Source organism: Saccopteryx bilineata, chromosome 1, assembly GCF_036850765.1.
Source record: "Saccopteryx bilineata isolate mSacBil1 chromosome 1, mSacBil1_pri_phased_curated, whole genome shotgun sequence".
Classification (NCBI taxonomy): Eukaryota; Metazoa; Chordata; class Mammalia; order Chiroptera; family Emballonuridae; genus Saccopteryx; species Saccopteryx bilineata.
The window spans coordinates 372,567,204-372,711,382 of record NC_089490.1 but is presented as its reverse complement, the minus strand read 5'-3'; the positions used below and the strand labels follow the sequence as shown (position 1 = coordinate 372,711,382).

General features: G+C 39.3%; 1 protein-coding gene across 3 annotated transcripts; it reads right to left on the bottom strand.

The window, feature by feature from the left end:
* Positions 1-57,154: 57,154 nt before the first annotated feature.
* Positions 57,155-123,593, bottom strand: BBOX1 (gamma-butyrobetaine hydroxylase 1). Of its 3 annotated transcripts, none has more exons than XM_066253869.1 (8): positions 123,484-123,593; positions 112,821-113,074; positions 111,202-111,316; positions 84,866-85,064; positions 69,065-69,170; positions 63,403-63,599; positions 59,409-59,575; positions 57,155-57,712 (listed from the first exon to the last, which is right to left on the bottom strand). In XM_066253869.1, the coding sequence occupies exons 2-8, from the start codon at positions 113,037-113,039 to the stop codon at positions 57,552-57,554; spliced, it is 1,164 nt and encodes a 387-aa protein (XP_066109966.1). In that variant the 5' UTR covers positions 113,040-113,074; positions 123,484-123,593; the 3' UTR covers positions 57,155-57,551. The 3 variants fall into 3 exon arrangements, with proteins under 3 accessions (XP_066109966.1, XP_066109965.1, XP_066109964.1); XM_066253868.1 differs by lacking the exon at positions 123,484-123,593 and adding an exon at positions 123,075-123,185; XM_066253867.1 differs by lacking the exon at positions 123,484-123,593 and having other exon boundaries at positions 112,821-113,197.
* Between the last annotated feature and the right edge of the window lie 20,586 nt (positions 123,594-144,179).

Here is a 144,179-nt window from a genome sequence, read left to right as displayed (position 1 = left end):
TACACTGACCTCTAGCTGGCCGGGGGAGAGTGAGTTCAGCTGCTGTCCTCTACTGTCGTTGTGAGATGTTGGCTGAGCCAAAGTTAAAAGAATATTTGGAAATCTTTTCCCTTCCTCGAATAATGATATCAACATTTGTTTAGTATTCATAATGTACTAGCTATTAGGAGTTCCCACGTGAGCTCTAATTATTCCCAGAGACCCTGTTAGGAAGGTGGTACGGGACCCATTTTCCTGGCAGCAAAGCCGAGGCTTGGGAGTTCTGTAATTTGTCCAGCACATACATACCCTTATGAGATGGCTGAACCAGTATTCTAATCGGGCTTGTCAACTCCAAAGCCGATCCTCCTTCTCCAAGCTCTGAGTCTGGCAGAGACCCAGGGAGGGTTTGGGTGTCTGGTCCTCTCCCAGGGGCCTGCTCTCTGGGAAAGTTCTCTCAGTCACTGTGCTTATTTGTTCTGCTTCTACCTTACTAATTCCTGTTTATATTCAGAAGCCAGGCTGAGTCTCCTTCCAGATCCATCAGTCTCTGTAAAAGCAACCAGCTGCCTCTCAGGCCCTTCACTTTCTCAGTGATAACATCTTCATTTTCACAGACTGAGAGCTCTGTTTCCTGCCATCCGGGTGCCTGGTTAGTAGGGCATCAATGAAGCTACCTAATAATGACCGAAAATGGAATTTGAAAGCCCACTGGGGATTGAAATGTCCGAGAGAAGTGTAATTCAGTTTTCTGTTTATCTTTCTCTGTGTGTTTTTAAAGATGTTCTTGTTGAGATTTTTCTGGTTGATAAGTGGGTTTCAAGCTCGCTCTGTTCAAACAGGACTGAGGGGAGTCTGTAGGAAAACAAGTTTCATTCTCATGTTGACGAAATGATTGAGCTGAGCATGTGGGTGGTGAGATGGCTGTAATAAGAGGAGGAGTTCTTTAAAAAAGAAAAGCAATAAAATTTTGGTTCTTTAAAACACGCATTCGCTGATGTAAGGATCATTATTGCTTATGCAATGGGGGTGGTTCAGCTTTTCATGGTGGGGAGTCTTCTAGCGTGTATCAGTTGTCCCACTGATGTGGCGAAGGCTTTCGGTGGCTTGCAAGCTGTGAGTCATTAAGCTAATGGCCCTTTTTCCGGATTGCTTCGTTCAGATGGAAGCTTGTCAACAGCAATTTGACATGTTCTTACTGAGGTGCAGTGTTTACCCGACTTCATAATATCTTATTGTTTTTATTTCAAAATCTCTTTAGTCACCTCAGGAAAAATCATTCCGTGTTCTGTTTAGACATTTTCTATATATAAAAAAAATACACCTTTGTTAAAACATTCAAATTGAATACACAAACTGCCTTTTAAAATTTATTAATATAACATTGCCATCTTTTCAAAGATGCAGATATTTTTATTGTTTCACATCCAGTGAGGGTGGGTTGCAGGCTAGATTCCATTCCATTCCGTTGTAAGCATAAGTCATAATTAAGTTAATGAATCTCTCGTTGGGAATTTTTGATTTTCTTTTTTTGTATAAAATTGTGATATTATAAACATTACCATTATAAATTTTCTAAAGTGGAAGTCACAGAGCAGGAACTACAATTCTGCTTCTAAAAACACATTGTTGGAGGCCCTGGCCGGTTGGCTCAGCGGTAGAGCGTCGGCCTGGCGTGCGGGGGACCTGGGTTTGATTCCCGGCCAGGGCACATAGGAGAAGCGCCCATTTGCTTCTCCACCCCCCCTTCCTCTCTGTCTCTCTCTTCCAAGGCTCCATTGGAGCAAAGATGGCCCGGGCACTGGGGATGGCTCCTTAGCCTCTGCCCCAGGCGCTAGAGTGGCTCTGGTCGCGGCAGAGTGACGCGCCGGAGGGGCAGAGCATTGCCCCCTGGTGGGCAGAGCATCGCCCCCTGGTGGGCGTGCTGGGTGGATCCCGGTTGGGCGCATGCGGGAGTCTGTCTCTCCCCGTTTCTAGCTTCAGAAAAATAAAAAAAAAAAAAACCCAAAAACACATTGTTGGGCAGATAAAATATATTATGCATACTTTGTTAAAGATGGCACTGCCCATGTGGAAGCCCATCTCCCAGGTGATGATATTAGTTGCCCTTTTAGCTTGGGATGGGCATGATTATATTAATATGTGTTGGGGGAGGGTTTTTACACCAAAAGGTTTTAAAAAGAAGAGAGATCACGTTGTTCCAGGGGAAGAGTGATTGTGTTCTAGGAGGAGGGCAGAGAGCAGGGAGGAGAGCAGAGAAAGGCCAGGTGGAGGAGAGGAGAAGCAGCCAAGATGGCGGAGTGCTGAAGGAGAAGCCAGTTTGTGCAGAGTTTGTGCAGGGAAAAGGAAGGAGATGGGGAACAGAGGTGAAAAGGCTAGTGAGCTAGAAACCTTTGATTCTAGGAAACTCGGATAAGTCGGTAGCTTTGTGAGCACTGAATGAGTGGGTTTTGGAGCCCAGTGTGTGTTTTTACTTGCCTGCCAGGTGTAAACTAAGATTAAAGCTAATGGCCCACCAGTTCTTGGCTCTGTTGTTTCATTACCGTCTGTCCGAATCTAATGCGAACCTGCATGGGCCAGGCAGCTGTGATGGTGGCCGTGGCTACTGGCTTAACACACATGTTTAAATTCCTCTTTGGAAAATGTATATTATTTACATTGTCTCCACGAGCGTACATGTCCTCCATGCTTTAGCCTACATAGGGTGGCTTCTTAACCAACTAATAAGTGGTATAAGGAAACTGACCAAGTGGAAGCCTTTAAATACTGTCCAGGAGTCTCAACTTAATAAACACTCAGAGACAGTAAGTATGAGTGAGGTGTTCGGCAAGCTGGGAAGAACACAAATACTGCTAAGACCAGCCATTGTCTGTAAGAAGGCCACTGTAGGGTGGTGGTGGTGGTGGGGATTGGACATGAGTGAGCAGAGCGTGGCTGGAGAGACTCTGGAGGCTGGTGGAGCTGGAGCAGAAGGTGGAGGGGGCACACGACAGAAGGCTCAGGGTGGAGCGCGTGAGTGTCTCTCAGAAGGCACGAGCCGTTCTCCTAGTTGTGGATAGACACAGGCTTTGGAGAAAGGAAAGGTTATGAGGAGATGCGATGTTTGGAAAATCATCCGGGTCCCATTTCATCGCAGCCCTTCTCTCCCCTGTCATCCTTCTGCTCCTGCTTCCTTTGGGAAGAGAGGGTTGAAAGAGTACGTGGTTGTTTGTGTCTGTCTGCATTATTTAGTTTTAAAATGAAAAGTTGGGGAAAGAGAGGCTTTTTTCTCGTGTGTTGATATTCATGTGGAAACCTAGGGGACCTTAAGAATAGAACAGGGGGCCAGTGAGAAATATTAATAACCTCATTATCAGCATTTTCTTTTCTTTTTTTTATCCCTCTCTGGGACCAAAAAAAAAAAAAAAGAAAAAAAAAGGAGATTGATTTTGGGAAAAAAATGTACTAATTTAGCTTTTCTTTAAAAGACATTTTTCTATTTGCATTTTAAATTCATCAAAAAATGTTAAATTCAATAGTCATAGTCTGACCTTATGTTTCAGGAAGTTAAATATTATGCATTGCATTCTGGTTGAAGAGAAATTAGCACTATAGTTCAGTTCTGCAAAAGTGTTGTATTTAAAAATCTAACAGGTTAGAAATATGGATATTAATGGAGAAAGGAAAAGTCGAAGGAAAGAAGGATGAATGTGAAGGAAAAAGAAGGAGGGAAATCCAGCACTGGAGGATAGTTTTTAAAGTTCTTTTTCTGGAGTCCTTTTCAGGTGAAAAAAATATTCTTTAAAACACGGACCTTTATTGTTCTTCTTGAGATTAATTTAACATACCAAACTGCAACACACGCAGGATTCAGTGAGCTAGTGATCTGGTGTCAGGACAAATCTCCTGGTGACATACCGCATCTCTTCAACATTTTCTCCGGTACAGAGTGAACCCTGGAGTCGTATGCAGTGGACCTGGGTTGCTGCACAGTTGACAACTGGTTTCCCTTAAATATCTGTTTCTAATTCTTCCTGAGCTGCAGACATCACTTGTTTTGTTTCATATGGGTGTATTTCCCCCCTTTATAACTGGAACCAGGTTTATCCATAATGCTTCTGGTATAGAAAATTCTTACTAATTGGTCTTATAATGTCCTACATGTTGACCAGGAGTTTTATTGACCTCTTGTTTAAAAATTAATAAAACAGAAATGACATAATCATTATAGTCAGGAATTCCTGAAATGGTTAGCATTGTGTTTGATCAATGACCTATAATCTGCTAGCATCAATCTCGCTTTTGTAGAAATAGAAGGATCATATGTGTGTATACATATATATTTTTTTAATTTCATTTTTTTTTGCATTTTCAAATATGGTTCATCTCATGAACGAAGAGTCACATTCTGTTTAAAAATCCAAGAAGCATTTTTTTCTAAGATACAAACAAAAGGAAGAAAAGAAACATGATGAAGGAAGACCACCAGGTGGCTTAGAGATAACTGACAATTTCTTCTTAAAAGGAAGGGTCATTCTTTACATTCTGTTGTTTTACAACTAACTCAACTAATTCATTTACACCGATTTGTAGTGTAAATTAATTATGGAACTTAAAGGAATGGCCATATGATTCTCTTCTGGTCTCCTGCCCTAGATATTCGACTCCTCAAAAGTTTTAAATAAAATTTCCCAAAGACACCTACCTCTCCCCTGCAGTTTTATCTCCTATACTATAAAGGTGTTTTCTATGCACAGCTGGAAATGTCCCAACTTTCTTTAACTCCTGCTAGATTTGGGTATACCCATGATGTTCTATCTGAGGCTAACTGAGTAAGGGAAAGAATGTTAGATGATCCAGGGCCATTGGCTCAGCCTCCCACAGAGTGGTCATTGGTCTTGGTTGAAATGAAGAGAATTGATGATCCTGTCCTGACCAGATTATTGATGGAGGACCGGAGTTACCCAACCTGACCCTTTGGCCTTCAAACCTGGTGTAACATGAAAAACCCCGTCCAAAGCCATCCTTCTTCGTGGCAGTGTCAGGAGCCTTTTGTTTAAATATCTGACTTGTTTGGATCTCTAAAAGAGAGACAGGGCATACTCAGAGAAATAATGTTTACCATGAGCAGGGAAGAAGACTGATGGAAAGTCTCAATTTATCTAAAACCCGGAGGCCAGGCTTTGAGATAACAATATATGTTTTAAAAGCATTTATTGCCAGAAAGAGGAATTTTGCAAAGCACCAAACATGGCCACTGTGGACGACTATGCTCTCCTAACCATTACCCAACCCTGCAATGTTGTGTTGGAGAGTACAGGGGTGTCCTTACAAAAAATGAAATTCTATAGTGTTTATGAGCCTAAAATCTTAACAATCTTTATTAGCAAAGAGAGATAATCTTGCTTTGGGAGAAAGTGAGGTAAAATATGAGCGTTAACTTTATTTATGAACCCCCCTGTTACCATTTGCTAATAATGCCTACCAACTTAAAAACTCACTGTTCTAAATGCCCATCCCCTTTGATATATGAGAAAACTGAGGATCTGAAAATGTAAATCTGTGTCACTTTCCTGTGACACGAGTTGCATACACAGATACACATACACACAGTGGTGAAGGCTACCCTGACTCAGTGGGACTGATAAACTACCTGTGTTAATTAATGAGAATCTCTGTCCATATCCACTGGTGAGAGGAAGAGGCCAAATACTAGACAGCTAAGTAAATAGCAGAGTTTTCTTCAAAAAATGCAATAAAAAGTAATACAGTTAATCCAAGTGAATTTTGTGAAAACAGTAACAATTCATTTCTATGCCTTTTTTTTTTAAATCTTCACTCTGACCAGTAACTGGTAGAGTTGTGACTGGTAAGAAATGGTGTTGCGCCCTGTCAGCTTTTTAGTTTACTAAGAATATGGCTGTCATTTTTGCTGACTTTGACTTCCAGAGCACCACCGAGGATTTGTACTTCCTGGAAAGACTTTCAACCAAAAACAGTGGGAATACAAAACTGGTTTAGCTTATTCCTCAGTGACCTGGAACATCCCAGTTTATTAAGGTGTCTCTATATTGATGTGCGGTGCATTTCAAGAAACAGGAAGGACAGTGCGGCTGAGAGAACAGTGTGGCTGGGCAGAGAGAATCCCAGGAGAGTAGCCGATGAGGCTGGACAACAGCTTGACCAGATCAGAGCATGCTCTGTGAGCCTGTGAAGGATCTGGGGTTTTACTACAGTGCAAGGAGAAGTCATTGAAGGGATTGAAGCCCACTAGTCATTGAAGGGATTGAAGCCCATGATCTAATGTGTAGTTTTAAAAGATCATTTTGACAGCTTCATGTACTTAGTATTTGTGGACTAACTATATCATAAGGGGACAGAAGAGGCCATGATATCTTAGCCATGGGAGGTGGCAGTGTTGACAGGAAAAAGTGGATGCATTTGAGTTGTGTTCTGGAAATAGGAGTTTCAAGATTTGGTGGTGGATTGAATGAGGGAGAAGGACGAATTAAGGATGGCTCAAATTTTCAAGTTTTCTGGTTTGAGCAACTGGATAGAAAATGGTGACATTTGGTGAGATAGAGAAGACTGCCACAATAAGAGGTGGGTGGGAAGGAGATAAACAGGAGTTCAATTACAGATATGTTGAGCAAATATTGAAGTACAAGTATGTAATAAACAGTTGCAGGTATTGACTAGGAGGTCAAAGGAGCTCTCTGGAATCAGGATATAAATACAACGGGCATTGGTATATGGATGTCCTTTGAAGCCTCGGAAATGAGTAGGAACCTTGAGGTTGAAAGGTCAAGGGAGAAGGAAGAAGAGCTCAGCTCTGCGCTATGAGGGCTTGCACATGTGTCAGTCTAGTAGAGGAGGGAGAGCCAGTAACGGCAACGGAGAGAATGGAAACCAGAGGAAGAATATCTCAAAAAGGACGGAGTGGCCAATTACATCAGCCAGAATCAGGTAAGATGAGAATTGCATGGCAAAGTTAAATACACATTTACCAGGGAAAATGACATGCCATGGGTGGTCTCCAAATAAAGACTTGCAAAGGTCTCAGGACATGCATTTGGGCAAATATTAAGAGTTTACTGTTAGTTTCTAGAGAATAAAGCTGTTTTACACCACTTTTTAAACCAGCTGGGTTATCAGCATGAGAGGGTAGGAAGAACCTGGTACAAAGTCAGGACTCCTTATCCAGTTGAAATCCTCTACTCTACAATTCACACAGAAAACAGAGTTCTTAGCAACGTGCATCATAATGAAGGAAGGGAGAAAACTGAGGGGGCATTCTTTGCAAGAACTAGAGCAGCGTGGACAGGGCAGAGCATATTGTCTTTATGGTCACAGCAGAGTTCCTAGCTATTGTTTTCATCATTTAACAGACTTCTGAAAGCATCTTCAATAGGGGGATCTTGAGGAAACCAAAGATTGTATTAATTAGGCTTTAAAGACCAGGTCTTACGTTGAGGTCTAGAACAGAAATTGGAGTTCTCTTTAAAAACAAGTGAAAAGGGTATCATCTTGTGTGATTGACATCAGGATTTCCCTTCAGTTAAATTTGAAAATAAACTTTGCTCAATTTAGGCTTCTTTTGAGGTTGAATCAAATCTGAAGACTAAAATAGAACAGGAGATTATGGTCACGGGGGATTAAAAGGTTTCTGACATTCGGTGCAGAGACTTGGGGGACACACATACATAGCTGGAGAGACAGAAAGGGAATCGGGCACAGCTCACACAGAGAGCGCTTATGACACCGAGTGGGAGAAGGAGATTTTGTGGGGAAGAGACCACATGTCGGAACTCTCCCAGTGAAGTTCTTTTATTTATGGAGGACTAGTTTCTCTAAGTCTCAGATCTTTTCCCAATATCATTTAAAGCAGGCAAATATTGAACATGGGAAGGAAAAGTGTTAAGAACATGGGTAGTAGAGCATTTGAGTCTCCTTGAAATAGAATTTTGAATAAAGTATCAAACTGCAGAAGAGTGTGCACTGTATGATACCATTTCCAAAGCACTTAAATTCAAGTGAAACAAAAAGTGCCCTGTCCAAGGATATATATATATGTAAGTCGTGAAGCTCAAAAGAGACACCAAAGGAATGAGGAAAAGGGTACAGTTGAAGAGAGTGGATACCTCCTGGCAGGGAGGTGAGAGGTGGCAGGAGGGAGGAGCACACAAGTAGCTTCTAGTTCCTAAATTAAAGGGTGGCTTATGGGTGTGCATTATATTTTGTACTTTATTACTTTTGTGGGTTAAAAACATTCCTTTGTAGATAGCAATGATTGCATAAGAAAACAATAAAAAAGGAAGACAAAAAAACCTCAAACTCTCATAAGATCTTTACAGAAGACAAAATAAATTGGTCCCCAGTGTGCCATAAATAACTAGATGAGGCAGGAGAACCTCTCAGGCCTTTCTGAACAGAAAGCACAGGGGTGCTCCTCCTCTGCCTGCTGTCTACCCCTGGGTTGATCTGCCTCGGGGTTATTAGGCTTTGAAAACTTACCCCTTGTCACTTAGTTGAATGACCTTGACCAGGCCCCTTTCATTCTCTGTGCCTTAGTTTCCTTAATTAAAAAAAAGGGGGGGTCTGAATTGAAAATCAGGGTTGGTAGGACATGCATATCTTCCTGCAGTCTGTAACCCTGGCAGACATGAATAAGTGATCACAGCACGTATTCTGTCTAAATTAGGAAGAGGCCTCCCAGTTGTTTTCAACATAGATTTCAATTGATCACATGTAGCAAAAGAGAAGCATATTCTTAAGACTTGATTTCCAGAGATCTTTCAAAGTTTGTCATTCTCTGTGTCCCTTCTTTCCCATTCTATTTATAGTCACCCTAATTAGTTTGGGGGCTTTTTAAAGGATGGGACTATATCTTATTTCCGTGGCAGTAACCATTCTCCCTGCTGTTCAGTGGACACTAGGATTTCAGTAAAAACTCACTGGCTAGAAAACACTACTTCTACTTTTTGTGCCATTCATATCCTAGATCAAGAGAGAAGCAAATCTTCTAGCCCATTGAATGGATTCTACCTGTCTAGGAACTAGGCCATATTTAAAAGAACCAGAATCTAGTTTCTGCTGGAGATTTGTGGAAAGGACAAAGGAACTTAGACTTTCCTCTTTGTTAACTTCACCAACTCACCTTGTGTCTTAGGGCTGCACCTCATCTGTGAAGTCAATGAGATGAGGGATTCTCTGATTCCAGTTCAACTGTGCAAGAGAATTGAAACCCAGGATATTTTACAACCAAAGCACTGCACGCCCTCTAGTGGTATGAAACAAATAACTCAGGCGAAAATGAGAAACTTAGTTTTTGCCTAAATTAGATTTTGGAAGTATTATATTTTTTTCTTTTGTGCTCAACTGGATACTCAGGATTCTATATCTATTAAAAAATGCCATAATATTGTTCATGAGTGTTATGTAATGTTATCAATACACAGAATGTCAGAGCTAAAATAAATCCTAAAAATAATTTATACAATATTTCATTATACCTAAGACATGAAAGTTGAGAGATGTAGAGGGACAGGGCTGATATTGTGACCTCCACCTTCTGGCTCCCAATTCAGGACTTGCTTCACTCTGTATCTTGGCTTCCCAATAGCAGTATTTTTTGAACATTTGTCATGAGCATGGCATTGCGTTGTTGGGAATAGTAACAAATAACAATTACTGAGTCTTAGTCTTTACCAGGTACTATTCTAAGTGCTTCACACTTATTTCTTACTAATTTTCATAACGACCTTATGAGATGGTATTATCATCCTTATTTTGTAGATGACCAAACTGAGGCTCAGAGAGAAATTAAGGGAATTAGTAAAAGACGTAGATGACATGTCCCTACCCTCAAGCCATTGGCAACCTGCTGGGAAAGACAAGTTTGCTTATCCTTGCTGGAAGGGATGTTATATCTGTAGTTAACTAGCTAATTTGTCTAAGACACAGAGTGTTGGAGCCAGGACACTAAGGAGTGAGAAAAGTGGGTATTCTAAGTGGATCTCTTTGTAATGTTCAGAGATAGAACTTATATCAGCACCTTAAGTCAAGGTGACCGGTTGGTTTCGTCTCATACAAGCACTCCTACAGACTAGCACCTACTCTCTACTGCACTCTATCTAATGGTCTTATCTGGGCTCAGGAGGAAAATGTGTTTGAACAATTAGTTATCTCTACTATGGGTGAGGGATGGGGGTGGTTGGCATGATGGCATATATTTGTCATAATTGCTCCAAATAAACTAAATTCTACATAGCCTATACATTCTGTAGCGTTGCCTGCAGGCACAGACACACGGGCAACACTAGGGAGCTTTATAGAAATGCAAAAACTCAGGCTCCGTGCCTGACCCACTGAAGGAACATCTTTACCGTAACTAGAGCCCGAAGTGATTGTGTGCCCAGTAAAGTTCGGAAGGGGTTGTGGTCCATTTTGTTTTCACATACAGCTGTGACATTTCAGGACAAGGCCTGTGCTCTGCTGCATATGATTCAGTAGTGTGATTATTTCCCCCCCGTTAATTCTATTTCTAAATAACCATTCAGTAAAATTGACTTATTTTTGGTATGTAGTTCTACAAACTTTTACACATGTATAAATTTGCAAACCACCATCACAGTTAGGATGCAATACAGGTTAGTCACCCCCAAATACTCTCCATGACTCCACAAAAAAGTGGTTATTTCTCACATAAATGTTGAAAGTCTAAATTATTCTAAGACAAATATATCCATGTATTCTTGTTCATGCTCTTTCAAGTGACAGGGTGCACTGAGTCTACTTCCCAGACACATTCTATTTGGTGTCTGGAGTTAAATAGTCAGTTGCTACATACTCTGCCTCAACAAATGATTATTCATATTTGCTTTAATAGGCCAACATTTTTTTTTTTACTTTTATTTTTAATAATATTTTTAAAGAATTATATTCCTTAACTATCTTTGTAAATCACGTTTTGGGTGGAATGTTTAAGTGCATACTGGCCCCATCCCACCAAACCTTACAAAATGGAATAATTTTACAACTTCTTTTAAAAAATATCTTTTGAAACAAAGAGCTTTAAAGGCTCCTTTTAAGGAGGGAAACAACAATAGCAATAACAAAAACACTTAAAAATATTCCACCCTAGAATACAATGTTCATTAGACCCCTCCTTCATGTTTGCAAATCGGGTTCCCATCCATTCTCTGGCGAAATCAGAGTCCCTGGGAAGTGAAGGAGCCAGGCCACGTGGTGTGACTGTCATTTTGCTGATGATAAAAGTGCAGACTAGGCCCTGGCCGGTTGGCTCAATGGTAGAGCATCGGCCTGGCATGCAGGAGTCCCGGGTTTGATTCCCGGCCAGGGCACACAGGAGAAGCGCCCATCTGCTTCTCCACCCCTCCCCCTCTCCTTCCTCTCTGTCTCTCTTTTCCCCTCCCACAGCCAAGGCTCCATTGGAGCAAGGTTGGCCCAGGCACTGAGGATGGCTCCATGGCCTCTGCCTCAGGTGCTAGAATGGCTCTGGTTGCTACAGAGCGACGCCCCAGATGGGCAGAGCATCGCCCCCTGGATGGCGTGCCGGGTGGATCCCGGTTGGGTGCATGTGGGAGTCTGTCTGACTGCCTCCCCGTTTCCAACTTCAGAAAAATCCAAAAAAAAAAAAAAAAAAAAAGTGCAGACTAGGCAAGGAGGGGCGTAGTCAAAGGTTACACTCTGTCTGGTGATGGAGCCAGAATTAGAGTGCAAACTTTGAATTCTAATTGCTCTCATTAGGCATTGGGTATTACAGGTTTTTGTTTGCTTGTCTGTTGTTGTTGTTTTTCTTTTCCTATCAGCTAAACACAAAAACTATTAGATCTATTGCATTCTAAAAGACAGGAACTATCTATTTTCTTGTGAAAAGTGTTTTCTTCTACTCATGGTAATCTAAAACTTCCTGAGTATTTTGAGAGCGACTCTATTCCATTGTGTCGTTTTCGTTCAACGCTATAGTCACACAATTATAACTGGTGTGTGGATATAATCCATTTGCCATTATAATCACACAAATAGACATTTTTTGGGTTTTAGAGAGCAAAACTATAAAGGCTGAGGCTGTTTTCAGGTTCAATTCCTCTGTTTCCCATTATAGAGCCTTCTGAGGATGGAGTCTGTTATGAAGCAGGGCTTTTTAGACGAGATCAGGTGCATTCAGGGTGGTATGGCCGTAGACACCCTGAAGCAGGGCTTTTTAGACAAAGAGACAGAAGCCTATTCTTCCTTGGAAACACCATGGGAACTTGTGGTAGCTGCTTCTTTTACGCCCTTCTGGTCAGTTTTTATTGGGGTGTCCTACAATTCAAGGAGTAACTGAGAATTCTGTGGATGTGGCTATAATTTTAATTTACATCTTTAGGGATACTTCATATGGCATCTGATCTGAAACGGGCTAACATTTGTAATTTGGGAGCCCATGTTTTCAAATACATGGAAACAAGCCGAGAGCCTCTTTGAACTTGATTAGGGTCTGTAGCAGGGGTCCCCAAACTTTTTACGCAGGGGGCCAGTTCACTGTCCCTCAGACCGTTGGAGGGCGGGACTATAAAAAAAAACCTATGAACAAATCCCTATGCACACTGCACATATCTTATTTTAAAGTAAAAAAACAAAACGGGAACAAATACAATATTTAAAATAAAGAACAAGTAAATTTAAGCCAATAAACTGACCAGTATTTCAAATGGGAACTATGGGCTGCTTTTGGCTAATGAGATGGTCAATGTGCTCCTCTCACTGACCACCAATGAAAGAGGTGCCCCTTCCGGAAGTGCGGCAGGGGCCGGATAAATGGCCTCAGGGGGTTGCATGCGGCCCACGGGCCGTAGTTTGGGGACCCCTGGTCTGTAGCATGTGAGAAGCCCATGGCCAGCCCTCGTGTGTAAAGCTCGGCCCTCTCTGTCGGCCACTCCTTCACCATCCCTGCAACACACCCCGCACTGCCCCAATTAGGCCCAGAGCCCAGATGCTGTGCAGCTGTCCTGTAGGGATAACCTGCCGCCATCCCACCCTGCAGACATCTATTCAGGGTGAGAAACAGGCCCAGAATTCATTAATTAATGAGGGTGATGGGAAGTTGTAAACACAGCTGTCGGCTGCTGGCTCCTCCGACCGGCATGCATGCAGCAGACGAAGAGACGTCGGGTTGTAACACAGCCTCATTGTCCAGGCCCCTTAACTGAACCTGACAGCAGATTGTTGGCAGGCAAGCCAACAGCAACATGCCAGTCTTTCCGGAGGCACCTGGAGGCTGGGCTCCTCTTGCTTGGAGTTTCTCTCTTTAGAGTCAACCTGATGAATGATGGGAGAGAGTCTTGGAGAGGAGTAGGTAGGTAGAGAGCAACCCTTCCTTACAAAAGGCCATCTCTTCCAGTCAGTGAGCACTTCTGTTCATGGTGAGTCCCCAAAAGAGTGAGGATCTGACCTTTCTTTCCAGTTGCCTTTTAGGAGTAATTACTTATCCTTCGCTGCAGACAGGGCCATGGCAATTTCTTCTGGGAGAGGCACATTCATCCTTTTAGTTGTTTAAGATATGAGAATGATAGCACCTTATTTTCCAGAGAGAGAGGCTACAAAGTACTTTCATGCTTGCTTTTTTATAAGAACTCATTTGAGCCCCACCAGTCCCAGTGTACAGAGGAGGAAACCGAGGCTCAGAGAGGTGAAGCAGCTTGCACAAGGTCATGTAAGAAGGAAGTGATGAAAACAAAACCTTCATGGAATCTTCGGTCTCCATACCTTGTGCTCTTTCCACTACCTCCTAGGGGCCACACCAGGTCTTCTGGGAGGAGCGGGGACTTGTGATGAAGTCGAACGGCTGGCCTCGGGTGTTGGAATCCCACAGGTCTTTGAAACCAAAGCCCAGACTGGCTGACCAGCACTTTCTGCGCCAGTGTTTGGACCAACGCTCAAAGCTCACTGACAGCATGTTCCGGTAGCTGAAAAAGGAAACACATGAAGCAGCTTGTTTTATAATTAAAAAATGAGGGGAAAACAGGAAAACAAGTAGACACACAGGCAGGCCAACGATGATGGTTGCTTTGATGAATTTTTTCCTGTTTCTGGCGAAGTGTTTTTCATTCATGCTTCAGAAGGCCTTCAAGACGGTCCATGTCCCTGGGATTTCTAACACTGGGTTCTTTAACAGTTTAACCTGACTATATATATATTCATATATATTTTTACAGATAACAGATGCACTATATATGTATATTAATAACTTATTATAATATAGGTATTATGGTTTTTTTGCTTTTATTTTTACTTTTAAATTAAATTTAATCATTTTTTTTCACTGTATATTCGTCCCTCTTAACTCCCCCCTCCACAATATGTGTATTATGTTAACAATATGGCATAATATATATAATTTTTCTGGCCAGATTTATTAGGCATTAAATGGCTCCCAAACTACAGTATATTGTTGTATACTCTGTGGTCTGCAGAGCATAATGGTCGCTGCCGAGGGACAGCAGAAGTGACTAAACCAGCCTCCCTGCTTTGGAGTTGCTTCTAGTCCTGGGGGAAAGACTGACCTGTTACTGTAAACAGCCTTTTGGATCCTGATGCCGAATGAAGTAAGTGCTATAACTGAATGAAGAATTAAGAGCGCCTGACCTGTGGTGGCGCAGTGGTTAAAGCGTCGACCTGGAAATGCTGAGGTCGCCAGTTCGAAACCCTGGGCTTGCCTGGTCAAGGCACATATGGGAGTTGATGCTTCCAGCTCCTCCCCACCTTCTCTCTCTGTCCCTCTCTCCTCTGTCTCTCTCTGTCCCTTTCTCTCTCCTCTCTAAAATGAATAAATAAAAATTAAAAAAAAAAAAGATAAAAAAAAAAAAGAATTAAGTGCTATGTGAGCTGCGGGGTGGGGTGGGGGGAAGACTTATTCTGAGAGGGATAATGGAAGGCTTCAGGTGGAATAGGGATTTGTGGTGTGTGCTGAAAGGTAGTGGGATTAGAGAGGAGAAAGCTGGCAAAGGCACTGAGGGCTCAAGGCACAGAGGAGCACAGGCCAGGGTATCTGCGGGGTCCTGTACCCCAAGGATAACTGCTGTGTGAGGGACCTGAGAGCAGAGGAAAAGGGCCGGGTAAGGGAGGAGGCCCAGAGGTGTTAGGAATCAAGGTGGGGTTTTTAATGGTTCTGTGTCCAGGGACCTGGGAAAGCTTAGACCTCCTCCCCCCGGCACTTCTCTTCCTTGTTGATTTTCCAGTGGAAGTAGAGTCAATGAGCGTCAGCTAAGTGGGGATCTAATTAGCCCTCGGAGTACCCAATAGCCCTCACTGTAGAGTTCTGGGGAAATGTTGAAGACTAGGGGAGAAAGTTTGGGGACTAAATTGGGTTCTAAGTCTCAAAGGATTGAATCTGAATCCTTCTGACCAGCTCAATTACACAAGCCATCATGCTTGTACATGCATGTAGAGATATGTATGGTTGATCTGCCTGGAGGGGCACTCCTAGCCACATGGAGAAGGTAGAAGGGTAGATAGATGGGTTGGACCCTCAGCACACAATAATCTGACCCTGAAGAAAATGTAATATGAAGAATACTCTGGAATTTTTATTAAACAGATTAGCATTTTTTTTTCTCTCTTGAAGGTAAGGGAGAGAGCAAGGAAGGGCCAGCAGGATTTTCCATGGCATGAGAAAGGGGGTGGAAGCATCCCCTCTTCTACAGGCAGATAGATGCATTGTCGCCCAACTGTCCTCTTCACTCATTGAGATGAAGTTCCTGATGAACCCCGACAGGTGGCTGCAAGCAGCAGACCTTACAGTGGTGGAAGTGGGATGTGGGGACACATCTCTCAGTGGGGGTGGGAAGTAGGGATGGATGGGCAGCACTTCAGGCTCCTCCCCCAACCCTAACAAGAGTGGTTCTCGTATGCTACATATTCAGGTACAATGTACAATGTTTTCTGCAAGAGGAATTTCAGTGCTTTCAGATGTTTGAAAACTATGGGTGTGACAGAAAATATTGGATTGGAAGTCAGCAAATAAGGATTTTGGTTCTGATTCTGCTATTTCAGCTATATGACCTCGAACAATAAATAAGACTATAATCCTGACCATGGTGGCTCCTGACAGTGTATTAAGCTGTGCATTAGTGTATAAGTACCATATATACTACTTCATTTGATCTGCTTAACAACTCTGTGAGATAGGTATGTTATTCCCATTTCACAGATAAGGAAAATTAGTGGTCATGGAGATAAACAGCTGGTCTCAGACTCAGGCCTCAAAGCTAGGTCTGTCTAATATCAAGGACCGATTCCATAGCACTCATTCAACTGCTTCTTATGACTTTTATCCCCAACTCTAATAGATGAATAAGAATCCTTGTCTATTTTCACAGAATATGGTGGGAAATTAAATGAATGAATGCTTGTTGAAAAAAGTATTGGAAGTTAAAAGTGTTTTAAAAAGGAAGCAATATTACCCTAGTCAAAGTTTGGTGCTTTTAAATGTTTGTTGAATGAATACATACTAAATTGGGAATACAATTTACCTCTCTCATCTCTCTCTTAACATCTTTTTTTTTTTTCTGGTCCTAAGTGTATGAAGAATTGTTCTAAGCCACAGAAAAACAATTTTCTAGAAAATCTTTTGGTACATGAGATTCTCCCCCCAAATTTGGCTGGTTTTAGAGGATTTAAAAATGATTGACTTCGGGGTACCCTTCATGAAGAGAATGACAAAAGAGCTCCCCTTTTAAACACACTGCACGATGGGTGTACTTATCTCATTGAATCCTCAAGTGTGGGCATTATTATTTTCCTTTTTATTGGTGAGCGTACTCACACTAAAGGGCAATTCACTCCAATTTCTGTAGCTCAGGGTGCAAGCACGGAGCCTGATGGTGCTGTCGGCCCTGGAAGAGGAACAGCCTGAGAGGCACAGCTTGCGGATGACTAACTATGACCTTTCAGTTCTTCCCAAGCCAAGAGAAGAAGTGGGTATCACCGCCTACTAGAAAAACATTCCCCAAAGGGTTGGATACATATCAGTAGTTTCAGCTGCGCTGTGACCTCGAAGGGTGAGGGCTGGTTACTCCCTGGAGCCCTGGTAGGTGTCTCCAGGTCCTCTCCGTGGCCTTGGCTTTGACACACAGCTGGCGAGAATCTTGTTTTCTGCCCCAGCAGAGCTGTGCTGGAGTTTTTGATAGCATTTGACTTCAGCAAGCCTCCACACGAGCCTCTGATCTAATGTTGGAACAAAGAGAGCAGCAGCGGAGGGAGGGAGGCCCTGCCTGGAGTGAGTCAGGTGGAGACTGCTGCCGTGCTTCTCGTTAAACACTGTTCCCCCTCCAGGTATGTACTTTTCCCCAACAGTCAAACTCTGTCAACACAAGTCTGGGCTTCCCTCTTTCACCAAGGCAAACACTGTCGATTGCGGGAAAGGAAAAAAGGTCCATGGCTGGAATTTGAAAACCTATGCTTTCATGTGAAGGATCAAGAGCCCTTCACCTTGCCAAACATTATTTGACTTTTGTAGAACCAACACTGGAGTTTAAGTGACATCCTTGAATTCAATTATTTGGCCTGGGAATCACTGGTGATCACTCCTACTTGGTGTACCAGTTAATTGTTTTGAGATAAAAAAAAAAGTGACAGGGAAATCAGAGGGCTGAAAGTATGTTTGGGATACCCTATTTTTTAAATAGTGAAGACACTGAGTCCCAGAGAAAGTGATTCACCCAGGATTATATCACTGCTTCAAGAGTGAGCTGCGTAGAATCAAGGCTCCTAACTCGTATGAGTGCCTTTTCAACTATAGTCCACTTAATACCTTTTTTTTTTTTTTTTTTTTTTTTTTTTTTGGTATCAGTATCCACTGACATAAAGCTATTTGTCTTGGATCAACTTGAAAACACATTCTTAAGAACTGAGCTGCTAGGAACTGACTGTATTTACTATTGCTAAATATTCTGAGTCAATTTACCAGCATCTCTAATGTTGTGGTTGAGGATGCAAGTTCAGGAATCTAGCTGGGTTTGTATCTCAGCTGCACTACTCATTAGCTCTATTGTCTCAGGAACTTTGACTTCTTTGCATGCCAAGTTCCTTTTTCATAAGATGGCAATGCTAATTAACACCCACTTAATGCAGCTCTTGGGAGAATTAAGTCAGATAATACATCTACAGAGGCCAAAACAGTGCCAGGCACATGGTAAATGCTCAATAAATATCAGATATCACTACTGTTACATGGAACCTTAAGAAATTTACTTTTGGGTTTACAGTGGTCCCTTGTCTATCGCGGGGCTTAGGTTCCAGACCCCCTGCGATAGGCAAAAATCCACGAATCCACGAAGTAGTGACATTATAACTTATTTATTTTATTATTTATATATATTTCAAGGCTTTATAAACCCTCCCCACACTCTTATAAACCTTTCCCACACTCTTATACACCTTTCCCACACTCTTATACACCTTTCCCACTCTTATTTTGCTTATTTTACCACAAAATAATTAAAATAACAAATATGTAAAAATACCTATATAGCACAAAATCCCGCGATATAGCGAAAAATCCACGATACAAAATTAGATATACACAATTTTAAAATCTGTGATACACTGAGACTGCGAAAAGTGAACCATGATATGAGGAGGGATGACTGCATCACTAATTTGCCTCTTACTCTCTGTATTTCCGTTTTCTCATCTTCAAGATAACAATTCTTATTGCTTCTCCAGTCAACACTGAATGAGTTTATTATATGCGATGCAATGGAGACATTTATTTGTTAACTTAGGCACTGCTGAATGAATATTTATTCCGTGTCAATTGTGCCAGGCACAATGTGAGCAAGACAGAGGGATCTCGTGGGTTCAAGGACGTTACAGCCTGTGGTGGAGACTGAAAATTGCATGAGCACTTAGAGTAAAGGATGATAATTACAACGAGAGCTGAAGTATGGGGTGCTGTGGGAGTATACAGCTGGGTAACTCAGTCTAAGGGTGGAGTTGGGGAGGTTAAGAAGGCTTCTTGGAAGTGATAATTATGCCCAAACCCAGAGGATGGGTAGGAATTAACCAGACAACGAGAGAGAAGGGTGTTTTAGAAGAAGAGAGCAGAACACATGAAAGCCCAGCAAGTGGAGAAAGCAAGATAATCAAGTGGTCCTACCATATTTCATCTATCCTGAGACACCATCCATTTTAAGATATGCCTTTATTTTATATATACCCTAAGGAGAAAAAGAACTTGCCAGTCAAACTATGGTATCTGGTTTTCTTATCACTTAGGGTTTAATACTCTTGGAAAAAGCCTTTTTTATTCTTAATTGCACATATATTTTATCATATAACACTCCACCAAATATAGCAAAAATAAGAATATTTATGAAAGAATTTGTCAGTGTTCCTGAAACTTTACTTTCAGAGTCTGATTCTTCTGAAAGTCATTTTTGATTCAGAAGCATCAACCTCAAGCTTTTCCCCATGATAGGGTCAAGAGTACAGGTGACAGCATTTCTCAAAAGGATTCGGGGACGAATTGAATGTCATCGGGCTGCGCTCTTCAGCTGGGTTTGTGACTATGGGAAATTATGTCTTCTTTTGATTCCCACTTGGGTAATGTTGTTAAATGCCTCTGATTCACTACTCCCTTCCATTCCGCCCCACCTCCCTGCCACCTTAGGTACTTATGGTTAAAAAGGGTGGTCCACTGTTGTTTCTGGGATTTTCTTATAAGCTAACACCCATTCTGACAGTTTGAAGCTGTTGCTTTTCAGGTTTGTACATGTAAGTCCAAAACAATTAGTTAACAACTATTGCCTGTTCTGCAATTTTCAGATGTGTCCTAATCTCAGGCGTGTTATGATGTGAGAAAAAAAGTGCATTTCCAAGAATGAAGAAATATGGCTGAAGTAGAAAGGGTGTGTGTGTGTGTGCACACGCGCCCGCGCCTCAGGGTGAGGTGGACACGTGATCGCCTGTGGTCAGATCAAATATCTCAAGGTGTTTCAACTTTATCTTAAAAATGTGGGATAAGCTAATAAGGATATCGAGCAGAGGAAGGACAACCCTTGCTGTTGAGCATAGAATAGATCAGGCAGAGCAAGACCGGCTTGGCCGATCCAGGGAAGAGGCAGGCTGTGGAGGACTCCTGCTCCCCGGGTTATTGTTCTAAAAAGAGGAGGAATGATCCTCATCATCTTCGGGGCTCTCAGTGGGGGCTGTGGCCATAAAGGATTGCTCTTCCAGGGTAGCCAGCTCTCCCCAAATTCCCAGGAAAAACTGCTGTTCCCTAGCAGAGAATTCAACACAGAAAGATGCCTAGGTTTTCACTCTAAATGGATGCATATCCCAGATAAACTCATCCCTTTAAAAAATGAAATTCCTTTTTGGATTAAAATATCTCAATTCAGTACCAATTTAGATGACTTCTTACACGGTTTCCTGTTAAATACAACCCTTTTATCTTTTCTACTGAGAGCACTATCATCAATAACATCAATAGTCTTTGAATGAAATGTCAATGTTAACTAGTGATTAGGGAAACAATGAAATAGGTTCCAAAAGACTATTGAATAGTATAAAATAATTTGCCCTGAATTTTTTTTAAAGTGATAATACCTAATATGTATTCCTCCTGCATCCTTGATCTCATTTGATTGTCACAGCATCCTGTGTGTCAAGCCAGGTCTTCCTGGAAGCAGGTGCTTAGATAAAATGAAAAGTGCAAGAGACTGGTTGTAGGAAATGCCTGTGAAAGACAAAGGGAAGAGGGAGCAGAAGTAGGCAAGGAGACCTTTCAAGTCCAGTGCATGTCTGACAGCCATGCCAGGACAAGAGGAGGAAGGAGACTAGGAAGAGCCTCAGACCGCAGTGTAGCTGTGCATAAGTCTCTATGTGCTGAAGGGGGAGCTCCTGAGCAGAGGTCTCCTCAGGGGGAGTCCTGAGATGAGCAGAAGGGGTCTGGCTCCAGGTCTACTGCCATGTTCAGTCCTTGCTGGGAGCAGTGGGGGCGAGGGAGGGGGGGGAATGTGGCCTGGCATGAATGCTCTCACAGATGCCCCAAAGCAGCAGCTGGGGACTGTTGGCTAGCTATGCTCCTTCCAGCAGCGTTTCCTCTCCGAGAGTGATCCTAGCAGCCATTGTCCATGGCTGCCATGCCCTGTGAAGTAGGCAGAACTGGTACGATTAGTCCTATTTTAAAGAAGTTTCAGGTAATTAAAAATGTTCATTGTGATAGTGGCCGATTCACAGGTTTTGGGGTTGTTTTAAGTGAATTTTAAAAGTATTTTTGAAAACTCAGGCATGATAGTTGGTCTTTAAAGATGGCTACCATCCATTTCTCCCTTCCTATAAGTCAGTCTGTTCATCACATCCGGAGGTGGAATCAGTTGCCCCTCTCCTTGAATCTGGACCGGCCCCATGCATTGCTTGGACCTACATAATGTAGATGAAGTGTTGTTCTGCGCGTTTTAAAAAGACAAACAGCTGCCTCTCTTAGACAAACATCATGTAAATAGTCTGACCGCAACCTCATTCCAATTATGAGAAAACATTAGGAAGAACCAAATTGAGTGACACTCTACAAAATAACTGATTAGCACTTGTCAAAAGTGTTAAGTCCTTGAAACATAAGACTGATAAACAATTATAGTTTAAGAAAAGCTAAGGGAGAAATAACAACTGAATACACTGTGGGATCCTGGATAGGATCTTGGAATAGAAAAAGATCATTAGTAGATCAATTGGTGAAATTTAATAACATCTATATATCTTAGTTAATAATGTTAATTTCTTAATGTTAATTTCTTAGTTGTGATGATATATTAAAGTTATATAAGAAGTTAACTTGAGGAGACCTTGGGTGATGGGTATATCAAAACTCTGTTGCTATTTTTATAACATTATGTTTCAGGGTAATTTCTGATGCAACAATATATACCTAAGCCATCAGAACAGAGGTAGAAACTCAGGTAATCTCAGCAGTGGCCATCTTGACTTGGGACTATTGGGGAACAAGACTAATCTCAAGTTTAGGGAGTTGGTGGATTTTCCTATGATGTTATCTAAAGGGACCAGAAGATCTTTGATTTTCAAACAACCTATTGACTGGTCTATCTTGAAGTCTATAATTCCCATTCTTCAGATAATCTATTACTTTAAGGCAAGTACTATAAAAAGTATCTCATAACTGTAAATCTGGGAGATCTAACACAAAAAATGTTTGGTTTAAAGTTTGGAAAATAATTGCAGTTTACCTACTTTTTGAAGATAACTATGAATATTAGTATATAAAATGTTCTGAGAAATTTTACAGTAAAGAAATCTCTGTAACTTTATTTTTTTTTTTGTATTTTTTTTTTTTTTTTGTATTTTTCCGAAGCTGGAAACGGGGATAGACAGTCAGACAGACTCCCGCATGCGCCCGACCGGGATCCACCTGGCACGCCCACCAGGGGGCGATGCTCTGCCCACCAGGGGGCGATGCTCTGCCCCTCCGGGGGGTCGCTCTGTCGCGACCAGAGCTACTCTAGAGCCTGGGGCAGAGGCCAAGGAGCCATCCCCAGCGCGCGGGCCATCTTTGCTCCAATGGAGCCTTGGCTGCGGGAGGGGAAGAGAGAGACAGAGAGGAAGGAGAGGGGGAGGGGTGGAGAAGCAGATGGGCGCTTCTCCTGTGTGCCCTGGCTGGGAATCGAACCCGGGACTTCTGCACGCCAGGCCGACGCTCTACCACTGAGCCAACCGGCCAGGGCCTCTGTAACTTTATTTAGCTTAGCATTGATTTACCAAATTTATTCATCCACACAACCCTAAATGCATGTATGTAAAGTATTTGCTATGGAAGACACTTTAGAGAATGCCAAATGAAAGCATCATGAACCTGACCTGTGGTGGTGCAGTGGGTAAAGTATTGACCTGGAATGCTGGGGTTGCTGGTTCAAAACCCCAGGCTTGCCCCGTCAAGGCACATACACAGAAGCAACTACTATGAGTTGATGCTCCTTGCTCCTCACCCCTCCTCTCTCTAAAATCAATAAATTAAAAAAAAAAAGAAAGCATCATGAAGTGCAAGGGATTTTAAGTAGTAAAATGAAAGTCCTTACCCTAGAAGGGATAAAAAGGAGGCTGAATGTTAACGTTACTCTAAAGAGGTCTCCCACGTTGGAAACTAGTTCAAACTCAATAACCTCTATATATATTTTCATTAAAAAAAATCAGTGAGTAGAAGAATGTGTATTAGTCAAAATTCTTTGTTATAAACAACAGAATTCACTCCAAGAAAGGGATTTATTACATACATTACTATTGAGGACATTAATTAGTTTATTAAATTTAAATGAGGACGAAAGAACTTGTTTTGATGCTACACAGCTAGAAGAACACAGCAAGGAGAAACCCCCAACCTCAATATGAAGTCATTTAGAAGAAATCCCACTGCCAAGAATGTCTATTTCTTATTACCTGTGATGTCAAACCTTAGTCATAGATACACAAAATCAAGTGCCAAAGAAGATCTGGTCACATGGAGTGGGCCACTATATGATGTTACTCTATTTATTAACACTTCTTCTTTGCAAGGTTTGAGATATGTCTTTTCATAGACTGCTGGTCATACAACAGCTTAGCTGCAAAGAGTTCTGGGAAAATATAGTTCTCCCCACTTCTTAACAGTTATAATGTAAGAAGGCACATGAGAAATGTTTTCCAGCAAGTGTTGAGTAAACCAATTTGCAGCATTGGCTACATTTACCCATTCTTCATTGACATATGCAAACATGAGATTGGTTTTATATCATGATTGTGATTTTGTATCTATTTCTACTCAAGACCACAAAACTAATTACTATAACACTAAATATGGTAGCAAAAATAAAATACAGAGGCCCTGGCTAGTTGGCTCAGTGGTAGAGCATTGGCCTGGTGTGTGGATGTCCTGGATTTGATTTCTGGTCAGGGCACACAGGAGAAGCACCCATCTGCTTCTCCACCCTTCCCCCACTCCTTCCTCTCTATATCTCTCTTCCCCTCCTACAGCCAAGGTTCCATTGGAACAAAGTTGGCCCGGGTGCTGAGGATGGCTCCATGGCCTCTGCCTCAGGCACAAGAATGGCTCTGGTTGCAAGGGGCAATGGCCCAGATGGGCACAGCATCACTCCCTGGTGGGCATGCTGGGTGGATCCTGGTTGGGTGCATGCAGGAGTCTGTCTCTCTGCCTCCCTGTTTCTCACTTCAGAAAAATACAAAAAAAAATAATAACATAAAAAAATTAGAACTGTAATAATGATAATAATCATCACCATAAACCAGCACTAAGATAATATATGTAATATATAGTATTAATAACAAGACAAATATTATAACTGTAGGTATACTAAAATTTAAAACTATGTAATAAAACTTAATGCTAATAAAAATTCATTACTAGAGTAGAATAAATGTCAATATTATAGTGCCAATAAACAACGTTTTTTTTTCTTTTTAAGTGAGCATAGGAGAGATACAGAGACAGACACCTGCATGCATCCGGACCAGAATCCACCTGGCAAGGGCCCTACATGGCAATGCTCTGCCCATCTGGGGCTACTTGCAATTGAGCTATTTTTAGCACCTGAATTGGAGGCTTCACAGAGCCATCCTCAGTGCCTGGGACCAATGTGCTCGAATCAATCAGACTATACCCATGGAAAAGGAAGAGAGAGAAAAAGAGAGAGAGAAAGGGGGTGATAGAGAAGCAGATGGTTGCCTCTCCTATATGCCCTGATCGGAATCAAACCCAGGACTTCCACATGCTGGGTTGACCCTCTACTGCTAAACCAGCTGGCCAGGACCCAAACTTAGCTTTTTAAATAGACAGAATGATATAGTTTGAGTCTCAGTGTTTGAACTTAGCTCCTTTCCTCTTAGCAGGTAAGAACTTGGGTTTTGGTATTCAGAGTGCCTGGCTCTACCCTAACTGTCTGACATCAGGTGAAAGCAATTTGGTTCTCAGTTTCTTTTTGTGACTCAGAGATAATAGTAGCATGAGGAAAAGCAGGAAAGTATCCTGCCTATTGTTAGCACTCAGTAAATGTTAGGTGACAGGAAAGAAGTCAAGGGTATGTTGACGAAATTCTCTCTGCTTCCTCAGAAACAGAACGCTGGCCACTGTAATCGAGCTTTCTATGACAGGTTTCCTAATATTCTCTATTTAGCTAGTTTCTGCTAAGTTACCATTGCTACTTAGAAAGATGTGCCATTCATTTCCAGTTTTAGATTAATCCCTACTTGTAAACACAGAATTTGGGACCTGCATTCTGGCATGGTGCCATGAGGTCCTTTCCGACTTCTGTCTTTAAGGACCAGCCCCCCTCCAGCCCAGGACTCTGCCTCTGCCCTCACCTACCTTTCCTTGGTCGTGGTTTTACAAAGAAAGACAAGGCCTTTTAGTCTTAACAATTGGACTCAAATATTACCTTCATCTCTTATTAGTTGAGTGACCTTAGGCAAACGATTTCATTTCTCTGAACCTTGGGTTCACATGTGAAATGACATTAATCATATGTTTCTCAAAGGTTGCTATGGAAAACAGGAAAGTGATGTTGGATAGTGTCTGGCACAGTTCTTAGCCCTGTGCTTTGTAGCTAATATCCTGCCCTTCTCTACTCTCTGGTTTCGGTCCCGTGGTACCATTACTCTTTGTTCTAGTGATGTGTGTGTGGTGGTAGGGACCGGAGGCTAAACCTTGAATTTGTTATGACCCTTCGAAAACCCCTGGATGTTGTTGTGAATGTTTGGTTTAAGGAAAAATAATCAACTTGTTCCCTTGTGTGTTCCTTCTTTTAGACATTCAATCAGCAAAAATTCTGGGAACAGAGTGTTAAGGTTAACTGGGTTCTGCTTCAGAGGTTTTGCTGTGTCTTTCCACTGAGTGGGTTGTTCTGATCTCTGGCTTGGGCAAAAACTTGACTTACTCTTAACAGTGTAATGACTACATTTGTCTTCAGTCTCAGACACTTTGTACAACTTCTGACTATATTGAATCTGACATTTACTATTTGGCTTTGGGACAGAGAACTTAAGAAATTTGGTGCCAGATAGATCTAGATTTTAGTCCTAGGCTGTGGGACATTGAGAAAATTGTATTAGAACCTCTTGTTGTTTCTTGAAAGGGTACATTAATGCCCTCGGCTTTTGGGTGGCCAAACAGGGACTAAGGTGGCTAGTACCCCACAAATGCCAATACCTACAAGAAGCTGTACAAATGGCATCCTTCTTTGTGTTTGTGCTTTCACATGTTAAACCCTGGGCTTTTCATCTGTAAAATGATGATACCAATAGTATCTACCCTATAAGGAACTGTAAGGATTAAAATAATTTTTACAGAATGGTCAGGATAGGACCTGTCATAGAGTAAGTAATATACAGGGATGGAAAAAAGTAGGTTTATAGTTATAATACAAATAAATAATACAATAATTATAAATAATAATACAAGAATACATTCTGTTTTGAGTAGCACTCACAACTGTAAACCTAGTTTTGCCCACCCCCATAGGTAAGCAATTATTGTTATTAACTATAATTGTTATGTAATTCTTATCTATAAAAGGAGATTCAGGAATACCTACATTGTACCTTGGGTGATAATCTAATACAATGTTATTTTGTTGCTCAAATTCTTTTGGCTCCGGCCAGGTCGTATTTGGGTTGACTGTTTACCTTCGGCATGCCTCCATGTTTCTGTTTTTGAGCACTCCTTACCTCTGGCAGGTGAGATTCTCCAGACTCCGTTCTTTCCCTGCCGCAGCTCTGGAATTGGACATCTCAGGAAGGTGCCCTGCTTTCTTTTATTGAAGAATGGTATTAGGAACCAAGATGTGGGTGTTGGGAGAGCCACTAGATTTTGATCCAAATACTTCCACTGTTACATTATTTCTGTTCATTGTAAGAGACTTAATTTGGTCAGAAAGGACATTGTGGGGCTGGGTACAGATTAATAATATCATCCTGGATCAAAGGAAGTGCTTGTTGTACTGAAGCTGAAGTGTGACAGACGTACCCAAAAGGGAGCTCTACCGAGGGGAAGTTGTGGAAGACCTGCACGTGTTGCGATAGAAAGTGTGAGACGTGATTATTCTGTCGTAGTGGTTGCATTTGAATAATTCCTGAATTATTTTTGCATTGTTTTAAGTCTTTCATTCTGTTTCAACCATGCACTGCTGTGCAATACATTACTTCAAAATTTAGTGGTTTGAAACAACAATTATCTCATTCTCTCTCTTGGTTTCTGTGGGTTACGAATTTGGGGAAAGCCTCTGCTGATTGGTTCTGCAGTTGTTCATTTAGTTTCAGTCGGTTGGTGCTGCAGCTGGGAGAGGAGGGAAGGGATCGAACGCAGCTGGGGACCTGCCGGTATCTCTGTCCTTCGTGTGGTCTCAGCGCTGCTCCATGCGGCGTCCCCCTGTGAACTAGGTTGGCTTCCCCACATCATCACAGCCTCAGAATAGCTGGACTGACATATATGATGACTCAGGACTTCAGTGCAGGTATTTCAGTGAACAAGGCAGAGGGGCCCTCACCCTTTCCGACCTGACTTTGGGATATACTTCCATCGCATTCTATTGGTTCTCACTGAGAAACAGACCACTTAGATTTAATGTAGGGGAGATGGACCCACCTTTCACATTTTAAGAAATAACTGTCATACAAGACATATTGTTTGGGTCATCGTAGGGAAAAAAATTCTGCCACACATCTACCTCAACTACGCTGCCAAGGTTTCTAGCATTTTAAAATGTGCCAGAATCTCACAGTAGCTGGAAGCTGCTGCCTTAAAATGAACAGGTCTTTGGTTTATCTTTCTGTGTTTCTCTGCCTCTGCTTTCTTACTCTCATGGCATCTCAGAACCCCTTTCCTACCCACCATCATTCGCTTTCCCATGTCACGTTTTCTGGTTCTTTCTTGAGCGACATAAAGATTTCCTTTAAAAACCCAGTTTTCTCTTGATGTTTGAATGGCTGAAAGGAGACATGTCAAAGAAAGAAAGCAGGCAGATGCAAAGGAGAGATACAGATGAAAACCGGATCACAAGTGGGACCCAGTGCTGTTGGAGGGAACTGGGTCAGGGGCATTGAATGAAATGTGATAGCACACGAAGAGGGTCCTGGGAAACACTGAGGAGTGGGAGTATGGAAATAGCCAAGAATGTGAAAAATTGCACCAGTGCTAAGAATTGCCAAGGGCCTATTTTTTAAGGAAGAGCAAACCTAGAGATCAGAGATAACTTTGGGGGATATCATTAAACCATCAAAATTATGTGCATTTATATATATAAATGGGAGAAGATGGTCCATAGCACTCATCAGAACTGCAAAGGGGTCTGTGGCCCAAGAGGCTTTCAAACGCAGTAATAAAGAATGTCAGAAGCTCAGACTGAGACCGACTTGATGAAAGTCACATGTCGTTTCGTTAGGAGCAGGGGAGCTCTGGCAACCTGAGGTCACTTATTTGGGGCCATTGACTATGAATGCTCTGGTTGACATTTGTCTCTATTTGGATGTACTCTGTTTCTCAGTCCTGTGAGGCATCATACTGTCTGTCCTTGAGAATTTGTACATCTGCTTTTATCCAATTGTCCATTAATTCCTTCTCATTCATTTATTCTCCTGTTCTTACTAATATGTAATCCATGTTCCCTGCAGCCTATCACACATGTGCGTACACACACACACACACACACACACACACACACACACACACACAGAGTTTTGTTAGTTTATCCTTTAGATCACTAGAAATCATTTTTTCCCTGTGTGCAATGTGATAAACTGGATCTGAGATCTCTATGAGTGGAGAAGTTATGGCAAAATCTAGATGTTAAGAAATCTGAAGTTTGTGGCCCTGGAGGCACAGGGGGTCAGTGGGTTCTGGGGGAATCCTGACAGGCAACAAGGGGGAAGTCTACCTTTTCTGTTTTCATAGTTTGTGAAAGGAAATTGTGTGTGTGTGTGTTTAATAAAGGCTGTGGCATTCCCAGTGCAGACCGCTAGATGGAGGTCCTGCCTAAAGAACACCCTGGAAGGCTCTGGCACTCATCTGCAAACCTCCTCCTCAGGACTGAAGTGCGAACTAGGGCCGCAGATGAAAACCCAGCCCATCCGAAGGGCTCTGTATTCTTGTCTCATGAGCATGCTTCCTCACAAAGGAATGCAGAAACTATTTTACTTGGGATTTACCCCAAATATGGGTCATTTGCCCCCCCCCACGATTCATTACACTTAGACAGCTATAGGAATGTTTACTTTTCCAAATTTCTCTTCCTTTGAATGCCAGATGGCCAGTTTTGTCTTTTATTCCCCATTTCCTGAACTGTAAATGTTGCCCGACCTGTGAAGAGTTCTTTGTGTCTTGAAAGGAAACCTTGGAAACACAGGTAATTCTCCCAGTATGGGATCTGCTGTGCAAGCCAGAGAGTAAACAAACTCGGACAAACCTGAGCCAGCCAACCTGTTTCTGGGGTGGAGCTGAGCTTTTCTGATTAATACTGATGGATCCATAGCTAAGGGACTGGGACAGACTTTATCTTTAAAGATATTTTTAATTTTTATTTTATTTATTGATTTTTAGAGAGAGAGAGAGAGAGAGAGAGAGAGAAGAGGGAGGAGCAGGAAGCATCAACTCTCATATGTGCCTTGACCAGGCAAGCCCAAGGTTTTGAACCGGCAACCTCAGTGTTCCAGGCTGACACTTTATCCCACTGTGCCATCACAGGTCAGGCCAGACTTTATTTTTATTGCAAGGCTCACTAGAAGCAAGTGTGCATTTATTCTGCTAATAAAATTCTGTTAATTTATATGTCCTATAGATCGATTTTATTAATTCATCATATTTGACATTTTTGCCACGAAAAGGCCTCACTTTTGAGTTTTAGAAGTGAGCTGAAAATTCACAGGGTTCGCCTGTTTCCCTTTTGTGTGAGAAAGTAACAACTTTGCACTTGACAAAGAATGATTTGTTTACTAGCTCAGCCAAATGATGAATTGGGTTACATTAATGTTAACCATGGGAATTCTTGATTCTGAGTAGCTTCAGAATCCCTCCTTGCTAGGCTGACCACGGTCACATGGTCAATACGTTTGAAACAAAATTGAGGGATGAAGAGGTTTCTCTCCAGTGTCTTCAGTGCTCCGTTGGGATCCTTACTACTGTTTAGCCCCCTTACCTCCCCATTCTTTGCAGTCACTAACTGGGGACACATTGGTCTTTTTGTCTGCTTGCTCCCACTCTTTATCCAAGACCTGGCAGAAGGCAATATTATCCTACTATCCCAACCAACTAGACCAGGGTGATTCCATCTGTATCTACCAGGATAACTTAAACTATTCTGAGTATTTAAACAAAAGAATTTTTTCTAACAGAGACAGAGAGAGAGTCAGAGAGAGGGATAGATAGGGACAGACAGACAGACAGGAATGGAGAGAGATGAGAAGCATCAATCATCAGTTTTTTGTTGTGACACCTTAGTTGTTCATCGATTGCCTTCTCATATGTGCCTTGACTGTGGGGCTACAGCAGACCAAGTAACCCCTTGCTCAAGCCAGCGACTTTGGGTACAAGCTGGTGAGCTTTGCTCAAACCAGATGAGCCCACACTCAAGCTGGCAACCTCAGAGTCTCAAACCTGGGTCCTCTGCATCCCAGTCCAATGCTCTATCCACTGCGCCACTGCCTGGTCAGGCTAAACAAAAGAAATTTAATGCTGGTAATTAGTTATACAAAGACAACCCAAGGAGCCACTAAAATTTGCTACCCCTAGTCTGGAAGTGACAAAGGGAGGAGGTGGCATTACCGGAGCCCAGGGGCGAGGATCACCAAACAGTCTGGGATTGGAGCCATGGGAAGAGGCATTCCCTACTTGAGATGCCACCAAGGCAGAGCAGGAGGGGGAAATACCTGGCTTTTTCCTTCACCAGTTCTCTTTCAGTAATGCCTTCCAATGGCTGAACTCCCCAGAAGCCAAAGCCAAGTGACAGAGAACTTGGGAAACTCCTCCTACAAGAGCCCAGGACTTGGGCTCCAGATCAAAGCAAAGGACGGGCAAATGGGTCTGGGGAAGCCCAACTGGTGAACGTCTACACTAAGTAAGAGCAGTGCGATGCTTCCTTCAGGAATTAGGATTGACTTTAGAAACCAGTACAGTTACTTTTGGGTGTTGTAGTTGGGAGGTCATACAAAGCTAGAGCTGTGGTTTCCTGTTACATTTTTGTAAAAAAGGGAGAAAACCATTATGGGAGAAGAAAAAGAGATGGAGAGAGGAAAAATGGCGGAGAGAAAAAGGTGCATTGAAGAGGATGAGGGAGAAACAGAGCTGTTGGCAGTATTGCAGAGCTAGGAGACAGAATTTGGAAATCGGAGCCTTCCAAAAACTAGATACTCCAAACAAAAGACTAAAGCACAGGAAGAACTGAATGATACTTAGGAATATCTCCAGTTAGGAAAGAACCTTTGGATGGAGCTTCTAATTTTAATTGGATGTGTTTATATTGTTCCTGAATAGAATGAAACGAAAGACCTACAATTTTGTAGCATTTAAATTTGGTGACACGTTAAAAAGAATCATACAAGGTTTTCAGATAACTGTTGCCTTTGTAATAAAATATTTGTCAAATAAAGATATCTAACCAGAGGCAAGAAGAAAGTGTCTTTGGGTCTATTTGGGCTAAATTTATATCCATTTAATCCGAAAATGTAGGAAATGCTAATATCTTCTATTTAACATATTTTGATCTGTGTTTTCTATAAATTTCAGCATCTATAGAGTATTTTTAAATTAAATATATTTAAATTAAATAATGGCCAACTAAAAAAAGTCAATTACAGTTGTCACCAATTTATTAACCACAAATGCAACTTTGAAGTTGGCAATTTTATGACTGAACGAAAAATAAGATTATGTAAAACAAAATGTTCAGTAGCATACCAGTGACACAGTATTAGATCCAGGTTTATGTTCCAACAGTATTCTGCTCAGTTAATTTGTCAATGTTTATATTATTAATTTAAAGAAGCTTTAAATTTATTTAAGGTACACAGACCTGTCATTTTAACTTTCCAAAATGAATTGACATAGTTTTAAAATTAGGTATTTTATTCAGGAATACAATCTAACTAATTTGTTGATCAATAAATAAGTATTAAAAAGAATAACCAGACCCACTTTTCCCAAGATGCTGTTGTGACAGCGAGGCTCAGAGGTCCTGTGTGCTGACGGACTACTGCTCAGCAGCGCCCTGGGGGAAGGACAGGGCTTCTCATCTCTGACTCCTCTTAGTTTTACTGGTGGGCACTTTCTCTACCCAGCAGGAGGACTCAAGTCCCCGGCTCTCCGACAGAGCCTGTATTCTACCTCATTTTAGTCCTTCACCCTGCGAGCAGAGTGTTAGTACTTCTGCTAACGTCTCAGAAATTACCCACCAAACAAACTGGCAGGATCCTGGAGGAGAAAGCATTCCGCTTGTCTTGCAGACAAGTTATTCCTGCAGGTTTTAAACACTGAATCAATGAAAGGTGGGATGTGGACTTGGCAGCATGAGGAGTTCTTTGACCTCGTCACACAGAAACTATCTCTGCTGTACTGCCTGAGCCAGGACCGTAAATCTTAGAGATTGTGTGCGCCTCTGTGGAATGAACTTTAGGGCACAGGGTTATGAGGTGAATACTTAAATCTATTAAGAAAAAGCTCTTAGATCTCATTGACTAGGTCACAGACCATGGTATGTGATACCTTACAAAAATCATCAAGTCCAATTTTTGTTTTTTCTATAGCTACGAACAAGGCTATGTTGAAGAAAAAGGTGTAATTCCAGTAATGGGAAGGATGGGTAGAGACATAGGGCACCTTTTTTGGCAACACCATCTGATTAAGAGACCCGTTCAATTAAAGACCTTACTCTCAGCACCTTCATAAATAATTCCTTTCTTTGTACCTGAACTTTTAGAATGGAAATAAGTGCATTTGGTCTGCCCAGTGGTTAGTTAGCTCCTTTGGGATCCATTTCCTAAGCCATCTAGTGGGGTTGTGGCAGGTACAGCTGCCCAGCTGAGATGGGCCCAAGAACAGTGGTTCCTCATCCAGGACACCTCTCTGCTGGCCCGGGGGGGGGGGGGGAGTCGAGATTGATGGAGCCGTGGGGAGTAGGGGAGGAGAGTCTGGAAGAACCCTTGGCCGGGTTTGGTAGATCAGCTGTAGGAAACCCCTCTAGGTGGAATAAAGATGCAGAGCACACCACAATCCTGGGCTAGCCCCAGGCCCACTCTGCTTCTCAGGTGGTGGCTGGAGCTGTCGCAGAGCTGCCTCCAGCGCCGGGGCCCCAAACACAGAGCTGGTGGTGCAAAGCTGGTGCGTGTGGGCCAAGGCATCTACAGTAAGATCCAAAGAAGCTGAGGCCTCACGGTTATGCTAGTTCTAGAGTGAGGGTCTGCATTAGTTCCCTGTTACTGCTGTAACCGTCCGCCTTGGTTGTCATGGAGAAGCCGTGGGTCCAGCTTTTACAGTCCCTGCAGGTTTGTTGCCTTCTAGTCACTTATGAGGGTCTTTGTGGAGGACCATTCTGCTTTTCCAGGAAGTCTTACATAATCTGATTTCTTCAAAGGATTTAGACCTTTACAGAATACCTCGCCTTCTAATTTCCTCCCATCAGAATCCATAAAGCAAGAAATTACAAAGCTCTATTACTAGTTTGGAAAAAGCATTAAGTAGAAATGGTGATAACAAACAAAAATTGGTATTTGGGAAATCTTATTTGCATTGCTAAGCAGTTTGGACCATTACCTGAAAGCAATACATTTTTAAAAATTTAATTTATTGTGTTTACATAGATTCTAGTGTTGCCCCAAATGCTTCCCCCCACCGTATTCCCCTCAACATCTCCCTTGCCCCCCTCTCCGCAGCGCCTTCCCCCCTTCCCTTCAGGTTTATCCCAGTCTATCATCCCCTTTCCCTCTGTCCTCTTTTCCTCTGGTCCCTTTGATCCCTCCTCTGTCTCAATTCCATTCCTCAATTCACATTTTTCCTTGGATTCCTCAAATGAGTGAGGTCATATGATATTTTTCTTTCTCTGCCTGGATTATTTCACTTAACATAATAGTTTCCAGGTCCAGGCCCTGGCTGGTTGGCTCAGTGGTACAGTGTTGGCCTGGTGTGCAGGAGTCCCGGGTTCGATTCCCAGCCAGGGCACACAGGAGAAGCACCCATCTGCTTCTCCACCCCTCCCCCTCTCCTTCCTCTCTGTCTCTCTCTTCCCCTCCTGCAGCCAAGGCTCCCTTGGAGCAAAGTTGGCCCAGGCGCTGGGGACAGCTCCATGGCCTCTGCCTCAGGCGCTAGAATGGCTCTGGTCACAACAGAGCAAATCCCAGATGGGCAGAGCATCGCCCCCTGGTGGACATGCCGGGTGGATCCTGGTCAGGCGCATGCGGGAGTCTGTTTGACTGCCTCCCTGTTTCCAACTTCAGAAAAAAAAATAGTTTCCAGGTCCATCCAGGTTGTCGCAAAAAGTAATATTTTCTTCTTTTTCACGGACCCATAGCATTCCATTGTATAAATGTACCATAGCTTTTTAATCCACTTGTCCACTGTCAGACACTTGTGCTGTTTCCAGATCTGGAAAGCAATACATTTTTAATAAGAGAAACATTTAAAAAAAAAGTGACAAGCCTCACCACATGGTGGTGCATGGGATAGAGCGTTGAACTGGGATGCACAGGACCCAGTTTTGAATCCCTGAGGTCACTGGCTTGAGCACGGGCTCACCAGCTTGAGCACGGGGTCGCTGGCTTGAGTGTGGGATCATAGATATGACCCCATGGTCGCTGACTTGAGCCCACAGTTGTTGGCTTGAGCAAGGGGTCACTCGCTCTGCTGGAGTCACCCAGTCAAGGCACATATGAGAAATCAATCAATGAACAACTAAGGTGACACAATGAAGAATTGATGCTGCTTCTCTCTCTCCCTTCCTGTCTGTCTGTCCCTCTCTCTCTGTCTCTGTCAAAAAAAAAAGTGACAAGATTAGCCACTATGTAGCTGTTCACTGATACTGTACATACAATGACTACTCAGTCCTGAACAACTGCTGTAGCAATATGGATATAAAATGGCTGAGGACCAGCTGGATGCGTGTGGTGGAAGCTGGTCTAGCTGTCCAGAGCAGAATAGATGGGAAGCATCACAACGAGATTAGGGAGTGAGAGAGTAGGCAGGAAAGTATTAATTACAGTAATCTAGGAAAGAGATGATGGGACCTCTACTTAGAAAGTGACTGTGTGGATGGAGGTGAGCACATAGAATCTAACTCTCTTTCAGATGTAGAATCAAAGCAGTTAGGTGAGCGATCAGATGCCAATAGTGAGAGGGAGGGATAGGCATGGATTGCTAATAGGTTATGGGCTTGGGCAGTGGGATGGACGGTGAAGCCCTTCTCTGAGTTAGGAGACAAGGTGGAGGGGCAGGTGTGGAGTGTGTGGGGAAGATGTGAAATTAACTTGGCATGGAATCTTCTACTCTACCTCTGGAGTCACTTTTAATTTTTAGGCAGGAATGGCAAACATCTCTGCATCAAGGGATCGATTCTGTTTTGTGTAAGCCCAGTTCAGGGGGCTGGAAAGGGTGTATTCTGTGAAGGGAACCCACAGATTTACTAAGTCACTTTCTGCAGGCCTGCCAGAATTTCTGTGTGTAGACATCCATGCAGTTTGGAGCCCTCTAACCTGATCTCTTTATCCTCTATTTTAGGTCCATAGAGTTCTGTGTGGCATTTGAGATCATGTAAAAACCAAAAACCAAAAAAAAAAAAAAAAAAAAAAAGCCTTTTCCATCTGGTTCTATTGTTATGCATTTTTAAAAATAATACACAATTCACAATAGGTCCATTTACTGTGATTTTACACAGATTTCCTGACAGGAAAACACAGATAAGGCACATGGCAAAATTGACATTTGTTCTATATTTTTTTCTAACCCTAAATATCATGAAAAAGCCTCCCATAAGGACAGAATCTGACAGTAATTAAATGGTCATTTTTAGGTTATCAAATGATAATCTACTATTGAAGCAGATGGCAAAGTTATGGAAAGAAAGTATTTAAGGCTGCTCCCTCCTGTCTCCTCCCACTCCCCCCTCCATCTTTACCATCTCTTCCACCCTCTGTTTCTCATTCTCCTTAGTTTTCTTCCTTCCATAATAATAAGCACTAATGACCATACAGTAGCCTAAACATCGTTTTCTGCCTAGAATTCCCAAAATAAAAGAAAAGGGCGAGGTTAAGTAATGCATTTATGAAGAATCAAACGACGGAAACTGTTCAAAACTTTTCCAAATAAAATTTAGAATCTGATTCAGTCCAAATTCTTTTTCATTTAAGTGGTTGGATCCCACTTGGGATTTCTTTAGACAGTAAAATAAAATATTAAGAAGCAAAATCGGTCTGGTAATTTAACAGAGCCTGCTGTTTTTGGCTTTCCATGAAATCCATAGCCTGAGAAGGACAGATGTGTTGAACAGGGACACGTGCTTTTAGAGACAGCTTTTTATTATTTTTAAATTCATAAACGATTTTTTAGAGCAGTTTACAGAGAAATGAAGCAGAAAGTACAGAGAATTCTTGTATATTCCCTTACACGTGAACAGCCTCCCACACTACAGTGGTACGTTTGTTAGAGTTGATGAACCTACATAGACTATTTTTTTTTTTGTAGTTTTCCAAAGTTAGAAGTGGGGAGGCAGTTAGACTGCTGCATGCGCCCAACCAGGACCCACCCGGCACGCCCACCAGAGAGCAATGTTCTGCCCATCTGGGGCTTTGCTCTGCTGTGACCCGATCCATTCTAGCACCAGAGGTGGAGGCCGTGGAGCCATCCTCAGTGCCTGGGCAACTTTGCTCCAGTGGAACCCTGGCTGTGGGAGGGGAAGAGAGAGAGGGGAAGGACAGGGGGAATGGGCGCTTCTCCTGTGTGACCTGACCAGGAATCAAACCCAGGACTTCCACACTCTGGGCCAATGCTTTACTGCTAAGCCAACTGGCCAGGGCCTGACACAGACTCTTTGTCATTGCCCAGAGTCCATAGTTTATGTCAGGGTTCTCTCCTGGTATGGTGTCTTCCCTGGGTGTTGACAAATGTATAATGACATGTATCTACCACTATAGTATATGGAAAACTTCCACTGTCCTGTTTGACCAATTTTCTGGGCATCCTTCAGCTCAGTCAGGTTGACACATAGCATGATCCATCATGACAATATTAGCTTTAAATATTAATATGCAGTTTAAAGACATTAAAAAGAAAACTTGTTTTTTAATTCACTCCATCTTTACTATCTGGATGCTTTTGCTCATTCTTAAAGACCTATATTTACTTAAGGTATTTAACATCAGTTTTTTTTTTTTTACCTGTTAAAGAATTATAGAAGTACCTTGAGATACGAGCAGACCAATAATACAAATTTTTAAGATACGAGCTGCGACTCTGTTTGTATTTTTGTTTGAGATCCAAGTGAAATTCTGAGATATGAGTCATGATTTGGGAAGCTGCTGCTAGTTGGCGCATTGGCACATGGGTCCAGTATCAGCAGCACAACACCAGCATGTCATTCTTTCTCACGTGTTACCCACAGAATCAAGTCAAATCTCGTACGCTGTACTCGTTCTTGCATCATTTTTGCATTTTTTACTAACTTTTTTTGTGTGCTATCATAAGGCCAAGGAAAGTGAGTGTAAAGGACAGTGGTGAGAAGAAGAGAATGATGTCGATAGAAGTAAAGCAAGGAATAATAGAAAAACATGAGTGTGGTATACAAGTGATTGACCTGGCAAGGCTGTATGACCACAATACATCTACAGTTTGTACCATCCTTAAACAAAAGGATGCCATCAAAAGCGCAAATCCAGCAAAAGGAACTACATACAATTCTGTCCCAATTAAGGACAAATATCCACGAAGAAATGGAGAAGCTTCTGCTGGTGTGGGTGAAAGAGAAAGAGCTGGCAGGAGATACAGTGACGGAGACTGTAATATGCGAAAAGACATTATTTACGGTGACTTGAAGAAGAAAGAACCATTAACCTCAAAAGAGGCAGCAGAAGATATGTTTAAGGCAAGTCACGGTTGGTTTAAAAATTTCAAGAAGAGATCTGGCATCTACTTGGTGGTGAGGCATGTTGAGGCTGCAAGTGCTGACGTTAAGGCAGCTTTGGAGTACATCGCACATTATCTGTGCTTATTGCAAAGGAAGGCTACATCTCCCAACAAGTGTTCAACTGTTATGAAACAGGATTGTTTTGGAAAAAAATGCTCTGGAGGACTTTCATCACCACAGAGGAGAAGAAGCTGCCAGGCAATAAACCCACGAAGGACTGTCTGACCCTTGCATTATGTGCAAATGCTAGCGGTGACTGTAAAGTAAAGCCACTGCTAGTGTATCATTCCGAAAATCCTTGAGCCTTTAAGACTCACAAGATTCTTAAAGAAAAACTGCAGGTTATGTGGTGCGCCAATGCTAGGGCATGGGTTACGCAGCAGTTTTTTATTGAATGGTTAAATCTCATCTTTGGTCCTGCAGTGAAGAAATATCTTCAAGAAAATAAACTCCCGATGAAAGCATTACTAATCCTTGAAAGTGCTCCAGCCTACCCACCTGGTCTTGAAGATGACATTCTCAATGAGTTCAAATTTGTGAAAGTCTTCTACCTCCTACCCAACACGACTTCAATTTTGCAACCTATGGATCAGCAGGTCATTTCCAACTTTAAAAAGCTTTACACAAAGCACTTGTTCCACTGCTGCTTTGAGGTGACTGAGAATACAAATCTAACCCTTTGAGAGTTTTGGAAAGATCACTACCACATCGTGATATGTTTACGCATTATTGACTTGGCATGGCAAGAGGTTACAAGAAGAACCTTGAACTCAGCATGAAAAAGTTATGGCCTGATGTTGCAGACAGGGACTTTGAAGGATTCGAACCAGAGACAAGACCGAGGTAGAAGTGTTGGAGGAGATTGTGTCCCTTGGAAAGTCAATGGGTCTGGAGGTAGATGAGGGTGACGTAAATGAGCTGGTCGAGGAACATGAGGAGGAACTCTCAACTGAGGAATTAGAGGAGCTACAGATGATGCAACATATGGAGCTTCTGCAAGAGATTAGTAGTGAGGAGGAGGAGGTAGAGTCGGAAGAAGTGATTTCTACAAGTGAAATTAAAGACATGCTGGCAATGTGGAAGAGCTTTCAAGTTTCATTGAAAAGAAACACCCAGAAAAAGTTTCAACTGGTCGTGCCTCAGAACTTTTTAATGACAGTTGCTTGTCACATTTCCATAACACTTTAAAAGGCAGGCAAAAGCAAACTTCTTTGGATAGATTTTTATTCAAATGTCCTGCAAGTGAAAGTGTCAAAAGTACAGCCAAAAAGGCAAAACCAGGTGATGATTAAATGAAAAATATGTAATGTTAAGCTTAGGTTAAGTTTAAAGTTAAGAAAGAGCATTTTTTACAATTAAGTTTTTGTGGTTTCATTTTAAGTAAAGAAAGTGCAGTTTTAGTTTTGTTTAAAGTAAAGAAAATGCAGTTTTAGTTTACATTTATGGTTAAGAAAATGCAGTTTTAGTTTACGTGTCTACAGTGCCTGCATCCCTTCCTCCCTCCCTCCTCCTTCGTTATTCACCTCTGTTAGCCGCACTCGTCTGTCTCCAAGGTAAGAATACAGTACTAAATAACACTTTTTTCTTTTATTTCATATATTTTGTTATACATTGGTAAAGTATACATGTGTATTTCTTAATTGAAAACATGTCTTTTTCATAATTTAGGATGGTTTGGGGATGTTTCACAGGGCTGGAACAGATTAAATCTATGTCAGTTACTTTAAATGGGAGAAACTTGTTTGATATACGAGTTGACTGACACGAGCTCGGTCACAGAATGAATTAAACTCGTATCTCAAGGTAACACTGTATATGAAATATATAATGTGGGATGCTAACCAGGGCTTTACACGTTGGCGGTACACACTATATGCTAGTTTCTTTCTCTTGGTATAGCTCCACCAAGGAAGGGAGATTGCATATATTAGATAAATATAACACAGAGTGAAGGAGTTTTGAACAGAGGATTATACAGAGGAGCAATAAACAAAGACCACCTTTCACTGTGTGGAAGGAAATGGGAGAGCTTCTTGGACGAGATGTTGTTCGAGCTGAGCTTTAGATGGTGAATAGAAAGGACCAGCTCCAGAGCACTCAGAGGTTCCAAAGTGCATAATGTATTTGGGAGACTAGAAATTGTTATTGGTAGAGGGAAGAAGCCATAAGGTGGTAGGAGAAGAAGCAGAAAATGTGGCTGGGATGACCTATTCAGAATTTGGGACTTAATTTTTTTTTTTTTTTTTTACAGAGGCAGAGATAGACAGGGACAGACAGGAATGGAGAGAGATGAAAAGCATCAGTTTCTCATTGCGCGTTGCGACTTCTTAGTTGTTCATTGATTGCTTTCTCACATGTGCCTTGACCGTGGGTCTTCAGCAGACCGAGTAACCCCCTGCTGGAGCCAGCGACCGTGGGTCCAAGCTGGTGAGCTCTTTGCTCAAGCCAGATGAGCCCACGCTCAAGCTGGCGACCTCGGGGTCTCGAACCTGGGTCCTTTCGTATCCCAGTCCGATGCTCTATCCACTGCGCCACCACCTGGTCAGGCTGGGACTTCATTTTTTATGTAATAAATAACCAGCATAATATTTTAAAATAGGAAAATTATATTCTTTTATTATTTTTTTCTTCTTTTCCAAGTGAGAGAAGGGGAGATAGAGAGACAGACTCCAGCATGAGCTCTGACCGGGATCCACCTGGCAACCTCCATTTGGGGCTGATATTCTGCCCATTTGGGGCCATACTCTCAACTGAGCTATTTTTTAGCACCTGATGTGGAGGCTCCACGGAGCCATCCTCAGCACTCCTAGAGTGCTCTAACCAATCGAGCCGTGGTTGTGGGAGAGAAAGAGAGAGAAAGAGAGAGAAGTAGAAGGGGGAGGGGTGGATAAGCACATGGTCAAACCTGGAACATCCACACACCAGGCAACACTCTACCACTGAACCAACTGGTCAGAGTCTATTTTCTCTTGTTTTGGAAAGATAATTTTGTGATAGTGAGACCAGGTGATTAAAGGTAGGGTTATTAGTTAGGAATTTCTTAAAATATCAATAGCTACCATGTATTAATCATTAAATGTAGCATATTAATATAAGTATTAAAAATTTGTATTAATCATAAATTAAAATAAAAAATTTGTGTTAATTATAAATATTAAGACACTGGGCTAGTTTTTGAAGATAAAGTCATTTGCTTCTTGCATAATATTTAATCTTCATAATAATATCTAGATTATTGACCATCTTAGCATCATTTTACAAATTAGGAGGTATAGGCTCAGAAAAGCTAAATTACTTGCCTAAGATCATGCAACCAATAAGAAACCAATGTAAAGATCTGAGCCATATTCTACATGACTCTAAGCAGTTCAGGTAAGAAATGATGAGGGTAAGAATTGGGACAGAAGCGGGATGGAATCTTTCCTTTTTTGTTGTTGAAATAAGATCTGGTTTTGTAGCTTCAGAATCATTCTTCCTTTCTCCCTTCAATTCATTATGTTGATCTTGAATGCCACAGAATTAAACTGTTGCTATTTAGGAAAAAATCCTTAAGAACCACATGCACATATATTATTTATATGCATACATATATAATGGTTACTAAGCATAAATCATAGATGTAATCATAAAGTAATTCAATTTTTGTTTTCTGCTATTCCTTGATTCTTACCTGGGGAGCCAGATCTCCTCCTGCCTTGGGTGCAAACCCATGTAGGTCCCATGCCTTCTCTAGCTACTTCAGGTCACACAATACCATTTCAGTGCACGATACCATGGGAAGTCTCAAGTAACAGTGAAAAATTCTGGATTTGACTTCAAGGTGAGTCTTTGTCCCTAGTTCATATTGGCCTTGCTTTAGGAGTAATTATTTTTATCCACATTTCCTCATATCTAGAATTTCTCTTGTTCTCCCTCATCTCACCAACATTGTCTTTCTGACTCCTCTGGGTCGGAGTGCCTGTGTCCCTATCCCTGCCCCGTGATTTCATGTCAGTCTTTTAAAACATTTTCTTACATTCAGCCAGACAAAAATATCTTAACTTTAAAAAAATTTATAATTTTCTAATTACTAGTGAGATAGCACATTGCATAAATTTATTGGCTAATCACGTTCCTTCTTCCATAAGTGTTTTTTACAATTTCTTAATCAGTTGGTTTTTTTAAAAAAAAAAAATTGTAGTTCTTTATTTTGTCTAAAACGTCATTAGTGTAATATTTGGGAAATTCTTTCAGTTTGCTATATGATTTTTGTCTTTACGTTGATGTTTCTTGTATGCATTTTGCTTTCTTGAGAGTTCCAAGTTTTCCTTTATCTTCTAGGTTTTGTGTCTGACCTAGGGAGGTCTTCTCTACTCCATGGTTATGAAATATTCTCTTAGAGTTTTTATTATAGGCTCATATCTTCTGCACTTATTTTAATACCACAATCCACCTGGAGTTTATTTCTGTGTGTAGAGTGAGATGAGTGTGTGTGTGTGTGGGGGATCTAAACCCAGTGCTTTCAGAATGGAGGATAGATAGTTTTCCGTGCTGTTTAGAAAATTAAAACATCGTTTCCTCATTGATATGAACTATCACTATATTAAAATAACATTATAGATACATGTTGCTGGACTCTATCTTATACGTGGAAGAGTTTTTTATTCTTGTGCCAGTACCATGTTTTGTTACTACAACACAGTTTGCTTTGACATTTAGTAAGCTAGGAATAAGTCCTTTGTTCTTTGTTTTTTGGCTCTTTAATTTTCTTCTCTTATGTTCTTGGCTATTCGTGTGCCTTTTATCTTTTATGTAAATTTCAAATTAGCTTGTTATGGTTCATAAATGATCCAGTTGAAATTATGGTTCTAACTGTATTTTATTATAAATTAATTAATTGGAACAGAACCAGCATTTTTATAACATTGAGCTTTTCCATGTAAAGACATTGTTTAGGTCTTTTTATGTGCTTTAGTGAAGTTAACATTGTTTTTCATCTAAATCATTCATAGATGTTGCTAGATTTATTGACTCCTCTCTATTCCAAGTTTGTTTTTTTTTTTTTTTAAATTACCTTATCTAATTGGAATTGCCAATCTTGTTTTGGCAAGAATTGACTTATTTCAGAGAAATTAATTTGTTTATTTTATTTATTTATTTATGTTTTTGTTAGGGGAGTGGAGGGGGAGATAGTGAGACAGACTCCTGCATGCACCCCAATTGGGATCTACCCAGCAACCCCATTTTCGGCTGATGCTGGAGTACCGAGCTATTTTTAGTGCCTCACACTGACACTTGGGCCAACGGATCCATCCTCAGCACCTGGAGCCATGCAAACCAATCAGTTGTGGGAGGGGAAGATGGAGAGAAGGGGGAGAGGGAGGGAGAGAGAAGCATATACCTTCTGTGTGCCCTGACCAGAAATTGAACCCAGGACATCCATATGCTGGCCAACACTCTACCCACTGAACCACCAGTCAGGCCCAGAGAAATTAATTTATTAGAGTTATATAAGAGTCTGTCATGCTGAACAATATAGTAATATTTTAAGTAGAAGAAAAAAATGTTAGATTTAGAATAAAAAATGAGAGTATGTCCTACTACTTATTACGTGTAAATCATTTGACTTTTCTTGTTCAGATACTCATCTGTAAAATGAGAGTTATAACTTTGACTTTACTCAGGGTCAGTATGACTATCTAATGAGATGGTATTTGGAAATATTTACTATAGTAATGTAAGGGACTCTGAGTAGAATTCCTACTTTTCACTAAAATTCTTGGGAAAAAGGTAAGTAAATATTTTTTATGTAATTAAGAAGCTCTGCAAGATTCCCATGACTAAAGTAGTTTGCATACTACAATAACCTTTTAAGTTCAAAGCCAAATAAAAACTTGTTAGAAAACTTTTTAAGAGCCTATTGGAACCACTGCATAGGCATATTTTGAGAGCTTCAGGCTGTCTAATAGCTATCATCTATGAAGCATCTTCTAGATTTTGGTCGCAGCACTAAGCACTTTACACATATTTAAATCTATACATAGATATTATTATCTCCATTTTAACAATTCTTTTCTTTCATTTTTCCTTTCAAACTTATTGAAGAGTTGCAAGAATAGTAAAAAGAATTTCTGTATCATATTAATTCAAATTTTCCAAAAGTTAACATTACCATATTTACCTTTTTATTTTTCCCTTCTCTTACATTTATAATTTTTATTATTGTATTATTATTTCTCTAACATTAGAGAATGAATCGAAGATATGAGACCTTATTATTCTTTTAAATACTTCAAGGTCCCTCTACTATAAAATCATCAGACAATTATTAGAACCAAATAATATTGATACAATATAATACTACCATTTTAATGTGGACCACACATTTAAAATTTTTTAATTACTCCTGTAATGTCTTTGCAAACAATATTCTTTCCTTTTTCTCCAAGATCCAACCTAGAATCACCTGTTGTATTTAGCTGTCATTTTTTTTTTTTTTAGTCTCCTTCAATCTGGAAGGCTTACTCATTTTTTCCCTGTCATGACTTTGACATTTTTGAGAAGTGCAGGCAAATTACTTTGTAGAACGTCCTTCAATTTGGGTTATCTGATATTTTTCTCATGTTTAGGTAAATGTTATGCACTTTTTTCCCTTTGACAAGAATAGTGCAAAGTGATGCTGTTTTCATATAAGAAAGTACATGGTGTCTGTTTGAACTATCACTATTGATATTGTTTTTTTATCATTTAGTTAAGATAGTATCTATATGATTTTCCTAGATTGAAGTCCACTTCTAAGTATTTTACATTAGTAAATAAGTAATTATATTAATAAAATTAATAAGCATTTTATAGTGAACTACTTTGAGACTATGTAAGTATACTGTTCCTCAACAAACTTTTACTGACCAGTTTCAATATTCATTGATGATTTTTATCTGTACCAGTTATTACTATTATGGTGACTTTCTAATTCCATTATTCCATCTCCATTATTACTTGGCATTCTGATGAAAGGTAGAGCTTTACATTTACCTCCATCAGTTCATTTATATTAGTATGGACTCAAGAATTACCCTTTATGCAAACTGTTGCCATAGTCATCTATTTGATGCTCAAATTGCCCATATTTGGTCAGTAGAACCCACTCAGACTTTTGTGTCCTTTTGATGTGAATTATGATTTTTAAAGCACATTTTCTTTTTCTCTTTTCTTTTTTTTTTTTGACAGAGACAGAAAGAGAGTCAGGGAGAGGGACAGATAGGGACAGAAAGACAGGAATAGAGAGAGATGAGAAGCATCAATTCTTCGTTGTGGTACCTTAGTTGTTCACTGATTGCTTTTTCATATGTGCTTTGACTGGGGGTGGGGCTACAGCAGAGCGAGTGACCCCTTGCTCAAGCCAGTAACCTTGCTCTCAAGCCAGAGACCTTAGGTTTCAAGCCAGTGACCTTTGAGCTCAAGCCAGCAACCATGGAGTTTTATGTCTATGATCCCACGCTCAAGCCAGTGACCTCGTGCTTGAGGTGCTGAGCCTGTGCTCAAGTCAGCCACCTCGGGGTTTCAAACTTGGGTCTTCTGCATCCCAATCTGACACTCCATTCACTGTGCCACTGCCTGGTCAGGCTAAAGCACATTTTCTTTCTTTTTTCTTTTTTTTTTCTGAAGCTGGAAACGGGGAGAGACAGTCAGACAGACTTCCGCATGCGCCTGACTGGGATCCACCCGGCATGCCCACCAGGGGCGACGCTCTGCCCACCAGGGGGCGATGCTCTGCCCCTCCGGGGCGTCGCTCTGCCGCAACCAGAGCCACTCTAGCGCCTGGGGCAGAGGCCAAGGAGCCATCCCCAGCGCCCGGGCCATCTTTGCTCCAATGGAGCCTTGGCTGCGGGAGGGGAAGAGAGAGACAGAGAGGAAGGAGGGGGTGGGGGTGGAGAAGCAAATGGGCGCTTCTCCTATGTGCCCTGGCCGGGAATCGAACCCGGGTCCCCTGCACACCAGGCCAACGCTCTACTGCAGAGCCAACCGGCCAGGGCACTAAAGCACATTTTCTTTGTGGCACAAAATATTCTAGCTTAAGCTGTATTTTCTCCATTTATCTGAAATCACCATCTTTGGATGGCTTTGAAATCAACCACTATTTCTAGAGTTTTTAGTTCCTTTTAGTGGATAATGCCACTCAGCTGTGAGAGGTCAGCAGCCAGTGCTTTTGGTAATTAGGATAAGGAATGACTTTCTCCTGAAGGAAACATGGTGATCCATGGTGTTCTCTAATATAGTATAGTATAGTAAAATCTTCCTCTTTGTGTACTGTGATTTTTTTTGTCTTAAAACTATTTTGAAAGTGCTGCCCATTTTGTTTTGTCTCATATATTTTTCTTATAGTTTTTATTTTTCTGTGTTTTTTCAAGTGTCTTTGATGAAAAACATATTGTTGGATTAAAAACATCTTTTAGCCCTGACGGGTTGGCTTAGCAGTAGAGCATTGGTCTGGCATGTGGATGTCCCAGATTTGATTCCTGGCCAGGGCACACCAGAGAAGCGACTACCTAATCATTCAAGAGGTTCATAGCAAAGTCACTTGAATCTATTCATTATGATACAGGTACTGAAATAGCCAAACAGATCAGTGAAATGGAATAGAGAATTCAGAAATAAAACCTACTGTGTAAAATAATTTATTATATAACAAAAATAGTAGTTCAATTCCAAAGTAAAAGGATGAATTATTTACTAAATGATGGTGACAAAACTGGTACTCCTTCTGGAAAAATAAAAATAGAAACCTGCCTGTCCTGATCTTATACCATCTACAAAAGAATAAATTAAAATTATAGATGGATACATAGCTTAAATTTTTTAAAGAATAAGATCTTCACAATGAACCTAGGAGACTGCATGTATAACCTGCACTGAAAACCCAAAAGTTAGAAAATAAAAATCATAGCAACCAAGCTATTTTAGCACCTGAGGTGAGGTCATGGAGGCATCCTCAGTGCCTGGGGCCAACTTGCTCTAACCATTTAAGCCATGGCTGCAGGAGGGGAAGAGAGAGAAAGAGAGAGTGAGAAAGGGGCAGGGGAGGGGTGGACAATTCTGTACCAAGGATGAGACACATTTCCAGGGTCCGCAATGCCGTTACAACTCACTATTTCAATCAGAAATACTTGCTGAACCACCTTTTGTGTGTGTGTGCGCCAAAATGTTAATGGTAAAAATTGCCAAGTATCAGCATTTGATGTGTCATCTGGTTTGGTTAGTCTATTAGATAAATAAATTGTACCTTTTCTTTTCTTTTTAAGTACCAGATTGTTTTCTAAAAAATTGATTTAAATGCTACGTAATTAGTGGTTGTTGCTAAGGGAAAGCAAATGACATCCTAGATTGTCTTACTTAAGAGGTTTCCCACTTGGACCCTAGTTCAGTTTGCTCAGCAGATAGTTCTAGCGGAGAACAGCTTGGTGATAACGTCAGCTGTGGGCCTCTTCAAACTTGAGATTCTTTGGTTCCTGAGAAACAGGAACCAAATGCTTTCAGTTGTTTCCCAAAAAAAAAAAAAAAAAAAAAAAAAAGAAAATAGAAAGAGGGGGGCTTTTCCAGAGATCATATTAAATGCTAGCTTTCACGAGCGTTTCATTTTAATTCTGGTTGAATCCAATATTTCAAAGATGCTGCCTAAAATTTGAAAGCTAATGTACAGGGGAAAAACAGAAACCACTAAAGAAGTTTTCTTTTCATGTGCATGTTTATATTCATTTCATCCTTTTCCCATCTGGATCTGCCCTGCCCCTGGTCCAAGAATTAAGTCTCTCTATGTTTGGTTTAACTCAAAACAACTAGGACTGCAGTTATGCCCGAGTGTATTAAAAAGGAAATGCTGTAATTTATGTTTTAACATAAAACTGCCTATCTATGTGCATTGTGTCTTCTGTACCCTGCTTTCCCATCACCAGTTAAAGAAGTAAGTCTCTTTGTGTATGACTTAACCCAAAACAACTCGGGCAGTAAGATCTGTAATTCTGCATGAATGTGGTAAAAGGGAAACCTTGTGATTTATGTCTTTAAATATGTAATGAACATTAAGCAGCTGGGTCGGCACTCAGAGACTTCTTGGAGAAAAACCATAACAATACTTGGGTTCATCAGACATCATTGACTGATATTTTCCATATGTCTTCCAGAGAATGTAAAGTTTAGCTCAGGCCCACTGCTTACATTATGCATAAATAAGCCAAAAGAAGCCTTTTTGCACTTATTGTAAACATTTTCTCATTATATTGATTTCAGCAACTTGAGAGCATTTATAACTAGCATCTTTCTTGACCACATCATGGGATGACCTTTGAATGTGCCACTTTCTCCAAAAATAAAAGGAAGAGAGAAAAAATTCCTTTCTTCTACCAACCAAGTATAAAATTTGGATCATTTTCAGAAGAAAAAAAAATCTGTACCCAAAAGTGATACTTTGCTTGTGGATTCAGCAAACAATTCATTGAGTGTCCCCTGGATCCCTTATGTGCTGTGTACTATGAATATCACAATGCTCAGGAGGAAAAAACATGGAAAATTAATTATGCAGAAAACTCTTTGATTACAGTTATGATAAGTACTTTCAAGGAAAAGTTCAGTTTATAAGGAGAGTGTGTAGTGGGCAAGAGACTGAGGAAGGGAAGGACAGATGGATCTAGCCGTTGGTCCCTAATAACATAGAGCAGCGTAGGACCTTCTCTTCCATCTTTTTTCATTACTGGTGTACAAAGGAAGACAAGGAAAGCCTTGAGCAAGGAGCGGGAAGCAAATGCAGACAACGTGTGGCTATTAAAAGTCCCAGAGGCCTTTTAACTAGACTGGAATGTTCCTTTTAGACCATGTGATCAGAAAACTGTTTCTTAAAGTGTGGTCCATGGACCACCTATAGCCACATCCCTGGGATGCTTGTGAAATATCAAGATTCCTAGATGTAGGCCTGCTGAATCCAAATGACGGTGTATTAAAGTTAACTTTTAAAAACAAAATACCCAGTTACCTTTACTCATTCTATAACACTGGGGAACAAAATTTTTGTTGCATCCACAAAAACACTTGTTCTTACCTAATTTGAGTATGCTGATCTCAAATCTGACATTAGTTTTTCTCTGTAAGTTACAGTTTCTTTTGCAATTCAAGATTTTAGGTTTTCATCTTATTGTAAAATTTTCAACATTTAGTTTAACATAATGAAGTAGAATGTCTTCTTGGGCATCATCTTTGTGAAAAATATAATAATTTATATAATGCAGTAAATTTACTAATACAATAAAAGATATTGCATCAGAATTTGTATAAATAGAACATATTAAAACACTTATTTTAATCATAAAATTTGCACAAAACATTTACATTCTATTCAGGCAAAAATTTATGTTTGTAGCTCTTGAGTTTCTGTACTTGTTGAAGACAATCTCGTTTGATGCTCCAGCAGTAGTTTGCTCACCACTAACAGCTCCAAGATTTTTGGGAAACTTATCAAGGTGACTGTTCAGGAAGTGAATCTTAATGCTCATGTTCCATCCAATGTCGCAGAAAGCCAACAGCATCCTTTGAACCAGAAGTTAATAATTTTCTGCTTTTTTGTTGCCAAGGAAGTTCTTTGTAACTGCCACGAAAGACTGCCATGCTGCTTTCTCCTCCTTATTCATCTTCCTGGCAAATTCTTTGTCACATATGAGGGTTTGAATTTGAGGTCCATCGAATTCACCTGCTTTTTTTTTTTTTTTTTTTTTTTTTTGTATTTTTCTGAAGCTGGAAACGGGGAGAGACAGTCAGACAGACTCCCGCATGAGCCCGACCGGGATCCACCTGGCACGCCCACCAGGTGTGACGCTCTGCCCACCAGGGGGCGATGCTCTGCCCCTCTGGGGCGTCGCTCTGCCGCGACCAGAGCCACTCCAGCGCCTGGGGCAGAGGCCAAGGAGCCATCCCCAGCGCCCGGGCCATCTCTGCTCCAATGGAACCTAGGCTGCAGGAGGGGAAGAGAGAGACAGAGAGGAAGGAGGGGGTGGGAGTGGAGAAGCAAATGGGCGCCTCTCCCATGTGCCCTGGCCGGGAATCGAACCCGGGTCCCCCGCACGCCAGGCCGACGCTCTACCGTTGAGCCAACCGGCCAGGGCCGAATTCACCTGCTTTTATCTTCTCAAAAGACAGGGCAGGAAAATCAGAAATAATATGTTGAAAGCATTCACTTTCTCTATTCAAAGCCTGAACAAACTGCTTCATTAAGCCAAGTTTGATGTGAAGTGGGGGAAAATGATCCTATTTCGATAAACTACAGGTTCATTCACAATATTTTGCATCCCTATTTCTAGAGCTTCACGTTTTGGCCACTCCTTCTGTGTCCAGTGTTTCTCCCGAGCTCGGCTGTCCCACAAACACAGAAAGCAAGGATACTTCCTGAAACCTCTCTGTTGTCCTAGCAGGAAATTTACCATTTTAAGATCCACACAAATGATCCAGTTATGCTTCTCATACTTCAGAAAATCAAGGACAATTTTTATGTCATTCCTACTAAGTCATTCAATTTGAGTTGGCTAAACTGCTGAGGGGTTAATGACTGCTTGGCATCAGAAGAAGACCCTTCAGATTCTACAACCATTTCCTCATGCACCTTATCAAAATACACTTGATCACCATGTTCACTTTCTTTGTCCTTAGAAGAAATAAAACCATTGAAAACTGGAACCGGGAGTGTCTCAGAGTGTAGGATAGGTCGTATAGCTGAAGGAATATTAGGATATGTGATCATATTCCATTTTTTCTTGCCGATGCCCTTTGTATGGATCAGACAGAAATTACAGTCACTGCTGTGGTCCTGAGGTTCATGCTAAACCATGGGAATACCAAAAGGCATTCCTTTGCGTTTTCCTTTTGTCCAGTCACGAAGCATTTCCTCACACACACAATATGAGGAGCCCAATTCTTGTCTTGATCACCAAGGGGAACTTGAAAATAGGCAATATATGCACATGTCACAAATGATGAAATATTGCACCTTTGATGTTAAAGTGTGTAACAGCCACATATATAACAGAAGTTGTCAGGACTATTCTTACATTTACGCCTACTCAAAGAAGCCATGATTCAATCTTAAAACAATACAAGAGGGTGTTTTTTTTATCAGATAATAATTTTTTACATTTAGAAACAACTACAATTATGTAAAAGTGATGTTTGTAAAACATTATTTGCCTTGTGGTTATGTTCAATCCAAGAGTCGTTGCCCTTTAACTCCAATTTAAAAACCCATGCATCCCATTAACTATAACAAAAAAATTAAAATTGCATAAAAACTAGAGCATGCACCAAAAAACAGATTTCAGATTGGGAATCAGCGATGCAGAAATATACTGAAACAGTTCTAAAACCTCATGCAACAGAAAATGAAAGAAAAATTGTTCCCCAGTGATTTGAGAACTTTTGCACTGATTTAGATTTTTATGTTTATTAGACATCCAAAGGATTTTTGTGCCCTTTTCTTTTTCCCTGAATCAATTCTGGGATCTCTTTACAGGGAAATCAAAGTAAAGCCATTGGTCAGAAATTTGGAAGCAGCTGGGAGTCACACATAATTCTGCACGAAATTAGAATCCTCACAGTGTGGAAAAGTAGAAACAAAGAGAACTGTACTGAAAACTAAAACTCATGTTTGCATTTTGGCTCTGTCACTCACTCTACATGGCCATGGGAAGTAACCTCTCCTCTCTCATTCTGTTTGCTTGTTCATAAAAGGATAAGCATTTTCTAAACTTCAGAGTACCACCTTCAAAATAGTATCACCTGTACTGTAGAAACGTTTTTCTTTCAACAGTTATTTAAGTTTAATGTGGAAAAAATCTTTATATCAGTAGCACCAATGGAAACCAAACTATCACTTAATATAAATAGAAAGTCATAAATATAAAATATATAACAATTAAAAAATTAAAAAGTTTATCCCTGATGCTCCAAAATTCAATTTCTTGTATATTGCGTTCTGTATTTTTTGTCTTTTTTCTTTTCATTTTACAATCTTGGAAATTTCTATTTTTATTTTCTCAAGCTCAGAAATTCTTTCCTTAGCTATATTCACTCTACCAATGAGCCCATCAGAGACATTATTTATTTCTGTTATAGTGTTTTTGATCTCTTGAATTTATTTTTGATTCTTTCTTAGAATTCTCATCTCTCTGCTCATATTATCCAGCTGTTCTTGCATGTTGTCTACTTTTTTCATTAAAGCCCTTAGCTATGAATCGCAGTGGAGTTTTTCTTTGCGTGTGTGTGTGTGTGTGTGTGTGTGTATGTGTATGTGTTTTTCCAAAGTTAGAAATAGGGAGGCAGTCAGACAGACTCCCACATGCACCTGACCGGGATCCACCTGGCATGCCCACCAGGGGGCGATGCTCTGCCCATCTGGGGCATTGCTCTTTTGCAGCCAGAGCCATTCTAGCACCTGAGGCAGAGGCCATGGAGCCATCCTCAGCGCCCAGGCCAACTTTGCTCCAATGGAGCCTTGGCTGCAGGAGGGGAAGAGAGAGACAGAGAAGAAAGAGAGGGGGAGGGGTGGAAAAGCAGATGGGCGCTTCTCCTGTGTGCCCTGGCCGGGAATCAAACCCAGGACTTCCACACGCCAAGCTGACTTTCTACTGCTGAGCCAACCGTCCAGGGCTGAATCACAGTTTTTATAAAAAAGTTATTATTATCATTCTTTAAATTTATTGGTCTGATAATTCCAACATACCTGCCTTATCTGGCTGGTTCTGAAGCTAGTTCAGGCCCTTCAAACTGTTTTTTGTCTTCTAGTATGCCTTGTAATTTCTTTGTTAAAATGTGGGCATGTTGCATTAGGTAAATAGGTCTTTAATGATGTAGTGGTAAGATGTGGGAGGGAGGGGGAGTATTCTCTGGTGCTATGATGAAGTCTCAGTCTTTCAGTGAACCTGTGTCTCTGGGCTGTGAACTTGCCCAGAATATCTCAGTTTCACCCCCTTAGGTGAGAAAGGGTGGCTGGAGGGGTCTGGTGTTGGGTATTTTTCTACTTCCAGGCAGGATAGCCTCTGATAAAATAGTTTCTGCTGGGAACAGGCCTTAATAAAAACAGAATAATCTGGCGCATTTCAAATGGTCTCTCTTCCCCTTCCCTTGCTGGAAACGCAGGAGATTTTCCTCTGATATTCACTATGAGGACCTGTTAGAGCTCCTGGAGATAAAACACAAAAATGTGAAGGCCTCCCTGAAACAGGTCCCCTGGACTTTTAATCTTTTAGGCTCATCCACACTGAGCCATTAGCGATTTGTCAGTTACTGATCAGGTTCCCCTACCTGGTGCTGGTTCCTATGGAGATTTCTGCTCTGGGAAGTTGTGATTCTCTGTGTTTGCCTGTTTGTCTCTAGAGTTTTGGGGTTGGCGGTTTGCCCTGAGAGCTCACTTGACTGATGAATCTGAGAAGAGTTACTGACTTTGCAGTTTGTTCAGTGTTTTACTTGTTCTCGGGATGGAGTGAAGACTTTGAAGCTCCTTACATTGATGGTCTGCAAACCGAAGGTTTCTTGCTAAAGGATAAAGACTACCTCCTTAGCTTGAGGGCTGTATCCTGACTCCTCTAAGTTAAGCACACAAATTCCGTTTCCTATAACCATAATTTGTTTATAAGAGTGTATTTGACACAATGCTGGTGGAGGAGGCGTTAGAGAAAGCCATAGCAAGGGTTTAAAAGAAGGTTTCTCTGTTTTTAAGAGAGACACAAGAAAGGTAAGTCTTTATTTTATCTGTTTTATCAGTTTGAGAATAAAGCACTTACATAAAGGAAGACAGACCCAAGAACCCTATGGGGATGTGGCACTGGGGACATACAATGTGAGGAGATGGCCTGTATTCTGGACTTTGTTTTGCAAGAGAAAAGATTTCCCTATTGTTAGATTCAGAGTTTCTGTTAATGGAAGCCAAAAATAACATTATCGTATATCACCCCTCATCAAACAACTCAAAAGTCACTTCTCTGAGCCCCACTAGCCCGAGATTAGTCCTGTCTTCTTATTTGGTGATCTTGCAGCTTCTTGGACTTTTCAATGGTTAAATTTACCACAGTTAGCAATTTATTGCTGTGATCATTCTATCCGTGCCCGATATTCCTACCAGACCATTAGTGTTACGAAGTCCCTCAAGTCTGCCTCCCACTCCGGAGTCCTGAACAGTGTCTGGCACATGGCAGGTATGCATGGGAATTGCTAGAATGAATGGATAAATATAAAAATGCATATGTAAGGCTCATGGGAAGCCTGAGGAAAGGGTGCTTAAGCCTGGGAGTACCAGGGAAGGATTCACAGGGGAGATGAAACTTAAGCTGAATATTGAAGGAAGAGAAGGAGTTTTCCAGGCAGCTGGAAAAATATATGCGGAGACCCAGAGGTATGCTCTATAAGCCATTTAGTCCAACCCAATCACATTTTTTATTGCAAGAGCTTACAGTTCAAATTTACCCTTAAAATGATATATATATTTTTGAGGATGACAGAAAGGGGTATTTTTATTTATAAAATGTCTCCTGTCTCTTAGTTTAAATTCCTGGGCAGAACAATGGCCCTCAGGGTCTTTCAGTTTTTCCATAGAATTCCATCTGTTGCATAACGTCACTCTACCTACCTAACAGATATTTATTTACTCACTGTTAAACTGGTCAGCCAAGGGGAGAAATAGAGACCAATGAAGATAACTTGTGACATGTCATTCTGGTGACCTGTGGAGTTCTTCCAATTAAACAGCCAAGAAGTTAAAATGCTCCAAAGCAAATCAGAGAAATGGAACAGACAGTGAGTCCACACTGCCAAATAGGGGTAAATTCTAATCCAAGTTACATCAGATCTATTATGAGTTTAGGAGAAAGTCAAATCTTTAGACTATTATATCCAGGAAACCTAATCGTGTTTAGTCCCCACCAGCTGTCATAGCCCATAATATGTCATGTACTATACAACACTCCAGAAACTGTTGCAACTGTATCCAATCCCTCTGTCATTCCTTTCCAGGGCAGAAATCATTTTCAACAGAGAAGGAAATAGTCAGTCCATGGGGTGCTGGCTTCGGATGCTGTCTTCTAATGACAAAATATTATACAATGTGTGAGAAGTCTAGCTGATTTTGAATGCAAGCCACTGCTGATTCTTTATGTATAGAGTGTAACTGATTCCACAAAATAGGCCAATATAATTAGCTTATCATCATACCATGAAGCTTATAACCTTGGTCACAATCAGAAAGTGTCTCCAGGAAAGCAATTAATGATTTCATCCATCTACACACTTTCCAACTAGACATCTCTAATCCAGGTCTTTGTCCTGGAGTGTATATATATCCAACTGCCAAATGAAATAGCTCAGAGGCAATGCAAGTTCAGTCTATTCAAAACTGGACTCGTTTTGTTGCCCACAAGCTTGCATCTGCTATTGTGGTTTCTTTCCTTGGGCATGGAATCACCGTTAATTTTTCCTAACTAGGAACCTGGGAAACATCCTAGACATCTCTCTTCTTCACGTGCAAAGGGGCATCAAGTCTTCCAGATTTAGCCTTCAAAATATCTCTCCATTCCCTCTCCCAGCATTCTAAATTCAATCTTCTTGATTCTTTACCTGGCTTTCTGCAGTAGATTTATAACCTCATAAGTGGATTTATGGCCTCTAGTCTTTCTCATTTATAATTCCCTCCACAATAATGTAGCCAGATGGATCTTTTAAAAATGAATATCTGATCAAGGCGCTTTCTTGCTTGAAAACTTTTAAATGGCTCCTCATTGCTTTCAAGATTAAATATCAACTCTTTAGTGCAACACGCATTTCAACATTTCACGACTTGGCTCCCACCTCTGTCTCCAGCTTTGTGTATCTCAGCTTACCCTAATCCACTCTCTCACTCTGCAACCTCTGTTGTTACAGCTAATAATATTAACATCTATTGAGCACTTACCCTAAGTTGAGAACAACACAAAAGGCTTTAAATTAATATTTTTTAAAGTTCTCTGATGACATATATTATCTGGGAAGCTTGCTAAAAATACAATTCCTGATTCCTCTTCCAGATCCATTGAATCATTATGTTCAGGGAATGGGCCTGGGAAGTTGTGATGAAAAGAAACACACAAACAAAAACATCACAGTGACTCTTGTTATTTGAGAAGTTTACGTCAACAATGCTTTACATAAAGTTTTCATCTAATTCTCATAAAGTTTAATGAGATAAGAATGGTTATCAGTCTCATTTACAGATAGAAAAACTGAGGCTTAAGGGGACAGGTAATTTATCCAAAGACAGATAGTTAACTGATTGTCGTTATTATGACTTGAACCTAGGTATCCAGTTCCAGAATTTATGCCACTTAAAGTCTACTCTCTCACTTGTGTGTCAACACTTGTGCTGTGTTAACTCAATTCTCTGTGCCTCTTCTACCCTTTGATTTGGAAAGCCATTTTTTCATCTTTTCCGGGAAAACTATTATTATAAACCTTTATTCAACTCAGTTGAAGTTTTCAGTATCCTCCCCAGTCTGGCTTGGCTGTTTTCCTATGAACTCTTCTGTTGATATAACTTATTATCTATATCCTTATCTGTTTCCCTACCAGACTATAAGCAGGCACATCTGAAGTCATTCTGTGTCCTTGGTCTAGCAGAGTACCTGACATATGCCAGGTGTGATAAATATCTGCTGAATGAATAAGAAAGTATAATAAGTCACTTTAGCTTGGCAAGTACTTGGGGTTTAGATGCTGTGAATTGGTGGGGCTAGGGTCACTCCAGAAAAGGGTTTGTTTCTAGGTATTGAATGGTGCCTCTTAGAACAAATCTCTATTGGGTTTTGGTGTCATAATTTACGTTTGAAGGAAATGTTGAGATCACCAGATCCATGAGGTCTGGAAATTTGGGTAATAGAATTCTTTTACAAAAGTGAATAAAATAAATCTCTGAAAATATGGAACCTTTTCTCAGGCATGCTAAAGACAGTCATGTGCAGTCATGAAAAATGAGACCCTATAGACAATGAAGCGAAAACATGTTTTTTTTTATGAGATAAGTTTTATTTGAAACAAAAGCTTTATTTGAAACAAAACCTTTCTTTAAAATAGGTGTTATTTGGAGAAAGGCTTTATTTGATACAACACTATTTGTAGGCACTCTGGAAACTCATATATGGGTAAAAGAAATTAGATCATACATGTGCTAGAACAGAAGGAATGCTTTGTTTGGAAGAGAGAACCCTGCTATGAACATCTAAAGAGTTGGCATTAGAGATGATTACAAAGAAAAGCAACCTCTTATGAGAAAGGTGACACATTCAATGTTAAAGAAGTTAATACGTAAATGACATGGATTGTGGTCTGTGACGGCAAAATCCTTACCATGCCTTACCATATACCCTCATTGGAATCTTACTGAAATTACAGATGGAAGATTCAGTTTCTATTCTGGACACTCTGCCTTAAGATGCGAAGCCTTGACATTACCACATCCCAATCGGCATAAGCTCCTTCTAGGTGGCGGGATATCTCAGTTCCTGCTTCGTAGCTACATCGGCCATGAAGTAAGCGCCAGTTATCAAAAGTAATCACGTCGCCTGGATAAAAGATTTTGTTCCATATGAATAATAATGTTTTTAATATTTGAAGATCTACAAAATGCAAAATATCCTTGCTGCTTAGTTCACATAAAGATACAGCATGCTGATTTCTTTACACAAAACCTGTACATTCTCTTTTCACACAAATCAGGTCACTGGGTGCAGACAGCTCTAGACACTTTGACATTTAAACTGCATAGCTTGGCAGGCTCTTGTAGACACTTTTATAGTTCTTACTTAAACTATAATCTCTGTGTAAAACTTTTTAATTGTTCTTCCAGATTGTTACCTACCTCTTACCTGGAAATGTTTATTTCCAGTTTAATGGCATCAAATAATTATAAAGATAGTGATGTTCTGAGTTCGTCTTCTCTGTTTTTTGTATTTGATGCCCATTATTTCTAAGCCTCATAAAAATTCTAAGAAGAGAGAGTCATCTCATCTTTTCATACACAAAAAAAACAGGCTCCAAGAAATTGAGGAATTTACCCGAAGCTATGGTGCCATTAAATAGTAAAGCGTGGATTCCAACTCCTATATATTTTGTATTTTTGCCCATGGTATTTCCATTTTACATATTACTGCTCTTAAAATCAGCCTGGCATGACTGTATAACTGTGGGTTTATGGAGATTTCTAGCATTACTTTATTACACCGTGATCAATTCAAAAACAATCACAAGTGAAAAGAATCTTCCACTTAGTCAAACACTGGCAGAGGGAAATTATGCTTTTTATTTTAAATGTCAAAAGCTTCCGTTTTGATGTCACTTGACTGAGTCAAGAAGGTCCAGGAGAAAGAAACACAATGCTTTTTGCTCCTTTATTTCAACTAGCTGCAATACTTCAGACACCGCTTTAGTTCAGGTAGCTCTGCAGTCTGCCAGATCAGATAAGCTTCATGACTAAACATTACTCCTGCAGTATAGAGCAGGGGTCCCCAAACTACGGCCCGCAGGCCACATGCGGCCCCCTGAGGCCATTTATCCGGCCCCGCCGCACTTCTAGAAGGGGCACCTCTTTCATTGGTGGTCAGTGAGAGGAGCATAGTTCCCATTGAAATACTGGTCAGTTTGTTGATTTAAATTTACTTGTTCTTTATTTTAAATATTGTATTTGTTCCCGTTTTGTTTTTTTACTTTAAAATAAGATATGTGCAGTGTGCATAGGGATTTGTTCAGAGTTTTTTTATAGTCTGGCCCTCCAACGGTCTGAGGGACAGTGAACTGGCCCCCTGTGTAAAAAGTTTGGGGACCCCTGGTATAGAGTGAGAATCATGAGGGGAATTTTATTTGTTTACCAGGATAGAAGAATTAAGCACAAGCCTCAGTTTATATGGATTGGCTATCAGGATAGAAAATATAAGTCATCAATCTTGATATCAGACATGTGATTTCATTTGGCCAACAGCTTGTCTTTCAAGTATCTTTTAGGTAGGAGGTTATTAGATTTTGGTGTGCTTTAAGAAATACCTAGGAATTTGTTAAAAATGAATATTTTAGAGTCTGGGGAGTCAACACAGCAGGAGTGGGGGCTGGGAGACTGCTCTTTAAGCACGTTGGCTGCTCACCAAGATTCTACTGTAAGGGTTCCACATTCCATGCTTGAGAAAACAACTCTTATGTATTGCTCTTAATGGTTAAGGTTGAAGAAAATACATCCTTTCAGTTGTTTGAGAAAACATGTTCACTGACCTGGATTCATCTTAAAAGTAAACTTGGATTCTTTAGAGTTCATGAGGTCAACAAACTCCTTCAGAGCAGCATAAAAAGGCTGAACTTTCTCAACAGGTACATCGAATATCGTGTCTCTTGTTGCATTATTGAAGTTGATGCGAACCACTTGGCCTTTATCATCTAATCTATATTTTAAAAGAGAAAAAGTAAAATATATAAATCATCACAAAGTATCTATTTACATTTCTAAGGGTCTATTTGCCTTGGAAGATATTTCTGAAATATGGTATTAAAGAAGCCAAACACATGTACGGAAGATATTAATGTTGTCTGCGGTACAATGTGTTTATTTCTTTTTCCATTTATTCATTTAGTAGGTAGTTTTAAAATCTTACCTCCTAGGTGCCAGAATGCTTCAAATTAATTTAAAATAAACATCACTGAAGACCCCAGTTAAAAATGTTTAGAAAAAAATGCATTTATTTTTCATTCCTTAAAATACAGTGGTACCTCGACACACGAATTTATTCATTTCATTACTGAGCTCGTGACTCAATTTGCTCATGTGTCAAATTGAATTTCCCCATTTAAATTAATGGGAATGCAATTAATCTGTTCCAGCCCCCAAAAACCACATGAATTTTTTGTTTTACATACTTTTAAATAAGAAAATGTACTTATAATAACAAATACATACATATATATATGCACATAATAAGAGAGAATGTAAAGAAATAAACTAGTTTATGAACTGTACAGTATTTACCTTCAAGGTCAGGCAAAGATGCTGGAGAGGAAGAGGATACATTAGCATAACAATGGCCCTTCCCAAGCAGGAAGGTAATTAGCAATTTCACAAACAGCTGCCCAGTGTCATTTTTAACAATAAAAGTGAGCAAACTCAAAAAACACAAATTTTACAAACTCATTTGACCAACACTCATGATTCAAATATCCGCTCCTGACTTAAAGCAAAAAAATCTCATGAGTGACTGCTCATCTCTCAAATTGCTCATGATTTAAAGTGCTCATGTGTCAAGGTACCGTTGTAGTAGCTTTCACATATGAAAGTATTTTTACCTGATAAGTTTATAAGGATTTTAAAGTATGATTTTATTGGAGCATTATTGGAAAGAAAGATCAGTTTTTTTTTTAAAGTCTGAAATACACTTTTCTAATTCAACTCCTAGTTGACAGATGGAAAAACTGAAACATGGAAATAAGAAGTGTCTAGCCTGAGGGACATTCTTGGATTTTTCTGGCTATGATACACTTTGTGCCATTTTCCATGTTACTGATGAGGATGTCCTGACTTTGGAACTTCTTGGGGGTCTTTCATGTCAGCCACCCTGGCAATCAGTTCTTTTTTCACTAACATCGTAATTCCTTGATGAGAAGGGTTATGCTAGTTATGAGCTCTCTCTTTTAGAATTCATGCGTGTATCCTCATATATCCATGAAACAAACTTTGTGATTCATTAATGTAATGAAATCAGAATTGTGTGTCTCATGCTACATTGTATTAAGTTTTTATTTCCAAGAGTTCACATATATAAGGAAAAATAATTTTCTGTGTGTGTGTATAACATGGTCTCTGTCTCTTTTCACCTGGTATTTATTTCCTATCTGAGAAAACAAAAGACAAATTCAATATTTAGCAATCTTAACAATGATGTGAGGGGAAATAGAAAGGAAATTAGTTGTAATGCCCAGAGAAGACATTTTGATGATTGAAAAGTGTCAGAGGAAATGACTGGCTGGCATCTTGAAGAGCAACCTAACATTCAAAATTGAATCTTTGTAAGAAGGAAATTGTATGTGCGACAACAGAATGAAAGGAAGGTCCCCTGCAGGGTTACATGCTGATGAAAGGTAAAAAGCCCTATTTCTTTAAGAGGGAAAGCCAATGGCTTAACAATGAGTAACCAGACTCTACATGAACTTACTCCCCACTTGCCTGTCTGTCTTAATACTCTGCGTTCCCCTGACCCTTTGCTTCCTTGGTTACCAGATGTGTTCTGAAGCCTTCATAGGTCCTTTGCTCTAGCTGTTTCAGGAAACTGATTATCTTCTGGGCAATCTTCTCATCCCTTTAAGTTTTTGCTCAAAGGTCACCTACTCAGTAAAGCTTTTCCTTGCCACATTATTTTTTTTTTAATTTTTATTTATTGATTTTAGATTGATTTTAGTGAGAGAAGAGAGAGAGTGTAAGAGAGAGAGTAAGAGAGAGAGAGATAGGAACATCAATCTGTTCCTGTATGTGCTCTGACCAGGAATTGAACTGGCAACCACTGTGCCTCAGGATGATGTTCTAACCCAGGGGTCCCCAAACTACAGCCCACGGGCTGCATGTGGCCCCCTGAGGCCATTTATTCGGCCCCACCGCACTTCCAGAAAGGGCACCTCTTTCATTGGTGGTCAGTGAGAGGAGCACATTGACCATCTCATTAGCCAAAAGCAGGCCCATAGTTCCCATTGAAATACTGGTCAGTTTGTTGATTTAAATTTACTTGTTCTTTATTTTAAATATTGTATTTGTTCCCATTTTGTTTTTTTACTTTAAAATAAGATATGTGCAGTGTGCATAGGGATTTGTTCATAGTTTTTTTTATAGTCCAGCCCTCCAATGGTCTGAGGGATAGTGAAATGGCCCCCTGTGTAAAAAGTTTGGGGACCCCTGTTCTAACCAATTGAACTATCTGGCTAGGGCTTCCACATTATTTAATGATGAAAGTTCTATTCTTCTTAAGTCTTTGGTCCTACAGATTCTCCTTATCTTGCCCTACCTTTTTTTTTTTCTCGAGTACTTAAAAATATTTTAATGTTCATTGTCATTTACTCATTTGTTTTAAAATGTTTAATTCTCCTTTTTCCTGTTAGACTGTATGCTACATGGGGGCAAGGATCTTGGTTTCATTCACTAATGTCAACCAAACATCAAGAAGAGTAGCTGGCCTCAATAAATACTTGTTGATTGAGGAGATGAAGTCTCTATCTGTATATCAGACAGCTAAGTTAGTATAGTGGGCATTTGATTATTTATTAAATGAGTTTATTTCACATTATTTGGCTATTTCTCATAAAAATATAAACTCAATTTTAAAATTGGAAATACCTAAAACTTCATCAATGAGATCTGATTAAATGAACCATGTCCTAGAAACATAATATAATTTTCAAATAAAATGAATTTGTGGTCTTGGTAGACACTTAAAAACTTATGCTCAAATAATGTCAAATGAAAAGAGAACACAAAATATTCTATGCAGGAGACATAAGATTTTTGTTGGCATCAATTTGGGGAGCCATCCTTGTTTCATTCTTAGCCCATGTGGTGTTTAGATGAGGTTGTCCTTGCTCTAGAGATGGATGGATATGTGACCCAGGAATGGCTAATCAGAATTGCTTAAATTTCTGTCCATGGTGACTGCTTGAAGGATACTTGGACACAAATTGGGCAGTGAGTCATTTAGCTTTGTTCTAGCTATTGGGAAATAAGAGCTTTCTCTGTGTTGTGATTACCAGCTCTAAGGATAATGAAAACTTGGAACTTCCACTGATTATCTTTGAAAATGAAGCCAACACAAAGGATGGCAAAACTAAGAGGTGAAGAAAAAAGAGATCACTTTCAGATTAACACCGTTTAACTGCTGGGTCTATCGAATGCATTAGATTCTTTTCCTTTTGGCTGAAAGTGTTCTGACTAGTGCAATCATACTGATTATAACTATGTAGGACTTATGTTTTAAAAGGTAAGTAAAAATTAAGTGAACACGAGTCATAGTTATTTCTCTTATATTATGTACAGAAATTTTATAAAATTTGATTTAAAATTTTTTTATGATGGATTCTTTCTCCTGCATCTTTCCTTCTAAAATTGGATTAAGAAGTTAATAAAAGGGAAAGCCCTGAAGTTAACTGAAGCTTTCTGCTGTTTAATTAAGCTTTAGATTAACAAAGACTTTGCTGTCAGCAGTTTTATTGCGATGTGAAAATTGTAGGTAATACTTACTCAATAATTTTGTGCTTGGATTGTACAGAGAAATCGCAGTAGTCCATGCCGATGTCTGTGAAGTCCACAAAGGTGGAGGACAGAATCTCAAATGCCCGAGGATCTTTTTCCTTGAGCTTGTGGCATACATTAAATCCATCTACAATTTCCGTATCACCCCCAGTGACTGTTTGTTTTATGCAGTGCAAAATCTGAACCTATAAGAAGAAATAGAGAAATACGCTTAAAAATAATATGTGCTTACATATTTTGACATTGTCAAAGAAAGCTACTGAAAGACACACACACACACGCACGCACACTAAAATCGACATTTTTTATCTGTCTTTGTGTCAGAAGAGAAAAACTTGCTTGCTTGCCATCAATATTTTATAGTTCAAACAACATTACAGGTGAAGACGTGGACACAGGCACGTTAATGTTCATTGGTAAACAAAAGGTACTGATGATAACAGCTGCAGGAAGCTAGTACTTTATGTTGGAGTGTTTATGCACGTTATGTTGGCTTTACAAAAAAGGTGGGATTTGATCTTGATCTGGGTTAAGGAGGATGGATAAAATTTTGAATATGTAGAATAGAATGGAGAGGGAGAATCAGGTGCCAGTGATGGTGGGTATTCAAAAAAATGCACATTTTACTTGTCTGCAGTAGAGGGTCATAACTGGAAATAGTAGATCAAGTTGGAAGGTTAATTTGGAGCCTCATCATGGACAGTCTTGAATGTTAGGTGAAGGATATTGGACTTTGTATTGGCTCAGAGGAGAATCGTTGAAGGCTTTTGAATATGGAAGTAAAGACTGAATTGAGGAAAGCAGTCCAATGGTGTTACATGGTATACATTATTTAAGGTGGGAACTAGTGAGGGAGTTCACGTGTAAGGATAAGTGAGCCATGAGGCAGCTGGGGCTATGAGGATGGATAAACCCAAGAAACATTGGGAATGAGATTTCAAAAAGATAGTATTAGTTATTTTTACTAAAATTTAGAAGAAAACCTTTCACATTATTTCATTCTGAAAAGCAAAACAGTAAAATTTTAAAACTACTTTTTTTTGTTTGCATAGAGGTTCTTTTTTGGGGGAGGGGGTTATGTGACTCCTTTTGGAGCATGGGTGGGTTATTTTTATTACCAAAATTTAGACCCTGAATTTATGCTTAGTGAAACTAACATTATTCAGCTGTTAAAATTTTATTCTTACTGAATGGGATAAAAATAAAAACCAGCCCTGGCCAGATGGCTCAGTGGTAGAGTGTCAGCCTGGCGTGCAGGAGTCCCGGGTTCAATTCCTGGCCAGGGCACACAGGAGAAGCACTCACCTGCTTCTCCACCCCTTCCCTTCTCCTTCCTCTCTTTCTCTCTCTTCCCCTCCCGTAGCCAAGGCTCCATTGGAGCAAAGTTGGCCCGGGTGCTGAGGATGGCTCTATGGCCTCTGCCTCAGGCGCTAGAATGGCTCTGAATGCAGCAGAGCGAAGCTGCAGATGGGTAGAGCATCGCCCCCTGGTGGGCATGCCGGGTGGATCCTGGTTGGGCGCATGCGGGAGTCTGTCAGACTGCCTCCCCATTTTCAACTTCAGAAAGATACAAAAAATGAAAAAAAATAAAAAATAAAAACCAATGTCTAACACTTTTTTATAGAAAGGAAGACATAAATAGGATCAAATACCCAGACCAGGGGTATACAATTATGACTGGGAAAAATATATTAGTTAGCTTATCTCCATAGGTTGCTTAGAATAGTGCTGTCCATTTGAACTTTCTATATTCATGGAAACACGGTCACTGGTCCCACATGGCTACTGTGCACTTGAGATGGGGTTAGTATGACCAGAAAGCTGAATTTTAGATTTTATTTAATCTTAATTAATTTGTTATTTATTTCTTATTTTTCTTTTTTTTTAATTCTAGTTTATACTAAAATTTAAAGATTCATTTGTGGCCTGTGACTGCTCTATGAAATAGTTCACAAATCCTGCCACCCTCCTAAAACTGCATGCCTTTTCCCAATGTTTTAAATCTGATACATACTTGCTCTCACATTATGACTGTGTATTTTACATTTATTAAGTCCTCACTATAGTTTTTAGAATTTTATACTTTCAGCTCCATTTTATAGGTGAAGAAACTGACACCCAGAGCTAAAAAAAAAAAAAAAATGAGCCAGCGAGGAAACCTCAGGGAAAACATGGTGACACTGGGATTCACACTTGGATCTATTTGCCTCAAAATCCTCACATAGTAAGTTCCGTTCCTACAAAGAGAGAAATATCTTTCCAGCACTCCTAATCATTCAATATCTTGTGGTGTGTGTCTATGTGCTTTGCAGTCTTAAACTTCCATTTTAGATAGATGATGCCTTATTTCAGCGGGTCTCAACCTGTAGGTCGCAACCCCGCTGGGGGTCGAACGACCAAAACACAGGGGTTGCCTAAAGCCATCGGAAATATATATAGAACTGGTCAGTCTTTAAATTGATGCCTTTTGTTTGTTTGTTTTTAAATTAAAAAGATCTTGTGCCTATGCTGACCAAGTCATTGTAGAAAAGCATCTCTCATCACCAGGCCAATGAAGGGTGAAGCAGCACGATTAGAAAGAACATGAGGAGGTGGCAGAGGGGAACAAAGAAGGACAAGCAGGTGGTGAGAGAGAGGGATTGGACTCTGGATGATGGGCACACACTACATTCAAGAGTTCAGATGCTGTAGGAGATGTTTATCTGAAACATATGTACTCTTATTCATCAATGTCACCTTGTTAAATTTAATTTTCTAAATAAAAAAGAAAGAAAGAAAGATAAAATGAAAATCTCAACTTCAAATCTCCCAAACTCCAAGAAGGCAAAACAATAGTATAACTTTGAGAAAATCAGAGGGTTCTTTAAATCCTTTTAGAGTTTGCCATAATGAAGTCATAGAATATTTCAAATATAAATCTTGAAAAAAAGGTCAACTGATGTATTTTACATATGGCAAAGCCAAGTAATAATATACTCTTCTGGTATGTTTACATTTTAATATCATCTTATGAAAGAAAAAAGCGGATGGAGCCAGACAACACTTCCACTGCTAATTTAAAAAGAAAATATACGCCTGATGTGTATAAAACTCAATTTTATTTCATGTAAGTCGGTCAGAACCAAAAAACATTTCCTTTCTAAATGTTACTTTAGGGTAGCGTGTGACTTCTGGACCAGACAAAGAAGTCCATGAAACAACATCTGTGTTTCATTAAAGCTGTGTCTCCTTGTCCCAGCCCGGTATGATCCAAATTGATCAATCTGAATTCTCAACAGGTAACTAATCCAGATCATGTCATCTGTATTAAAATAATGTTGACTGATTCTGTTTGTCATAAAAAACACTTGAACACAGGGACAAAAAACCCTCAGTAATTCAAAATGGAAACTTACACAGTGTCTATATTTTAATTCTTCTACTGGAATCTAGATATTTCAGGAATTATCTTTTATTTTTAAAAATATCCTATTGGGTCATTTAACTTTGAGTGTTTTATTTGCTGATGGACACAAGTACAATTTTGTGGCATTTCTTTGCTTCTTTAAAGTCTCTATTGCATAAAAGGTGCAGGGTTAAGTCTTGAGATATAGAGAAGCCTAAGATTAAGTTTCTGTATTTAAAGAGTTTATAATGTATAAAAATATCTATAAATAATCATCACATTTTACAGGTTATGAAAATTACAAAGTTCAACTCAAGAGCCATATGGTGCAGTGAAAGATGAAGGGCAGAGTTCAAGTCTAAGTTCTCTATTAATCAGATGTCACCCGTGAAAGTATTTAACCTTGCTGTGTGTCATTTCCTCATCTGACATAAAAAGCACATGATCCATACTGTCTACCTTACAGGAACGTACCAGATAAAGTAATATAAGAAAAAGATGCTTTGAAAGAATATAAAATGCTATGGAAATGTCAAGCATTATATTATACTTTAGAAATATTTATGATGTCATTTAATCACTTTTCCATAGGCTTTTTATTTTAACCCAGAAACAAAACCTAAACTCATAAAAAAACAGCAGATAATTTAAAAATTCAAATAGAAGCTTTAGTTTTCTAGTCTAATTTTTAAAAACTTTATTCCATCTAACTTCTCCAACTTATCTTGAGCAGATGTACTGAGCTGATTAGTTTGGCTTTTAACTCAAGTGTTTTAGAAAATTTCTGGACCGCAATGAAAACAAATCACAGTGTGTGTCTCTTCCTGTCTCCAAAACCCCACCCGAAAAGGTGACCATAGTGGTCATTTCAGTATCATTTAGTCCAAAGAAATCATGTGGTGTTTTACAAACAACCAAATAGCTTAAAATGTGAAGTCATTTTCTAGACTAGCTTAGTTAATACTGGTGAGGACAACAGATAACAATAAGGGCACAGAGAAAGTGTGTTCTGTCAACATGATGAAAAAACGTACTCATATTGATTTTCACTCATGTTACCTTCATTAACTAAGAGGCTGCTCCAAATTTCTACTTCCATTTGCCTTTAAAGAAATAGATTTCTTTGTAATAGCTTATTTAGTACCATTTAGCTAAAAAATTGAAACAAAATATCTGTGCAAAAGTAGTTTCCTGATCATTTATCTCTTGGTTTAGCAACATAATGCTTTTGTAAAAATATGACTCATTTAGTAAAGTGACAATTTAGTAATAATATAGTGCAAAAGGGTCCCAGACATTTTCCTGGGGGATTTGTGGCTCCATGCTGAACATCTCCCTCCTGGATGAGGAATGTGATAGAGGGGAGGGCAGATGTTTTCTAAAACTAGCCAAGGTTATTCTGCTCCTGGCATTTACACCCCTTTGTAGTCTATCCTTGCAACTTCTCCCATAAAATGTGAACTTTACTTCTTCACCTCTTGAACCTGGGCTAAAGTTATGATTTGCAGAAGAGCCATTGTGTTGGCCGAAGTCTTGAGAGGCCTTGTGTATTTTGGCTTGCTTTCTGGAAACTCTACCCGCTGCCATGTGCATAAGCCTGGGCCAGCCAGCTGGAGGATGATATGATAGAGCAAGTGGAGCAGGGGCAGACCATCTCAACCACCACCTCGGTCAACCACCCCAGCCGAGTCAGCAGCAACGGAACTGCCCAGATGAACACAGTCCAAACTATAAAGGCAAGAACTGCCCAGATGAATGCAGCACAAATTATAAAAACATGACCTAATATGTGGCTATTCTTTAAAGCCACTAGGTTATGAAGTGAGTTTTTTGTTTTGTTTTGTTTTTTGTTTTGTGATAGCTAACTAATATGAATAATGGCCAAATGACTTTGTGGGGGAAACCCTACAATATGTTCCCCCATTTTATTTTTTCTTTGAACTCTCTTGGGAATGGTAAATGTATAAAAAGACTCCAAGATGTACTGCAGTGGGAAAATGTCTTGGCAAAGCAAAAAAAAAAAAAAAAAAAAAAAAAGCTAATAGTTTCAGGAACAAAAAAACTGTTAAAACTATAGATAAAAATCTTTTATCTCTTAAGAATGTGAAAGTATTCAGGACTTAAATGCAGAGATTTTGTGAGTTTGGATTGTGTTTGGAGAAAGATCTACATAAGACAGACTGGTTATATATCACAATCATCTGGGCTCAGAATAGAGGAGGTTGGTCGTCGGCCTCCTTGTGGACATGTTGAGGCTCACCTTACCCCAGGTGGGTGACGGAGGGCTGGGTAATCAGTGTGAAAGCTCAGCTTCCCAGTTGTGTAAGCCACATTGTTTGCGTTGATTTTGTCTTGCACCTGCCAAGTATGTCTGTAAAATTCAAGAAACATGTTAAACGAGCTATCACTAAACCAGAGGAAATGTATTAAAATGGACTTGAGACATGGGGGAAAGGTACATTTTTCATTTTATTAAATATTAACCAAAATGATGATGAGCAAGGAAAGAGAGTTTGACCTTTCTTTGTCTAAAGAAACCATTGCTGAACTACCATCTCCTCACTGCTCTTCTCCTCTCCAAAATAAGAGTACATTTGCCTATTCTACAGAATGTATCAAGAGGTATATGTGGAATTTAAGGGTGTTTTTAATAGCTTTGTGCTTTTTAAATAAATGATTTATTGATGTAAAATTGACATAACATAGAACCATTTTATTTTTTTATTATTTATTTATTTATTTATTTATTTTTGTATTTTTCTGAAGCTGGAAATGGGGAGAGACAGTCAGACAGACTCCCGCATGCACCCAACCGGGATCCACCCGGCACGCCCACCAGGGGGTGATGCTCTGCCCCTCCAGAGCTACTCTAGCGCCTGGGGCAGAGGCCAAGGAGCCATTCCCAGCGCCCGGGCCATCTTTGCTCCAATGGAGCCTTGGCTGCGGGAGGGGAAGAGAGAGACAGAGAGGAAGGAGGGGAGGGGGGTGGAGAAGCAAATGGGCGCTTCTCCTATGTGCCCTGGCCGGGAATCGAACCCGGGTCCCCCGCACGCCAGGCCGACGCTCTACCGCTGAGCCAACCGGCCAGGGCCTAACAAGCCATTTTAAAGTGAACAATTCAGTGGCATTTAATAGCTTTATAATGTTGGTGACCACCACCTGTATCTATCGATATCTAGTTTCAAAAACATTTCCGTCATTCTAAACTCTAAACTAAACATTAAGAAGTGTCTTCTCATCCTGCATGGTAGAGTTCAACACATTCCTCTGTCCTTCGTGTTTCTGGAGAATTGGCAGCTAAATGCAGAGGCTTGGACAGATACCATATTTTCTCTTTGGCAAGACTCTAAATGGCTTCATCTTCTTTTATTACAAGACCCAGAATGTCTAGATGTCTTTCTTTTTGTAACGTTTGTACACTTTTAATAAGATTCATCTTTTTCTCCACTACTATTTGGTTGTCCCATATAATAGCTTATATAAGGGTGAGAAAAATGTTTGACTTTTTTCCTTTATTTACCATTTTGCAATATAAAGAATTCGTTTTTTACCAATTGAAGATGAATAATTACTTTTTGTAAAATAACATCCTTGATAAAACTGTATTAAAACTAAATAGAGGTAATGGTTTTACAATATTGTCAATGTACTAAATGGCACAGAATTGTACATGCTAAAATGGTTAATTTTATGTTATGTCAACTTTACCTCCATTACCAAAAAAAATAGCTGGGCTAAAAGTAAAAAGAGAAAAAAAAAAAAAAGACGTTAATAGAAAAACTAGGAATTAATTACTTGCAGCCCTGTGACAAGAAAATAAAGCATTATTTAGATTTTGTAAAGCTTTTCCCTCAGAAGATTAAGACAATGGGTAATTGGAAGGAAACAATGCTCCTAAATGACCCCAAGGTAGTATGGAAAATGTCACTGTGTACGCATGTCATTTTATTGCTGTTTCCATGTCTATTTGATTTACATTCACATTTACTATATCATTCTTCAATCGATGTATATTGAACACCTATTCTATTCCAGGCACTGCTTTACAATAGAGGAACAACAAAGACAAACAAATGAGCGAACATAATATCACACAGAATTGTGATAGAAAAATAAAGCAAGGTGAGGAGATAAGGGCTGAGGGCCGGAAGAATGTCAGAGCAGAAATGATGCTCTGGGAAGTGTTCCAGGAAAAGCTAGAATTTTTCACGGAAATTTGAATAAAATCAGGGAAGGAGGAGTATCAATTTTTGAAGGCATAGGAATCTGAAAGGGAAAGGTTAGATCTTCTCCTCATTCTCTAGGGTTGAAAATAAAGCTACTTAGTTTGCTCCTTTTTTTCTCATTTAAATCCAGGATGGAAAAACTGGTATACCTTTCAGTCAAGGTTAAAGGACTATCTATCCACTTGTGGCCATGAGCTGCAAAGAGACCTATTGAAAAGTGGAGGAGTATATAAAGTCTTTTGCAATTTCTTTCAGATATAAGTCAAGCAATCCATTATATACATTATATACATGCTTTATAAAATTCATGCCACTGCATGACCCCTATATAATACAGATTCAAGATATTGACGACATCAACTTTGCAAAAATTATCAACATGTAGGGAACAGATTTAAGGAGACAAAAAAACTGATTTCATCAAGTTACAGAATATATAATATCTCCTAAGAAGATGATGCTGTTGACACTGTCAGTGGGAAATGACTATATTCAAATTTTCTTTTTAGAAGTGATGATAGTTTTGCATTGATCCACACCTACATTGTCTTTCTTGGTTCTTCCTATGATCAAGGGTGAACTAACTGAGTTTTGCTGCAGCCAAGTGCTGGCTGAGATTCAAGGTGCAAGCTTTAGCCAGGGAACAACTCTCTTCTTTGTTTGACATTAACTGGCTTCCACAGGGAAAGGGCCTGTGACTTGGCTTCATTAGAGCAATTCTCCAACCCTCTGAGCTAACTGGCAGGGGATGATAAACATTTTTCAGCCCTAAAGTTTCTTAGACACAGTATTGGATACGTAGTCTCAAAGTCTGTGCTCATACATAATGATACATCCTGGGAAAGGAGCTCGCTGATTCCAATCACAAAGCATTTTCCTAATGGGTTTAGCAAAAGTCTGGAGAGATCCTAGAAATGTCCTTTGGTCTACCTTTCCTTATAGAACTGAATCATGCCAAGAAGGCTGCTGCTGATTGTCTATGACTCTCAGCTTTCACTTATTCTTTTCAAATCCACACCTCCAATGAAACACAGCAGAAAGAAATGCAAACACAATCCATCAGGCTGTGTAGAAACAATATTTTAGAGGTCCACTTGTGGAGCTTAAGTGACAGGAGGGTGTCTTTACACACACTTTCCATTAGAGACATATCCTAAGTTCCAAGTAAGGCAAGAACTCTACTCTAGCACATTATCAAGAATTCTCATGACTGAAGTAGAGGTGCAGAGCTACTGTGTTCCCCCATGTATAAGACGACTTTAATTTGGGGACCCGAAATTTGAAAAAAAAAATGTATCACATAAAGTTATTGCACTCAAGTTTTATTCATCATAAAATTCATACAACTCCTCATCACTGTCAAAATTCCCATCCATTAGCTTGTCCTCATCTGTGTCTGATGACGAATCACTGTCTTCAACAATGAGTGCAAAAACAAGCGTGAAAAAGCAGGAAATGCAAGTAAAAAAATCTGCAACCACTGTATAAGACACACCCAGTTTTTAGACCCTAAATTTTTTGAAAAATGGTGCATCTTATACATGGGATAATACGGTAGATTCTTCTGAAACTGAAGAGACGAGATCAGCATAGCATCTCCAACCAATGGTATAGATTTGCTTGGTATTGTGTTACAAATAATTCTGAGCTTGCCAAAGATGCTGTTTTAAACAAAGCTAAACAAACAAAGGTGCTATTTTAAACCACTGAGCTAAAAGTATAAGGTGTGAATTCTCAAAATTTGATTAGAATGTTTTCTTATATTTTTCTCTTTTTGAAAGTTTTATTAAAATGATTATTTTTGGAGAATATTTCATGAGCTTGGTATAAAAGCTAATTTGCTAGATCCATCCTAATCCAGATGGCCAGTCATAGATATCATAATATTTCATGATATTACAATAATAGTATTTGATGACAAATTTAAAAGCTTCAGTTTATAAGATGCTTAAATATTGTTTTTGTTAGATTTGTCCTTTATAAGCTTGATGATAGATTTTATAGTATTTTGGTTAGTAGCTCACACTTGGAAAATTATGCTGGATTTATTTACAATAAATAAATTTTTTCATTTTTAAAGTACTACATATTTTGTTTAAGTCTTTTTTTTCAGATGTTATTTATTGATTTTTTAGGAGAGGGAAGAGTGGGGAGAAGCAGGAAGTATCAACTCATAGTAGTTGCTTTCGGCAAACCCAGGGGTTTAAACCAGCAAGCTCAGCATTCGAGGTCGACACTTTATCCATTGCATCATCACAGGTCAGGCTTGAAGTACTACTTATGTGAAAAGATTTTTTACCCCTGCCACCTGGATTTATTATCACCATCAGCTACCCGGTGCTGACCTGCTGCAAGCTCTTCTTGTCTGGTCATGGAAGAATACTGTCTTTTGAGTATCATTATCCCAATGAATTAAAAACATAATGTTTATATATTATTTTTATTTTTAAAAATTTAACATGCATAACAATCTTCTAGCTAAAATAAAAAATTATAGTTACTTATCCAAAAGAATATCATATTGTGTATTATTTGTAAATATGGTTGTGATACTTCCACATGCAACTTCTCAGATACAGTCACTCATCAGAACTCCATATATTTATTTGTTCATTATTATTTATTAGAAACATACTATGGACCAGGAACTGAGAATACAGAATAGAAGAGAATAAACATGTACCTCATGAAACTTATGATCTATGAGGAAGACAAATTAGTATGACTTATTTTTTCAAAGCTAAAGTACAAGGTGTTATGAGAGTAAAGATTAAATAGAGAACTGAATATTGAAGAGGATTTGCTTAGAAGAGTAAAGGTCATTGCAGGCAGAAGAAATAGCTTGTCAGAAGGCCCAAGGAAGGACAGAACGTGGTCCCACAGAAAGAGTGAAAGAAAGTCAGTCTGGGCTGGAGTGGAGGAGGTTTGCTCTATGTCTGTTGTTGATTCCCCTTCAGATTTCTGCTTCCCTTATTGTCCCATGGCATTACAGAAAATATCTCATTACATTAGGGAACTGAGTCCAAACATATTCTTTATCTGATAGCAATTAATCCTCTCTCAAAAGTGGTTTTTGAATGATAACATGGACTCTATAATAGTAAGTTGTGTTATTTTTTTGATGATCTGACTTTCACCCTGGCATGAGCTCTGTATTTTAGATCTCCTTCAGTCATGACTACTTTAGCCATCCATTAGGTTTGTGTTACTTCTAGAGGAAGAGATATGTGTAAGGCCAGTAGTTGCAGCCATCGCCACCACCAGGCAGGTGCCTGTTCCCATTGAATTCAGATAGATGGTAATGAAACTATGGAGCCAATAATTGGTGGGCCATTCCTTTATTCTAGCCTCGCACCTGGCAGGTGAGTAAAAACACACAAGGCTCCAACCCACTCATTCAGTGCTTATAAAGCTACCAATATATCCGAGTTTTCCTAGAATCAAAGGCCCCCCCATCAGTCCTAGTCACCTCTGGTTCCCCATCTGCACATCTTCTCCCTTCTTATCTCTGAACAAACTGGCTTCTCTTTCAGCACCCTGCCATCTTGGCTGCTTCTTCTTCTCCTTCTTCCTTCCTCACAAACTTTTCTTGTTGCAAAAACCCCTCCTCCAGCAACATTATTATAACAATGGTTCTTCCCAAGCAGGAAGGTAATTAGCAGTTTCACCTAGCAGCACCATTCACCTGGGCAGCAGCCATTTTTATTTTTATTTTTTTTTTGTATTTTTCTGAAGCTGGAAACGGGGAGAGACAGCCAGACAGACTCCCACATGTGCCTGATCGGGATCCACCCAGCACGCCCACCAGGGGCAATGCTCTTCCCACCAGGGGGCGATGGCAGCAGCCATTTTTAACAACAAAAGTGAGCAAACTTAGAAAATACAGATTTAAAAAACTCATTTGCCCAACAGTATGGTTATTTGTAAACAATTCCTGGCAAAATTCCTAAGGTTGTGTTTAAAACGTCATTATCTTTTATTTCTACTTGTATTATGGACCCACATTGACACTACATTTATTCTTAAATAAGAAGTTCATACTGTTTTCAGCTGAGAATTAATATTCCCAAACACAAACTAGAAAGGCAGAAGTAACCTTTCTTATATGTTCCTACTCAATCCATTAAACTAATATGGAAATCTCCATGAGATATAAAAACGTCAGGTAAACAGGGAATATTCCAAGGTTATGATGCTGACATAGTTTGTAATTTCTCTGATTTCTTCCTGCAAGACATCGGAAGTACAGATACAAGAACTCAGGTACAATATCTAATCAAAATTAGGTGACAAGATATATCCATGATCCCTCCTACATCACACACAAAAAATGAGCCAGTATAGCTAGACCTTCCAAAGTCATAATATAATACATGGTATCAACTGTGTAGGAGAAAGCAGAGGGAAGCAATTAGGTGCTTGCTGGAGCTGAAACATTCCCAAATCGCTAGCAGGTATTTATTGGAAAGTGCAACAGGGCAATTTGGAGTTGCAGTTAAATCTGAGAGGTGATTTTCACATTCCAATGGAGCTGAGTATAGGAAGTTCATCGGAAGGAACTGGAATAGTCTGGGTCCCATAAACTCTTACAAATTTCCCTGAAAAACTCCCTTCCATAATTATGTGTCCTTCTGAGGAAAAAAAATCCCCCCCAAATCTCCAAATTGATCATTATAGAGAAAAAGAATAAGAAGGTCCAGATGAAAGTAAAGAAGAGGAACCAGGAAGTCAAAAATGTTATCAGCCAAAGCTCTGAAATAAAGCTTAGAGCCATAAGTTACAAAAGGCTTATGAATTATTTTTTCCTTTAATAGGAAAACAAATTTCACATAAAAATCAGCAACATAAAATGACCAAGGTTTAGGTTTATGGTTATTTAAAGAATAAATAGCAAAACAGCACGCCTACAGACAATATATGCCAGAAAATGAGCTCCTAAAAGATAATATATGTATATTTCTAAGTTGTTTCTTATTTATAGCTACATCTAATGAACCAAAAGATTTTAATAAATGATACAATATATGAAAAAAATAATCTATATGAGAATTAGAGACTCATAATAGGGTGACATATTTAGGACAATATTTTTTTTAAAATCATTAAAAAATAAAGACTAAACTAGAAGGGATACAAGCTGAAATAAGCATAACAGAGGGTGCCTTTAGATATCTGGGAGATAAAAGGGAGAAAAAATTAAATGTCTCCAAAAAGAAGAGATAAGAAGGATTTTGAGGAAGTAACAGGCAAATAGGCAAAGATGATTTTATGTATGTACATTAGGAGTCCTTAAAAGAAGAGGCACATAGCGAAGAACAGACTAAAGACTAGAAATTGCAATTAAAATATTCTTAAAATGAAACAAGAAAAAAGATTTGAAATTGCATACTTAAAGACCAAATTATATGCTCTCTTAAAAGTCACCCCAGAACAATCAACAAAATATAGTCTGTAAAATTATAGGTCTTAAAAAAAAATATATATATATGTATATATATATATATGTATATTTATTTATTTATTTTGGTCATCCAGGTAAAAAATATCAAATTACTTAAAAGGAAAAGAAAACTAAGTAACCAATAAAACCACAGTGCATATTAAAGATGTTGTGAGCCAAGAATTTTATATTTAGCTAACTTGATTTTCAAGTCTAAAGGCCTTAAACTGCTGTCAACATGCAAGAATTCAGAGAATATTGTTCCCATGAGTCCTTCCTGAGGAATTTTCAAGAGAATGAGCTTCAGACAAGGAAAGTGTGTAGTGATACACAGACATAGCACTGGTGCTGATTACTAAATTTGTACTTACTAATGGAACTAATTGTAGAAAAGAAGAAAAACAGATACCAAAAGACTGAAAAGTTGGGCAACCACACTGTATTGCTAAGTGACGCACACTTGGATGATGAAACTTTAAACAAGCAGCCTGACCAGGCAGTGGCACAGCGAATAGAGCATGGGACTGAGACACAGAGGACTTAGGTTTGAAACCCAGAGGTTGCCGGCTAGAGCACGGGCCCACCAGCTTGAGCACGAAGTCACTGGCTTGAGTGTGGGATCATAAACATGACATTATGGTTTCTGGTTTGAGCCCAAAGGTTGCTGGCTTGAAGCCCAAGCTTGCTGGCTTGGGCCCAAGGTCCCCAACTTGAGCAAGGTGCCACTCGCTCTGCTGGAGCCCCCCCCCCCATCAAGGCACATGTGAGAAAAAAATCAAAGAACTAAGTGATGCAATTCAGAATTGATGCTTCTCATCTCTTCCTTCTTGCTTGTCCGTCCCTATCTGCCCCCTCTCTGTCTCTCTGTCTCTGTCACACAAAAAAAAGAAAGAAAGAAAAGGAACTTTAAACAAACAAAAATAAGGTGAATATTATAAAATTCAGAAGAGCCATGACATTTGGGGACAAAAGAAAGGTTTGTGACTGGTGAGATATTGGGTGGGTCTGGAGTGGCTGGCAATGTTCCCTTTCTTGTCCTGTATGGTACTCAAAAGCATTTATCCTGCTATAAGTTATTGAGCTAGAATTTGTTTTATGTGATTTTTATATATCTGTATTATATTTCACCATGAGAAGTGTTTTTAAAGTGTATTTTTAAATGTTAATGATACTCCCAATAATGACAATAAAGATAGGTAATTATAGAAAGATAACAACCCCTAAAAACATAAAGAAAAATGTTATATAACAAATAGCTTCAAGTCCCAAAGGCCTGCATTATGAAACTTAGAATGCAGTGCATTGCAAAAATAATTATATGAACATTCCACATTAAGTATATTTAGTAGTATTTTGGGAGAGTGGGAGATCAAATTGTGCTTAATTTATTTCATCTGAACAAGAATTGGATGCTAGTTTAGATTACTGATGTGAAAGATTGAAGTATAAACTTTTCTCTTATGACAAATTAGCTGATTCTTTGTCAATTGTCATTTTCCCTTGCCATAGACATTTGGCTATAATTGAACTTAATAGAGAGGAAGGGAATTAATATCCTGGTATTGTTATAATTAAGTTTACAAAATTTGTATATAATCCGGTCAAATTATTCCCTAGCATCTAAGTTATACATGAGAAGACGCCACATTTGATAGTCAACAGTATTATGGCATTAGAAACTACAGGGAAAATGTTAGATCACAAAAAACTGCTACAGTATTATAATGCAAAGGGATGTTGCAGACTTCCGAGTCAAGTAAACCTGGGTTTGCAGCCTGATTGTTCTGCCTCAGTTTCCTTATCTTTAAAATTGGGATAATGATTCTTATCAGAATCATGAAGATTGAAGATAACGACAGTAAAACCTTTAGCTCAATATTTAGCACATAAAAAGTGCTAATGAAAAACATTGTTTCCCCATCCCAAGAATCACAGCTGCTTGCCCTTGCTAAGCAGGATAAAAGCAAGGAGGCAATGAAGTTCAGAAGGCTTGTGGAGAAGCAACTGCCTTATTCAAGTATCTTATAAATTTCTCTAATGATTTCTAGAGGAGCATGAGATGCAGAAATTATTTTTCCTTTCATTCATGAGATGACCTCATATTCAAGTGGTTTTGTTGGCAGCAGCTTTAATTACTACGAAACCTAATATTACAAAGGGAACCCCAGGGACTGGCTCTTGGCTGATAACATCAGCTGGGGTTCACAATGGCCCAAAGAACATAGCTGGTAACTCTGCTTAGGAAACCCTAATACTCAGAAGAATACACATTTTAAAGACCCCTGCCCCAAGTCAAACACTATGGTTAGCACTAAATCTTAAAACAACTCATTAAGAAATCCCAGTGTGACTTTTGTACAAAGTAGGATGGAATTACAACTAAATTCAGAACTCAGACAAGTTTTCTTTGCTTTCTTCCCAAGTCTGAATTGCTTTTAGGTTGTTTTATTTTTTTCCATTGCTCAGAAGCCATTTTTATTCAAGATGAGTTGTGTGGTTTTCTCAAGCAAGTTCTTGGCTAGAGCTTCAACAAAATGGGTAGACTTGTTTTGTTTTGTTTTTCTTTCCCTGTTCAGTCCCCACACTTCACAACTGTTTTCTGGTAACATGTATACCAAGTAAGGAGCTGCTTCAGAGTCAGCCTGGGAGGCAGTGTGAATGGCAGTAGCAATTTCTGAGGGGCCGGATGCCAAAGAATAATAATATTTTTCACTCGCACACTCTCCGTCTCTAATCCGACCTAATGTGTGAAAAGCTGCTGGCCTGGCTTGCACAAACGCCAGCAGAAATTGAGTGAATGACGCAAAGGAAGTACACTTGAACTCCTCAGAAGCCGGTCAATTTTGTTAATTCTTAACCAGCCTGGCTGGGGTATTTGACATAGAGCTCGGTATAAATATTTCCTGCTTGACAATACTTTATTAATTGCACAGAGCCTGTGTACAAGGCGCTCATGTGGATGCAAAGCTGGGCAGTAGTAGCAGAAATTTTTATTTTTATGTTTCCAGCAAATTTTTATCCAAAGGCCTCAAAGGGCATGGCAGGTATTCAAGCACTCTTATAGAAAGGGACCAGCAAGTGCTCAGTTGAGGAGAGTCAGAGAGTTCCGGGAAATTAAGTGAAAAGTTTGAATCAACTTCTCACTTACAAATAGCCAAGGGTGAAGCCATGATTAAGCTCTGTTTCCGTTGGTCCTATGGGCATTCAGTAGTGGTGCAGGGACACTTTGGGACATTGGGTCCTCAATTCTTTTTGAAACTAAGTGTTCCACAGTATGTATAAAATATTTATATTTTGTCTACAATTTGTAGCCTTAGACATTTTATTCAGAAATTATACAGCTTCCATGCTTGTTTCCACAAGATAAAATTTAATTATCACCAGATCCATAAATTCCTTTTCTTTTACCCCTTTTCCTCATCATTTTTAATATCCATATATTCCCGGTACTAGTGTTTCAGAAAAACATACTTTTTTACATTTTCACCTCATTATTCTTATTATTCTTATCATTGCTATATGTATGTTAAGGCAACTTGCTCATGCCAGAAAATATAACATTCTTAGAAAGAACCTCTGGGCTCCATTCTGGAAAGAAGCCAGTCCAGCTAGCTAAGGCCGGAGTCTGTCATCTCTTCTGACTGACTTTCTAATGAAGGGTGACTCAGCATTGGTCATGAGGTTAATTTTCTAACTAAGGACTGGTAAATATCAACGATGCTAAGGAAAAATTTTTGATGTTCAGACCAATGGAAGAAAGTCCTCAATATCTTAGGATACTTTCCTTTTCATTAAAAATTTCTGAGGGATAAGTACATGTTAGGCACTGAGCTAGTACTGTTTTCAATTGGGATAAATTATATCATAAGATTCAGATAATTTCTTCAATACAGAAATCTATTTTTATTGATTTTTTTTTGATGAGGGTCACAGAGATGAAATGAGACATTTGGCTCCATTCTGTAAAAAACTACATTGCCCTATATCAAAGGTTTAAATCCCTCTAAAGTAGTTACCATTTTACATACTGTTTTACAAGTGTATATATTTGATAACATTGACAATGGAAGTTTCTTTACCAACGCTTATACTTTTCTCCCAAGAATGCTTTCATTGTCAAAGAATTCGGTAACTGAGCACTTCAAATGGTGGTGTGAGAGAAGTATGGTCTCGATGTGCACTGACAAAATGACAAGCATCTGGGGGAATCCAGACGTGGATAATGACATGCACTTTTGTCCTCATAGCTATTACCATTTTTTGATTTAGTAGTTGAACATAACTTTATAATTATAAAATGCTTTAATAATTATTTCATTCATCTGTTGCTTTTTAGTCCTTTGTTGATTTAGTAGTTGAACATAACTTTATAATTATAAAATGCTTTAATAATTATTTCATTCATCTGTTGCTTTTTAGTCCTCATCTAGGCATGAGTTTATTCATTAAACATTTCTCTTTGCCCACTAGATACTGAGACTGCACAGAATGCTAGAACCTACTGTTTTCAGTTATCCAACCAACCATTTAACAATTGAGATGACAGCCAAAAGCCAAAAACAGAGACTATACTTCTTATTTTAGATCCATGCAATTTGAATTCTCCAAATACAACCCTATTTGAATGGAAAAGTGCCAGGTGGGTATTAGTTCCAACAGGGCATGTGTAAGGCAGCACCACACTATTACTGGCCTTGGTATCTAAGCAAGAGTGGAAATGGGGCTTCCTGAGAAATCTCACCCACTTTCCTTTCTCTCTCTCTCTCCTAGTTTTGGCAGTCCCTCTTCTCCATTGTTCATTGCATTCATTTATTCATTATGTACCTGCCTCACCAACCAATTATTTTTCAAACAAGAGTAAGACACTTTGCCAGTGGAGAAACAAAGACATGAAAGAGAGGAATCTTATCGAGGCAGCCAGGGGTTCTGTTGTGAAGCTAAGTCATGTCCAGTCATTAGCATGTACAGACGAACATGATAAAGATACCAAGGCCAGTAATAGTGTGCATAGTTGTGAGACCTCTGAGGCTGTAAAGCACCCAATTTCTTTGCCAGCTGAGACTTGCCTTCTCTTGAAAGACCCCTTCCCCTCAACCAGAGGTTTGTAACCACTGCTGCACATTAGAATCAGCTACAGAGTTTTCCAAAGTCCTGTTACTCAGGCCAAATTCAAGTCCTATTAAAAAAAAATCTCTGGAGCCTGACCTGTGGTGACACAGTGGATAAAGCCTTGGCCTGGAACACTGAGGTCGCCGGTTCAAAACGCTACACTTGTCTGGTCAAGGCACATATGGAAGTTGATGCTTCCTGCTCCTCCCTCCTTTCTCTCTCTCCCTTTCCTCACTAAAATGAATAAAAATAAATAAAAAAAATATTTTAAAAAAATCTCTGGAGAATGGACCCAAATATCAGTATTTTTAAAAACTGGCTATTCCAATGTGCTGCCTAGATTGAGAACCATTGTTCTAAGTATTCCCTTTTCTTTTAAATCTCATGTCACTCCAACTTTAATATCACTTTCCCACGTTCCCATGAAAAGGAGCTGAAGAGAAAAATAACTTCAGGGAAAATATTCACTTTTCTCATTTTCTTAACAACAATAGAAAAAATCCACAAATAAGCAAACCAACAAATATAAAGCAACGACAGCAAAACTGTCCTCTTCTGAAGTTTATAAGACAAAAAAATGGAAACATACCCCCCCCCCCAGAAAAAGGGAAAGATCTTGATAATCAGTGGTGGGAATAGCAGTAAGGTGGCAAGATAGGCATTCGTGGCCTGTGGTGTAGTTTGAGAGATCGGGGAAAGAAATATGATCACATGATGAAGGGGAGACTGGGGTGGGGGGTGTTAATCCTCTCTGGTTGGATGCATAGGTCTTGGACAAAGGTCCAGAATAGTAGTCAGGAGTCTAATTTATTTTGATAATAAATCTTTAGTATTTATTTACTCCAATAAATTTTATATTAGGCAAGGGGCCAAATTATGTTTATATATACAATTTGTAACAACAGAAAAGAACAAAACGCAAGTCATAAATTAGGACTCTACAACAAAGAGCCCCCATTTGGCCACTGTTAAGAAATTGTGGAATGTGTTGGCATAGATACAAAAAGTCTTCTGTCAGCAAGTAAAAGCTAGCAACAATGTGGAAGAGATTTGTTTTGAAATGTTCTGTTTACATCCTGTGTCTAATAGCATCTTTTCCATGGTTTTCCTTTATATTATTGATAGTGACATAGATTAGGAAGCCCAGGGATACAAAAGAGCCAGATTTCAACTCTGAATCTTTTGTTACCTACCCATGGGGATGTGGGTTATTGTTTCATTCTTTATGAGTGAAATGGGGAAGATAATATCTATTTCAGAAAGTTGTGAACATGAAATAAATAACAGAGTAATACAGTTGAGGCTCTTAGTATTATTTCAAGGCTTTTCTTCCTTTTTTGTGTACCTGTTGTAACTGCTGTGATCAGGCCATTCAAATTCTTACAATGTAAGGAAGGTAGGGAAGGTACAAACTGTATACAGCATTCTTAGAGTGAAGATAGGAGTTGGGTCATCCAAGTCTAAACATGACAGCATCTTCTGCAATGAATTAATTTGCTGAAATCATTGGGGGCAAGTGATTGAATATTTTCAATCCTCTGTTTGTCAACAAATAAAGTCTTGCTTTAGATTAGGGGTGGTGACCCTGGTCAGTTGGCTCAGTGGTGGAGCATCAGCCTGTCATGTGGATGTCCAGGTTTGATTCTCAGTCAGGGTACACAAGAGAAGTGCTCATCTGCTTCCATCCCTCCCCTTCTCCCTTCTCTCTTTCTATTGCTCTCTTCCCTTCCTGCAGCCATGACTTGGTTGGAACAAGTTGGCCCCGGTTGCTGAGGATGGCACCATGGTCTCAGCTCAGGTGCTAAAATAGCTTGGTTGCTGAGCAACGACCCAAGATGGGCAGAGCATTGCCCCATAGGGGGCTTGTGAGATGGATCCTGATCAGGGCACATGTGGGAGTCTGTCTCTCTGTCTTCCTGCTTCTTACTTAAGAAAAAAAATATTAGGGGTTACAAACTCAAAGACTAGCAGGGCCTTTGTAGGTCTGTGTTGGAAAAGGACTTTGACAAACTGGAGAAGGAGCATATGCTTTTTTCAAGGGGCAGCCTCTACTTTGGTCCAGCAAGTTGTTGGCATTCAGAAATTTAGGTTCAGTTGTTGCCAGATTTGATTTTTCAAGAAAAGTCAGATTTATATTTAATGTAAAGATCTCCCAGGTTTTAAGTACTAATGGTTAATTTCATTTTCTATCAATATCATGTGGGCCAAACAAAACACATCTGAATGCAGTCATTGTGCTGCCAGATTGCAACTTTTGGATTTTGAAGGTTCTTTTCCCTTCCAATGCCCTGTACTCTATGAGCCCATGAATAATTGTCTGCATTTCGAATGAGAGGCTCACCAGACAAATTAGAAATAGAGCTATGCCCTCACTTCCAGATCACTGTTTCCTGTCGTTAGTGTTTCGCCATTCATAATTAGTTTTACCTCCCAGGCAATTCTTACGCAAACAGCTTCTTGTTCCAAAGTTAAAATCGATTATATTTCCTTTTACTTGCATAGACTTAATTTTCTGCATGTTAATTTTTATCTTTTTTAAAAAACACATCTGCTGGCTAGTTTCAAAGCCCCGGGGCACAATTTTATTTTTCACCAACTCTTGGGAGATTAAACATTAATGGATTTTAACCTTGGTAAAGCCGGCTGAATATTTTATAGAAATCTTGAAGAAACACAGTCTTCCATCCCACCTTTTCTGCACTGAATTGTGTCCCTCCCAAATTTATACAATGAAGCCTTCACATACCCCTAATGTGACTATATTGGGAGACAGGACCTGTAAGGAGGTACTTAAGATTAAGTCAGAAGTGTGGGACCTATGAGACTGATGAGAAGAGAAAGGGGGAATAAGAGTGTGGGCACATAGAGAAAAGGCCATATGAAGAGACGGTGGTAAAGTAGCCCTCCGCAAGCCAGGATGAGAGGTCTCCTCAGAAACCAACTCCGCCGGGACCTTCATCTTGAACTTCTGGCCCTTTGAACTGTGAAGAAGTAAATTTCAGTGGTTTAAGCCACCCAATCTATGGTATTCTCTGAAGGCAGCTCTAGTGAACTAATGCACACCTATAACTAGCCTGATGTCTTTGGGATCTAATAATTTTTGGGCTCTTAACCTTCTAAAAAATTTCAGTCATTCTCAGAGAAATCTCCCTTTTAGACTCATCTTCCCATCTGACTTCTTGTTCAAAATAGTATGGAAATTTCTGTATCTCCAACCAAAAGAGTACCCCTTCTGAGAAATATATTATATTTTATAGATAATGGCAGGACAGAAACCACTTGGTAACTCACCCATAAAATGTGAGATAAAGAAAACCAATCCTTTTCCCCAGTCTTAGGACTTCTCCTCGTTTGTTGGATGCTCCCGTGAGCCGCACTATGCCCACTCTCTTGAGGCTGGAGAGCCACTTGAATGCATGTTCATCATTTCTTAAAACATCTTCAAAGTCCATAGTAGGTAGCTGGAGTTCTGAGCCCCAGTACTGGCATTCTGTGAATTAGAAAATGAAGAAACCAGATGCAATTACATTGTTTCATATAGAGTGATAACCTCAGAGAAGGGACTACCAGTTCTATGAAGTTGACCTTTGACTTATCATAAAATTTATTAAATTTCAGTCATATTATAAATGCCCAAGTTACCAGATTCTTCCCTGGAGCCATGCTAATCCACTTACATGCCTCCTTGTTTACTACTGTGCTTGATCCATGGCAGGTATGTATTATATCACATCTGCTGAGAGAATGTAGCTTAGTTTATGGATAGCTCTTGTTCTGCATGTCCTGAGGGCTCCTCTGCCTGGACACTGCTTAGAAATGACCCTGAACACTATGTGTTTTTACAGCCGAGTCATATTGCTCAACTCCAAATAGACGATAAAATCAGAATGGTGGACTAGAACATCGTATGTCTAATCCTGGGGCGTGAGGGAGTATTTGCCATGGTAGGTACAGTTTCTTCTTTCTTATTTCATCTGATAAGAAGCTCTCGCTGGGGCTGAATGGTGCTTTGGAGTCAGCAAAAGCTGGCCACGGGGAAGAGAAGATGAAAGGTGTGGTCCCAGGGTGCATAAGATAGACACCTTGGGGACAAAGCCAATCGGCTCTCTGATTTGTTTATGATTAAATGCTCATAAAAATGCACACTTGAAGAAAAACAGAGAGGAAAACAAACATAAAAAATAATTTTGATTGCAGACCAGGATCTTCCAAAGGAGGTGGAACACAGAGGAAATGTTAATTTTGCCAAGGAGAATAACTCAGCTATTACAGTTCTGTTCAGGAAAATCTTAACTCTAGCTAATGCATTTGATTTCTTTCATTTTCGGGAATGCATTTACCTTAGAAGGGCAAACCTTCCTAACAAGTGACAGATCTCACTGTCATCTAAGCGATGCCTCACTTGTCTAACTGGGAATATGCATCATGTTACAGGAGGCAACCCTAACACCCCTCCCTTCCCATTAAGAATGAGGAATGAGTCAATGCCCTCTTGTAGTAGTTGGAGAATAGAAATGATTCCCTCTGGTGTCAACGTGGCTATTTCTGCAGAAACCGGAATTTCTTAGGAGTCAGATAGTGGCTGTAGTAGTCAAAAGACACAGGCAGGGGCAGGAAGCCACCTTCTGCTCTTCTTACAGCTAGTGGCACAAGGACATTTGCAGAGGAGAGTAGGTGTGTTTATGTGGGAAGACCAATCAGTCTATGCATGCATATTTTGCCCAAGTTACTGGGTTATTAAGCATAACAGCTTGCATAATGAGGCAGAACTTCTGGGGCCTAAATTGCAAACTATAAATTAGGCCTTTCTGGTTGCTGAATTAATTCTTTTGCACTAGATTAATAAGATTCTTCAATAATTAACACATTCTGCAGGCCAAAATGACTTACTGTGCCTTCTCACAAAGTCAAGTGTGCATCCAGCCACTGGTTCCTAATTTCTCCTTTTAACACCTCTCTCTCTTTGGGACTAACCAGAACTGATACAAAACTAAGCAGGAAGAACAACAGTATTACCTGTTTGTTTCATTATTATTATTATTATTATTATTATTTTTCATTTTTCTGAAGCTGGAAACGGGGAGAGACAGTCAGACAGACTCCCGCATGCGCCCGACCAGGATCCACCCGGCACGCCCACCAGGGGCGACACTCTGCCCACCAGGGGGCGATGCTCTGCCCATCCTGGGCGTCGCCATGTTGTGACCAGAGCCACTCTAGCGCCTGAGGTAGAGGCCACAGAGCCATCCCCAGCGCCCGGGCCATCTTTGCTCCAATGGAGCCTTGGCTGCGGGAGGGGAAGAGAGAGACAGAGAGGAAAGCGCGGCGGAGGGGTGGAGAAGCAAATGGGCGCTTCTCCTGTGTGCCCTGGCCGGGAATCGAACCCGGGTCCTCCGCACGCTAGGCCGACGCTCTACCGCTGAGCCAACCGGCCAGGGCTGTTTGTTTCTTTTTTAAAGCATTGCTTATCAAGTGCTTCTTACATTTGACAAAAACTTAGAATTTTTTTTTAAGTGAAAGGAGGAGGACAGAGAGATAGATTCCTGCACACATCCCCACTGGGATCTTCCTGGCAAACCCCCTACCAGCAATGCTCTGCCCTTCTGGGGCTGTTGCTCAACTGAGCTATTTTTAGCAACTGAGGTGAACACTCTGCAGAGCCATCCTCATCACCCGGGGCCAAGTTGCTCGAACCAGTTGAGCCATGGCTGCAGGAGGGGAAGAGAGAAAGAGAGAGAGCGAGAAAGAGAGAAAGGGCCGGGGGTGGGTGGAGAAGCAGATGGTCACTTCTCCTGTGTGCCCTGACTGGAACCTGGGACACCTGTAGGCTGGGCTGATGCTCTACCACTGAACAAACCAGATAAGGCCAAACTTAGAATTTAATGTCAACCAAATCACTTTGGCAAATCTCAGCACATGGGCCCAAACAAGTAGCTAAAGGAATAACAGACAATGAAGTCTGAAAGTTTTGAGATAATGATCACACTTTTTTTTTTTTGGGGGGGGGGGTGTTTAACATACAGGTTCTTGGTATTCCCTGATTATATAAGCTACTTGCCAATTGTTTTTTCGTTTATCTTTTCAGTAAACCTAATATTTTACCATGTATGTCGCAAGGCCCTGCAATAGGCAGTACGTTTTAAGGACCTCATAGTTTATGGGAGAATTAGACCTGGGAACTGTCAATTGCAACACAATATGATAGATACTATAGCGTTTGGGATACTATGACAGTTTGGGACACTGTGAAGGTATCAGACCTTCTGACCCTTTAGCTTCTGTTCCTTCTAAGATGCCAGCTACTCTTTTACATACATGAAATTCCTCAGGTCTGTGCCTCATGCCTCAGCTATGTCTTCTAAAATCAAACTAGTTTTATAGGAAAGAGCCTCTTCTCAAAGGAGTGATCTACATGGCTTTGTTTGGAATGTCCAATTATGTGGTTGTTTGCTTTCCTATCCCAATCACTCTTTCCATTTAAGATCTTCAGATTGTGATATCTGATACCAATTAAGAATGTCTGCAGGAAGAAGGTGACAAATGTTATAAATAATGCTTATGGGCGGCCTAACTAGAAAAACTATTTGGCTTCCAGTTAGGAGAAATATTTCCTGGGCAAAATAATCAGTGTCAGGGATATAAATAACAAATCACCACCTCCTCTTTCCAAAGCTTACCCTAAGTAGACTCTATCTAGAAACTTTAAAAAATATTTAAAGCAACAAAAAGTATTTAAAACAGCTTTAAGCTTATGGACCCCAAATGAAAAGCAGAGGCCCATAGGGTGCAGGAGGTGGGTATGATGTTTGAGACTCATCTTCACATTGGCTTTAGGATTTCCCATTGTCATTAGTTCTTACTGTTGAACAAAAAGATTGTCTAAACTACAACCGAGGATCCTCTTAGTTCTCGGACACTGTGATGACCTGGTTGAGGGCCATTTTTTTTCCATTCCTGTACGGACTGATCGATGAATTAGTATTGTCTACATGGCCATATAGCAAATGTGGATCTTCATTACAGAGAGTTAAATTATTTATCGATGAACCTTCAGTGTAATATTTAGAAGAAAATCTTATGTCCTGCTGAGAACAAACCAGCTTGGAGAGGAAAGATGGTTTAGACCAAGGGTCCCCAAACTTTTTACACAGGGGGCCAGTTCACTGTCCCTCAGACCATTGGAGGGCCAGACTATAAAAAAACCTATGAACAAATCCCTATGCACACTGCACAGATCTTATTTTAAAGTAAAAAAAACAAAACGGGAACAAATACAATATTTAAAATAAAGAACAAGTAAATTTAAATCAACCAACTGACCAGTATTTCAATGGGAACTATGCTCCTCTCACTGACCACCAATGAAAGAGGTGCCCCTTCCAGAAGTGCAGCGGGGGCCGGATAAATGGCCTCAGGGGGCCGCATGCGGCCGGCGGGCCGTAGTTTGGGGACCCCTGGTTTAGACTGTAGTATTGTCAAATAGACCCTCTGGAAGTGGATGGAAATATTCAGTGTCTGGACTCAGAGGCGGATTTAACGGCGGGCTCACTGGGCACGCGTGCTGGGCCCCATCTTCTGAAGGACCCTGCAAAACCCCAACTTTACACTTTTTTCTAATGAAGGGGCCCAATATTTCCTTCTGTAACCTGGGCCTCTACTGACCTTAATCCGCCCCTGTCTGTACTGTCCAGCACCATGATTACTAGCAACAACACGTGCCTATAGAAACTTGATGTGTGGCAAGTGAAACTAAGGCACTAAATTTTTCATGTAACATTAACTAATTTAAACTTAAATAGTCACATGTGACTGGCACCATAAGAGACAGGACAGGAATACAGTAAAGAGCACCAAGGCAAAGAGGCCTGGGTTTGAATGGTTTCCCTGCACCTTAGTAGTAGTTTCTTGATCTCTTTTCTGAGCCTCTGTCTCATAATTTATAAAACAGCCATAGTGATATTTACTTTGCAGGTCTTATATTGACAATGCGCAGTGCGAATGCCCAAGGAGCCTCGCACAGTGCCTGGCACGTAGTAGACTAACAATGATACCAATAATATTAGCTAATATTTGCTGAGTTCCTTCTAGGTGTCAGGAACGGTGCTAGGTGTCTCCTATGTGTCACTTCTTTCAATGTCCACAGTAAATAGATGCAATAGATGCTTTCAGTATTTTCATGTTCCGGAGAAGGGAACAAAGATCTGAGTTCTCTAGCTAATGATTTGCAGAGCTAGTTAGTCAAATCCGGGTGACTCTTTTCTAAGTCTGTAATTGTAAAAACTACCCATAAAACAAACATTTGATGCCTTGAGACACTGTTATCACATGTATTTTTATGTTCTAGGTCTAGGTCTGAATGTCCATAGCTGATTCTGTCCCTTCTGAAAGAAATCTACTAGATAAATGAGAAAGGAGAGCAAATTGCAATCAGGAATGCTTTGTCTGAACTTGTCCAAGCACGGGTGCTTAAAGATAAGCCTTGGCTACTCATCAGGATTTTAAATGCAGAAAAACTCCAACAGAACATTTTAAGTCAGTTCCATTGCACAACCCTTCAACATTATTGCTTTTCACCCTTTGTGAAATGCACTGAGCTTTAAAAATCAGCTCGCTTCGCTAATTTATGCCATTACTTTTCTGTGATCCCTGTTGGTTTAGCTTTAACATGAGGCCATTATTACTTTCCAGAGAGTTCTGGTGACTGTGGCAAGGAAATATAATAAAAGGAGACTGAAAAAACATTTTGACTTGATGTAAATGTTTTTCAAACATTGAGTTTGTATTTTGACTACTCGGTGGACTCAAGAAGCATCTGCTTAGGGCCCACACTAAACCCAGCTGTGGACGTTTATAGCAGTGAGTTTGTTTCTACATGAGTCACTTTCCCATTATAGAACAACGCGTGCACACACACACAATGTGCTCTCCAACACGCAAGTGCACACACATAATAAAATACCCTCTGTTTTCAAAATACAGAATGAGTTAGATTCTTCCAATCAATGTCAGAGGTGGATTAAAGTCAGTTGAGGCCCTGGGTGCAGAAGAAAATATTTGGCCCCTTAAGAAAAAGAGAGAGACAGAAAATAAAAAATACATGTTAACCATATTTTTAAATAAATAAAAAAATATTTTGTGCTATTAATGTTAAAATTGCACATATGAAACCAAACTTGGTGTCATTAGAAAAGAGTGAAGTTGGGGTTTTGTGGGGCCCTTCAGAAGTCGGGGCACCGGGAACGCGCCCAGTATGCCTGCCGTTAAATCTACCTCTGATAAAGGTTATACTTTACATGTGTAAAAGTAGCCATATTCATCAAAGACACTCTAATATAAAGCAAGGCTAGCAATACCAGAGAGAGCATAGTATGTACTATAAATAATTCATAATCACAGGGTTTTGCTTGTAGACTGCGGTTATGAAGATTTTTCAGTTCTGCAAAGTTTACAATTTTCTAACAATAGCTTTCATTTTGGTATGCCCTGCCAGGAGCATTGCAGGAATCAGCAACCGAAGGCCACAGCCTACTGCAGAACTTACGTCCTAGTATGAGCCACTCACACTCGGTAATGCTGAGTGTGACTTTCAGAGACAGATCTGTGACTAATCCGTTTCCAAATCTATCATACCTTTCGAATATAAGCCAGTCTAAGTTTCACGAGAGAGCCATTGCATTTTATTAAATTCACCAGTAAAATCGTTTTCGTGATATCTGCACAGAACCCTTAACATGGAAAATATCATTTATTTTCTTATTTATTTATTTACTTATTTATTTATGTATGTATTATTTTTTAAGTGAGAGGAGGGGAGATAGAGAGACAGACTCCCACGTGTGTCCCAACCAGGATCTACCCTGCAACCCCATCGGGGGCCGACTCTTGAATCAACCAAGCTATCCTCTGCACCTGGGCTGATGCTCAGACCAACCAAACTATCCTTAGTGCCCAGGGCTGAAGCTTGAATGAATAAAGCCACTGGTTGTAAGCGGGGAAATGAGCAAATCCAGGACTTCCTCATCCCAGGCTGATGCTCTATCCATTCAGCCAACCGGCCAGGGCCTGCAAATATAATTTAAAAGCATTTTGTTTTTAAGTCTCCCTCAACCGCAAACCATTAACTACTGAGGACCCAAAAGGAAATGCATTTGACTAGAGTAAATCATTTGTCAGGTAAATACATTAAAAGCAAATTTAAATTTCACACTTGGGTCTGAATACATAAACAGTATGGAAAATGACGGAATATATAAGGCACGAACCTCCCTGTCTAATTTAACTTAGGGCTTCTACTAATAAATACTTCCTTGAACATGTGCTTCACACATCATAAAGTTTAGGAACAGGCTACATGCTGGCTTTCAAGAAACCATTTGTACAAGGTTTCCTTCTTGGCTTTAAGAATCACATTCCTGGATCCTAAGTTGTATTTCAAAAAGGGAAAAGACACAAAGAAGCTCTTTTGTTCCAGATTCATGAGTGGGGCGTGCTGAGTTGCAATATGTTATTCCAAGAGTTTAGGACCTTCTGTCCACCTGCACTGAACTGCTGTGTTGGCTCTGAAATAGCTAATTGGATGTGCTGGAGGCCAGCCAATCTCTTACTATCTTTTCCTATAAATATCTTCTAGGTGTCCAGCCAAAAGAAAAAACTAACCGTTAGTAGAGAAAAGACACCTGAGTGGAAATTAGGCTTTGATTCTTTTCTCTGCGTGAAGGGGATCTAGCCCTCTCTGGATGCACTTTTATTTATTTATTTTTATTTTATTTTATTTTTTTCTGAAGCTGGAAATGGGGAGAGACAGTCAGACAGACTCCCGCATGCGCCCGACTGGGATCCACCCGGCACGCCCACCAGGGGGCGACGCTCCGTTGCAACCAGAGCCACTTTAGCGCCCGGGGCAGAGGCCAAGGAGCCATCCCTGCTCCACTGGAGCCTTGCTGCGGGAGGGGAAGGGAGAGACAGAGAAGAAGGAGAGGGGGAGGGTGGAGAAGCAGATGGGCACTTCTCCTGTGTGCCCTGGCCGGGAATCGAACCTGGGACCTCTACACGCCAGGCCGACGCTCTACCACTGAGCCAACCGGCCAGGGCCTGGATACACTTTTAGTTCTTGTCTAATGAACTCAACGTGTCTTTCAAGATTCTATTTTGATTCTTGGTTTCAATATTCTAGATTGAGCTTTTCTGACCCTAATATGATTACTTAAATGCAAGCATTCTATCAAAGAGGTGTACCGGAGGCACTATTAGATGGTGTGGAAGGAGGACAGGGAAGGCAGCCTCTGGAAGGTGTTTTCATGAATGGGTGACTGCTTTTGGCAACAGGAACTCATGGCAACAGCATAACACGTTCTTCACAGTTGTCCACAGGGGCAAGGAAGTGGAATGGACAGGCCATCCACACCCCTCACTGGCTAAGGGCTGGTCCTCAGGCATTCACTCAGTCCTGGGTCTTTCTGACCTTCTGTGCGCCCTGGCCAGGTATGCTCCTTCAGGCAGAGAAAGCTCTTCAACGGAGTGGCAATGAGCAAGAGGAAGCTGCTGGCAAGAACGGGCAGAGGGATGGGGGGGGCTGTAGTAAGGCACCCACAGCTGCTACCTTCAGGAGCTGCAGGATGGGTTAGGCAGCTGTGTTCTCTGGTCTGCCAGCCGGGATACACATAAGCCTTACAGCGTTGCCACAGTATGCTGAAATGATCTTTCACTTATTCAACACATAATTTTTGAAAGCGTTGCCAGGCAAAAGAGCTCTCATGAGTGCATAAAAATAGATGTGATTGCTGCCCCTTGTGAAGGAAACAGTGAATAAACAAGAAAGGAAACAATCACACAAAAGTAAACATGGTAGCCAGTGCTGTGGGGGGTAACAGAGGGGCTCTATTGATAGATGGCAGTTATAGAAGGACTACTGAAGTGATGCTATTTAAGCCAGACTCTGAGTGATGAGAGAAGCCAGTCATGCCAAGAGCAAAGGAGCAAGAAGATGAGTGTCCAGGTGGGAGGGATGATGCGAAGAAGGGGAGTCTCTTAGCTTGTTGGAGGAACTCAGAATCACTGCAGTAGAGCACACAAGAGAACAGGGTTTGGAGCAGATGAAGTGGGAAGGCCAGCAAGGGTGGGTCAGGTGGGACCTCACCTCTTCTTCCCCCGGACTACAGGCTCTCACAAACTATGGAGCCCATGCCATTTGACTTGAGCGCCTTGCCGCTGTTGCCTGTTTCTCTCCCTCCCCCTGGGATCTATCCCAGGGCTGGCACCCAGTGGGCTTTCAGAAGATGAATATTTCCTATATTCTGAACAAATTTTTGTTTTCTTAATGATAGCTAGAGGTCACAAGCAACCCTTGAAATATGAGATTGTATCTGAGCACACTTTAGTATTTTAAAAGACGAAGAAATACAGAAAATCTTTTGTTTGGTGTTAATTCCCACCAAACTTGAAAAGTCTTTCTGAGAATGTATAAAAATTGCTTCTCAACAAGTTTAAGTTGCTTGACAGATGAGAAACACATTTCCATTTTGAACTATTGGGTACCCAGTATGTTCTACCTGCTCAGCCCTAGGACAAGATGGACCATCTGGCTGGCGAAAACAAGAACCCGTGATACACGATGCGACCCTAAATGGCAGTGTGTGATGAATACTTGGTAAAAGTGAGAGCTAACATTTATCGAGCACTTAGGACGCCAGGCATTCTTCTAAGCACTTTATATATAACAGGGGTCAACAACTAAAGTGAAGCAACTATGAGATGACGCTTCTCATCTCTCTCCCCTCCTTTCTGTCTGTCTCTACAATAATTAAAAAAAAAATAACAGAGGTTCTCTTATTGCTACTGTACTATAGATGAGAAGATAGGCACAAAGATATTAGATAATTTGCCCTAATTACACCCGGCTAATATATGTCAGAACTGGGCTACTCACACAAATAATTTGCCTTCACATATTAAAAAAAAAAGTTCCTGTTGAAGGAAAAGAAGCACCAAAGGATGTCAGGAAAGGAAATTATTATCTCCGACTTCCTTAGAGTTGGCAGGGAAAACAGAAAATTCAGTTTTACCTTCGGTCTTTACTATAGTTATCCAATGTTATACATGAAAAGGTTACAGAACACCCTCTTGATCACTGTCAATTATGAATCAGACACAGTTACTACAGGTGAGATCTGCCCCATGCCTGGATCACTACTATATTTTCATTCATGTAGCACAAATGTATGTAATGAACTATTTTCTTGGCAGTCTCAACTCTGTTGACTCATATTAACTTTTCACTCACGCAAGTCTTTGTTTCCAAAGCTAATTCATTGAGAGGGGATCAAACACATACAGAGATGGAGATGCTGGTCCAAACTGGATAAGGACATTGCGTCAGTTAGTAACTCTGGATTCGAAGGCAACAGACCTGGATTAAATATGAATTCTGATACTTCTCATCTGCATGACCCTCAGAAAGGGATACATTCTCTCAGTACAAATACTTCATCTGGGAATTACAGCTTGAAAACAACATGCAGGGTTGTTGTCAAAGTTAAATGGGATGATATCCATGAAGAACTCACCATACTGTACTTGATTGAATATGCACTTGAACCAGAGCATCTGAACGTGGCTGCAGGAAAACCCACTATGATGACTGACCTTATTGCACGCCTATGAGTCTCTAGTTAACTCTTATACTCCCCTGGCTGGCTGTTCCTCACGTTCTCTATCATTAAATCTCCCATACTTCCTCCTCTGACTCATGCTCAGCTGACAACTTTACTGCTTATCTTAGTAAAACAAAACAAAACAAAAAACAAACTCAGAAAAGAACTTCTATATACCACCACCACCACATTCACCAACCTGCCTGTGTCTGTTTCCTTATCAGCTTTTAATATAGCATAAATATATTTGTAAATTTATCGGTTACTTTCTCTATCAAGATATAAACTCCTTAGGGATCAGGCCTTTCTCTGTTTTGTTTACTAACTACCTCCCCAGCACCTAGGACAGTGCCCGGCACAGAACAGACACTCATTAAGTACGTGCTGAATAAATTCATGGTGAATGGTAGATGCTCAATAAATGGTTACTAATCTATCTATTTTCCTGGATCCCAACTGCCCAGTGGGGAAGATGGTCAAAGCACAGACATTGACCATTCATTGCCATAACTGCAGTGACATCGAGAGAGGAGCCCACACAAACTGCTGTGACCACACCAGAGAGGGGGAGGATGAATGGTATTTAGTAGAACACATGATCCTTAGTCAAATCTTGGCTCTGCCAGTTCTTGTCTTTTTGATTCTGAACTAATTACTTCATTTCTATCAGCTTCATTTTCCTCATGTATAAATTGTTTGTAATAATAATGCTGCCTTTGTGAAGAAGTTGCTAAGATTAAGTAGAGAAATAAACATTAAGCACTGAGTTCAGTGCTTGGCACATAGCAATTTTTTAAAAAACATAAAGAAGATTGGTGATGGAGTAAGAGAAGAGACAGAGGAAAAAGAGGGCAGATGATGCTGGTAGTTTAGAGAATTGTGGTGAAGTAAGTGAGACGTGGCTGGATTCTGGATTTTTTATTTTTTATTTTTATTTTTGTATTTTTCTGAAGCTGGAAATGGGGAGACAGTCAGACAGACTCCCGCGTGCGCCCAACCGGGATCCACCCGGCACGGCCACCAGGGGCGATGCTCTGCCCATCCCGGGCGTCGCTCTGTCGGGACCAGAGCCGTTCTAGCTCCTGAGGCAGAGGCCACAGAGCCATCCTCAGTGCCCGGGCCAACTTTTGCTCCAATGGAGCCTCGGCTGAGGTAGGGGAAAAGAGAGAGACAGAGAGGAAGGAGAGGGGGAGGGGTGGAGAAGCAGGTGGGTGCCTCTCCTGTGTGCCCTGGCTGGGAATCGAACCCGGGACTTTCGCACACCAGGCTGATGCTCTACCACTGAGCCAACCAGCCAGGGCCTGTATTCTGGATTATTTTGATGATAGAGCTAACAGATTTTCTTGAGCCATAGGATGTGCAGGGTGATTCAATGCAGCCAGAGAGATGGGGTCGCCATCGACTGAGATGAAACAGATTGAGTGCAGAGCAGGATTATCTAAAACCACTTTCCTCTGTTTTTTTTTTCTTATTGCTCCAAGTAACTTATTTTATAAATCTCTTTTTTTTTTTTTTGGCTATCCATCATATATTTTGCTTGATCACTTTATTTTAATTTAGAAACTTCCATTATGCCCTATTGAAGTTTGAGCTTAGAGGCTCTGGTTGCTTCTGGTATGAGCATATTGTTCTCATTAGATACCTCTCCTTTATCTTCTTTATTGGCATGTGTGGTCATGAGACTGTGCCTAGTTTGGGTCTGAAATTTATTTCATCCCAGTATTTGACTCATACACATAATAATATATCTTCTTATTGCTGGTATTTTTATCCGTAACACAGCCACTTTCTCCCAAGTTTGCTGACCATTCTAAACTTCAGTAAACGTTTCTAAATTGCAGATTGAAATTAGGCTTTTCATTGCTTTATTAAATTCTTAATTCTATTTAAATCAACTTATCTTCCAGGAAGGTAAAATTTTGGCCCAGACTTCAAACCAATGTTTGAATGAGTAAAATCCTTTTCAGGGCAATCTTTCACCTCGGAAATCAGAAATATAACATGATTATTATTCCCATGAGGGAAATTCAAGCATGAGATTCTATCATGCCCCTGCTGTTCCTCTCTCCTCGTGTTCTTACCCGAGTACTCTTTACTATGCCTCTGCTCCTACGTTCAAGGCTCTAGAAAATGGAGAGGAAGGCAGAGGGAAAGGACCTAACAAGTTTTGAGTATCTACAGTGTCCAGTACTTACATTTCATCTTTTATTCTTTACATCATAAAGCTGAGAGCATTTCCTCTTTTACATATAGAAAAAGTGAGGCTCAGATCATTTAGGAAACTAAGTTAGATTCACAGAGTAGAGGGTCAAAGCCGGCTGTGTGGACTGCAAAGCCTGTTCTTTCATAACACAGCATTTCCCAGGTGAGGAGCTTTCTGAACATACCACACTCTTTCATTTTCTCTCCTAACAAATGCTAACAATTTCTCTCTCTTTTTTAAAATGTATATGCTTCCATTATTATATTACAGCCTTGCATTTGAGTGTTACCATTGAAATGATGTCTGTTTTCTCGGCTCTCTTGCTTACCTGTAGTTTATGGTTTGACTCAGGGATAAAGAAAAGGGTAGAGTCTTTGGGAAGGTGTTTCACTGAGCTGTGAGTTGGACCTTGCAGGATAGACAGGGGAAGTGTGGCCATACAGAAGAAATAGAATAAGGCTTATTCCAATGGAATATCGCTTATTCAATAAGCGATCTGGGAAACAAGGGGAGCTGAAATAATAGTAGGAATTTACATGCTTCGGGGAAAAGGAGGAGTTGCACCAGGTTGTGGGTAGATTGGAAAGCCCCAGCGAAGACTCTGGACTTTATTGTGACAATGAGACCCAGAGCAAGGGGGAAGAGAGATGATGGCGGGCGTCAGGAAGATTACCCTACAGAGCTGTGCAAGCTGGGTGTGCACACCTGGGCCATGCTATTTCAGCAATCAGACAGGAGATGAAAAAGGCTCCATCTATGGTTAGCAAGAGAGACAACCTACGCAATCTTTTTACCCTATAACTTTCTGAGTATCAGCCTTCTCTGCGCAAACATGATGTGTATGAAATCTTAACAGCCAATGAGAGAAAATGAGAAAGAAATTTTACTAATAGGATTCAGCACTTTTTTTTTTTTTTTTTTTTTGTAAACAGATTTACCACTCAAAAGGGTCAAGAAGCCTTGCAGAATTGGCTGGTCTCTATGGTTATTTAGACCTGCCCTCAGGGAAACTTGTAAAGATTAAGTTAATATGGAGAATGTGACTTCGCTCTTTACTCAACATCACACTACTCGAGAAGATAAGTAGATACGATTTCTATCACGCAGATAATGATTTGGAGGCATAGAAAGGTTAAATAACTTGCTTAAGATTTACAGACTTAGTAACATCTACTGTCAAGAACACTCTAACTTTCTGTGCCTCACTGTTCTCTTAAGAGCAAAGTTATAGACTGAGAATAATGTAGAATTTTGTGAAAACTTCATTCATTGAATAAAACAGAGGTTATTATTTATCTTATTTGTCCAACTAGAAATAAGGAAAGTCAACAGAATGTATAAATAGCAACAATTTCTTTTTAAATAGCAGGTAGCTTGTCTTAAGTTTTTTTTTTTTAATTCATTGATTTTAGAAAAAGGAAAGGAGAGAGAGAGAGAGAGACATCGAACTGTTCCTGCATGTGCCCTGACTGGGAATCGAACTGGCAACTTCTGTGTATCAGGACAATGTTCTAACCAACTGAGCTTTCCAGCCAGGGCAACATCAAAATTTTTTTTTTTAAATCAAGTATTTTGGCCCTGTCTGGGTAGCTCAGTTCCTTATGTGCCAAGGCTGCAGGTTCAATTCCCACTCAGGGCTCATACAAAAATCAACCAATGAAAGCATAAATAAGTGGAACAACAAATCAATGTCTCTCCCTCTCTCTCTCTCTCTCTTGCTCTATTGCTCTCCCTTGCCACTTGTTCAGTAAAATCAATCAATCAATAAAAAAGTTTAAAAAATTAATTTTTTTACATGGATAGAAAAAACTTTTATTGAAAAATTTTTTTATTATTATTATTATTTTTGCCAGTGGCACCTTTGAAAGTTTGGGAATGAAAATTAAAAGAAGAAATTTAAATATGATGAAGATATTTATTTAACCCCAAAAAGTTGTGTAGTTCTATGTTCCGCCATATTGAAGAAGCAAAGTAAAACCAGAAATGAGAGGGAATAGTTTTTTAACCAATTGTCCTCTTTTTTTTATTTTTTTGTCTGATAAATCTCCTGCTGTGTAGGCACTGGCAAAAACGGCAGGCTAAATATACAACGTATGTGTAGGTTTGGTAAAGATGAAGCCAGTGTATAAAGTGATCCAACTTCACTTCTTGAAATTACCACACTTTTGAGTTTTCTAAATTTATAAATGCTAAATTTGGAATCTAACCACCCATGTTATAAAACCAATTTCTGGTCTGCAAGAAAAAGTAAGCCTGGTTTCTGAGAAATTGAAGCTTTTCACTCATGGAAGAACGCTCATTCTACTTTTACTCTGTTTGGAAAAACATAAAAAAATAACAAAAAAATTACTTTATTGTAACTACAGAAAAATTATTTTTTGAAGAGTAAAAAAGTTTGCATATTTTTCTTAACTTTTGATGTGTACTGATAAAGAGATGAAAAAAAATGGACTGTCATAATGCTTCCTTGAAATAGATTTTATTTAGATTCTCAAAAATATCCTCAAAGTTTTTCAAGGCTTTTAAACACACCAGCTTTTAAAAACTAAAATTAAAAACACATGTCCAGGGTATTATTTATTTAAATATTTTTATATTAATTTATTATTTTTGAAATTTGAGATAAACTAGGTACATAACATTTTATTAGTTTTAGGTGTGGGGCATAATAATTTGATCTTTGTATATACTACAAAGTGACCACAACAATAAATCTAGTTACCTTCCATCACCAAACAATTGACCCCCTTCACTAATTTCTTCCATCCACCATTTCCTATCCCTTTTGACAACCACCAATCTATTCTTTGGATCTATAAATTTTATTTTGCTTATTTATTTATTTTTTTAGATTCTACATGTAAGTGAAATTATATAGTACTTGTCTTTCCCTGTCTGACTTATTTCACTTGGCATAATACCCTCAGGTCCATTCACTTCTTTTTTAGCTGCATAGTTTTCCAGTGTGTGCATGTGCGTGTGTGTGCACGCGCGCGTGTGTGTGTGTGTACCACATCTTCTTTATCCATTTATCATCAATGAACACATATTATTTCCATATCTTAGCTATTATAAATAATATTGCATTAAATATAAGGTTGCATTATATCTTTTTAAATTAGTGTTTTTATTCCTTTTTTGGTAAGAGGAGGGGAGATAGTGAGGCAGACTCCCACATACACCCCAATGTCAATCCGCCTGGCAACCCTATCTGGGGTCAATATTCGAATACTGAGCTATTTTTAGCACTTGAGGCTGTCACACTCAGCCCAACCAAGGTATTCTCAGCATCCAGGGCCACGCTGGAACCAATCAAGCCACTGACTGTAGGAAAGGAAGAGGGAAAGAAAGAGAGTGAGACGAACAAAGAAGCAGATGGTCACTTCTCCTGTGTGTCCTGATCAGGAATTGAACCTGGATGTCCATATGCTCTATCCACTGAGCCACTGGCCAGAGCTGGTTTTCATTAAAAAAGTGCAAAACTGGAATATCTGGATCATATTGTAGTTACAGTCATAATTTTTTGAGAAAACTTTATACTGTATAAATAATGGCTGCACCAATTTGCATTCTTATCAAAGGTGTAGGAGAGTTCCTTTTTCTACATATCTTCTCAGAAAAGTATGTGTCCTTTTGATAATAGCCATCCTAACAGGTGTGAGATATCTCACTGTGGTTTTGATTTTCATTTCCCTGATAGTTAATCATGCCTTTTGGACATCTGTATGTCGTTTTTTTGGGAAAAAAATGCCTATTTAGATCTCTGTCCATTTTTAAATTGGATTATCTTTTATTATTGAGTTGAGTTCTTTATATACTTTGAATATTAACCCTCTGTGAAATATGAGACTTGCAAATATGTTCTTGCATTCAATAGGTTGTCTTTACACTTTAATGATAGTTTCCTTTGCTGTGTAGAGTTTTTTGTTTGATGGAGTCCCATTTGCTTATTTTTGCTTTTGTTGCCTTTGCTTTTGCAATCAGATCCAAAAATTTAAAAAGACTGATGTCAAGAAGCTTACCACCCATATTTTCTACTAGGAATTTTATGGTTTTAGGTCTTACATTCATGTCTTCAGTCCATTTTCTGTTAATATTTGTATATGGTTTAATACAGTGGTATAATTTTATTCTTTTCATGTGGTTGTCCAGTTTAAGAAATTATCCTCTTTGCATATTCTTGGTTCCTTTGCCATAAATTAAATTTCCATATTAATGTGGATTTATTTTTGGACTCTCCATTTTGTTCCATTGAACTATATGTCTGATTTTATGTGCATATCATACTATTCTGGTTAATATAACTTTGTTGTGTAGTTTGAAATCTGGGAGCCCTATACCTGCAACTTTGTGCTCAAGAGTGCTTCAGCTATTTGGGCTCCTTGGTGGTTTCATACAAATTTTAAAATTATCTGTTCTAGTTCTGTGAAAAAAATGCCATTGGAATTTTTTATAAAAAAATTTTATTGATTGATTTTAGAGAAATGAGGGGGTGGGGAGCGAGAAGCATCAACTCATAGTTGTCTTGACCAGATAAGCCTGGGGTTTTGAACCAGTGACCTCAGTGTCCCAGGTCAATGCTTTATCTACTGAGCCACCACAGGTCAGGCTCCACTGGAATTTCAATAAGGATTTCATTGAACCTGTAGATTGCTTTATGTAGTATGGACATTTTATAAATATTGGTTCTTCAAATATATAAGCATGGAATATCTTTATTTGTGGATTCTTCAAATTTTTTCATCAGTGTCTTACAGTTTTCAATGTACAGGTCTTTCATCATCTTGGTTAAATTTATTCCTAGGCATTTTATCTTTTTTGTAAAATGTAACTGTTTTCTTAACTTCTTTTTCAGATAATTCATTATTAGTGTATGAAAATATAACAAATTTCTGTATGTTAATTTTGTATCCTGCAACATTACTGAATTCATTTATTAGTTTAACGGTTTTTTGGTGGAGTCTTTCTATATAGTGTATCATATCATCTGCAAATAGTGACAGTTTTACTTCTTCCTTTCAAATTTGGATATCTTTTATTTCTTCTTTAAAGATTTCTTTTAGTTATTGCTTAATTCCTGTGGTAAGGACTTACTATGTTAAATAGCAGTGGTAACAGTGGGCATCCTTGCCTTATTCCTGATCTTAGAGGAAGAACTGTCAGCCTTTTACTATCTAGTATAACATTAGCTAGGTTTGGCATATATAGACTTTATTATATTGAGGTATATTCCTTGTATACTCACTTTTCAAGTATTTTTGTCACAAGTTTATATTGAACTTTGTCAAATGCTTTTTAATTTTTCACATCTAAGATAATCATATGATTTCTATCTTTCATTTTGTTAAGGTGGTGTGTCATGTTGATTAATTTGTGGATGTTGAACTGTTCTTGCACTCTTAGAATAAATCCCACTTGATCATGCTGTATGATACTTTTAATGTAGTATTGAACTTGGGTTGCTAACATTTGTTGAGGATATTTATATCTAGTTCATCAGAGTGGTTAACATGTAATTTTTTTGGTACTGTCCTTGTCTTGTAATACTGGCTTTGTAAAACAAATTTGGAAGTTTCTCCCTCTTTAATTTTGTGAAATAGTTTGTGTAGGATAAGTATTAAATCATTGAATGTTTGTTAGCATTCACCAATGACGCCATCTGGTACTGGACTTTTGTTGAAAGTCTTTTTTTTTTTTTTTTTTTTTTAGAGAGAGAGAGGAGTGAGAGAGAGAGACAGAGAGAGAGAGAGAAGGAAGAGGAGCAGGAAGCTTCGACTCCCATATGTGCCTTGACCGGGCAAGCCCAAGGTTTCGAACCGGCGACCTCAGTGTTCCAGGTCGACGCTTTATCCCACTGCGCTACCACAGGTCAGGCTTGTTGAAAGTCTTTTGATTAATAATTCAATCTTCTTACTAGTAATTGGTCTAGTAGTCAGATTTTTTATTTATAATTCAGTCTTGATAGGTTGTATGTTTCCATGAATTTATCCATTTCTTCTAGGTGGTCAAGTTGGTAGGTAATTCTGGTGGTCTCTTAGAATCTTTTTTATTTCTTTGGTAACTGTATTTCAACTGTATCTTCTCTGTCATTTCTAATTTTATTTATTTGAGTCTTCTTTTTTTATTGATCTAGGTAAAGGCTTCTTATTTTTGTTTATGTTTTTAAAGAATCAGCTCTTAATTTCATTGATCTTTTATTTTTGTCTCTATTTTATTTATCTCCACTCTGATTTCTTTTTTATTTTTTTTATTTTTATTTTTATTTTATTTTATTTATTCATTTTTTTTTAACAGAGGAGAGAGAGAGGGGGAGAGAGAGAGAGCAAGGAGAGAGAGAGAGACAGAGAGAGAGAAGGAGGGAGGAGCTGGAAGCATCAACTCCCATATGTGCCTTGACCAGGCAAGCCCAGGGTTTCGAACCGGCGACCTCAGCATTTCCAGGTCGACGCTTTATCCCACTGCGCCACCACAGGTCAGGCTCCACTCTGATTTCTATTATTTCTTTTCTTCTACTAATTTTGCACTTTGTTCGTTCTTCTTTTTCTAGTTCCATTTGGTGTAAAGTTAGATTGTTTCTATGTGATTTTTTTTTTTTTTAGGTAGACCTGTATAATTATGAACTATCCTCTTAAAACTGCTTTTGTTTCATCCTATAGATTTTAGAATTTTGTTTTTCTATTTTCATTTTTCTCAAGGTATTTTTAAAAAATTTCTCTTTGAATTTTTTGTCGACCCATTGGTTGTTTTGTAGAATGCTATTTATCTCCAAATATTTGTGATTTTTCTAGTTTTTCTTCAAAATGATTTCTAGTTTTATGTCATTGTGTCAGAAAAGATGCTTGATATGATTTCAGTTTTCTTAAATTTCTTGAGGTTTGCTTTGTATTGTAACATGTGATCTATCCTAGAGAATGTTCCATGGGCACTCGAGAAGCATGTGTATTCTGCTACTTTTGAATACAACATTCTGTATATATATAACTTCATCTAGTATAATGTGTCAATAAAAGCCACTGTTTTCTTATTGATTTTCTGTCTGGATGACTTGTCCATTGATGCAAGTGATGTATTAAAGTCTCCTACTGTTATATTGCTATTTTCCTTTTAGATCTCTTAATATTTGCTTTATATATTTAGAGGCTCTTAGATACATATAAATATTTATAAATATTGTATCTTCTTGTTGAATTGACATTTTAATCATAATGTAATTCCCTTCTTTGTTTTTTTTATTACAGTCTTTGCATACAGTCTATTTTGTGTGAGATCTCCTCGGGGCCTCTAGATGTGTGGTAAACTTAAAGTCTATGCCTCAGACTGATGCTTCAGGGCAAGTAAATAGTCATTTTTATAGGAAAACTGAAGATCTGTTGTCTATGATATGCTCTGAGGGTAGTAAGCTGCCAAAAGCTGTCTCTTTGATTGTTTATGCTCAGTAACAGTTCTTTCTGGCCAGAGAACCAGCTACTTAAGAGACACCCCCTGTGTGCACTGCACATGCCTGCTGGCTTCAACAGTGTCACAGGGGATCCCAGGGCCAGTGAAAACCCAAAGGCTGCAGTGGAACTGTGGGAGAATGCATGGTGGGTCCAGCTGACTGGCTGCAACTGATGCAAGAATAGCAGGGGGTTGAGACAAGCCCACCATTGTAATCAAGGTGGAGTAAGAGAGCAAAAATGGTGCCCACCACCACCTCTGTCCTCATAGAAAGTATCAGTAGACCCCTGTGCCTCTGACAGATGCTTTAAGATTAGCAACTAAATCTCTTCATGGATAGTCCAGGTGGTTTTAAAATTGGTGTTTTTTAAACTGCTGCTTTGGCACTAGGTCCCATGATAAGTCCACAGCTGAGCCCTTTAAGAGTGCCTTACCATTTCTTACAACTTTTTGAGTCTCCTGGACATAAGTCCAGTTGGTTTTCAAGGCCAAATATTGCTGGGGCTTGTCTCTTTGGTGCAGGTCCTAAGGATTAGGGTATCTGGCATGGAGCACAAATCCCTCATTCATCAGGGAGACTGTCCACATGTGTGAGATCCCTTCTGACTGTGGGTGGCCCCAGGGGGTGGGGATTTTGCCAAGACCATGTCTTTGCCTTTCTTACTTGCCTCCATGTGGTTCTTTGATTCTTTATTGTGGAGGAGCTGTTCTGCTAGTTTTCAGGTTCTTTCAGAGGAAACTGATATATGTAGCTGTAGATTTTGTGTGCCCGTGGGAGGAGGTGATTCAGGATGTTTCCTTGCTGCTACTTTAAAGCATTAACGTTTTAGAAACACCAACTTTTCAATGTCCTGTTTAGTACTAACATTGGATGAAACTATTATACTTTGTTTTATGAAGGTATTAAGTAAAATATTTTAAAAAAAGAATATAGCCACTTAAGAATTTTTAAAGAATAGAGGTAGTGTATAGTCTTTTTTGTTTTTTGATATTTCTCTAATATATCCTATTGTAAAATAGTCCTATCTTTAGAGTTTATCTTTTATCTGTGACCATGTGGTATCTGTTTTCTAGTTGAAAATATGAATGGTGATAAGAAAGGCAAAAGGAAGATCTTATGTAGAGTTTCCAAGTGAAATCAAACTCTAGACAGATGACTGTTTAGATTAGGTGCACCTGCTAAGGACACTATAGGACACTACTGGGCAAATCTCAGGCTGGGAATCTTCTATCATGGGCTACTGACAGAACAAGGGTGGCCCCAACTCATGTAGGGTTATTAAAACCTTTACTATTATGCCCAGGTGTGCCAAGTTCAGCATGGAAATTGAATACAACAATAAATTATGTACAATTTAGAAAAGAACAGGACACATTAGAAGACAACAATATAACTCAGAAGAAAAAAGAAGCAAAATATGCATGTATGAACTCATAGACATTTAAAATACCCATATTCATTTTATCAAAACCCCAAAGATAGTTCCCTGAAAGTTAGCAGGTCCATTTATATATATCAGGCAAAACAGAATAGACTTGTTTCTTAAACACATGAAGACTTTGAGCTGTTCTCCAACCTCTGCATCAGTGGGCGAGCCTGGATGGCTTCAGGGAAAGAATCTTTATTTGGTCCTTCTTTGGGAAGGAAATATATTTGGATATGGGACGTGGTGGTTTGATTACTCTCATGTAGCTGTTCTAACAGAGCTATTCTGAAGCCATTCTGACCTGGTTGCCTTGATACAGTTGGGACATTTTAAGGCAGCCTGAAAGAAACAACCTCCTTGGCCTTTATATAATTACCAAGCGATATGTGAAACAAATACCCTCTCCCCATCCCTACCTAACACTGCAGACTCCTGCCTCTGGGGCTTCAAGAATGGGTCAAGCGTAGAACAAGGTTTGCAGATAGGAGTGAACTATCACACAGAAGTTTGGCGTATTTATTGTGTATATTACCTGCTAATTAAAACAACAGTGATTTTTGCTTTTCTGCATCAAAATAGCCTCTACACTGAAACACTCTGTTCTTTGCACTATAATATAAATAAATAACCTTCAAAGAAACACGTGGCCCTCTGCATGATAGGGGAGCTCTGTTAATTTTTTTTTTATTTAGGTTTTTCACCATGGATGAGCCACAAAGATTTTAGAGGGCTCTGACAGTTATTTCAGAATTTCACTACCTCTTGTGGCATTAGTCCTTTTGAAACAAAAGAGAGGGAATGGTGGTAATTTGGTGAAACAGACAGGAGAAGATTTGCTCTACTATGTTAGGGCTATTCAGTGCAGTTTTTTTTTTCCATTCCAGTCCTATTGATTGCATTACAGGAATTATGGATATTGATGTTACAGAAATTAGTGTGTAATTATCTCAGTTTCACATGGAAGCTAAAATATAATTACCTAAAAAAGAAAGAAACTTCACATTTCCAATGTGTTATTGAAGTTTTCAATTTTCATCCATGTGTTTGGACTTGTACACGTTAGTTTTCATCAATCAGTTTTTAACTTGGTAGAGATTAAAGAACGGGGCGGGCCACCAACCTCCTAGCCTAAGGGTCAATATATATTTCTCTTGAATACAAATCCTGTCCCCATCCTCTGTGCTACTGCCGTAGTTGAAGCCCTCAATGTCTTTTACTGGATCACTTCTAGGCCATGGTTTGGTCACTCTGCTCCCAGTCACTCCCCACCCTGGGCCACTCAACACAGATGACAGGACCACGAACTTCCTACAACACAGATCCAATCACAACTCTGTCTTTTGTAAAATATAACCAACCAAGAACCAAAGTGGTACACTAGAGGAGGGGAGAAATGGAGTGAGAGAAAAATGAAGCTAAGGAGACATTTATAAACTTATAGGCATTTGAGAAATTACATGCATTTAGCCAAAATCAGAAAGATACACTTCTGAAATGTAAAACACATTCTAAAAAAACAAAACAAAACAAAGCAGTCTTATTATTAAATCGATGAAGATCTTAAACTTATTTCTCTGGTTTTCTAGAATAAGCCTGAGAACTAAGGGAAGGGAATATATGCCTGAGATCCATGTTGAGAAAACATCCTTGCCTAAGGGGTTAGGACTGAGACTCTTAGGAGGGCACTAAAGTCACTTCCTGATTTGGCCCCTTCCTTCTCTGTGGCCTAATAGTTAACTTCACCAGCATTAACCTAAATGAAGTTTTCTAAACCGGCCCTGTTACTTTACACTTCTGTGACTTTCCACGGGCCTTTTTCTCTACCAAGAGTTTCCTTACTTTCAATGTTTGCCTGACAAACTGATTCTTCTGAATCCAGCTCAAGCACGGCCTCCTGTTGGAAGACCATTTCCTCCTTGTATCTTTTTATTCCTTCCTCTGGGTTATAATTAACCTTCTATGCATGCCTTAATGTACTTGAAATATTTTATATATATATATATATATATCTGTATATATATGTATATATCTCTGTGTGTGTGTGTCTGTATATATATATATATATATATATATATATATATATATATATATTTATATTTATATTTCTGTTTTCATGGCTAATGTACCCTCCTAAACTTGATAAAACCCCGAGGACAGAATTCATGTCTTTTCTGAACTTGGTGTTTTCCTTTAAGAGTTTCCAGCACAAAATAGGTGGCCAATCTATGTGCCACTACCCAGAAAATGATGAGGGAATGATTATTATCCATGCTTTCCTTCCAGCTGTGTCTGTCCCATGACAAGACCCTTTCCGGGCTGATTATCATCTGTCTCTTCATTTTGGAGTGCAATGTCTAGTGCCAAGAGAAGATCAAGGCAAAGCGGTCTGCATCTTGAGGCCAGATTTTAAAAGGCTTTCTTTCCTCCCTCTTGGGAAAGAGCAGAAGAGGAAAAATTGCCACTGAGGACTACAAACAAAACACAATCCTTTCACAAACGTAACCAAGTTTGTTGATATGTCCCAGAGTACAAATGTTTTGAAAATATGCACCGGCAGTGAAATAAGGTGTCAAATGCTGCAGGCAAAAGACCATGGAAGCAATGTGGCAAAATGGCCCATTAATTTCTTCTTTAACCCACCAACTGCACAGCTTGAGAATATATTTTAAAAATCTGATCTTGTTTGAAACCATTAAAATATTTTCCAGTGTCTGAATAGCAGCCAGTTCTCCTTATATTATTCATGATTGCACTTTGTCAGGGTGACCAGATTTTTCCACTACTTAACTGTAGTATCATTTCCATTTTGCTACTGCCTGATAGTATTGAGCAATGTGAGCCATAAATTGCGCTCCTCAAGAAATATTAAAGGGAGGGGAATGGCTGTATCCTTTTATAATGCTTAAAAGCTTAAGCTGTAATAATAAAAGATAGGCTTTTATTCCCTGAAACAGTCAAAAGAAGAGCCCGAAGGAAATGAAAGTAAAATCCAACAGGATTACAAAATTAGGGCAAGTTTAAAGAAAAATATTTTGATTACCAGAAGAAATTTAAAATTAATAAAAAATAATAATAATACGTTCGTGATTCTGCTATTTGACCCAGTTGCTACTCAGTTATGTAACCGGAGAGTCCTTGAAGTATCGAGCAACGCGCTCACTTGGGGAAGGCAGAAAAAACATACATCCTTAAATACTCATATGGATTCCACCAACGGGCTGGGCTAGAGAAAGAGGGAAATGGATTTCTAGTGGTTTAGGCAGAAGGTGCTAGAATGAAATCTTGCCACTTATTGGAATGGTGAGACTAAGGGAATGGAGGAACTTTGTTCCTGACAAGACTGGCCTCTGCTTGAGCTGAAAGGGGACCGTGTCATACTCTATTGATAACCATTGGATAAGTGAAGCTGTGTGCTTCAAGTGATTAATTAGTAGCATCTCTATATCCAATAAACTGTGACAGTTTAGCATTTAAAACCACAGAGAGTTACCACACACATTTGGGAATTTCAGAATTAAAAGGAATAAGGTAGTATTTCTATCTTGGGATATGCCCCAAAATGCCAGATGTTAGTAAATGCACAGGAATCATCGTGTTTGTAGAAATTGCCTTTGACCCACATAGTCTTATGATACAAACCTTCAAAATACACAAAGGGTGAATTATTAACACTTCCCACTGCTCTCCAGGGCTGTGGCTTGAGCTGTAATCATTGCGCATCTCCTAAAAGTCATACTTTAAAAAGAGCTTTCTACCTATACTAAGTATTTATTTTATTTTATCTCTTTGTCCAAAGATGAAGTTTTTTTTCCACTGAACCCATTTATTGCAGATTTTCTGTACATTTATGTGGTCACAGATTCCCTTGAGACCCACATAAACTCACCCCAAGAAAATCTGCTGAGCTCACTCACGCAAACACATGCATATACCTAATGCTATACAGGTATTGATTGACTTACAACCTATGCAACTTTACGACTATTCGACTTTACGACCACAACCACTAGCCACGACTGCTCCATGTCTGGCAGTGCAAGCATTGCCCAACTGGGCGTATGACAGTGCTGGCCAATAAAATGTTTCATACATGTTTATATATTTTGATATGTTTTGTAATTGGGAAAATGTTTTCTATGGTATTTTTTACCCCTGTGTTTTGTATTTTTGTATGCACCTGTATTTTGTAATTTTGTATGTTTTGCAAATATTAAACCAGTTGTACTGGTAATGCAGTGTTTTACTTAAACCTGATGAATGTAAAAATAAGAAATAAAATTGTGTAGAGATGATACAAATGGCACAAAATGAACAAAGAAAATTATGATATATAACAATAATGAAAGAAAATTATGATAAAATATGACTTAAAGATTTTTATAACATCATTTCACAGTACTGTACATGTAGCCTACTCAACTTACGACCAAATCCTGTTACGACCAGTCTGTCAGAACCAATCATGGTCGTAAGTCAATTACTAGCTGTATGTCACTTCATGGGGTTCATGGATCACACAGTTGAATCTGTGGACACCATGCTAGGAATTCTTGCTTTGTTGATTTGGTGTTATTCTGGCCTCAGTTCAGATTATTAAGAAGGGCAAATCTGGCTTGTTCCACAACTTTGCAGCAAACACTTTCCACAGTGTCTGTGGTACGTCAGGTTTCATGGTATACGACAAGAATACCAGTTTGTTGTATTTTTTTTTCTTCCTGTCTCTTTAGGATGTCTAGAACTGATCTCTATTTCTTTTCATCACTCTTCAAATGATCTGTGTTGGTAAATCATTAAACATTTGACACAAATTACCATAATATTTTAACGAAAGCACAAGGGTTTGAGTTTGCTTCTGAGCAAATTTCTTACTATATGAGTTTTAAAGGGCATTGAAGACCATGGCAAGGTTACCTGGCACAAATAATTCTCTTTGGAGTTTTTCTCTGGCCTGCTGCGAAAAGCATCTTTTCTTCAGCCAATCAGTTTGAAATTCACTGCAATGTTCATTTGGCCACGTGATAAGGACCTTATAACACAGAAAGCAAATGTCACCCATGTATATGTTATACTTCTACATATTTCAGTTATGATCATCTTGGGAGGAATATTGATGTCTAACTTCAAGTCATCCCAGAAAATTTGGAAACCACAGGTTTAGAGAATATAGAACAAGAATGTCAGATCTTGCATCCTTGTCATATACCATGAAACAAGCAGACCACACACACTGTGTAAGTGTTTGCTGCAAATTCGTGGAGCAAGCCAGAGTTGTTCCTCTTAATAATTAGACCTAAGAATAACACCAAATCAATAAAGCAGGAATTCCTAACTGGCATGCACAGTTACAGTTACCCTGTTTCTGAATGTTAGTTATTTAAGAAAATAAGGAAATCCTTTCTCGCTCTCTCTCTATATTCTTTTTTTTTTTTTGCCTACATATGCACAGTCATGGAATAAGTTTTTGGAAAACAATGACACTGAAAGTCAAGGGGATCCATCTGAGTTCTGAGGCCCCTTAAACATTACACAAGAAATAAAACCTGGCTAGATCTGATATTTTTGTTCTATATTCTCTAATCCCATGGTTTCCAAACTTTATGGGATGACTTGAAGTTAGATATCAATATTCCTCCCAAAATGATCAGAAATAGTAATGATATGACTAGGCAGAGAATAATAGCACAAAAATAACACCATTTTCAGTGCAAATTGTATAATGAGCACTACAAACGTAAGTCAGTCCTCATGTAACTCTAGGGAGAAGGTACTACTATCTTTTACATTATTTCAGGGGAGGAATTGAGAGTCAATTCTATTTCTATGGTCACACAGCTAGCAAGCAGTGAGCCCTGGGAATAAAGGCCTTGAGTAGAGATGGAGACAACAGTGGAGAGGGGGTAGCCTTGCTGGTCACAGCTGCTCTTCTGGAAACTGTCCTAGGAAATGTGGAAGAGAGAAACACAGGGTAGTGGCACATCTAGTGTGTGGTTTTGAGAGCTATGCTTTTGGGAATCCTAGAATAAGCCTTGAACTTCTACTTACTAATTTGACTATACACACACACACACACACACACACACACACACACACACACATAGTTTGTTTGTTTGAAAGCTTACTATATGCCAAGCACTATAGAAACATTTTACCTGTATTATCTCATTGAATCCATATATTATCTTTCTGAAAATATTCTGTTGGAATTTCTATTTTCAGATGAGTTAACTGAAGCCCAGAAGCATTCTTTTTATTATACATAGAAACAGGTTGATTGTGTCTTCAAGGCTGTCACTCACTGAAGGAATAATGAGCAACACTATAGATTCTATTAAGAATTGTAGCAGTCATACAAATAGTAGTAATAATAACAACTGTTCATATCCTGAGCCTGCTTAACTTTGCAAGCAAGTACTATACAAAACTGATAGTAAATATGATCAAATGAAAAAACAATTGATTATTTAAATGATTGGAGACTAATCCTTTAAATATCTTAAAAGAAAAGAAAAAAATAATTTGGAAATAATTACCCGTTTTTTGTCAAATGACAACTCTTTAATGCCAATGTTCACATCAAGTGATTCCAAGAGAAATTTCCGTGCTTTTGCAGAATCCAGGTAGCAGTCGGGGCACTGACAATTGTCCCTCAGCCACACGGCGGGGTAGAATGACTCTGTGCCGTCGTGCCAGAGAATCTGCATGAGGTGAGCCCCATCCAGGATTTCTGCCCTCTGGATGGCACAGTGCATGTTTCTGGTCCTCGCAGGTAAATCTGCTCAGCTACCTGCGATGACAAATCAGTGTTAAAAGGAACCTCAGGTAGATCAGATCTGAACTTGACCTCTAAGAGTTTGAACAATTCAAGTGGACTCTGGCTTCAGCTGTTTGCCCATCTGCCAGTGTGTGGTTTGACTTACCGAAGCTGGGACCTTTGTTCTGCTGAGAGTATTTCACAGGCTGTAAACAGGGACAGGTGACTTAAAGTCAATAAGAGGAACATGCTGCATCAGGAGCCAAATGAAAAGAATTCCATGTGTTTCTCACAGACATTTAATTTTTTTTTTGTATTTTTCTGAAGTGAGAAGCAGAGAGGCAGAGAGACAGACACCCACATGCGCCCAACTGGGATCCACCTGACATGCCCACCAGGGGGCAATTCTCTGCCCATCTGGGCCATTGCTCTGTTGCAACCAGAGCCATTCCAATGACTGAGGTAGAAGCCATGGAGCTGTCCTCAGCGCCAGGGCAAACTTTGCTCCAGTGGAGCCTTAGCTACGGGAGGGGAAGAGAGAGACAGAGAGAAAGTAGAAGGGGAAGGATGGAGAAGCAAATGGGCGCTTCTCCTGTGTGCCCGGGCTGGAAATAGAACCCGGGACTTCCACATGGTGGGCCGACGCTTCACAGCTGAGCTAGCTAGCCAGGGCTCTCACAGAAATTTTTGAGAATAAGTTCAGCACCAATGACATGTACATCTTTATAATTATGTTTGTATTAAAACTCTGAAATTCTTTTAACAGAAAAAAATGCTCCACAAATTGAAAGCATAGCAATCATAATAGCTATTTTAACTGATGCCCAATTGCACATGCCTACTGAAAAAAAAATGTGTCTCTCACACAAAATTATTAAACTTATTCTAAAATGGGGAGTACTAATGCAATATTTTTATTTTAATAAACTGTAATCCAGTACATTGTACTATTTCTATTCTATCATTTATTTTTTTACTTAGTAGTGCATTTTCTCAATGTGATACAAAAGTTTCTAGGCTCTGTGAGGAACTTGTTAAGTTTGTTTTCTGAGATTCTTTGTTTTAAGAGAGTGCACCTTGATGTTTTGGTTACTTTAAACCTTTATTGAAGACTTTCAGGACTTAACTTGAGAATGAATCACTTCTTTAAATTAAGAAGCCCAACACAGTGGAAAACAGGCAGTTCCGACAGAACAGGAAGTTAGGTGAAAGACAGGCTCCAGGGGGTATGGACTGAGCACCTCAGGGTGGATTCTGATTCCAATCATGACTATACAGTTGACCTGCAAAAACTGTATCAATGTCATAAATCTCACTTTCTTTATACAGTATTTTTCCAGACTAAACTTACATGGAAGAAATATAATTTATATGGAAACTTCTTAACTTCTTCCACATTATAATTAGCTCAACATTCATAGAAGGTGACATGTATGACCTAGCAATTCCTCTTCTGGGAACTTATCCAAAGAAACCCAAAACACCAATTCAAAAGAATTTGTGCACCCTTCTGTTCATTGCAACAGTGTTTGCTACTGCTAAGATTTGGAAGCAGCGGAAGTGCCCACCAGTTGATAAGTCAATAAAAAGACTGTGGCACATTTACACAATGGTATACTACTCAGCCATAAAAAAGAAGAAAATCTTATTCCTTGCAACAGGTTGGATGGACCTGGAAAATATTATGTTAAGTGAAATAAAAAGTATATGATTTTACTTATATGTGGAATCTAATGAACAAAATGAACTGCCAAACAAATGAGAGACAGACTCATAGATAGAGGAAAAACTGATGGACACAGATGACAGTGTGTTGATTACCCAGGGTGGAGGGAGGAAGGTAGATGAGGTTATGGGAGGGTAAATGGTGATGGATGGAGATTTGACTTGGGAGTGTGAGCACACAACATGGTGTATAGAAGATACAGTGTAGAATTGTGCACCTGAAACCTGTTAACTAGTGTTTCCCCAATAAATTAAATAAAAATAAAAAAGAATATATCATGAGGACCCCCCCCCAAAAAAAACCCCAAAACAAAACAAATAAGAACAGACAGTAACATGTGACAATGGAAACGAACTTCTATGTACCAGCCACTGTAATTGTCAGTGGAAGTTTCAGTGACAGATAGGACAAATAGCTCTCTTTTTTTGAACTTATAGATAAGAAAACTTTATACATCATTAAAAGAACTTAAAATAATGCTTTCCATAACATTAAAATAAAGCAGCTCTTAGGTGACTGTTTTACATATACTTCCTCAAATCATTAGCGTGAATATGTAGTCAGGTTATAAAACAAAGCCAAGACATAAAAAAGAAAAAGACTGCTATCTTCATTCAGCAAAACCCCTCTAAAGTTATCTAATGATGGAAAGAAAATACAATTTATTGCGATTCATAATTATTCTTGGGAACTCCCATCAATTTTCTCTTAATAATTTATATAGCAACATGACAACACTATTACCTAAAAAAAAATCATCAAAGATATAATTTAGTTCAAACCTGGCTGTTTATCTCTTAGATTCAAAAAGAGGCCCCTGGTCAGTCCACGTATCAATTTCTCTGTGAATGAGTAAGGAATTTAGTTTTCTTGATGGAAGGGGAGTCTGGCAAGTTTTCTCATAAGAATGGTTTCAAAGGACAGTGATGATTCCAGCGAGTCTGGGATAATATAACTAGTTCAGGAAATGACATCTGACACACGTGGACAAAATGGAAAACTGTAGTAAATTTTTATCTAAGTCAGATGTTGGCATATATTTTTGTAGAAGAGCAGATTGTACATATTTCAGAGTTTGCAGGCTACATTCAGTCTCTATAGCATATTCTCATTTTATTTTTCCAACCACTATGAGAATGTAAAAACTATTCTTACCTCCTGCGCTGGAGGAAAAGAGGCTGTAGGTCATCTCTGCTGGTAGGTTCCCAATCCTTGTTCAAGTTATCTAAGCCATGCTCTTACTACAGTGGAATATAACCATACTTAAATATAGCAAAGTGTTCTCTTTTTCTTCCTTATAGATGTAAGGGGAAACTTATTCAAATATATACTAAGTATCTTCTTTGTGTCTACTGCACTAGAGGGTACAGAGATTGCCATGAAGTTTTAGACCTCAGGGAAAAGTAAGATAATTATAAAAGTCAACAAAAAAATTAGACCAGACACAATGGCAGTTTTAGTTGTCTGAGAGGCTCCAGGGTACCTCCTAAGAAAAAAAATGGCTGTTTGAATAAGTCTTAAAGTATCTGTGATCAGTGTTGCTGAATGCATATTGATTCTATCTTGTTTTTTCCCCTCATTATTCAATACAGGCATTGTCTAGAAATTAGCTATACAGCACAGCTTCTTTTGCAGACAAGATTAATGTGTGATATAATACTGGCCAATGAAATAGATTTGGAAGTTGCTGGATGAACACATTTTTTTAAAAGAAGTAGACTTAGGGCCCCATGATGTGTTCCCTTCTTCCTGCCTGGAATATAGATGTGGTACTGGCAACAGAGCAGTCATTTTGCAAACATGAGGCAAGAAGCAGAAGGCTAAAATCTAAAAGTACCCTGGGATCTTCATGGTTCTGTGAAATCATATTACCAATACTGGAAGTCATGTCTGGACTTGTTTTTACACAAGAAAAATAAACTCCATATGTATGCAAACCTCAATATGCCAGCTTTCCCCAGCTTTTCTGGGTACAGATAGGTTGAGTCACAAGCAGAAAAACATTGTGAAAGTTGTTCCAAGGACAGGGGACAGAATGAGCCAAGGAACTAATTTCAAACTGTGGAAGTGAACAATGGAAAATATTTGGTTTAGCTGGAGCAAAAGGTTATGAGAGAGAATATAGGTTAAAAGAAATTAGAAGGTATGTTGTTACCAGAGCAAGAAGCATGGTGCCCAAAGAAGTTAGTTTGGGTTTTACTCTGTTATAAATGGAAAATTTAAAACGTTATTTTTTCAGGCAGGAGATTGACAATGGAGATAATTCTGAGAGCGTTACAGTGTATTGGAATTAGGCAGAAACACTAGAGGTAAAGAAAATGAAGATTGTTTTGTATTAGACAGGTTAAGAGTAAATGAGGATGGTCAAGTGGAAGTGTAGAAGGAATGATGGGGAGAGAGATGTGAACCATGCTGCAAAGTTCTTTTGGAAATTGTCCCTCTGTTCTTGTCTCCATAGATTTTTCTTTGGCTCTCTTATTAATAACCATTTCATGAAAGAGAATGACTTTAATTCGCTGATTCTACGTGAAAACAGTTCTTGTGTGAGCTTGCTTAAAAAGAGCAATTACTATAATCTATTAAAGATGATCAAGAAATGCCACACAGAATACAATTGCTCACACGGACAGCCACATGAACATGTGGACATGTTTACCGGGCATGGAGTTATACCAGGAGTTCTTCTGGTACAAGGCTATGCTTCTTCAGTGAGTGGAGAGCAGACACAGAGGGAAGATAAATATCACTGGGGATGATGGAGAACCCAGAGGCAAAGGAGGAATAGAATAAGATTATTTACATATAGACTCTTTGGTTTATGTCGTTATTTTTTTAGTACTTGACCTATTTAGAAACTGATGATTAATCACTTGATGAAATTACTTGTTCAAAATCAAAGGTAAAAAATACCTCAAAATATCAACCTATGCAAAAGAAACATATGTAGCTTTCGAGCTTACCTTCTTTACTGTATTTACCTTTTAAAGTACATTTTACTAAATAGCCAAGGGGATATGAGGTACAGCGTAGGGAATAGTCAGTAAGAGTGTAAAAACTACATATTACATAGTTATTAGGTGCCAGTGGGTACTGGAAATATTGGGGAACGCTTTGTAAAGCATATGATTGTCTAACCACTATACTGTACACCTGAAACTAACACATAACAATATTGAATGTGAACTGTAATTAAAAAATAAAATTTAAAAAACACATTTACAAATTGGTCCTGGCCTGATTTTTCAGTTATTGCAGACTATAATCACCCCCCCATCCTGTCTCTTCTCTAAAGCTACTCAGTTTTTTAGACTATTTTTCATAAGATGCGACATCTAGATTCTGCACCTTTCCACTTTACAAGTGTTTTCAAAATGGGGCGGGCACAGCATTGTATAACATACCACAGATGTAATATTTTTAGTATTAAAAAAAACAGAAAAACTAGTACTTTCTATGGAGGAAGAGTAAAGAATATCTAGAAGGTTTTTTGATTATTGATTTTTTTTTTTTATTCTCTGTGTTTTAAAGAATAGTGGTAACTGTTTATGGGATCTTATGAAAGAGCAATTGGTTTGGTTCTAAAATAAGAATATTTGTATTAATCATATTTATAGTAAGGTTCCAGTAATAGTAATAGTAGATGTAGAAATTTACATTTACTGAATGCCATTCATTGTTCTAAATGCTTCATGTACAGTAACTCATTGAATCTTCATTAACCCAATGGAATATCTGCTGCAGTCACCCAGACAAGAAGCAAAGAAAGAGGTTAGGGGATATTAGCATACAGATGATAGTAAAAGCCATCTTAAAATTTTTAGTAAATCAGAAAAAAGCAGGAACTGCATTATTCCATATGTAGGTGGGACATAAGGGTGAGACTAAGAGACATTGATAAGAGTGTGGTGGTTATGGGGGGAGGGGGAATAGGGAGAGGGAAAGGGGAAGGGGGAGGGGCACAAAGAAAGCTAGATAGAGGGTGACAGAGGACAATCTGACTTTGAGTGATGGGTATGCAACATAATTGAAAGACAAGATAACCTGGACTTGTTGATCTTTGAATATATGTATCCTGATTTATTGATGTCGCCCCATTAAAAAACTAAAATTATTAAAAAAAAATTTTCAAGGAATAAGAAAGTTAAGAAAAAAAATCCTTCTTATATATTTTTATCATTCAAATTTCACATATACGATATATTGGTGTATATTCTGAACTCAACTCATTTTCAGTACTGTGTTCATTAATAGGTTTGAAAATGTTTTTGGTTGAAGGTATTTTTATAAAACTTGAAATCAGATACATTGATTCTTACTGAATACATTATTCAAAAGGTGCATTTTTTTCTTTTGACAGAGACAGAGAGTCAAAGAGGGGGATAGATAGAGACAGACAGACAGGAACGGAGAGAGATGAGAAACATCAATCATCAGTTTTCCGTTGTGGCACTTTAGTTGTTCAGTGATTGCTTTCTCATATGTGCCTTGACGGTGGGGTTACAGCAGACCAAGTAACCCCTTGCTCAAGCCAGTAACCTTGGGTCCAAGCTGGTGAGCTTTGCTCAAACCAGATGAGCCCGCACTCAAGCTGGCGACCTCGGGATCTCAAACCTGGGTCCTCCGCATCCCAGTCCGAGGCTCTATCCACTGCGCCACCGCCTGGTCAGGCTAAAAGGTGCATTTTTCACTACAATAAATATTGTTCCTGATCTTAAAGATGACACTGCGCCCATGTCCTACTTATTGTCGAAGTGGTCACACACACCTATAGACATCTACACCAACAGACACTAAATATAACCCAAACTTCTCATGTAAGCTTTATGTCTCTCTTTTTTCTCCTTCTTATTTTTTCTCCTCTTTCTACCTAGTATTATATATTTGAACTGCAGAGTGAGAAGCACTTTTCCAGACATTAGGGGAACCCAAGACTCTTCCCCCAACCTTCCTGACCATAGATATCCTTAAGAGGGTATTTCAAGACCAGTGGCCTTGTTGGGACTATGGCTGCTGGGAGGCTGCCGAGGGCACGTGAGAGTGTGGGAGAACTGGAAGACATGGCTGTTGCTGAAGCTGCTTGTTTGAGTATCTGTAAAGGAACCTGGTGGGTCATTTCTACTCTTGACAATCTCTTTCTCAGCTTTATGACAAATACACATGGCAATCCAAACAAAAGCCTGGAGCAGTAGGAAAACAGTTACCTTCTTAAACTTTTCTTAGCTATGTACAAGTCTATTGGGGCAAATGTGATGAAAATATTTTTAAAAAGTCTAGAATCATCAGCATTTTTTTTTTTTTTTTTAAATTACCAAATACTTTATTTTATTTATTCATTTTTTAGAGATGAGAGAGAGAGACAGAGAGAGAGAGAGAAGGGGGGAGGAGCTGGAAGCATCAACTCCCATATGTGCCTTGACCAAGCAAGCCCAGGGTTTCGAACCGGCGACCTCAGCATTTCCAGGTCGACACTTTATCCACTGCGCCACCACAGGTCAGGCCTCATCAGCATTTTAAAGCAAATTCTTTCTGAAAATTTATAAGCCTTATATAGGTATAATTTACTAATATCTGTTTTTTTTAATTTAGTGTACTTGACTTGTTAAAATTGTGCCCTTCTCAAGCATCATGGTCATTTAGTTATTTGATAAACTATTGTATTTCCCTGGAGAAAAACAAAAGAAAAAAGTAAATACCTGTCTTTCTCTCTCTCCCTACTCCCCTCCACATGCTATCTATCTATGTGTCTATTGATCTCTATATATAGGCTTCTACTTACTAAACAATTATAATTTAGTGTATGATATATCATATTGGTTTGGGGGGTGAAAGTAGTTTTTCCTGGCCTGAAAAACAGAGCTTGGATTAGAGGAGGTTTCTGTGTGATGAAATAGAGTTCTTTTTATTTTATCTTACCACTAGGGTGTGTGTGTGTGTGTGTGTGTGTGTGTGTGTGTGTGTATTCTCCGTTCTCCCCTAGGTCATTTACTCTGTTTTTCCCCTTCAGAATTATGGGAGTTTGTTTGGAACTCCTGTTTGGCACTATCGAATTATTTGTTTTAAATATTATCTTACTTCAGCAATGGGTGTGGTCTCTTATCTTTTTTGATATTTTTAAAAGTTGTGATGAGTTCAAATTTTGTCACTTGGTTTTCTCCAGCACTATTTGGAAAGTCAAGAAAGTAGTTCTGAGAGTTATTTTGTGCCATAATCTTTGAAATGATAAATAAAAATAAACTTAGAACTCTAGGACCAGAAAGAAACAACCTGCTCTATCACTGATTCAAGGCAAGGAACATGGAAGCTCAAAGAAGTTGGGTGTGACTCGTCCAAGCGCACACTGCTTGTGAGTGGGAGAGGTTGTCTCAAAACAGGTTTGCCAGTCTAATGTACACATATAAAGTGAATATTTTCTAATCCTAATAAAGAGGAGTGCAGATATTTCTCAAATGCTAATTACAGCTAATTTGAATCATAGGTTTTAGATGAGATTCTCAGGAAGTTGATACAAATACTTCATAGTGACTATACACAAAATGAAAGTTAATAGAGACTAGTAATACACACCTGAGAAAGTGACTCACCTAGATTACTCACCACTCAAAGGTTGTTATTTCTTGACTGTGTTTTTAGTGGAAGACAAGAATAAACTCATATTATCAGATGTCAGTATCATGTTACCAAATGTCAGTTAATTTTCATCTTTCCTTCCTTAGGTAAGTCATCAGACCTGCTATTATACAGCAGGATTTACCTCTAATGCGTTTGACCTTCTGCTTCTAGTTGGTAGGATCAGAAAATGATCAAAATGCAAGAAACAAGCATATTGCATGGATGTATGTATGTAAGGTGTATACATAAAACCATTTACTCAGCACTTATTATGTTCTAGCCACTCTGCTAGTGCTTTCTCCTTGTTAAACTTATTTAATCTTCCTGAAAACCCTATGAGATTGGTACCATCACTTCCATTTTATTGATAATCTTGAGCTTAAAGAGGTAAAGTAACTGACTCAAAAGCAGTGGAAATTGGAATTCTTGATGACTGCATAGTACTGCATCATGTAGAATCTATGGCTGAGTCATTTTCCAGGTGATAATTTCTATTCCTCAAAAATGGACTATTAAAATAGTAGCTAAAATCTCAAGATTGTTAGCTGTTAGTTGACCTCACCATACTCATCATGGGAGGGAGAAGAGAGAAAGCTGCCTCCTGAACATAACACCAGAAGAACTTAAAACTCTTTTATATTTCAAACTTTAAATCATAAAACAATTAATTTCCACTTGGTAAAGGTTGACCAGACTTAATTAATAGTGTCTCAACTTTAATATCGTTTGAATATATCCACACTCTATTTATTATGCTTGCTGCATAAGGCCCTTCAATTTTGAGATTGCTTTCTTTCCCAAACTTGATTTAATAAGGAGCTGAGCTACTTAATAATTCACAAATATATTCTCAGGTAAATAATAAGTTTTATAGAGCAATTAGAAAAACCAGTTCATTTTCCTGAGAGAGTTCATTCTACTTGCTATCTTGTTTAAAGTGTCAAATTTTATGCAAGCACTTTCTTCCTAAATTGTAAAATGGAAAGCTGGAGTTTCACTTTGGTGGAATTACCACATTCAGATTGTAACTCAACTCATCAAGGCATTTGTTTACTGATGTAATGCAGAATACTGATGCTAGATTTTTAAGAAGATTTCTAATTCTTTGAAACAGAACATATATTCATTATGAGAAAGTTTATATTTTCAATAATGTCAATGCAAAATACTTGTCATATTGTTCCCTGAGCTACATTCAGGGAGCAAAACAGTTAAAAGTGTACACTATAACCTTTCTTGAACCAATATTCTAAAGATGCTTGTTACGCCCAGCTTTTCGGGCTTAACAAAGAACCAAGGTCTAATATGCACTCACCTTCCTTTGGGCTGGTTGTGGATCATTCAATGAACATTTCCAACCAGAACCCTCCCTCCTCTACTACCCAGTCTGCTTCTTAAGACAGAATTTTCTCTGTCCGCTCCGTCTGCTCTCTGGATCAGTTTAGGGATTGCAAGTAATTTGACTGCAAGACTAAGCCAAACGTAGTAATTGGGAAAGAGAAGCTGCCAAGAAGTAAACAGAGCCACCGGCCGTCCAAAATCAAGTCCATTCCAAATGCCCGTGGGACCATCCCCACGGCAGCCCACATGGTTATGAGATCTATGTGACTGAATTTCCCATTGGGTGCTCCCCCACTGCCAATCCAAAACCTGAATCCACAAGTTCTTCAAATAAAGGAAAGTTGAGCTCAACCATACCTGTATTCAGATGTGCTTTAAGCGCCAAACTACGCACAATATACCAAAGAAAGAGAGGGAGCCTCCTGGTGCCCGTCAAGTCCCAGATGGATCGCCTGTTCCCCTATGTCTGATGGAATGCTATTACTTGGAAACCTTTCTTTCTGCTCCTGGCAGCCCCGCAGCTGCCCTGCCCCCAGACACAGCTAACATTTGCAAATGAGGAAGGATGTCACAATCTGAAAGTGTAGCAACTCCTGAAAGGAGCATGGAGGTTTAAGAGAGAGAGAGAGCGAGAGCGAGAGAGAGAGAAGAGAGAAAGAGCTTTTATGGCCTAGAGGGGAAGCAGTTAGGAAGAAAAGAAAATACTTTTGCTATAACTATAAGTGCCTGAAACCACAAAGCTCTGGGACTCAATGAAAAGCATTACCTTGGTTTAGAACCTCCTGAGAGAAGGAAGAGCAGGTCTCGCCTGTCTTGTGTCCTGTCCCTGAGGCAGCAGCAGCAAGAGAAGCAAGTGGAGGAGTTCTGCTGCCTGTCCCACCTGTTTGCAGTGACAGCTCTTTTATTGCAAAACTCACTTGGAGGAAAGGCATTGAGATGCGCATTTAACAGGGAGGAGCTACCGGCTCTCATCAGAGCATAAGGTGAGGTGGTGTCTACCTGGCCATGGGATATTCCATAGGAGCCCCTGTAGAGGTAGCCTGGTGAGTTGTTGGAGTGGAGGAGGATGGTAGGAAGGCTGAGTCTGATGCCCTCCTTTCCCTGTCACTTTGGCAGTAATAGACAGCAGCTGCTGGAGGGCATTAGACTTTTCTGAAGGCACCTGGTTGCCCAATGATTTGATTCACAAACAACCCTTAAGGCAACAAAAGGGAAAGGCCAGAGTGGGCAGCATGCCAGGGACCCAGAGTCTGGCTGCCAGGCATTCAGGTGATAAGTACCCAGTGCAAGGGGAGGGCAAGTCTCAAGTCCTGGTTCCTAACAGGGTCCAGATTCCATTTAAAGAAAGTCTGCAGGTGGCAATTGTGTTGCATGAGCCCTCTACCTTCCTCCCACCACCGTCAGAAGCAGCCTCAGCTTGCAACTTGTTGCTTCTAGCCTGAAGGGCATTCAAGGCTGTGAGACTCAGACAGGCAGGGCAGGATCCATAGAGCTGACTGTAGACAGAGAAAGTGCAGCCCAATCTGCAGTGGCCTCCTCTATGGTTTGTTGGTGGCCTCCTCTACGGTTTGTTGCTCCTACCTACTCTCCCCCTCAAGACGACAGTATCCCCTCCTTCCCCACTGATGCCCTGTCAGCTTCTTTTACAGTAAAATTTAAATTGTGTCCCTTCCTGTGGTCTCCTCATCCACCTTCCTCTTTCCTTCCTCCGACTCCAGTTCCAATTACTGATACCCAGTGTCCAGTGACAGCAACAGCAGGTTTCGTTTCCCATGTAGGGCAGGAGGTGTGTGTTTGCGGAGTGCTCTCATAAACACGGGCAGCTTTCTCAACTCCCAGTGACTGAGTGTACAGGTATGCCAGTAGCAAGCAATTAAATATATTCAAACATTCTGATGATATAATAAAAATGCATGTTGGTCAAATAAGTTTCTAAATATGATATATAGGTTTGCTCACTTATAGTTTGCATTGGGTGTGGGGGACAGGCTGTAAGCAGGCAGGATGGTTATAGCCTAAAGCTTAGTTTTAAAGCCTTGTTTGTATATTGGATTAAAGGTTTTGATTTCTACACTATAAAATGGGGTAGAAGCTTGCTCCTTCTCAGTTCCTGAGATTAGCATTAGAAAGGAGAGCAGTGGCCCTGGCCAGTTGGCTCAGCGGTAGAGCGTCGGCCTGGCGTGTGGGGGACCCGGGTTCAATTCCTGGCCAGGGCACATAGGAGAAGCGCCCATTTGCTTCTCCACCCCCCCTCCTTCCTCTCTGTCTCTCTCTTCCCCTCCTGCAGCCAAGGCTCCATTGGAGCAAAGATGGCCCAGATGCTGGGGATGGCTCCTTGGCCTCTGCCCCAGGCGCTAGAGTGGCTCTGGTCACGGCAGAGCGACGCCCCCTGGTGGGCAGAGCGTTGTCCCTGGTGGGCATGCCGGGTGGATCCCGGTCAGGCGCATGCGGGAGTCTGTCTAACTGTCTCTCCCCGTTTCTAGCTTCAGAAAAAAAAAAAAAAAAAAGAAAGGAGAGCAGAGAAAGGCCACGTGGAGGAGAGCAGAAGCAGCCAAGATGCCAGAGTGCTGAAGGAGAAGCCAGTTTGTGCAGAGTTTGTGCAGACAGAAGGAGATGGGGAACAGAGGTGAATAAGGATGATGAGGTAGAAACCTTTGATTCTAGGAACCTTGGATAAGTCAATGGCTTTGGGAGCCCTGAATGGAAAGGGAAGTGTTTTCCCACTGTGTGTATTTCTTGCCCGCCGGGTGCAAGCTAAGATTAAAAGGTAATGGCCCACCAGTTCTTGGCTTTGTTGTTTCATTACTGTCTGTCTGAATCATATGTGAACCTGCACAGGCCAGGTGGCTGTGATGGTGGCTGTGGCTACTGGCATTACAATACACTCAACTAATTTTTATTTCACACCTTGTGCTTGGTAGCAATTATTGGGATAAACTGGGTAAATTATATTCAAGCTTTAAGAAAGTTCTTGAAAAAAATGTGTTGCATATACAAGGTTTCTAAAAGACAAGTAAAATAAAACAAAACAAAAACAAAAACAACAAAAAACAAACCTAGCTGTTTAGCAAATAAGTTTGTAAAATCTGTATTGTCTGGGTTTGCTCACTTTTATTGTAAAAAATGGCCGCTGCCCAGGTATGTGATCTGTGAAACTGCTATTTACCTTCCTGCTTGGAAAGGACCATTGTTATGCTAATATTGCTGGAGGAAGGGTTTGTGCACCAAGAAAAGTTTGTGTAGAAGAAGAAAGTGGAATGAGAAGGCAGCCAAGATGGCAGGGTGCTGAAGGAGAAGCCAGTTTTGCAAAGAAGCCATGTTGGCAGATGGGCAACCAGAGGTGACTAAGGCTGGTGGGGGCCTTTGATTCTAGGAAAACCAGGATGTGTCAGTAGCTCTGTGAGCCCTGAGTGGGTGTGTTTTGGAGCCCTGTGTGTTTTTACTTGCCTGCTGAGTGCGAGGCTAGAATAAAGGAACGGCCCACCAATTATTGGCTCCGCAGTTTCATTACTATCTGCCCGAATTTAATGGGAACCTGCACGTGCCTGGCTGTGATGGCCGTGACTACTGGCCATACACTGGCTATCGTTAAAGTTTAACAACCTGCACATAAAGAATTAATTCCCGCACTGAAAACAAACAGCAAATGAACAAATCCTACTCTGGAGTGTGAGCAGCCTCTTTAAGATTGAAAAAAAAAAAATAGGAGCAGTTCACTGAAGATTCTCTCTCTCCCGTGTTAACCCTTTAGTCTCTAGCTTGCTTTCTCATCTGGCTTCTCAGTATACTAGCCTGGCAGTAGCAATATTAATATTCTGGATTTTGGATGAAGAAAGTGAGACTGCAGAGGTTCATGAACTACAGGAGATCAGAAAAAGGACCAGAGCAAGAAATGTTGAAATGATGCCCACGTATTCCTTTTTTTTTTTTTTTTTTTTTAGATTTAAGAAAAGTTTATTCTTAAAATGAATTCCATGTTAAGGACAGCTCACTGAACTTAAGGATAGCCAAAGCGTTAGACATTAGAAACGTGTGAAAACTCAAGTGTTCACTTTAAACAGAAATGGAATGATGCCCTCGTTATCAGCGAGCAGTCACGGATGCAAGATGCTATGGATTACTTGAAAGCCTTCTTCTGTAAATCTGAAGAGCAGGATTTCATGAGATTGAGCAAGATTTTACTCATAGATTTTTTTAAAATTTATTTTAAAATTATATGACATATGATATTGTATTAGTCTCAGGTATACAACATAGTGATTAAACATTTATATACCTCATGAAGTGATCACTGGGATAAATCTAGTAACCATCTGTCACCCTACACAGTTATTATACTATTGATGATATTTTCTATGCTGTACATGACATCCCAGTGACTAATTTTATGACTGGCGGTTTGTAGCTTTTAATCCCCTCCACCTATTTTGCTCATCCCCCCAGCCCCTTCCCTTCTGGTAACCATCACTTTGTTCTCTGTATCTATGAGTTTGTTTCTGTTTTGTTTCGTTTTTTAGATTCCAAGTGTAAGTGAAATCAAAGGGTACTTGCCTTCTCTGTCTGACTTATTTCACTGAGCTATCCTCTAGGTCTATCCATCACTTGGAGATTAGATGGTGGGTGGTGTTTCCTGAAGATGAAGTCATTGGAGCCTGGTGATGTCACCGGCAGCAGCCTTATACTGTGTTATTTTTAGCATATGCCGGTACTCAGGGAGCTGTCTTCTACATAAGGAAATATTACAGATGGCAGGACGATGGAGCTTCAGTGAAATCTAGTACCTATGGAAAGATTCTTCTGCTTGCACCATTTCCTATTTTGAAGAAGAAAAACTAGTAAGATTTGCCAAGGACACTTCTCATAAAACAGTCAATAGTAGCATTCTTTTTTCTGATTACATTTTGGTAATTTTATAAAGGTTTTAAAAATGTCATAGCATTTAAACACAAAAGTCATTTTAATGACTCTAAAAAGACAATTTGATATAAGTCTATATAAAAAAGAAAACCAAAATGGCCCCTAATCCCACTGCCCTCATATTACTAAGAAAATTATAGAAAGATATTAAAAAATATATACTTCTTTTTTCCCCCTTCTTTTGAATTCCTTTTCCCAAAAGCAATTACCATTAATAACTTTTTTGGCCTCTACTGAAGTATTTACTATACATGTGTGTAACCCAGTGGTGTGCTGGTAAACACCGAACAACCAGCTCTCTGTGCCCATGTGTTTTTAATTCTCAGGTAATAAGGAAAGGGCTTTTATTACTCATGGTGACAGGACCCATGAGCAAGGAGGGAGTCCAGTCCAGAATTTCCAAAAAAGATTCAGCTAGATATGTAGAAAGCACAGTTGCATGGAGTAGGAGGATATCTTGAGTCTTTCCAATGACAAAAATATTACGATAATGTAAATGTTAGTAATCACTTTACTAACTAAAGTCAATAAATAGCTAAGCTGTGAAGTTTTAGTCATTCAGTCTCCTTGAATTTAGTAATTTCTGAGTAAATAATATGCTATCAATAAATGGTGATTTTGGCCCTGGCTGGTTGGCTCAGTGGTGGAGCATTGGCCTGGCGTGCAGGAGTCCCAGGTTCGATTCCCGGCCAGGGCACACAGGAGAGGCGCCCATTTGCTTCTCCACCCCTCCCCCTCTCCTTCCTCTCTGTCTCTCTCTTCCCCTCCCGCAGCGAGGCTCCATTGGAGCAGAGATGGCCTGGGTGCTGGGGATGGCTCTGTGGCCTCTGCCTCAGGTGCCAGAATAGCTCTGGACGCAACGGAGTGATGCCCCAGAGGGGCAGGGCATCGCCCCCTGGTGGGCATGCCGGGTGGATCCCGGTTGGGAGCATGCGGGAGTCTGTCTGACTGCCTCCCCGTTTCCAGCTTTGGAAAAATGAAAAAAAAATGGTAATTTTTAATATTATTTTACTTGGGCTCAAAAGAGAGTGGTAATAAGCCAGTTTAATCTTGAAAATAATTTGTCTTGGGTATTTAAATATTTAATATATAAACTATTACATCTTCTCTTAGTGGAACATGACTTGCATGAAAGCTTTGGAACTTCTGTATTTAGTCCCATTCTTAGAACAGTCAGTAGAGACCTCTATCTGTTGCCTGTTTTAGGGAGCTGCACTCTAGCCCTCTTTTATCTGGACTGCTTCCCTTAGTGATTTATCTACGTTACCGAGGGACCCACCCAGAGCCCGCATTATCCCCTGCTCTACATAATGCGCTGCCATACAGACCCTGAAATTTCAGACCTTTAAAGACTTGTGTCTGCTTCTAGGTCTGTGAGTTTTTCCTTCTCTTCCTCCAAGTCCCTGAGGTAGCACTGCGCTGCTGTTCTCTATACTCTTGTACACCTCTAGTCCCAAGAAATGGTCCAGGGGCAGCTCTATGTGTATGTGCGTTGCATAGATAGATGAAGCTTAGGAAAATGCTCTGAGTGCCCAGATGATCTCCCTCTCACTGTAGGATGAAACATGAAATGGGACGAAAAGTGGCAAGAGCTGTGGGCCTGAAGCTTCTGAATGGGGGCTAAAGTCCAGGGATTGGTTCTCCTTTTTCTGCCAAATTTTTATATGGGACAACAAGGAACATGGGAATTCTAAATTCAGACTTGATCCTTTAGGATATGATGAAGGTATGTTTTTCAAAGTTGGGTTATAAATTATATTTCACTCAACAGGTTGTTATAAGCAGTGCTGTGTTGCTGGCAGTTGTTTAACAAGAAAATCTCTAAAAAATGACTCAGTTGTAGTGTTTGTTATTGTGACAGTGTAAATGATCCTGCCATGGCCAATTTCAGGCTACCAATGCAACATTGCTGAATGTGAATTTAAGATGAAGTGGATACTCTCCTGAGCCAACAACAGCTGGATCTAACACATCATTGGTTACAATTTTAAATGCGGTCATGTGCCACTTAACCACTGGGATATGTTCTGAGAAATTATTGTTGAGTGATTGTGCAAGCATCATAGAACGCACTTGCACAAAACTAGTTGACATAGCCTACAGCACATCTAAACTATATGGTATAGCATTTTGCTCCTAGACTACAAGCCTATACAGCATGTTACTGTGTAAAACAACACAAGATTAAATCAAGTATAAGGGAAAATGATGCAATCAAGAGAGGCAGTAAACAGGAGATGTAGGAGGCTACAGCCAGCATAACCAGCATAGTTTTATAGCAAACTATTTTAATAAGTAGAAAAAGTACACACCCAAGTAACAATAAAAGTATAGTATAGTAAAACCAGTAACATATGCATTTATTATTATCAAGTATGCATTTTATGCATTTTTATGAGCTACATTTTTATATGAATGACAGCACAGTAGGTTTGTTTAAACCAGCATCACCACAAACACTTGAGTAATGCATTGTATTATGACATTGTAACAGCTGCGATGTCACTAGGTGACACGTATTTTTTTCATCTCCAATATAATCTTATGGGACCATTATGGTATATGCGGTCTATTGTTGAATGAAACGTTATGTGGTGCATGCCTATGTTTAGATGTGATATAGGAGTCTCAATTTGTACTTTCATCCTTGGACTCAAATGTTAATGTTAATGAACCATCCTAGTGCATACGAAAATGCTGATATGTAGTGGACTTTTCACAAATACCTCTTGAATACAAGGCCCTATTATTGTATAACTTTAGGTAAGCCATTCATCTGTAAATTAATCTGTACTTTACAGAGTTATTAATCAAATGACACAGTTCATGTGAAAGCATCTAGCACAATTCTTGGCACCTTATATACAATCAATAAGTGTAGAAAGAACGAATAACATACATTCAATTAATTCTAATATCTTTTTCATTATCAAATTTTGGGAAAATTCAAGTTTTTTAGTTTAAGCTGTACTTAGGTATTTGCAATTTTTTGCATTTGTCTGTGGGTCAAGACAAATGCCCACTTCTTCTAGGGTTTTTCTTGGAGAACCTTTTGTGACAGACATCTCATTTTCATACAGTTCCCAAGGGAGCAGTGCTCACACAATGTTACTCATTTTAGAAAGTTTGGTCAAATTCCATTTGGCTGCAGGTCTGTTATCTGAGCCCAGGGAAGGAAAGGCAGTGGTTTATGCTCTAATTTTGTTCTCAGCTGTATTTCGTATCCTGAGATAGTGGAGAGAAAATGGCTTTAAATTAGTACTTGAAATTTAGTCATTCCATATGTTACCCTTGGTGAGGAAGGTATTAAGTTATTAATACGAACACATGAGAAAGAGGAAGTACAAATGACTCAGCAGCGGCATTCTTCCTCTCATTTTCTTGGCTAACTCAATAAAGCTAAATGATGAGTGATAATTTCTACTTGTAATAGTTGTCACTCATGAACTAATTTCATCGGTTGGTAATTGATACACTTTAGTATAAACATTTTCTTTCTCCAGTAATTCCTCATAGAAGATATTTTACTTCTCCTGTGGATGTTTTCTTCCTTCCAAAGTATTTCAATGTTGCTACCACGAGCTCAATGACCGCTTTTTCCCTCCTCAATATTTTTTTAAGTTAGATAGACATTTTTCTCTCTCCACAGTGCCACAAATAGCTTTTAGTTTTCCCTATTTTCTACAAAAAATAATGTTGTTTGAGCTCTGTTTCTATAAATGCAAAACCCCTAGGAAATAAATCTTCGGTAAGCATAGTAAAGACTTTGGGAATCTTCCTTTATACTATCAAAAAACAGTTCTTTCTCCAAAAGACCTCCACAAAGGAGTATCCCATATCAGAACACTCAAGTATTGAAAACTCATCTGAACAGGCTGCTGAATGAAAACACAGATTCATCAAAATGAACATCAACTCAATGGCAGAGCTCAGGAAAATCATCTGCAAATGCAGATGTATAACATGGTTTGGGAGAAACTTAGATATCTTCTGATTCAACAATCTTATTGTATAGATGTTGAATCTGGAATACTTCCAACAGAAAGAAAAACCAGATACCATCAAGGGACATTCTAGAGATTTTCATGTCTCTATTAGTGAGAATGCACTGGGTTATATATAGTGTGTAAATATACTGCTTACAAAAGTTAGGGGATATTTTATAGCTTTATATTCACTTTTGAAATATCCCCCAATTTTTGTGAGCAGTATAGATAACTGCAAAAGCTTGGTAACTTAAGAAGACTGAGGGGTATTTCTTGCACATAGGACATGTCATTCATGTGTGGGCAGTGGGATCTGCTCCATGAGCTTGGGAATTAAGACTGATAGAGCTTCTATCACCTGCATCTTCACCCAATGCTGTGCCATAGAGAAATTAAGCATGGCTAATTTAAAGATCCCATCTGCAAGTGTCACATATCACTTCCACTCATTTGATTAGTCAAACAAGTCAAATGGACATGTATTCCTGCAAGGAGGTAAGAAATTACAGTTCAACTGTGCGCTATTGGAAGGGGAAACTGGAATATTTTTGAACAGTCCCAATGTCTGCAATTCTTATGACTCTTACTGTCATTGACAATTTTCTAATGTGTGAACTCAGAGACACAGATAGTAAACATGAAATAGGCTAAGGCATAATAAGACTTTAGAATAAGATGTTTTGAGAGTTCAATGATAGAAAATTCATTCTAGAGAATTATCATGGGATTGAGTGGCTGAAAAGTTTCTTTCTTCTCTCACTTGGCTGAATTAGTAAGACCCAAGCCATTACAGGATAAATGATGTTAAGATATATAAGGAAAAGACAGTAAGAAAGCGAGGAAATATTGAAAAACAGGAGTTAGAATAGAAAAGCTGCACCCACCCAAGGATTTGGCATACAGATGGCTGATGTATGAGTGTCTACTAGTATGTGTGATTCAATAATGTTAGAGACCCAAAGACAGCTTTGCTTGCTTACAAAGACAGTTTTATGTCAAAAGGCAGCCTCAGTAAGTGTTATCAACCCTGGAAACTGACAGAGATGGACATGTTCTGAATCTGCATGGCTTATATTTTATTGTGGTAAATTCACCCAAGAAACATTACTGGATAAAAACTTCTACAGTGGTGCCTTGAGATACAAGTTTAATTCGTTCTGTAACCGAGCTCGTAAGTCAGTCAACTCATATATCAAACAAATTTCTCCCATTTAAAAATAACTGAAATAGATTTAATCTGTTCCAGCCCTGTGAAACATCCCCAAACCATCCTAAATTATAAAAAAAGATGTTTTTAATTAAGAAACACATATGTATTCTTTACCAATACATAATATACCTCAGTCTCATCTCTGGTTCGAATCCTTTGAAGTGCCTGTCTGCAACAACATCAGGCCATATGAAATAATAAAAAAAAAAGTGTTATTTAGTACTGTATTCTTACCTAGGAGACAGACGACTGCGGCTAAAGGAGGTGAATAGTGGAGGAGGAGGGAGAGAGAAAGGGATGCAGGCACTGTAGACATGTAAACTAAAACTGCATTTTCTTAACCCTCAATGTAAACTAAAACTGCATTTTCTTTACTTTAAACACAACTAAAACTGCACTTTTTTACTTAAAATGAAACCACAAAAACTTAACTGTAAAAAAATGCACTTTCTTAACTTTAAAGTTAACCTAAGCTCAACATTACATATTTTTCATTTAATAACCACTTGTTTTTGCCTTTTTGGCTGCACTTTCGGCACTTTCACTTGCAGGACTTTTGAATAAAAATCAATCCAAAGAGATTTTGCCATTTTTTAATGAATTTCTGTTAATTTTAATGGGGTGACATTAATAAATCAGGGTACATATGTTCAAAGAAAACATGTCCAGGATAACTTGTCATTCAATTATGTTGCATACCCATCACTCAAAGTCAGATTGTCCTCTGTCACCTTCTATCTAGTTTTCTTTGTGCCCCTTCCCCTCCCCCTTCCCCTCTCCCTTCCTACCCCCAACTAACCACCACACTCTTGTCCATGTCTCTTAGTCTCGTTTTTATGTCCCATCTATGTATGGAATCATGCAGTTCTTGTTTTTTCTGATTTTCTTATTTCACTCCGTATAATGTTATCAAGATCCAACCATTTTGTTGTAAATGATCTGATGTCATCATTTCTTATGGCTGAGTAGTATTCCATTGTGTATATGTGCCACATCTTCTTTATCCAGTCATCTATTGAAGGGCTTTTTGGTTGTTTCCATGGCTTGGCCACTGTGAACAATGCTGCAGTGAACATAGGGCTGCATGTGTCTTTACGTATCAACGTTTCTGAGTTTTTGGGGTATATACCCAGTAGAGGAATTGCTGGGTCATAAGGCAATTCTATTTTCAGTTTTTTGAGGAACCACCATACTTTCTTCCATAATGGTTATACTACTTTACATTCCCACCAACAGTGGATGAGGGTTCCTTTTTCTCCACAGCCTCTCCAACATTTGCTATTACCTGTCTTGTTAATAATAGCTAATCTAACAGGTATGAGGTGGTATCTCACTGTAGTTTTGATTTGCGTTTCATTAATAACTAATGAAGATGAGCATCTTTTCATATTTCTGTTGGCCATTTATATTTCTTCCTGGGAGAAGTGTCTGTTCATGTCCTCTTCCCATTTTTTTATTGGGTTGTTTGTTTGTTTGTTGTTGAGTTTTATGAGTTCTTTGTATATTTTGGATATTAGGCCCTTATCTGAGCTGTTGTTTAAAAATATCATTTCCCATTTAGTTGGCTGTCTGTTTATATTGTTGTCAGTTTCTCTTGCTGAGCAAAAACTTCTTAGTCTGATGTAGTCCCATTCATTTATCTTTGCCTTCACTTCTCTTGCCTGTGGAGTCAAATTCATAAAATGCTCTTTAAAACCCAGGTCCATGAGTTTAGTACCTATGTCTTCTTCTATGTACTTTATTGTTTCAGGTCTTATATTTAGGTCTTTGATCCATTTTGAATTAATTTTAGTACAAGGGGACAAACTGTAGTCGAGTTTCATTCTTTTGCATGTGGTTTTCCAGTTTTTCCAGCACCATTTGTTGAAGAGGCTTTCTTTTCTCCATTGTGTGTTGTTGTCTCCTTTATCAAAAATTATTTGACCATATATATGTGGTTTTATTTCTGGACTTTCTATTCTGTTCCATTGGTCTGAGTGTCTATTTTTATGCCAATACCAAGCTGTTTTGATAGTCATGGCTCTCTAATATAGTTTGAAGTCAGGTATTGTAATGCCCCCACCTTCATTTATTTCCTTAGGATTACTTTGGATATTCAGGGTTTTTTATAGTTCTATATACATCTGATGATTTTTTTGTTCCATTTCTTTAAAAAATGTCATTGGAATTTTGATGGGAATTGCATTAAATTTGTATATTGCTTTGGGTAATATGGCCATTTTGATTATATTTATTCTTCCTATCCAAGAACAAGAAATATTTTTCCATCTCATTGTATGTTTTTCGATTTCCCTTAACAATGCTTTGTAGTTTTTGTTATATAAGTCCTTTACATTCTTTGTCATGTTTATTCCTAGGTATTTAATTTTTTTGTTGCAATCATGAGGGGGATTATTTTTTTGAGTTCAGTTTCTAATGTTTCATTGTTTGCATATAGAAAGGCTATGGACTTTTGTATATTAATTTTGTATCTTGCAACTTTACTGTATTGGTTTGTTGTTTCTAACAATCTTTTCGTGGAGTCTTTGGGGTTTTTGATGTATAGGATTATATCATCTGCAAAAAGTGATACCTTTACTTCTTTTTTTCTGATATGGATACCTTTTATTTCTTTAACTTGTCTGATTGCTCTGGCTAGAACTTCTAGCACCACGTTAAATAAGAGTGGAGAGAGTGGACAACCCTGTCTTGTTCCTGATTTAAGGGGAAAAGTCCTCAGTTTTATGCCATTTAATGTGATGTTAGCTGATGGTTTATCATATATGGCCCTTATCATGTTGAGATATTTTCCTTTTATGCCCATTTTGTTGAGTATCTTAAACATAAAGTTGTGTTGTATTTTATCGAATGCCTTTTCTGCATTTATTGATAAGATCATGTGTTTTTTGTTCTTTGTTTTGTTGATATGGTGTATTACGTTAACCGTTTTATGTATATTGTACCATCCTTGAGATTCTGGAATGAGTCCCACTTGATCATGATGTATTATTTTTTTAATATGTTGTTGTATTCGATTTGCTAGTATTTTGTTTAGTATTTTAGCATCTGTATTCATTAGAGATATTGGTCTGTAATTTTCTTTTTTTGTGCCGTCCTTGCCAGGTTTCAGTATGAGGGTTATGTTGGCCTCATAAAATGTGTTTGGAAGTATTGCTTCTTCTTCAATTTTTTGGAAGACTTTGAGTAGAATAGGAACCAAGTCTTCTTTGAATGTTTGATAGAATTCACTAGTATAACTGTCTGGGCCTGGACTTTTATTTTTGAGGAGTTTTAATAGTTTTTTAAAATAGTTTTTTCTATTTCCTCCCTGCTAATTGGTCTGTTTAGGCTTTCTGCTTCTTCATGACTTAGTCTAGGAAGGTTATATTATTCTAAGAACTTCTTTCTTTCTTCTAGATTGTTGAATTTGGTGGCATATAGAGTGACGTCACGGAAATGGCGCCGTGAGCAGCGCATACGACAGATCTCCCCCAAATCTTAACAAATTTATCAACTAGAAACAGAAAAATTTATCCTCGGAGGATTCCGGAGTTCCACACACACTGAAGGCGAAAGGGCTATTATCACTTGAATCTGAGAGACAGGTCGGAGCTGAGGGTGTGGAGGAAGCTAACTACTGCACGGACGTTCATTCAAGCCAAGGAGGGAGTGCGCCTGTGGTGAGTCAACCCACGCGTGCAACTGCCTGCCCACACTCGGGGAGGAACAACCTGAGCGCTGCGAACAGCCGCCCGTGTGTTTTGAGAAACCGCGCGCCCGTGCCCCATGCTGCGGTCCGGTTGCAGAGCGAGCTCCCTTGCGCCCAGAGCATCCCCAGCAGCCCGCGTACTGCGAGCGAGGTCCCCAGCCACCGGTATGTCCAGAGCACCCCATTCGCTCGCGTGCCCTGAACGTCCCACTCGCCCACACGCCCAGAATTTGGTGGCATATAGTTTTTTGTAGTATTCTACAATATTTGTATATCTATGATGTCTGTGGTGATTTCTCCTCTTCCATTTTGGATTTTGTTTATATGAGTTCTTTCTCTTTTTTCCTTGGTGAGTTTTGCCAAAAGTTTGTCAATTTTGTTGATCTTTTCAAAGAACCAGCTCCTTGTTTTATTAATTTTTTCTATAGTTTTTCTGTTCTCTATTTTATTTATTTCTGCTCTGATTTTTATTGTTTTTTTTCTTCAGTTGCTTTTGGGTTGTCTTTGTTCTTCTTTTGCTAGTTCCTTAAGGTGTGAAGTTAAGTGGTTTTCTTGGGCTCTCTCTTGTTTGTTCATATAGGCCTGAAGTGATATGAACTTCCCTCTTATTACTGCTTTTGCTGCATCCCAGAAATTCTGATATGTCGTATTGTCATTTTCATTTCTCTGTATATATCTTTTGATCTCAGCACTTATTTCTTCTTTGACCCATTCATTTTTTAAAAGTCTGTTGTTCAGTTTCCACATTTTTGTGTGGTTTTTCCCCCCTCTTTCTTGCAGTTAAATTCTAGTTTTAAGGCTTTATGATCAGAAAATATGCTTGGTACAATTTAGATTTTTCTAAATTTGCTGATGTTATTTTTGTGGCCCAACATGTGGTTAATTCTTGAGAATGTTCCATGTACACTAGAGAAATATATATGCTCTGTTGCTTTGGGATGAAATGTCCTGTAGATGTCTACTATATCCAGATGCTCCAGTGTTTTGTTTAAGGCCAATATATCTTTATTGATTTTCCATTTGGATGAACGATGTAGAGCCATCAGCGGTGTATTGAGGTCTCCAAGTATGATTGTAAATTTGTCAGTTTTTGTTTTTAGGTCAATAAGCCGCTGTCTTATATATTTTGGTGCTCCTTGGTTTGGTGCATATATATTAAAAATTGTTATTTCTTCTTGATTCAGTGTCCCCTTAATCATTATAATGACCATTTTTGTCTCTGAGTACTTTTGCTGTCTTGTAGTCAGCATTATTAGATATGAGTATTGCTACCCCTGCTTTTTTGGATGTTATTTGCTTGGAGTATTGTTTTCTAGCCTTTCATTTTGAATTTGTTTTTATCCTTGTTGCTTAGATGTGTTTCTTGTAGGCAGCATACAGTTGGATTTTGTTTTTTAATCCATTCTGCTACTCTGTGTCTTTTTATTGGTGAGTTTAATCCATTTACATTTAGTGTAATTATTGACACTTGTGGGTTCCCTATTGCCATTTTATAAATTGCTTTCTGTTAGTTTTGTATCTTGTTTGATTCTTCTCTTTTGTTTTTCTATTATTTGTTTTTGTTTGGTTGTATTCCATACTGTTTTCCTCTGTTGCTACCTTTTTTAAGTCATGTGCTTCTGTGGTGGTTTTTTCAAGGGTGGGTACGATTAAGTAATGAAAAGGGTACCTACCATGTTCATTGTAGTACACTATCTTGTGAGTGCTTCTGCAGTCCATCATTCTTTACTTCTGTTAATCTCCATCCTCTCCTCCTTTTTTTTTTGTTGTCACAATTTACATTTGGTTTTATTGTGTTCTTGGTGGGGCTTTTACTTATAGTTTGTTTTATTTTGTTCTTTGTATCTGGTTGGTAAACTCCCTTTAGTATTTCCTGGAGTGGGGGTTTTCTGATGATAAATTCCCTCATCTTTTCTGTATCTGTGAATGTTTTTATTTCTCCTTCATATTTGAAGGATAGCTTTGATAGGTATAGTATTCTTGGCTGAAAGTTCCTCTCTTTCAGGACTTTAAATATTGCGGTCCACTCTCTTCTAATTTGTAGAGTTTCTGCTGAGAAATTAGATGATAATCTAATAGGCCTTCCTTTATATATTGTATTTTTATTTTCCCTGGTTGCCTTGAGGATTTTTTCTTTGTTGTTGGTTTGTGCCAATTTTATTATGATGTGCCTTGGAGTAGGTTTGCTGGGGTTGAGAAAACTCAGTGTACTGTTTGCTTCTTGAATTTGAGGCATTAGTTCTTTCCACAGGCTTTGGAAATTCTTGTCTATTATTTGTTTGGATGTGTTCTCTATTCCATTTTCTCTCTCTTCTTCCACTGATATACCTATTATTCTTATGTTAGTCTTTTTGATGGAGTGAGACAATTCCTGTAGGGCTTTCTCTATTTTTTTTTTAATTTTGAGTCTCTCTCTTCTTCTCTCTCTTGTGCCTCAAGTTGCTTGTCTTCTTTGTCACTAATCCTACCTTCTATGTGGCCTGTTCTATTAGCTAAGCTTGTTACCTTGTTTTTCAGTTCATGAATTGAGTTTTTTATCTCTGCTTGAATTGTTTTTATAGTTTCAATTTCCTTGATAATATATTCTTTGTGTTCATTAAGTTCTTTTCTGAGCTCCCTAAATTGCTTTTCTGTGTTTTCTTGTATATCTTTGAGTATTTTTAGGATTTCTATTTTAAATTCTCTGTCATTAGGCTCCAAGGTTTCCAATATATTAAATTTTTTCTGCATAGATTTTTTCTCATCTATCTGTGCTACATCTCTGTCTTTTGTATCCATGATATTTGATTTCCTTTTCCGTAATGGCATCTGAGGGTGGTTTTGTTGAAGGCACTTTGCTTTCAGTGTATGGGACTTCCAGAAACTCCAACGATAGATTTTTCTGTCTCTGCTTGAAGAACTTGTTGAAATTTTGGGGAATTTATTGATAGCGCTTCTCACGGTGCCATTTCTCTGATGTCCTGCCTGCCTTTTAAAATGTTACGGAAATGTGACAAACAAGTGTCATTAAAAAGTTCTGAAGCATGATCAGTTGAAACTCTTTCTGGGTGTTTCTTTTCAGTGAAACTTGCAAGCTTCTCCCACATTGCCAGCATGTCTTTAATTGCACTTGTAGAAATCACTTCCTCCAACTCTACCTCCTCCTCACTACCAATCTATTGCAGAAACTCCATATGTTGCATCATCTGTAGCTCCTTCAACTCCTCAGTTGAGAGTTCCTCCTCATGATCCTCGACCAGCTCATTTATGTCTCCCTCATCTACCTCCAGACCCTTCGACTTTCCGAGGGACACAGTCTCCTCCAACGCTTCTACCTCAGTCTTGTCTCTGGTTTGAATCCTTCGAAGTCCCTGTCTGCAACGACATTAGGCCATAACTTTTTTCATGCCGAGTTCAAGGTTCTTCTTGTAACCTCTTGCCATGCCAAGTCAATAATGTGTAAACATATCACAATGTTGTAGTGATCTTTCCAAAACTCTCGCAGGGTTAAATTTGTATTCTTAGTCACCTCAAAGCAGCAGTGGAACAAGTACTTTGTGTAAAGTTTTTTAAAGTTGGAAATGACCTGCTAATCCATAGGTTGCAAGATTGACGTCGTGTTGGGTGGGAGGTAGAGGACTTTCACGAATTTGAACTCATCGAGAATGTCATCTTCAAGACAAGGTGGGTGGGCTGGAGCATTTCAAGGATTAGTAATGCTTTCATCGGGAGTTTATTTTCTTGAAGATATTTCTTCACTGCAGGATCAGAGATGAGATTTACCCATTCAATAAAAAACTGCTGCGTAACCCATGCCCCAGCATGGGTTGCCACATAACCTGCAGTTTTTCTTTAAGAATCTTGTGAGTCTTAAAGGCTTGAGGATTTTTGGAATGCTACACTAGCCATGGCTTTACTTTACAGTCACCACTAGCATTTGCACACAATGCAAGGGTCAGACGGTCCTTCATGGGTTTATGGCCTGGCAGCTTCTTCTCCTCTGCAGTAATGAAAGTCCTCTGGGACATTTTTTCCAAAACAATCCTGTTTTGTCACAGTTGAACACTTGTTGGGAGATGTAGCCTTCCTTTGCGATAAGCGCATCAAAACATGCGATTTACTCCTCAGCTGCCTTAACATGAGCACTCACAGCTGCACCATGCCTCATCACCAAGTGGATGCCAGATCTCTTCTTGAAATTTTTAAACCAGCCATGACTTGCCCTAAACATATCTTCTGCTGCCTCTTTTGAGGTTGATGGTTCTTTCTTCTTCAAGTCGCTATAAATAATAAGTGCCTTTTCGCATATTACAGTCTCCGTCACTGTATCTCCTGCCAGCTCTTTCTCTTTCACCCATACCAGCAAAAGCTTCTCTATTTCTTCATGGATATTTGTCCTTAATTGGGACTGAAGTGTTTGTAGTTTCTTTCACTAGATTTGCATTTTTGATGGCTTCCTTTTGTTTGAGGATGGTACAAATTGTAGATGTATTGCGGTCGTACAACCAGTTCAATCACTCGTACACCAACCACACGCATGTTTTTCTATTGTTTCTTGCTTTACTTCTATCAACATCATTCTCTTCTTCTTCTCACCACTGTTCTTTATAGTCACTTTCTTTGGCCCAATGATAGCACACAAAAAAATTAGTAAAAAAATGCAAAAATGTTGCAAGAATGAGTACAGCGCGCGAGATTCGACTTGATTCTGCGGGTAACAGGTGAGAAAGAACAAGATGCTGGTGTTGTGCTGCTGATACTGGACCTGTGCGCCAATGCGCCAACTAGTGGCAACTTCCCGAATCATGACTTGTATCTCTGAATTTTGCTCGGATCTCGAACAAAAATACAGACCAAATCACAGCTCGTATTTTAAAATATCATATGTTGGTCTGCTCATATCTCAAGGTAACACTGTACTCACCAGTCAGGAAACCTTCTGGAGAAAACAAAACTCCTGTCTCAACCATCTTTTACTCTCCAAAGGGCAGTTCTTGCCTTCTTCATTGGTAATCTTATCTTCAAAGTATGATGAAAAAGATGCTATTAACCTCCCTTCTTGGTATGATCCATTTTCTGCACAAAGAAAGTACATCAGTAGTATTTGTTCCACTGATTTGCAAAGCATAACATCTACTCATTAAGATTTAGTCTTTTCTATACTCTTTTCAAATGCAAATGTCCTTTGCAAGAAGTTCTTTCTCACTACTGTTTACTGTACATTTCTTATACAGCAGCCACTTTAATTAGTGCTTTATGCTTTATTTTGTTTACTCTTCACAAACCCAAGGAGATAGATACTTATTACTCCTACCTTACAGTTGAGAAGACTGAAGCTCAAGGAAGTTTAGTAACACCCTACCCCCCCAAGTTTCCTAAGCTAGTCATTAGCAAAGCTTGGATTCAAATGCAGTTCTAACTTCAAAACATAAGCTTCTTTTCACTATGTAGCAATGAATAGACTCAAGTGACTGCTATATTCATTCATTCAACAAGCAGGTTTAAGAGGCCACTAGGATCTCTTCAAGATTTCTCTCAAGGTTCTATTATTCTATTGAGGAACACAGACAATAAGTAAATAAATAGGTGGAATAATTTCATATAGTGGAAAGTACCGTAAAAAATATTAAAGGAGGTAATGAGATGAGGAGAAATTTGAATGAAACAATAATAGTCATGCTGGTCAGGGAAAGCTGTTTTACAAACAATTTTATGGAGGAAATGCTCAAGCTGAGGCCTGAATGATGAAACAGAACCAGTCTTTGAGAGATGGTGAAAAACATTCAAGGCAGAGAGAACAGAGGAGTGGGGAGAGGATCTGAACATTCCAGAAAGGAAGAAGAGCACTGCAAAATGTCTGAGATAAAAGTCAGCAAAGTGTCCTTGAGAACAAGTCACTGCAGATGCACATAGTGGAAAGGGGAGAACGGGAGGAAATGACATTAGACAGATGAGCAGGCATCATATCACTTAAAGCAGAACAGGAAGAGAGCAACATCTACTGTTGGATGTGAGTAAAAAGATATAGACAAAAAAAGTTGAGGATTCTCAGCAGACAGAAGCTTTTCTCTTTGTATTTCTTTCCAGGCTCAGCCCTGCTCCCAGTTATTTTTAACCTTTACCCCAACCTCAGACTGAGTAATACATACGACAGCTTTGGTATTAGATATGCACATCATTGCATTTCTTCAAACACCTGTTGAACACAAGACATGAGACTATCTATATAGTATTGACTGTAGTTAGACCAAACACACATTGTTACAAACAGCTTGGACTCACCCACCTCCACTTCTTTCAGAAGTTGTTGTTTAGAGCAGGGGTCCCCAAGCTATGGCCCGTGGGCCGCATGTGGCCCCGTGAGGCCATTTATCCGGCCCCCACCGCACTTCCGGAAGGGGCACCTCTTTCATTGATGGTCAGTGAGAGGAGCACATTGACCATCTCATTAGCCAAAATCAGGCCCATAGTTCCCATTGAAGTACTGGTCAGTTTGTTGGGATTTAAATTTACTTGTTTTTTATTTTAAATATTGTATTTTTTCCCATTTTATTATTATTATTATTTTTTACTTTAAAATAAGATATATGCAGTGTGCATAGGGATTTGTTCATAGTTTTTTTTTTTTTATAGTTTGGCCCTCCAACGGTCTGAGGGACAGTGAACTGGCCCCCTGTGTAAAAAGTTTGGGGACACCTGATTTAGAGTTTTACATTTAGAAAGATGTGTAACAAAGTGATGGTGGCTGAAATAAACTATACCAGCTGGAAATGGGACTGATTGAATGTTACTTGTGAATTTGAGGACACACACTGATAAACTGATGGTTTCCTAATATAATAAATAGTTCCTAAATCAAAACTGTAACATTTGTTGAAATTCCATAGCCCCCACCTCAAATTAACGGGTTTCCTCTGAATCTTATGGCAAAGATTCAAGTGATCGTGAAGATGGAACATGTCTTTTATTCTTTGGCTAAATTCTAAGAGACTTAGTGGGACCCAAGAAAACTTTCCTTGCTGTTTTCATTTTTTAATTGAGCTGCAATTGATATGTAGCATTATATTAGTTTTAGATGTACAACATAATAATTTGATATTTGTATATATATTGCAAAAGAATCACCACAATAAGTCTAGTTAACATCCACCACTACATGCCGTTACAAATTTTACTTTTCCTGTGATGAATACTTTTAAGACTTACTCTCTTAGATGCTGTTTTCTTGTGAGTGTTCCTCCTGCATGAATATTCTCTGCCAGCTATCAAGTTACTTCAACACATAATTCTGTTTTCTGACTTTTTAACAAATGAAGTACTCTCCAGGCTGTTGGAATACCTCAACAAAAGACTTAAACATATGCCAGGGCAAATAGATTTAGGATTTGATAATACACTGTGAAATATGAATTTAGAATGTGTCTGGAAGAAAAATATATGCTATAGTGGAATCTCTTCACAAACATGGTCCAATGTGTGTGATTTTTGGACAAACTTGCATTTGGGAAAGCATATTAATATCCTTTGCTCACTTGAAACTAGATCTTAAATCTCACATTCTTTTCTTATTTAGATGTATTTACAATAATTTTTATTTGTTCTTAGCTTTATACGGCCCTATAACATTCTTTGTTTTTCTTTCATGATCATTTCTCCAATTAGCTCATAAGGTTCTGACTGCA

Excerpts from the sequence above, each read along its gene's own strand:
- BBOX1 (XM_066253869.1), bottom strand. The coding sequence starts at position 113,039 with ATGCACTGTGCCATCCAGAGGGCAGAAATCCTGGATGGGGCTCACCTC. Across the intron at positions 85,065-111,201 it reads AAGAGAATTATTTGTGCCAG|AATGCCAGTACTGGGGCTCA; the intron begins GTAACCTTGCCA and ends TCTAATTCACAG. Across the intron at positions 57,713-59,408 it reads TACTTTTAAGATGAATCCAG|GCGACGTGATTACTTTTGAT; the intron begins GTCAGTGAACAT and ends TCTTTTATCCAG.